This window comes from Semicossyphus pulcher, unplaced genomic scaffold (genome assembly GCF_022749685.1).
Source record: "Semicossyphus pulcher isolate SPU_LCO1_2020_fin unplaced genomic scaffold, fSemPul1.0.p SCAF_20, whole genome shotgun sequence".
NCBI classification, from domain to species: Eukaryota; Metazoa; Chordata; class Actinopteri; order Labriformes; family Labridae; genus Semicossyphus; species Semicossyphus pulcher.
The window spans coordinates 21,638,426-21,762,052 of NW_027211694.1; the positions used below are offsets into that span (position 1 = coordinate 21,638,426).

At 42.5% G+C, this 123,627-nt stretch overlaps 2 protein-coding genes across 2 annotated transcripts; one reads left to right on the forward strand and one right to left on the reverse strand.

The window, feature by feature from the left end:
- The first annotated feature begins 59,305 nt into the window (after positions 1-59,305).
- mkln1 (muskelin 1, intracellular mediator containing kelch motifs) lies at positions 59,306-89,234 on the forward strand. The gene is made up of 18 exons (XM_069671420.1): positions 59,306-59,386; positions 60,556-60,625; positions 64,694-64,836; positions 67,359-67,447; positions 67,536-67,645; positions 69,727-69,919; positions 70,027-70,143; positions 70,335-70,400; positions 73,463-73,575; positions 74,265-74,477; positions 74,738-74,959; positions 75,052-75,181; positions 79,779-79,926; positions 80,465-80,579; positions 82,499-82,638; positions 83,063-83,165; positions 83,468-83,522; positions 84,377-89,234. The coding sequence occupies exons 1-18, from the start codon at positions 59,307-59,309 to the stop codon at positions 84,496-84,498; spliced, it is 2,229 nt and encodes a 742-aa protein (XP_069527521.1). The 5' UTR covers position 59,306; the 3' UTR covers positions 84,499-89,234.
- Positions 89,235-89,313: 79 nt separating this feature from the next.
- Positions 89,314-98,872, reverse strand: podxl (podocalyxin-like). The gene is made up of 7 exons (XM_069671641.1): positions 98,521-98,872; positions 96,155-96,372; positions 96,050-96,073; positions 94,036-94,168; positions 93,908-93,951; positions 92,928-93,047; positions 89,314-92,820 (listed from the first exon to the last, which is right to left on the reverse strand). Exons 1-7 carry the CDS (start codon positions 98,870-98,872, stop codon positions 92,626-92,628), a joined length of 1,086 nt encoding a protein of 361 aa, XP_069527742.1. The 3' UTR covers positions 89,314-92,625.
- Between the last annotated feature and the right edge of the window lie 24,755 nt (positions 98,873-123,627).

Here is a 123,627-nt window from a genome sequence, read left to right on the forward strand (position 1 = left end):
CAGAAAGGCAACCAAGTGTGTTAGATTGTTTGTCTATGTCTGTGTGTGAAGCAAAGTGCTTTCAGTTTCCAAATTAACCGTACAGGATCCCAGCCATGCCAGAAGGATAACAGGGAACACCTGGAGAAAGTAGAATACCAGTGATTCACTCAATTTGACTGAAATGGAACCGACAACCCGGGCAGCGTTGGTGCCTTGCCTCTGCTCATTGTGCTCCACAGCAGGGCCACACACAAACCATCGTTGCCTCTGTAGTCAAATAAAAAAAGTCCCATTTCCTCGGGCTCTAAATTGCGCTCTGTTAGCCTCCAACATATGAACTGAATGGTAAACAGCAGGAGAATGAGAGCAGCCGAGGGACTCTATAAAAAGAGCCCCAGTCTCCATGGCAATGCCAGAGGCTGAGAGCCGTTCTGTCCGAGTGGCCGTGCTACTCCCCCACCACCACCGCCGCCACCTACTCTCTGTACACACAAGGCATTGTGGGAAAGCAAACGCAGTTCACATGGCCTCCCTGTGGGGTTTCAGACTTCATCACAGTCACACTCAACCGCTGAGTGTCACAAAAACAAGAAGCAATTTACTCCATTGCCTTTGAACCCCCAACTGAGGTCAAAGGTCATGGATAGTGTACCTGTTTGAAGCGTCTTTTTGGCCACTTTTGATGATAAAAGTAAAAGGAGAAAAGTAAGTATGGCAGGGCGATAAAACCATCTTGATTCATGTTAAAAACTGTGTCAAACATTTCCTGAATTCGTGGTGAAGAGTTGCAGTTAGAAGAGTTAGAGGAACCGGGGGCACAAAAGAGGCGGTAAGTGGACTTTCATTATCGTCCATAGCTCGGGAAATCGTTGACAAAAAGAGTTATAGCGTCAATTTTATGAAAATGGTTTAGATATCTCTTAAGTGACAAAGCGCAGCTTGAGACTGTCTGCAAATTATGCTGTCAGTCAGACTTGACTTCATTTCTTGGAAATGGAACCATCCCAGCGATTCAAAATGTCCTCCGTCAGAGCGGGCTGTCTGCTGGATGGTCGGACATTGTTCCCATGGGACTACTTTCTTACTGTTTCAAGTCCTTTCATTGTCACTTTTTTTAGCCTGGTTGATTTTATCTATATCTTTAATTGGATGAAGTGATCCTCAGATTGGCAGCTTGGTTTGCAGCCCAATCCCTGGACGTCCTGTACTAACTGAAAAGTATTGGAGAAAGACTGACGTTTAGTTTGAAACTGATTTATTTGGTGTTTTTAAAGGTTTTATTTTCTGGGCCTGTTTTTGCAGAAGGGGAAACCTCAGTTGATAGTTTGCCTTTTGAAAAAACTTGTAATCAATTTGTACCTGTTTATTAATCTTGATTTACAGATTCTACACTTTCCGGGAGGACAAGTGTTCTGGTTTCCGTTTGCTTGTAGTCTGAGTAATATTGACCAATCACGTATCGGCAGGCTGCGGCGTATGCAGGAAAAAACAGTCTGTGAGGAGAGCAAAAGCAGGCGGAACGTAATCCGCCGTATTGCCATCCCGGCTCCGATCAGCGTGATCTGATGATGATTTAGCTTCTTATTAATCTCTATAAACAGACATCTGAGAGGGATCTGAGATTGCCTGTTTATAAATTAGTTTCCTTCAGTCATTATTAGGAGACTCCTCAAACTGGCACCATTGTGAAATTATATATTGTGACACACGTATATCGATACTGCTCTATAGTGAAAATGTTGTAATATTTGCGACATCCCCCAGCCCCACATCAAAATGTAGTATTTTGCACCACAAGACAGACACCGCCATGTACAAAAATCACACTTTAAATAGATCAGACTCCAAGAAAACTAAGTTTCGTTGTATTTTGGGTGACCTGTCCCTTTAACAGACCACAGTGATCTGTCTCCGGCGTGCAGCGGAGGTATCTGGGTCACGGCAGTAAACATAAATACAGCTGCTCAGAGAAGGTGAGTGCAGAACAGGAGCTGTGCCTCCAATTAGAGAGCATGATCCATGGCTACAAACACACACACACAGCTCGGTCCACCTTTACGAGTGTGTGTGGTATGTGTGTAAAAGAGAGCGAGCCCGCGCGCGCTCGAGAGAGAGAGACTGCACACGTGTGACCTGAGCGATGAGCAGGTTTCTCGCTAATGAGGCCGAACTCTTGTTTACCCCCCGCAGAGATTCACCTTCTGGCAGAATGGGGCCCCTATTTACACACACACATGAAAACACACACACACACACACCAAACTCACGTCTTATGTCACTTTTTGGGACAGAACATATTAATTTCCTGGAGACTTACCCTAACGCGCCGTGTGTCCCCAGTTGGACAAGCGGTCCCCGATTAACTGCCCGTTTGCTTTAGTGTCCCCGATAGTAGGATAAGTTAGAACACATACACACACACACACCGGTGAGCTAGAACAAAATAGAGCACGAACAACAATGCAGCAGTCCCTACCTGTCAGGCTACAGGATGAATGTGTAAGCTGTGTGTGTGCAGATAAAGCTTTTATGAATGTGATGTTGTTGCAGTGCAGGGCAAAGGTACAGCAGTGCCACACCCAACACTCTCAGCCATTCACAAAACCTGGTCGGATTCCAGGAACGGCAGAGAAACACGGGGCAGCAAAGTGCTGAGTCAACAACAGTGTGTGTGTGTGTGTGTCTGAACGAGAGCAGGGCAAAGGAATATTAAAAATGGATGTGTCTGAAAGGTGGAGAAGACGAAGGAAGAGAGATTCAACTACAACTCCCAAGGTGCATTTCAACGAGAAATATCAGATCAATGAGCTGAAAGTCCTGCTACGTGCAGCGTTAAGGTAACGATTACACTGATGATGACGTTATCTTTTGATTGTGGGTCAATTCAGAAACTGAACATGTTTTGTTCAGTACGTAGTAGTAAGTATGTTTCCTTTCATACAAAATGCTGCAGTGTAGCTCATAAGCCCCGCCTCCTCCATGTTAACAGAGTCAAACTATAAAATCAAAATACACGACGAATACATTTTTCTCAAACGTGGTTTCTGTCATTATAGTTAGTTCTTATCATGCTGATTTATGTCCAATTGTTCATTTATTCGACAAGTTTACTTTTAATTAGTTATTTGATGCTGTAAAAAGGGGGTGTGGCCTCATGATTGACAGCTCTGTTGACAAATCGGGCTCCTGCAGCGTTCTGTTCCCGAGTAGCAGAGCAGAGGAGGAACGGCGAGAGGAGACGTAACTAACACTAACACTACAGTCATTGAACTTTCCATAAGCGTGAATATCTGCGTCAGACCGACACAAGAAGCTGTTCTGCTGCAGACTGAGCCCACCTGAGGGCTCCAACACGCCAAGGACACAAGGTAAAGGTGCGATACAGTGGCTGCACCAGCTGGATACAAATGAGTGAGATGGCAGCGCCCGCTCCGGGAGGGTTTCATTTTTTTACAACAAGAGGAGGAGGAGACGTGTCGTCCATCTTTATATGCAGTCATTGGGTTAAACTTATAAATCCTTAATACAGACTGCCTCATGAGAACGTGCTGCAGCACCATGTCTGCGTGTTTCATCCACCTGCTTTGTCACAGTGGTTACGTACATGCAAATAAAGCTTATTTGAATAATCATCATTTAGCCTGGCTAAATAAAGCAAGTGACAAAACAGCAGGAGAACTAACAGAGCAATACATCTCACACACACACACGCACACACACACACGTCAACACATATATCAGAAATTGTTCGAAGGTGCCTGCTGTGTTTCCTGTCATCAAAGAGAAGGAAGTCAAACTGAAGACTACTTTTCAGACTGTATTCTTCTCTGTAACTGAATACATCTGAGTCTGTCACACATCCTCTAAAACTAGTGTGTGTGTGTGTGTGTGTGTGTGTGTGTGTGTGTGTGTGTGCACCGTCATTCATAATGCAACACTATTAAAACTGTCATCACACCCGCTCTGACACAACAGCCAAGAAACAAGCAGAAACCCCGCCCCCAGCCCCTCCAAACCACAGACCACTACACGAAAACACACTCTAACATAAAACTCATTCCTGTGGTTTGTCCTCACACACTGCAGCGTGTGTGTGTTTGAGTGTGTGTGTGACAGGTGCTAGTTCACAACAGGAAGTGAGTCCGAGTTTAGGAATTCACAGAAGTGCCTTCAGTTTCGATGGCGGGAAAAAACAACCAAGAGGCAATTTGCATGAATGCACACACACACACAGACCACAGCACATATTAATCATTATGCGTCAACACGGACTCGTTGTGTGTGTGCGTGTGTGTGTTTGTGTGTGCGTGTCCATCCCCTTGAACCTTCACCTACTTCTGCATCTGTCCATCCTCCTTCCCAGTCAGCTGATACCACTTCGGTCCAAGCTTTTTACCCACAATCCCAGGCTGTTATTCACAAGATTTTACTTCCTGCTTCTGCCTCACGTAGGAAAAGTTTTCCTTGTATCTGAAAGGTTCATGTTATAAAAAGACACTTCTCATCCTGAAGGTTATACCTCTGAAAAATTCATTCATTCATTTGCAGTCAGGTCTGCTGCATGAACTCCAAAAACTACACAAGTGGTGGACACACAAAACTTGGCTATGCTGAGTCAGTAAAGATGCAAAAGTTACGATGGTGTCTGTTGCAGACGGACAGAGAGCAGAGCAGAGAGACAGCCATGTTTTCACTGAGCCCCGACCTGCGGACTGTTGGCTGAGCTCCGGACCACTGACCAGCGATGGACGTCCAGAAACGTCCCAAACATCAGAACAATAAGAAGAAGAGAAACACAGACGGAGGGCAGATCCTCTGCAGACGCAGACAGCAGCTCACACTTCTGTGATGATTAAGAGGGGATATTTTAATATGGAAAATCCTGCTCGTTAAGCCTTTCATTACTATTAAGAGTCTCTCAGATGAGCTGGTTTACTGACTTTTTTCTGAAAAAAAAAAGAGTAAGAAAGAGCAACAACGAGCTGAGTGACGTGTCACGTGACTGCAGGTTCAGAGAACAGTTGAAGCCTTCCTCGCTGATGTGGACAAAAGAGCTAAAAGAAAATGAATATAAGGAGGTAAAACCTCGTTTATGCAAACTGTGGACAAAGACGAGAAGAGTGCAGTTACGTGTTACACGTGTGTGGCTTCTAAACGAGCCGCGCATTTGTCATCCGTCTGCGTGACAGCAAGTGGACTTTTAATCTGAAATAACGAGTGGATTAGCATCTCTGTTTTTATCAACACGACATGGATAATAAGTAAGCTGGATGTGTTTTATGAACCTTCTCGGTGGTGGATGGATTATATGCACAGCCAGACACAGGGAAGAAAGATAGCTAACTAGCAGCAACTTGTTAATAGCAATGAGCTGTGAAGTCGGTGCTGATCGGGTCTGTTTCGCCCTTGCTGCTGGCAAAGGCCGTGTGAATATCAAAAGGCTTTTGAGCTGCTAACGTAATATAAGAAATGCAAACACACAATGAAAGGGAAAAAAATACGAGGCTGTCAGAAACATCGTCCTCATGCAAATTATAAAATCAAAGAAGGAACTTACTTCCTGTCACAAACCTCCGAGGTTGAGTCCCACTAGAGCAGGGCGTTAATGTGCGCTCTTCTAGTGAACACGGATGTGTTTAATAGCATCAACACTCATATTCAACAATTAATCTTTAACTAATCCAACAGAAATCAAAAGCTTCCGACCTCGGGCCTTTTTTCATCCTACTTCCTTTTTCTTTATCAGCTCAAATCAAAGGACGTTCCTACTCAAACAAGACAATAAAACACAATGAGCTTCATTCTCCTCATTTCCTGCTTTCACTCCTTCTTGTTATCTCTCAACCTTTTTTACATCCTCCCGTCCCGCCAGCGTACGTCACCGTCAGGGACAGAACACACACGTCTACACACTCTGATGAAGCTGTAAAGGCCACGCAGTGTGGCGGGGAGGCAAAGTTCACAGCGAGAGGGAGTGGCCCTGTGTGTGAGGGCCGGAGAGACACACAAACACACCTTTCATGACAGGTAGGATCACGCCGCCTGCCCACACACGCATTCTTCTCGTGCCGTACGAGGTAAACAATGTGGATCAGAGGGGAGAAGCACAAGGAGGTATTAACCTCGCAGCATGCAAAAGAAGAAGAGAGTCAGACCTTATTTTCAGGAGTGCGTCATTCCAGTCCTGCTAATTTGGAGCCCATAGGCATCTGCTGCATACATTAACTTCCTCTGAGTCCTGAGGGAGAGAGAGAGAGAGAGAGAGAGACCACATGGTTACATAAGAAGTCCCCGAGAGATGGACAGCATCTCTGCACCGCCTGCCCCTGGTGATCAACAGCCAGCCAGGCAGCCTCGCAGTCCCAGAGGAGAAAATAAAAAGACACACAGAGACGTTACATAAATGCCATTCAGCATCTAACACACACACGGGGAGAAATGAAGCCATGAATTACACACACGCACGCACACTCACACACATGCACGCACACGCACACGCACACACATGCACGCACACGCACACGCCGCCTGTAAAGTGATTAACAGAATAATCCTTCTGCATCTCTGCTCAGATCTTTGCTCCCACAATGCTTCACTCTCAGATCCATCTCCGTATATAGGCAAATTTTTCAGTCGTGGGATTTACATTTTGATGTCTAAATGTCTTTTTGACGAGTTAAAGTGTTGATTTAAGATAAAACAAATAAAAACATTAAGGTAGAATAAGTAGCATTCAATCTTCATGCCTCCACGTTGGAATGCTTATTGTTCCATGTTTGAGCTCTGCAAGTCGACATCTTTTCAGGTGGGTTTCTCCCATCGAGTTGGTGAAGAGGGAGCTGAGCCTTTAGGACAAGCTTAAGTCGATCGTTCCAACCCTCGCCGATGGTCAGGAGCTTTGGGTGGCAACCAAAAGCATCAGATCCCAGAGAGAAGATGGGGTTCCTCTGCAGAGTATCTGGAGGAGCTCAAAATTCAAATATTTGGCGCGTCATTTCTTATTCCAACTTGATTTTTGTACAAACTGACAGCACTAATCTGGAGGTCTTGACTAACTTGCTTAGCCTGCTGCCAACCAGACATGGCCTCGTAAAGCAGTAGAAAAGGACAGAAAGGAAGTCAAGACGGAAGCTTCTTTAATGGTGCGTGTAACACCAACGGAGTGCCCCTATGTAAGGTAGATGTTTTAAGGCAGAATATCTCAGATGTGTGTCAGTAAAAATAACATCCTTAAAGTCGAGTCTGAGGGTAAAACGAGTCACACTAATCTGCTGCCTCCTCACAGACAGGTTGACACAGACATCTGGTCCTGGGTCAGTGATGAACTCATGGATGCGTTTCCATCCTGCTGACACTGACGTGGCAGCAGGAGACCGAACAGCTAATTAGAAGTGTTAGTGTCTTTATGTGTGGACGTATTTGCTGCAACGTCTCCGTCCTCTCTGCCTCAACATCTGCCTAAAACTCCTGCTCACCTCAAGTGCTGCAAAAACACACACACACCCAAGTAGGTGCACACACTTCCTTTTTGACAGCTGCTTTGCTTCTCAAAAGTGCACAAAAGCACGTGACCCTGCTGTGCTGCAGCCCGGTTCATGGACTTGTTATGCCCTTAATTAGTGTGTTTGTGCGTTTGTGTGTGTGATATCAAAACCAAGCTGTTTCACATGTCAATCACACACTCAGAACACAATAATGTAACTGTCTGGTGATATTACGTGACAAAATTCGGTTAAGGTGCAGCTGCTGTTACATCGCCCCCTTGTAGACGACGCAGGATGATTGTACTGCAACATCCTGTTTCACAATTAAACCAGTTGTGTTCATCTGTTACCTGGTTGCATCTGAGGGTTAAAGCTGCAAAATACAAGAATACAAGCTGCAGTTACCCCCCGCAGACACTAGAGGCTGCTCACGTAGCTTTAAGCGCTTCGCTAACCGGCACTTTCGATTTCCTCCTCCATCCTCGATTTCATTGGAAACCTTGAACCGGAGACGTTCAACTCAACATGACTTCTACTGAAGCCAACCATCACACCATAATGTGTCTTATAAAACCGGGCTGCAGTCGGTTTAAAGTTTAAACACAATGGTGACTTGATGAGTAATTTGTTGGAAGATCTCAAAGACCCAAAGAGTGCAATCTAAGAAGCTTCTGAGCCTTTATGTGATGGAAATAGAGTGTGCGTCGCCAAAATGTAAAAAACAAACTTTCAAATTTGTTCTGTCTTTATTGGTAGTATAGTGAAGGCGTGACAGGAAATGTGGGGCAAAGAGAGGGAGGATGGCATGCACCAAAGGGCCGAGGTCAGGTTCGATATTTAATCCATCTTGATTGTTTGAAGCCAGAAGTGACCATGTTTGGACGACAGGATGAACCTGCATGATTGAGTCTCTTTCCTGGTTGACAGCTCGCTGTGGTAGAGTCTTGGGCATCACTAGTAACCCTGCCTTCAATCAAAGCCAGCTTTATCTACGATCGTATCTCTTTTTAAAGCTGTAAACGGTCTTGTCCCAAAATATATCACAGATCGTTTGACCCCTCGTGTGCCTGGGCGTTCCCTAAGGTCAGTGGATGCAGCTCTGATGGTCGTTTCTGGTAACCAACGGTGACAGGGCCTCCAGACTGTGGAGCTCTCTGCTGGTTACAGTAAGAGGCTGCAACTTTAACTTCTTTTAAATCCTCTCTTAAAACTTTCACAGGAAGCTCAATTTCTCTCTTTTATTTATTCTCTTTTGTTTGTCTGTTTTCTGTGATTTTTTTATTTGCTTTCCTTTTATCTTTCTGTCAAGCACTTTGTGACCCTGTTAAGAGAAGGGCTGGATAAATGAAGTTTATTATTATTATTATTTTAGTTGGACCATAAGTCTCATAAGAATCCAAAACTCTACCTTCACCCAGTAGAACGGGTCGGTTTAAGTTGATTAGTCAACATGGACTCCTTTTAATCAGCTGTATTCTTATTAAGTAACTAAAGTACTTATTGATGCTCTTTTCCTTAACATAACCCAAACTGCAGCCGTTTCATAACGTCAACCAACATTATTAAAAATGAAATGAAAAATCTGTGATGTCATCACAACTCACGGTCTCTACAGAAACACTGCTATTAGTTCAGTGGGCAGCATGACCTGGAAGCAGCTCAGTATTCTTATTGGACAGAAATGACGCCATCTTTTCTTCAGTAACTTCAGGTCTTATTTAAGCATACGTTCAGGAGCATGCTCAGACTGTTTGAACCGGGGACGCCCAACTGGGGCGCTGACTTATGCACACGCAAACACGTGTTAATATGAGGCGCCGGTTTAGCTCAGTGGCGAGATTGCACGTCGCGTATACAGAGGCTACAGTCGTCGAAGTGGCAGCCACAGGCTCGACTCCTTGCCGCATGTCCCCTCTCTCTCTCTCTCTCTCTCTCCAAAATAATACATTAAAAACAAAAAGAAAATGGCCTAATAAAATGTAACGTCTAACTAACTTTAACGAAGGTATCATACAAATTTGGGCCATGCCACCCCAGGCCACCCCTTGGACACGCCCCTGCATATGGAGTCTTGCACCAGCCAGAGCAATGCGTAGATAGTCACTTTGGAGCCAATGAGAAAGCTGAATATCATCCAAGTGGTGACAACATGATGTCAAGGTTGGAGTGACTTTAAAAATCACTGAAACAGCAAAAAACTAAGGAGCTTCATTTGTTTTAACCAGATGAAATCACTCAGTGGGGAGTTGACAGATTGGATTTGAATCTCAATGTAAAGTCACCCCTCTCTGCCTCTCTGACGGCCCGAACCTGCAGAGTGTGACTGACAGACAGCGCAGGAGAACCAGGCCAGCAGGGAGCTGAGCGGCCCAGGATGCAGAGCGGCACAGTGGGAGCGTTGTTCCTGTTGCCCTTGGACGCGGAGACATTTATCCTCCGAGTTTGACAGACAAGGACCACAGCCAGGAGGAGGGAAGGCATCTGATTGGCTGAGGGAACTGTCACAGCTTGAGTCACTCTCGAGTAGTAATGTAATGTAGCGTTCTGCAGCGTTAATGTGACCACAGCCACGAGGGCAGAGTCAGCACCTCACTGGCTGCAGGGGAACGCCAATCAAAACCAACGCCAAATAATACACCACAGCTTCCTTAATGATGTAACCACAGCACTATGACAAAGCTGCTTCACTGCCAGCCACCTCAGCAGTGTCTGTGTGTGTGTGTGTGTGTGTGTGTGTGTGTGTGTGTGTGTGTGTGTGTGAGTGTGTGTGTGATTTAATCTAAGGCTGCTGCTTTCGCTGCATTCAGAGCACCGTACATCGTGTTCCTGAGCCGCCTGACAGCAGCCCCGCACGCTGCCAAAGAATGTTCTTCCTGGCTACAGACCACACCTCCAACCCCACTCAACACACACGCACACACAAACACACACACACACACACACAGAGAGAGACACACACACACTGGCATCTTCCTGGTGTCCCTGCAGCTTCACCTTTACGGATATTTGTTCTGGCAAAAGATAAAGAGCTGCTTGGTATTTGATACACACACACACACACACACACACACACACACGAACACACACACACACACAGACACACAAAAGATATCAGAAACGTAACTGCTTTCTGTTATTTCCCATGTTTCATAATATGTTTTGCTTTCTTGACAGCGTCTTTAAACCTGCGTCGTCAACTTCTATTTCCATAATGGCTTTCCTACGTATCCCAGAATGCACTTCAAAGCCTTTTCTCTTTCCTCTGAGGGATTGAATGAGGCTGTGTTCCGATACCCATTCTTCCAGACTGTCTAAAATGCCATCAGATATTGTCAGCAGCAATAAAGACAGGTGGTGACTGCAGGTGTTTTTGGGCCTCTCTTTTTCAGAGATCCGAACCTCACCGACACTTTTCTCTTGTTTTTCTTTAACAGTATGAGATTTAGTTTCTTTCCTTCTCTGTCTTTTCTTTATAAGTTTCATCGTCTCTTTAGTCTAGATTTTTTACTCGCAACTATGAGGACATCGGAGCAAACAATGCACTGCTTCCGCCTTCTCTCTCTTGAAGTGCATCATAGTTTAGAACGATGTGGGAGCCATGCCACCCCCGGGCTACCCCCTGGACACGCCTCTGCGGACAGTCTTGCTACAACAAACCGGCAGGCATATTTTCCAAGCTGTGTTGTCGAGTTGAAGTAAATTACTTCACTTTCAAAATCCTGCAAGAAAAATGTCAAGTTTCATCGTCTCCTGTCTTTAGTTCTTTTACTCGCAACGCCGCTGCTTCAGCCGTCTCTCTCTGGAAGGACGCTGTTGTAACTTTCCCGGGAACGCCGACTTTGACACCAAGCAGGTAATATAAAACAATGGCTTTCATCACTGGGCCATAGATTATATCACCATTGTTTAAACGTACTTGGAAAAATATAGTGCCTTAGATGAAGATCGTCCAATTTATTTGGTTAAGCAGAGATGACTTTAACGACAGGTTTCTGCCCCAGAACACCACCTCACAGATCATAACCAAACCAGTAGATCTATAAATAAAAACCCTGAATGACTCTGAAAGTCTAGAGGAATAATAATTACATTATCACAAATACTGAAACAAAGAAATCGCACATTGGTTCCAGTAAAGTTCACTTTCTTTAAATCAAAATCAGAGTGAGTAATATTTGAATAACAACATAAAAACCCCGCTGTGTGGGGATTTTCATGACTAAATGTGTAAGTTAAGAATGAAGATACAGACAGAGATAAATGAAACCGTCCCTGCATACATTTATGTTATAGTCATTTCTGCATCGTCTGCTATTTTGTATAATGACATCAAAAGAGGGTCTTGACTCAAGCTCTGGGGCTGGATTGTGCGCATGTGGGTTTGAATCAACCCAAAGCAACAGGTGAGTCATACATAAAGCAGCAGATGAACTGCGAGACTCATTTAAAGCGTGGGAATGTTCAACTTCAAGAGTGAAGCAGTTTGAAAGACACGTTAATCCTGCAGACCCTAACCCAGAAATATTCCAGACATTCCAGACTCCATGCGGGGTCACGTCTTTTGCAGAGGGAGCTGCACCTTCGTTAAATAACTGATGCATGTATTCGGCCTTTCGATGCTCCTAAAATCTTGTCACGGTTGTGAAGAAGGTGTTGAATTCATGCAAGAGCTTGAAAGCTACATTACAGTAACAGCCACCAGACATTTTTCCATGCATGATTTAAACACAAAATTCTGCATCTTTCAGCAGTGAACAGGATTCTTTAGATCATTTTCAGCCCATAAAAACATTCAAAACCCCAACTGTAGCAAACAGATCTGAGGATACATCCTCCAAACACATGTGACCTTTGACCTCAAAGCCCTTCTTCCATCTCCACTGGTCACACCAGCCCGAGCGGGGCAGAAAAGCACACTCCAGCAGCAGACAACACACTTTGATCTCTTAGTAAAAGCCTGAAAAGCCAGCAGGAAGACAAAACAACCTGCGTGAGTACTCACGGCGGTGTTTTTACCCAGCATGCCGCTGCAGACGGGGGTGAATTCTCCATCAGTTTGCAGTGACGGTTTGCAGTGATGCTCCCACTGCTGTAACCCAAATCTTCTCGTCTCTTTTACCATCCTCTCTGCTTTGACATCAGAAAGGCGCTCACTCGGCCTTGTGCGAACATGAATGAAAAGAGGAATATGACTCACAGAGAGAAGTCCCACTCACACACCACAAACACACACGCACACAGTTCTTAGTAACCCAGCGTGCTTACGTATATGTATATGTTTGTGGTGTTCTTTTGAAGAGCAGAGTTCACCTGCGTGAATCATAGCAACAAGGCCGGACGAAAAAGATGGAACTGAGGTCTGACACTCGATTTCACACATGCATACACGCGTGAACACACATTTCTAACATGTACAAAGACAGAGCAGAGGAGGAGAAAATTAGATTACCTGCACCGTTCAGGCTTTAAACTCCGAATAAACAAGCGTGTGATGATAAAGAAAGATCATCCACCGCGATCTGAACCTGAGCTGGAGGAAAGTCCCAAACGCAGACACAGTTTCTCCTCTGACTGAGAGCATCCTGAAACCACGCTGCAAGAAATTTCACTTTTGCAGATCTGATCTGGTTGACGCTGACTTTTTGGGACCCAGGAGGACCAATAAGCAGCAGGCAGGGCGGAGTTACAGAGAGCTGTCAGTCATATTACTCAACTTGTTGTTCCTGCAGGGAGGATGGGGCAATCTGGTTTCATTACAGCGAGCAGCAAAACAGGCCGGTTCTGCCTGGAGGTAAAAGCAGAGCTTAAAAAAGACCACTGACAGGGAGGATCAACATGAAGAGTGTGATGTGTTTGTATCCCTGCTCCCCCTCTGATAGGACACGGAGGGGTGGCGATCCTGGGGTATAAACCCATCTGATGTTGCAACAACGACATTACAGTTCATCCTCAGTGCCCTGATCCCTCAGTTCACCGGGGCACCACGAGACCACCAATCGTAATCAACCACAACCAAATCCTGCACTCATTAACCCAACTTGATGCTCAGACCCACTTTGTGCACACGAGGAGAAGGAGAAGTTTCCACAGGTCTACAGGGATTCATACTGATTCCAGTTTGCGTTTTATTTTGGTTGGGCTGCACGGTGCAGTGGCTCACGCTGTCGCCTCATAGCTAGAAGGTTCGGCCATCTGGGGCCTTTCTGTCTGGAGTCTGCATCTTCTCACCGTGCATGCGTGGGTTCTCTCTAGGTACTATGGTTTCCTCCCACAGTCCAAAGACATGCTCGTTAGGTTCACTGGGGACTCGTGAAAGGTTGTCTGTCTCTAAAGCAGCTTTCCCACTGGTCAAAAACAGGCAGACGGGAGTATACTTCACTGGCAGTGGGAAAAGAGACAATTGGCATCTATAAGTGGGTCTTCCCAGGTCTGAGAAATCAACATCAACACGCTCATCTCGGTGGGAAAGGGTTTATGTGTCAGGCCTGTGATTGACTGGCGATCAGTCCAGGTGTAACCCCGCCTCTCTCCCAATGACAGCTGGGATAGGCTCCAGCCCCCCCGACCCTGAACAAGATAAGCGGTATAGACGGATGGACCATGCATGGATTGGACCACGTTCTATGACTGCTGGTCCTTCAAAAGTGAAGCCGTAAATGCTTTAACTCTACATTCTTTCGAATATCCAGCAGGGGGCGACTCCACTGGTCGTCTTCTCTCTTTATGTTTCACCTCAGTAAACATTGTCCTGATGAGTTCATGGTCTCAGCCTCTAGATTCAAGGCTTCTTTAATCCAACATGATACAAAGTGGAAAACAGATGATAAATTAAGGTATGGGCGGGGCTAACTGCAATTACAAGCTGCAACCAAGGCGACATGTCGTCCAAATATGGTTACTGCTGCTTACAAGAAAAACAAGATGGCGGCCGCAAAAAAACTTCTTTTTAACAGGCTGTAGTAGAAACAAAGTGCTACATGTTAAGTAGCACAATGATAAGGCTGACTCACTCAACAGAAACTTTCACAGGAAATCAAATTCACAGGAAAGAGCAGTGGTGAACAACTCACTACCACTCTTTCCTGTGAAATTAACCCCGTTTGAAAACGTGTTAGCCAGCAGGAAGCATTTAGACAAATCATAGGGTCAAGGGAAGATCTGGCATCAGAGATAAGAGTGCGGTGTCTGGAATGATGATCCACAATAAGCCACCAGCCGATGAGGACACCATGAAGGGGAATCATTTGGGTGTTTCTTGCTTTGAAAGTTGCTGCTGAGTTTCAGTTTGACACAGACTCCTGAACGCAGCAGGAAGGAAGAGTTTAAAAACATGACTGTACCGGATAGCTGATGCTGATGATTCAGAGTTTAAAAATGATATCAGCATCGTTTTTACTCACTCTGTCCATAATTACATCACATAATTTATATTTGATAAGGTTCCCATTAAAGGAATTTGCAGCGCTTTAGTGTTGCACCTCCATAAAGTTTAGGGACTCTCAAGAGGCCGATAAAAAAGATGCAGTAAAATGAGTTCAGCCTCCAGAGCTGGTCCAGCTCCAAAAACACTGAATCCACTCCTTCATGTCATTCCTTCAAACTGCACACCTTCAGTTTGTCACACAGGCGTTCTGTCTCCAAGGTGACACTGATGACATCACAATGACATCATTACATCGTAAGAAGCTCCTCCAGAACCACCGAAGAACAACTGTTTTCAGTGCTGCTCATTCAGAGTAAAACACTTGACGTGCAAATTAAGCGGATGATGTTTTAAAGTTTTGCTTTTAAAAAGTTGTGACTGGGATGTTTACAAAGTGGGGCATCTTACAGCTCAGAAACATGCAGAAAGTTTGGAATACTTTTTTTATTGTGCATTTATAAGAATAAAGTCAAAATGTTTAAAATAAAGTGGAAGTTTCAGTTTGAGTGCAGGTATGAGACAAAATAAATCCGAGAATGACGTTTTTTTCGGTGCATTTTTGGAATTTCTTCACAGCTTCACAGCTAGAAGGTCACTGGTTCAAACCCCGGTTTGGGCGAAGTTGGCCTTATACTCTCTGTGTGGAGTTTGCATGTTCTCTCCGTGCATGTGTGGGTTTCCTCCGGCTTCCTCCCACAGTCCAAAGACATGCTTGTAAGGTTAATTGGTGTCTCTAAATTGCCCGTGAGTGTGAGTGCGAAAGATTGTCTGTCTGTATGTGTCAGCCCTGTGATTGACAGTCCAGGGTGTACCCCGCCTTTCGCCCAATGACAGCTTGGATAGGCTCCAGCCCCCCCCCTTGACCCTGAACAGGTAAATGGATGTAAAACTGAATCTTTTTCTTTGCAGAATAACTGTTGCCGTTTCTTGACAAAATTACTTTAAAGGTATTTTAATTTGGGCATTTCTTACTTGCCTGTCCAGTTACTATTATTGACAGACATTATAACTTTAGTAAATAAGTATATTTAAAAGGGGGCACAGGTTTAGATCAGTGGCTCCGTCCTGGATGCACCTTTGCCCCCCTGCAGCGGGTCATCTCCGTTCTCTCTTCCAGTGTTTCCGACACTTTCCAACATCCTCTCTTCTTCAATAAAGGCGTAAAAGAACAAAAAAAGAAAGAAAGAAGTATTTTTAAAAGAAAAAATACTTTACAAATTAAATTGCTTCCTATATCATCTAAATCAAGTTTTAAGTGCCTCGGTTATCCTCAAAAGAGCGGCAAAGAATGGCAGCCCAGAAGGTCAGAATTAATAAGGTCAGCAGTTAAGTAAATTAGTGCCAATTTATAGTTTAAAGGTTAAAGATGAGGACATTAATTTCCTGGTGACTTGCCCTTACCCCCACCATAAATCTTCAGCTTTAAATTTAATGATTTACATTATGAGGACACCGTGTCCCCATACGGAAGGGAGAGTCCCCACAACGGGTGTAGTACATGACACAAACACACACCCTTTTTTTTTTCTTAAATTCACTTGAAAACATCAAGAAAGAAGTTCCTGAAGTTCCACCTCAATAAAAATTTGGTGCAAAATCACACGGAGGTTACATTTTTTATGCATTTCACACAAATGACACCTTTCTGTACAGCCTGACGCAACAGAAAAGGGCGGTACCATTTCTGCAGCGTTATGAGGGTGTGTTCGGAGTCATAACCGACCTAACAGTCCACGTCAAAGCACCGGTCATATCCTGATCTCTTTATGACTCGTTTACACTGAGCTGACAGGAAATGGTCTGAGGTTTCTTAGTTCTTTGTTTTTGACGCACATCTTCAACTGGACCGCATTTATCTCCACCCTGATAAAGATTGATCGCACCCGTCTGTTACCTCGTCCTGACCCTTATCTTCTCTGCAAATTAAATATGTCCAATCTAAAATATATGCATCTCCATTTCTACTTCTTTCCGTCATCGTTCCCTTCTTAAATCAGTGTTACAGATTGTAGCGTTGTTGTCATGGCACAGCAGTTCGGATCTTCTTTCTCTTGTTCGTGGGTAATTACTGTTATTAGGTAAATGAGGCTTATTGTAATGGTGCACTCACTCTAAGTTCTGCCTCTTAGCTTGTGGGTGTTATTGTTAACATTATTGTTGCAGAATTCGAAGCTGACATATGATTTAGAATAAAACACATCAGGGCATTAATCAACTTGTCACCAGCTCCTGGAGAGAGTTTAATCCAGGCAGTTAACACTCGAGTATGCAAGGAAAGAACTGTCGGTTTCCATCAAGACTTTTGCATCAGTGGTTAAAGGTTCAATTGGAAATATTTGTGTGATGAGAAAATGCTTTTTAAATCTAATTTAAATGCAAAACAATCAATTAAAATTCTAACTGTAAACGAGTTATGTTTAGTTTATAGGAACACGTTTATTTGATTGCAGAAAGATTTGTAATGAGACATTCAAAAGATATTAAACAGTTTAAATGTCATGACTCACTTTGCAGAATGGATATTCGTTGACTGATAGTTATTACTGAAAAGATCAATGATGTTGAAATGAAAATTGAATTAATTACAGGCTCTGTAATTAATTAATTGCTATTAATCACATACATCAATGATTTTTGTGAAAGGCACCACATCACATGTAGACGTAGTCTGGATTACCGTGTTTCGAGATGGTTAGATCTTAAATTGTGTTCTTTTCTTCACCTTATTAAGTCAGAATTCACAATCTGATCACGCTTCCCTTAACCCCCCCCAACACACCTGCACCTCTGCACACCTAGACCTAGAGTGTGATTAACTTGCGTACATTTTTTTGACACATTATTTTTTGTGTAATTAATTAATCGGAGCTCATTATTTTGACAGCCCTAGTTAATTAAGAAAATTTAAAAAATGGTGTGACATATGGGTATCTATTAGATTGTACTTAATTTAGTAATCTCTTCAAACATGATGTTTAATTCCACAAATGCTACAAGAACTACAAAAACACAATTAATGAACTACAGAAAGTTTGATTCGATAATGATGATTTTATGCCCACCTTGTCAAAAAGGTCAAACACAGCGAGTTGCGGACTAGTTCTTTTGGGGATTTCAACTCTGTTCGTTCTGTAAAAATAGTAAAGTCTGTAATTTAATTCTTCATGAAATTAGCTGCAGAGATATCGTTTCATGACAAAGTATATGAATAGTTAAAAAGTTTTTCTTTTTCCACAGAGAAAATGTTATCTAACAAAAATGAATACCCTTTGGAGTGCCTCAGGGTCTCATTCTTGGGCCACTGTTGTTTCTTTTGTTCGGTTGTCAAAAAAGGTTTTAAAATCTATCTTCAGAATGATAAAATAAAACAAGTCTTAGAATTTAAGAGAAGAAATGCAGAAGTATAAAGTACCACAAAAGGTTATTACTCAACTAAAGTACAGTTGCCTTAAATAAAATAACAAAAATGATTACCCTTTGGAGTGCCTCAGGGTCTCATTCTGGGGCCCCTGTTATTTCTTATTAATAAGAATAAATCACCAAATATGTCTCAGAACTTTTTGATTTTGATAAATGTTCATTCATTTATGACGGGCAATTTAATAATTTGATTTTGGAGAATGGGTTAGACTATTAAATTAAACATGTCATGCAACACAAAAAATATTTTATGACTGTTTTGTCTGGTTGTCGAAAAAGTATTTATAATCTATCTTTAGAATGATGAAAGTCAACAAGTCTCAGCATTTAAGCTGGGTAGAAGTATAAAGTACCACAAAATGTTTTGACTTAAGTATAGTTACATTGAAAAAAAGTATAACAAAAATGATTACCCATTGGTGTGCCTCAGGGTCTCATTCTGGGGCCATTGTTATTTCTTATTAATAATAAGAACAAATCATAGAATACTTCTTAGAACTTTTTGATTTTGATAAAAGTTTGTTTATTTATAAAGGTTAATTTACCTGACAATTTAAGAGTAGCAGCTGGGTAGAAGTATAAAGTACCACAAAATGTAATTACTCAACGTAAGTAAAGTTGCCTCGAATTTGTACTTCAATGCTGTAAGTGAGTAAATGAACTTTGTTGCATTGCTCAGTGAATTTAAGATTGTACAAACAGATTTTATTAAGCAATTTCAAATGATTATTGGGTTTTTTTTTAGCAATTACATATACCTCTCTACAAGGATGGAGATTGTGTACTCAGCTATGGTCACCTCTGCTACACTTGTCCACCACACTAACTGGTACTCAGCATTTTATCGTTAAGGGGTAAAAGTACATTAAAAGTATTTTAAAGAGCAGCAAGGATGGGTACTGTTGGGTCATGTTCAACCATCTGTGAGGGGTCGGTTTTGGCCAAAAATGCTGTGGCTGATTTCTTGTTTGTCATAGTCCTGCCTTGCTCAATAACCATGTTTAATGATTTTACCTGTGATTGCACAACATTTAAGTATAACTATTAAAAATCACATGAACTCATGAATTTAAAGTCTGGAGTTGACTGAGTCCTGAAAGTCCAAGTCAAAAAACTCCAGTCACAACCGAAAAACCTTCTAACCTTCCATGTCTTTGTTTGGTAATGTGACGGGTTCAATATTGACTCAAACCGAAACTTCTCGTATATTACCAAATTCAATCTCAGTTCTTGCTGAGTGAAATACAATCTGCCTGAAACCAAACCAATCCAAACCTGAGCCCCGTTTTTCATGCTAAGAGTAGAAACGTTAACAATAAAGGCCAGTTGATGACGCATTAAAAAAGAGAAAGAAACAAAGAGAGATGATAATGAAGGTTTATTATTGACACATCAAGCGTCAGGTACTTTTCTTTTTCTGCACACAGCCAGATGAATGCTCCGCTAGTGTGGTTTAACCGGTAATCACCAGCGTGCTGAAGTGAATGTGAGCTCGGTGAACCGTTAGAGATGTTCTGAGGACAGGTTTCTGAATGACTACACTGAGAAACAACATGGTCACAATATTAAAACAAAGGCTTATTGTTCTGTCTGGCTTTCTCTCAGGCCTTTTCTTGGTGTAACTGCCACACAAATGAAAGAACATCAGTGTGTTCTAATCTTATTCTGAAAGGATAAGACCTGAGTTCAAACTGCATTTAATCGAATCATTAAATAAATGCAAAAGGCTCCACATCTGGCGAGTTAAAAAACACAAATACCTGCTGATTACAATTTATTTTCCCCCACATATTCAGAATTTATCATAACATGTGCTCCCTGATAGACGGGATGTTTGCCACTTCATGTTCGTCCGTCCTGTTCCTGGTGGAAACTATGTCCTTGTATTGACAGCAAAAGTAAAAAACTAAACCTTCAGAGAGTTTAACTTCCATCTTCATTACTGATATGCATACTTTTAAATATTAGCTGCGAGTACATCTCCTGACTTGCATGAGAAAGCCCTGCTCCCTAACAGCCTGAGGTTTGAACATGGAGGGCCTCGCTCTGATTGGTCGCATTAATGCAACGTGTACTTTCTTGGGTTTGCAGGAAGGAGAAGGGGCTGTGATGGGCTGTCGAGGAAAGCTAACGACTAACACAGTGGAGGGCCAACACCCGACACAGACAGCACAACATGCATGAAGAGGATGGTGAGGGTCTTCCAGGATGGCCTTGCCAAGATCATTAAAGTTAAAGCCGACAATCTGTTTTTGTTAACGATGCTGAGGGTGCCAAAGCAGCCGATCATGACCAAAGTTAAGATGGACTCAATGAAAGATTGATTAAATCATTTATAAAAGCGATCTGTCAACATTCAAACCCCTCAACTTTCTCAAGAAGAACAGCCTCTGATTGTCCTTGTTGCAGATGGCATCAAAAGTCAGCTTGTCATCAAGTATCTATACTGACTCACCGTCTCTACAGCTGTGCCATTGATGAAAGTTGGAGTTGTGACAGGTGGGCTTTTGTCTGAGAGACATTGAGTTGCAAATATGACTCATTGGACCATTTAATAAAACTGTCCAAAACTGGGTCACACACACGGAAATACAGACAGACTGCATCTAATCTTCATGATCAAAGTTTCATGGGATGCGAGGGTTACCAGGTCCTTTTCCAGCTGAATTTGGCGACTTCTTGTGTCTTTAGAGGCGCGAGGCCCTGTGCGGTGGTTGGGAACCCCTGCCGGAGAGACCGACTTGGATTATTGATTATGAACCTTGACTCCAACTTACTCTGGCAGTCATTTGTGTAGAGCATAAATAACAAGGGTGACAAAACTGTTGAACACATTAACGGCTCAGACAAAGTTTCATTAACACGTGTTCTCCGTGGCCTCATTGTTAGGAAGTCGACCAGCCAACAGATAGTGCCAAAGTCATGTTCGGTGATTCAGAGAGCCTACGAGCTAGAATCGCACAGTCCTACTTCCAGCAGGGTTGTCATATTCAATGGTCCATTTTGTTTGACAGATGTATCCTGGACACACAACACTCAGTGCTGTTAATGACAGCTTACATGGAAAGCAATTGTTCATGAGCAGTAAATAGATTTAGAAGAATCTCTCCTTGTGTTCCTAGGAAAGTAATAACCATCGTATCCACTTCCTCTTATCCACTAGCAACCTTTGCTTATTCTGAAACTCATACAAGCAAAATGAAACTTTAAAGCCAGAACGGGAAACTTTGGAGAAATCAGCAACAGATTTTGTATCCAACCAAAAAGCCACCCTCTGAAAACACACATGAACATGGACTGCTTCCAAATTCTGCTGGAAGAAACCTTTAAGAGAGACGGTTGAGGAGATTTACTAATTCTAAGGCCATGTCCGCACGTACTCGGGTATCTTTTTCTCTGCATTTCGTTTAAGGTCACTGAAAATTGACCTTTTCTAAAACTTCAGCCAGGGTGAAGACTTTTAGAAAACCCGTTTCCACGGAGACGTGTAGACGGGTAAACAGTGTTTTTGGCTCTTGACGTCAGGCTGTGCGCAGTTATCTCCTTTGTTAGGCGTCACTAATGAAAAACACAATTGCAAAATTACAGACGTGACAAAGACAGTGTTGCTTTTTACATGTATACACATTTAAACAGTTACTCGTCCACTGTATTGAGGAACAGAGGCGTCGGGATAGATTTTTTCAGACTTTTGACTGGCTGCGATTCTTCTTCTTTCTCTCTGCATGACCGGGTTATATCTGTTGGTGTGGCGTTCTCATGACAGCATTTCTGTTGTGTTTTTTGTGTTCTTGTTTGGACAGGGATTTTTTTATAACCGTGCTTGTGTGGATGGGATTTTTTTTGGAAACAAAGGAGGCCAAAACTCTGTTTTCAATAATACCGGTGTGCGTGTGGACATAACCTGAGTTTAATCCAAAGGCAACTGGACTCGGTTGAAGTTCTTGAAGGCGTTTCACCTCTCGTCTGAAAGGTTTCTTCAGGTGAAAAGTCTTCAAGAACTACAACCACGTCCAGTTGCCTTTTGGATTAAAGGGATAGTTCAGATTTTTGGACCCCCAGTTGTATGAAATACTTGCCAGTAGTGTAGCAGATGCAAAGCTATTAGCTTACTCACCGAGTCCAGTATATGCAATCGGCAGAAGGTGATTTTGTGTTGGAAATGGATCACCTTTGCCTCCGTGTTGTTTTTGTAGGCTAAAACCTTTTGGTTTCATGACCCTGGCATCTCACCGGAACTACTTATTCTACGTTCAGAACCGGACAGGAGGCCGACCACTGTGAGCTAATAGCTTTGCATCAGCTACACTACTGGCAAGTATTTCATACAACTGGGGGTCAAAAAATCCGAACTATCCCTTTAAGCTTAGAATTATATGAAAGAAGTAAAGTTAATTACAATCAGCATGAAAGGGAGCAGAACAGAGCGGGTGATGTTCGACTCACAACCCAACACATCTCAACAAGTCCTCAAACCCAAACCACAACAACAACAAAGGTTATTTGTCCCTAACCTCTAATACGAGGAAGTGTTTCTATACTGATCAGTCAACACTTCCTCATACCTACACGTTTTCACCAAATGAGTTATCTTACGATAAAGTAACAATCTCTAACTTTTCCATCTAAATGTCTGATCAGTCTATCGTTGGATGAGGTAACACAATGGTGACTGAGCCTATGGCCCACTGATGAAAGCATTTGCATTTGCAGTATATAGTATTATTTTCCATCAGCCAGCAGTGGTTGGTCTGCCAGAGAGGGTAGGCGGAGCTAAGCGGCTGCTTTTCCGCTCTCTGCAAGTGTTGCGAGTAAACAGTAATCTACTATGGCTGAACAAACAAAGAAAAGATGGATGACTACAGATACAACTTCAACAAGACTAGGTCAAAACCTAGTGTGTGGCTGACCGCATCAGGTCAATGTGCGCTTTTGTGGGCAATGTGTTACAAGGACCGTCCTTATGAGGCCGATGACAACGTGTTTGAAAGCAGGTGCAGACGTAGGTGAGGACAGCCCCGCCTACTCCCCGAACAAAGTATCCAGAGCCATAAAGACAGAGTCAGGTCAGTGGAGGTCCAATATGCTCCGTGATCCACCATTGTGATGTCGCAACTCTCTCTCTCTAAGGCTCTGAAAGCACCGTCACTCAGTCAGTCAGTCACATACAGACCCGTGTGCAGGGCTGGCCCCGGCGGTCAGCCCAGAATAAGTGAAAATCCAAAGAAAAAGAAACAAATTTGACGCTCAGATTACGTCAGTCTAAAAAGGAAAGCAATGAAAATCAAGAGTTACAACTATGACAAATGGAGCCAGCCGTAGACGACGGTTAAATTGGGATGTGTGCTTCCAAAATTACAGATTATTGCCAGTGGGTGGCGCTCAAGAGCACGGAAACCTAAATATTCAAGATTGTATCTTTAAATTACGTATGAGGGTTATGTTACTTATGTGACGCAGCTGACATACGTGACTGAAACAAAGCCAATGTTGACTTGTCTGTTAATGGGATTAAGACGCTTCTGATCTGGGTGAAAGTCAGGTCTTGGTTTGACCCGTCCATCACCTCCTGACCACCAAATTTCACCTGTTTCTGCCTTTAACACTCAAAGAACTACAACCACGACAAGTCCCAGCCTAACCAACACCTAATTTGTTCTAAGCTGCTTCACAGACTACCTTTACATTTATACTGTTGTTGTTAATAGTCTTAATCATCTACAAATCAGTTGAAGGTCTGAAAAGAAAGAACATAGCTGTGTGCGTTTACCTGTTTCAATGAAATAGCTCCATGAATCCAACCAGGTGAGGACAAACTCCTACACAGGTATCACAGCACAAAGCGTTCAGACTAATGCACAGAGAATGTCGCCTTGACACTTTGTACAAAGTTCTTCTATTCACACTTCACGATGTATTCAAAGACTTTGAGCTGAACTTTCAGTGAGTGTCGGGTTTGTAGAAATAAAACCTGCGGCTCTGTGTGAAAATGAGTTGCAGCTTTTTTTAAGTGCTTGAAGACGAAGAGAGAAGTCGGATGAAGCCTGCTCAAAGAAAAGATTCTGACCTTTAAAAACAACTGAGCTACAAATCACATTTCTGCAGACCAGATTACGCACAAACGTTACATCACATCAAGTAAAAATACTAAATGAATAAATACACACACAAGAAATGACAAAGAAAATGCATAATGAGCCACGAGTGAGCAAACATCCGATAAAAGGACCCATAATAATGTAACTACTTATACAAACAGCTGTTAATATAATCACTCTTAACAATCTATAATTAGCACACTGTAAATTCCATCATGTGCACGGTTAGGATGCAAACCCACCCTAAATCTAAACACACTATTTAAATAAAGTGGTTAAAACTGTCATTTATTCATCAAACAACAGACTGAGATGAATATTTGGTCTTTTAATGATTCATTTAAGACGTCTGAAACCTCAAAACTAAACCTTAAAGGGGTTCCCCCTGATTCTGCACTGCATCTTCATGAAGTAGGGGAACTCACAAGGGAAAAATTGAATGAAAAACTGTCAAAACTTGAGGGCGAGGTACCGAGAATTTCAGTCCCAATAGACATATCGTGACTCTTACACTCAAAATATGTAGTGGGTGACTTAAAGGAGAAGTTCTGCATTTTTAAACCTGGCCCTGTTTGTACAAATTTGGGTGTTGAAAAGAGTTTTGGAATCGGTCCAGTGGATATCCTCCACCACAGCTGCGATACGGCCGCAATGGCTGCAACATAATCCCCTGGGGCAACTACGCCCTGATCAAAGTGCGTCCACTTAAAGTCCGACAACATTAATTTTAAAGAGGAAGATCCTTTTTGTGTAACCAGAAACAAAAGCTCGAGGAGAGGTCTCGCTCTGAAATCTCGCAGGTGAGATGTTACCTGAACAGGACGGCGTCTCCGGCACATCCCCAGGTCTATTTTTGACGGAGGCCGCTTCAAGCACGCGTCAAGCTGAACAGAGCAGATCGTTCCAAACAGGAAGTCACACACGAAAACAGCATACAGCATCCGGTCATTTCAACATAAAATTGAATTGAACCAGGTTATATTGACGAAGAGCTCATAGAAATTGAAGAGGAGAGCGAGACGCTTTCTGTACGCCAACACAACAATCTACCAAAATCTCTCTCCAACTCTAACTCACGTTTCCACCGTCCTGTTCAGGTAACATCTCGCCGCCCGTGAGATTTCAAAGCGAGACTTCTCCTTGAGCAAGATTTGTGTTTCTGGTTACACAAAAAGGATCTTACTCTTTACAAAAAGGACGATCTTTGTCGGGATCATTTCCGTAATGCTGTCGGACACCTGGAGTAATGTCGTGGACGTACTTTGATCAGGGCGTAGTTACCCCGGGGGATTATGTTACAGCCATTGTGGCCGTATCGCGGCTGAGGTGCAGGCTATCCACGGGATTGATTCCAAAAGTTTTTGTTCCTATGAGTCATTTCGGAACACAAACTTGTAAAAAGAGCCCAGGTTTAAAAATACTGAACTTCTCCTTTAAGGAAAGCAGAGGAAACTTGTGGTGCATACTTTAGCACCATTTTTTTCATTTAAATTTGATTTATTTGAATAAGTAACACTGTATTTCTAACAATTGAGTCATGTTATATTTCTTCCTTAATATAGTTTAAAGGAGGATTACTTAGAAGCAAAAATATACACAAAATGATGTGTTAATGGATTCAGATCACATCAGTCCGAGCTCACTGATCCAACCTGTAATCTTTATCTCAGGACTGTCTCTGCTGCAGCTCCTCCTCCTCCTTCGGGTTCGGCTCCATCTCTTCACAAATTCTCCCAAACGAGAAGATATCAATAATTACAGGTTTTCCAATAGATTTGAAAGCATCGGAGCGAGATGGTCCATCAGTCAGGTTCCCGTTTTCTCATTATTTCATTGTTCCTCGGTTCAGTGTGCTCATATCAGTGCTGCATTATTGTTACGCTCTGTTTCCTGTCAATCATCAGACACCCACACTGACAAATTAAAGTCTCCGACAGGGTTTAATAAAAGGAAATACAGTTTTTAATATGCACAATACTTGAGCTAAAATCAAACACTGCTTCAGGGTCAACAGGAATAACATTGTTGTTGCTACAATCGAGTCTCTGCTTTCTTTGGGGAGAAAGGAGACTGAACGCACTTCACATTTTTCTTACAGCACACACGTGTGTGACACAACAAGTGTTGCTCAGGGTGATGAACCCACAGAGGATTACCATTAGGGCAAATGTGGACACAAATCTATTAAACGCCCCCCAGTGCAGGATGAGTCATCAACTTTTTGTTATTTCCAGGGAATGACAAACTCTGAAATACCATCAACACTAATTATTTGTTATTGTTGGACGCAGAGACACAGAGGGCTCTTCTCCCCTCATGCTGTCAGGGCTGTGAACTCTGCCCTACCCATGCCAAACCGCAGCACCTCATAAACAAACCACTGTGGGGTTGTGACTACACGATGCACGCATGCACACACACACTGCACATCACACTTTGACATACTCACTGTTATTTTTATTTTATTTCTATTTTACTATATTCATGTGTCTTTAGTGTTTTTATTCTTATTGCAGGGCCTCGTGTACAGACTTTGCATGTGACTAGAGATACTGGTGTAGATGTGACGATAAATGCACCACATGTGGAGTACTATAACTAAAACATCTATTTTAATATAATGAGAAACTGACTTTAAACCACATGAGCGTTCATGCATGTTATGTACAGCACTTCTGTACAGTTAGCTAAACACGCTAACCAACATCCATCATTAAAACCTGAGCTTCTGACATTTGCTCACAGGCTAGCTAGGAGGGCTGTCACTTTTTGATACATCGCTCGAACCTGCTGAAAGAGTAACAGTTCGAACTGTAATGATGTGATCGAATTCAAAAGTGAAGCGCAGCAGATAACGCGTGCCCACAAACAAATTTGTAATCTGCTTTTTGGCTACAAGAGGTCGGACCTCTCGGACCAAAATTTGGAGGAAAATTGTTACGGCTAACAAGTTGCGTTTTGCTTTTCCTGTTCATTTTAGAGGCACTAGCCACGTAAGCCCTGCCCCTGCACGCTCGGGGTGCGTGAGCGTGGCGAGGCGTGGGCGCTTTGCTGAGAGCAGAGAGCACATTTGACGGAATTAGAAGAAGAATTGAAGACAAGAAGAGAGAGCGGCCATCGTCATTACGTGCTTCTTCAGAAAACACCGGAAAACACCAGTGGCAGCACCGTGATGCCTGCACACTAAGCACTGTGACGACCCCTCCACCTGGCCACTGAGTGTCTCTGTTTGGAGCTGGCTGTGTGTGTGTGTGTTGCAGGAGAGGTGTGTCCATGTCGGAGGGTTCATCAGCGTCATGAGTTGCATCTGGGCCCGGTGCGCTCTGCCTGATAAAGACCTCCCAGAGCTCTCTCTTGATCTCTCTCTGGTTGTCTGATGGGACCGGCGATCTACATTTACACGCATCCACACACGCTCTACATTACTGATAACACGTTCTGTTGTTTCTTTTTATACTTTTTGTAAAACAAACTATTTTTGTAGTCACCGGATCGTGTTGTCTCCATATGTTGTCAGTCTTGGAGCCGGGCTGCGACAGCATTAAAAAGTTTTCCTAATACGCCACGCAGAGTTCAAGGGCTTCATGAAAGAACAAATAAATGAATTACCTTTATATAGCCTTTCTCACTTCTTTATTTCTCTTGTAGATTACAATCTAAGTGACATTTTTTTAGCCTTATCACCTGCCTTAGTGGTTCATAGAAGAAGGGGAATTGAAATGCTGCTGCCTGAAATCACAAACAAAACATTGTTCAGTTTTCTTTGTCGATTGTCATGAATAACGTTATCGCAAAATTTTGTGAAATATCATGATCAAATTTTTAGGTCATATCGCTCACTAATTATCTAGCCAGCTTTTTGACATTTAAAAGAGAAACTTGCACCAATACCAGCCTCATTAAGTGAGGTGTATTTGTTATCTACTGTAACCTCTGCTAACAAGACTGTTTGCACTGTCACAACTCTTTTCAGCAACAGCTGTGTGGCAGGAAAATCTCTTTACACTAAGGCTGACCTGCACATCACCAAAAGGAAAACAGCCAGTTTGCAAGTAGCTTAAAACAACTATGTCATGCAATTAGCAGCTAAAGAGCCACATATTTCAGTAGGTGGTGGAGACCAAACACGGAGCTAAAAGTGAGTAGATATTGGACCAGCCACTCCAAATGTGACAATAGCTTTGTCCCAATCCACGGGCTGCAGCCTTAGAAGGAGGCGGTCCACTGAGGATAGCCTGCATAGACCATTAAAGCCGAACTGAAATGAGACGTTCCTTGCGTCACGAAAGCCGCTCCTGATGCCTAGCAACATTATACATTACACAAACAGCAGCATTGTGTAAGTTAATCTATTATTTTAAAGATAATAAAAGATAAATATAATAAAGATAAAGGGCCCTTTCGTTTTCTTAAACATGTGTAATGCTAGCTATTTGATTAAGTTGAAGCCAACAACTTTTACATTTTATAGTGTATTTCTCGGCCGTTTAAAAGTCCGCCATCTCGTTTGAAATCAATATATCTCGGGATACGGTGGGCTGCGAAGGATGCAACCGATGGATCCTTCGCAGCCGGGGTAACGGAGGACGCATTTGTCGGCCGCATCTGAAAGAGCCTTTGAATTGGGACAGCCTTCGACGCATCGCCGTGACGCAATTGGCCTTCGACGGCTGCAGCCCCTGGATTGGAACACAGCTAATGTTACTCAATAACTGCTGGATGTGAAAGTAGGAAACTGTTAACAAGTTCTCCACATTAACTTAAATAAATAATAAAATGGTGACTTTGCTGCCCCCAAGTGGCAAAAAAATCAGTTATCCCAGGTTTAGAGAATCTGGATTTTTTTGTCATTTTTTCCGAAGATAGTTCAGCTGATGAATAGAACTGCATCTGCCATGTTCTTTTAGCTGCCACTTAGCATCTGTACTTTGTCTGTGGACAGAGGTTCACGGATAGGGCAACTTGAAAAGGACAGTGAATGCAACACGGTTAAAAGAGAAAGTAGAGCCATTACTTTTCCTCCCTCCCAGAATGTTCCCTCTGCTCCGTCTCTTTTCTCTCTTGGAGTTTCAGGCGTGTTTACATTTCGCACAGCAGAAAACAGACAAAGAGACAATAAAACCTGCTTTATTAGGAAACGGCTCTTGTGTGCTTCACTGGCGCCTGACCCCCCCTGAGAGATTGCCATGGAAACACGCCATAAGAGGCCGTGCGTTTGCCTCTGTGAGTGGAGTGAGTCACCGAGTAAACCTGTGGATCCCGGCCAATCAGAGGCTGCCAGGAGGAGCGAAGGCCAAGTCAGGGAGCCAATCATGAGGCGAGATGAGGAAGACTGAGATTACCACGTCGCAACTTTTGCTTTCCATCTGACTTATTATTTCTAGGTTTGTGTGCATGTGCAAGTTTCACTTTTTCTCTGAGTTTTAGTCATCATTTTCGGAAGTTTCCACCCCCCTTAATGCAGCCCAGGCTCCGTGTCACCATGACTCCGGTTAACGAGTCCTGGCAACAGCTCACAGGTCACCACAACCTCTAATTCGCTGCAATGAGGAAGTGATGGAAAAATAAATAGCACACAGTCACACATTAGCTGCTACACATGAAATGTCACACCACTAAAGTCTACAAATAAACAATTTTTGCATATTGGCCTCGAGCTGAAACTCTGAGCCTCCACGCTGCTGTGGAGACCTGAACTGAATCATTTTCTTCATGTTTCAGTCTTTTTACAACAAATTAAAATTTGTTTTTTTAATGTCAAATGTGTTTAATTGCTGAACTCAGGATCCAATTTAGTCAATTAATACACTTTTTATGCAAGTATTTGTTTTCTTGCTTGCTTTGATTTATAATCTTGTTCTCCTCAAAGTCCACTTCCTGGTTGTAAATGGTGCTCTTATAAACACGCACACTTGAAAGCCCCATTTCCCACCAGATATTATAAATGCTGACTGTGCCAAATGGGTCTTTGAGACTATTCCATAACAGCTAGCTTAGCTCATTTCAATGTGAGCAATATTAGCTAGGTTAGCTCATTTTTATGTGAGTAATAACAGCTAGGTTAGCTCAATTTGATGTGAGTGGTAACAGCTAGCTTAGCTCATTTTAATGTGCGTAATAACAGCTAGCTAAGCTCATTTAAATGTGCGTAATAACAGCTAGCTTAGCTCCTTTTAATGTGAGTAATATTATCTAGGTTAGCTCATTTTAATGTGAGTTATATTATCTAGCTTAGCTCCTTTTAATGTGAGTTATATTATCTAGCTTAGCTCCTTTTAATGTGATCAAAAACAGCTAGCTTAGCTCATTTTAAACACGAGATCCAAACCTTTGATCTGCTGATTCTGACCGTTGCAGCCGAGGCCTGATTACCACTCAGGGGAAGTTGATTCACTGAATCTCTTTTTTCAGGGCCCCATTAGTGTGTTTAATTCTGATTACAGGTGATCATTAATGAGCGCACAATTTCTGCACATAACAGACATCATTTAAGGAAACAAACCTTCTACTACAAGGAAATTTATAACAGGAAAGACAAATCTCGATGTGCAGTGACTTCTGTGGATTTATCAAGGCCGCTTTGGAGGCGTAAGCAGAACCTGCCGAGACGATGGAGGCAGAGCAGGTCGTAAAGATAAGACAGCTTCAAGTAACGGCTTTTACTGCCCCGCTGCACAGTCCCATACTGTATAACCGAGCGCTCTGCGGGCCTGAGAGAGAAAAGAGCTCACATACTGCAGGTGCTACACACACACACACACACACACACAGGCATCATCCACTTATGCAAATACACTCCCAGCTTTTCCTGTGAAAACACTTCAGCAGCAAAGTCAAAAATCGAATCGCTCATCTTCTTCCTGTTTTTTCCAAGCGTGCACGAGCACACAGTCTTCCTCACATATCCTCACGTAGGCCTGATGTTGATAAGAATCGTGTATTTGAGTGGAAACGCCCCCCCCTCCGGGAGCAGCTGAGTGTTGTGTTTATGTATTGCTTGCATTTCTTCCTCATAAATATGAAATTAGCTCAATTATGTCGGAGCGCGCTGCGTGGGATCGCTCCTCGACGTGGCTGTAATTGAAATGAACAGCAGCTTGGCCTCCCCTGGCGAGGCCTGCCTAATGCCATTAGAAGGGATCTGAGGGCATGGCTGTGTGTGTCCATGTGTGTGTGTGTGTGTGTGTGTGTGTGTGGTTCAATTGAAACTCCCACACACATACACCTCACTATTTAATCTAACACTAATCCCCATTCATGCGTCCAACAACAGCAAGGACACTGATTGGAGGGAGCAGAGGCAGCACATATGCACACTCACCCTGTGTAGGAGGAGCTGTAGGAACATCAAAGACTCTGAAATTCGGCTTCAAGTTGTAAAAATACAAACTTGATATCTAAACTTTTCACTAGATTTTCTAAAAGTTATGAACATTAATTTTTGTTCAGATTTTAGAGGATGCTTAATGACTCGACTTTGTTTTTTAAGGCTGTTCTTTAAGACTGTGGGCGTGGCCAGTAAGTTTTGATTGACATCTGCCTGTCTCATCTGCAGCCTTACTGAGTTAGAATTATAAGTCCTGTAAGGAGAAAATAATTAATTTCAATTGGTCTCTGAATATTCTGTTTGAAGTACGTTTGTAGCTGAGTAGTATTGACCAATCACGTATCAGCAGGCTGCTGCAGGAAAAACAGTCTGTATGGAGAGCGCCAGTGTTAGAGGCGGAATGCAATCCACAGTAACACCATCATGGCTCCTATCGTCAGTCATCTGATGACTAGCTTTTTATGAATCTCTATAGGCAGACATCTGCACGTAAATTCAGCTGACAATCTGCTCTTAGTCCATGTCTACATGCACACGGGTAGTTTTCAAAACTGTCCACACAAGCAGGGTTATAAAAAAATCCCCCTCCAGACCAAAACACAAAAACACAACAGAAACGCTGTCATGAGAACGCCACACCAACAGGTGGCTATATAACCCGGTCATGCAAAAATGAAAAAGAAAATCGTGGCCAATTAAAAGTCTGAAAAAATCGATATCCGGAAGACGACCTGGCGGGCTTCAATGGCGCATCAAGGAAGGGGGACAATATATCAGTATAGAGGACGAGTAACTGCACATACATGTGTAAACATGTAAAAAGTCCTGTTAGCACGGTCAGAAGCATCACAGTTTTTGTCACGTCCGTCATTTTGTGAGGAATGTCGCCTCACAAAGGAGATAACGGCGCACAGCCTGACGTCACAAGCCAAAAACAGCGGTAACCCCGTCTACACGTCTCCGTGGAAACAGAGTTTCTAAAAGTCTTCACCCTGGTCGAAGTTTTACAAAAGATCTGTTTTGAGTGACCTATTTATTTGTATTTATTTAACCAGGAAAAAGCTCTTTTAAAAATCATATGGTACAATAAAAGACATGAAATAACAAGCCAGTCAAACTTTGTCTAAAACAACCACAATCATAAATATCTCAAGTCGAACATACAGCCAGATGTGTCTGCCTCCAAGTTATTCAAAATCACCTTAAAAGCATCCAGTGAGACACGTGCCTTTAGTTTTAGGTCGAAAGCGGCAACGAAAGGCCAAAACGCAGAGAAAAAACTACGTTTTTATTACGCAACTCAATTATCGCTTCTCAAGGTGCTAGTCAGACTGGAAATGATGCAACGCACAGAATACGAGGTCCTTGTTTGAAGTCCCTTATCGCCAAAACCTGGCTGCACTGGAAGCCTCTAGGAGGCTGTATCGACGTCTGACAATAGCCGATGAGTTCCAAGCTTGGTCACTAGTGAAAGATTGCTTTGTTATCCCTATTATAGTTTACGGAGTCTATGAATGGAGCATCCTCTGTGGACCGCCTCCTTCGAAGGCTGCAGCCCCCGGATTAAGACACATCTTATGATTGCAATGCTAAATGATTGCTCTTTGGCATTTGCTTGTGCAGTTCTATTAAGGAACAAAGCTCAACATCCGCTGCTGAAAATAGATCAACCGCCCACACTAAACTCTAAGACGTAGTTAGTAATTATCACTTCAGAACTTCAGTCAATATTTGATCTCGGACGATGCTAACGATGGACGTAAACAGTCCTTTAGCTGCCGTGGGATTATTCCTCCAACTCATTGTGGATCCTAGAATAACTACACCAAATTCAAACCTTAGAAAAGTTTCCAGAAACTTACAGCAATATTTCAAATTGGACTGAAACACATTTCTAGTATTTGCTTGGTATTGTGTCTATAAGGCCGTATATTATAAAGCTAAAAGGCTATCGGGATTTGCAGTGGATTTAAATAGGAAGACAGCAGCAACATACCCATCATACCTCACTCTATTACGGATTCTGCAGACGTAAGCCAAGATGAAAACAGGTTGTGTGGTACATGCACACGGTTCCCATCTAGTGGAAATTACACAGACTGCAGCAAGGTAAACTGAGACCACACACACACACACACACACACACACGCAGCAGGGTGTATCTAGCCGCGGGTGCAATCAGTGTTAACACCATCAATAATGCACTCACATGAGCCTGAAAGCTGTGTGTTTTTATGTGTTTGACTTCCCGAGCCCAGAGGCAGCCACAAACAGACACACACACGCACACACACACACACACACACGCCGCGAGCAGCCGCTGTTATGCAACCAGGAGCCACGTGTTGCCGTGGGAACGGAGAAGGCGTAGAAGGGAGGGAGGGTGTCGGGGAGACAGAGACCAGACAGAGAGAGAATCAAATCAATAAAATGACACTGCAAGACTTTGGTAACAAAATGAGACCGCCCACTCATCACCGCACCTTCTGGACACACACACACACACAGCTATGTGCAAACACAAACACACCTCATGATTTGGTTCAGGTGGCTCAGAGAAAGCTAGAGGGAGATGCTATCGACAACAAGACCTGTAATTTCCTTCTCCTGCATAAAGATAAGAAATACAGGAAACATATGCTGACTAAAACTCTGTAAAACACCTAAACCTGAATCCTTTAAAGCTGAGCTAATTTGTGTTTACAATCTTTACATTCAGGAGGTATCAAATTACCGTGTGTAATAAGAAAGTTGTTGCTTGTTTGTAGACAAACCCTCAGAGAAAAATCCTTCAGCGCTGCAGCTGCCCCCTGCTGGGTGCAGCTTTAGCATCTTTCAGCTCGATGTTTTGCTTATTTGCTTACAGTCTGAGAGTTAGATATGGGCCTCTGAATGTTTATTAACTATACTGCACATCTGGAACGTCTAACAACTTCAGGATCAGCAGGACTGAACTGTGACTAGCCTTCCAGCTAACTCTGGTGCAGTGAGATGTGTTTGATGTTGATTAATGCACATTATCTCTTTTCAAAAGGAGGACATTGAAATTAAAATGAAGATGTGATGGAGGTTGAAATGATACCTGTTCGGTGGATGTGATGTTACATCAAGCAACCTATTAGCTTAGCTCAAACACTGGAAACAGGACAAAACAGCTAAGCTAAGCTAAATTCTCATACGACAGACACGACGATGGTGTTGATCTTTCCTTCTGTAACGAGAGAGTGAAGCTTCTTTACAAAAAGATTACTGAGCAGGCTGAAAATGCATAAAACTACTACAACAAACTCCTAAATAAAAATGTGGTTTCTAAATGTTTATAGGCTATAAAAATGCACTGAAGCTGTAATTGGCTGATTATGTTTGCATATTTTTGTATCAAATATGTGGTATAATATCAATTAATCAATAAATAAATATATTAATATTATTTCTAAATTGTCAAACAAAACAACAACAAACAATGATGAAGCAAAAAAAAAGATGTTAGTTGAGATCATAAAAGATAAATAATAAAAAGTAATACAAGAAATAAAGACAAATATGAAAAATTATAAATTGTAATTATTATGAATTAGTACTATACAAAACAACACTGACAATAGTGAAAACAGTAGTACGGAAGCCCTAAGTGGACATGCATTTATACATTTGATTTATTCTGGAGAAAACTTGACTTATTTATCTCATTATCTCAACATAACAACGCCGGTTTTCTCGGGATAACAGGATGTTTTTCTGTCAATGTAGAAAACCTGTTTCTATGTTTGTTTTGTGCTTCTGGGATACGAGACATAATCATCCGACGTTACAAGTTCAGATCTCAAGAAAACGATCGGAAATTACTCGTTATCACAGGAAAACTGAGTAATTAAAATGTAGGGGTGCATGTCCACTTAGGGCTTCCGTACATTAGAAACAAAAGCTCTCTGCACCCAGTGTAGAGACTTTAAAATAAGCGTAACTTGTGCTCTCATTTTGGTCTTAGTCAGCGCTCGAGCAGCAGAATTATACATATTTTATTAGAGACCAGAGAGGAAGAGTTGACAAAGATCTACCCCGCTCGTTTTAAAAGGGTGCAAAGTTTTGCTCAGAGAGAATTGTGGTGATAATTTAGCGAATGTCTGCATTTATTATGACGCACAGTGTTCCTGTGTGCGTGCTGTGTACTCTGTTCCTGTGTGCTTGAGGTTATGAGTCTGTTACAGTCTGCAGAGCCGAACTGGAAGTGTTTCATTACAAAATGATTGTTATTCCAGAACTTTTCACAGATGTCTGCTTCTGCAAATCATTTTACATCTGCACAAAACGCTAAAAACAACACAACCAGCATGCAGAAAGAGAAGCTGTCCGGCCTGTGAAAGCAGCAGCAGTCTCGTCTCTATTGTTCCTGTAAGAAAAGGGCAGCAGAACTTTTTCTGGGAAAGTCGTGCTCTGCTGTTACATCAGGGAGAGGCAGAGGAAAGGCTATAAACGGCAAGTGTTCCAGGTCCATTTTCAACTATCTAGGCCAGTCACTCTGACGTAAAACCCGCCGGAGAGAGGGGAGCTGCTGCATCGCTCACAAACTTGTTAGAGTGGATGTGGTCGAGGGATGAACCAGCGCGTGTGCATGTAAAGAAAACACAACCGTGTCAGCAGCTGTGATTCTAAAGGAAGCTGAGATCTTGTTATTATCCCCACGTAACCCTGACACTTCCTCCTGCAGAGCGAGCTGGTACGACTGGTCTATTTGGTTGCAGTCGCTGGGAAACTGGTGCCCCTCCTCCTCCTCCTCGTCTTCCTCCTCCTCGCTGTGGACAAAGACAGGCCGCTAAACTCTCCCAGACTGGGATGTTCAAACAGACAGATATAAATCCACAGCCGTGTCAGTATCAGGGGCAGCATCGACTGGTTTGTCTGCTTTTCTGTCTCCTCTTCTTTTCATCGCTCTGACCTCACAACTGTTTCTCCCACCCTCCCGCCTCCTCACATTTTTTCCCCCTCCATCTCCCTCGCTCCCTTCAGGCCCGGTGTCGCTATCCCCTCGGTTGCTGTGGGGACGTGTCTCACTTTAGACGACTCGCAGGGTGATGGGTGTGAGAGACTGTCAAGCAACGACGGCAGCAGGAGAAAAGGAGGGGCTAACAAGGTGCTGAGCTCCCCTGGAAAAAGGCTGAGCTCCTCCTTATATATTTATGGTATCAATTGCGTAATATATTCATATACAAACCTGTAAACAAACCATATACAAACCAAATAAAATACAACCTGTTACGTGCATTATCGTTGAGCAAGATATTTTTTTATTTAGCAACATTATGGGACCTCTAAAAGTTTGGGTGTAATTGCTGACCGTGTGACTTTATTCTAGATATTTAATTTATCCGGTACATTTTAAATTTGTAGTCGACATTTCGACCTTATTTCTAAAACACAAGATAACAAAAAATCTTCCTGCACTTATGTTTGGCCCTAATTCTCTTCCGTACTATTGATTTTCTACCTAATTTGTTGTATTCACCTTTATCTGTCTTTCCCTTACATCTAGTCTCATATCAATTTTTTTCAGTCAGGCAATGGCGTTTGAGTTATGTGAGCGATTGTGACTTTTGACCTTTGCTGCTTGTTGTACGATGTGATGGGTTAGTTCCAATCATTGTCTGAATACATTGAGGAATCTTAAATCCCTTATCCACCGAAATTAGCGCGTTGACGCAGGTTTTTCAGACCCCAGAACATCCACTTATAAATGCAGATTGTCTCTTTTCCCATTGCCAGTGAAGTATACTCCTTTTGATCAATTTTCTGCTGCATCACTGTGTGGAGACAGGGTTAGTAAACAGTGAAGATGTTACGGTGGTTAGGTCTTTATTGTGTCTATTACTCATTCAGTCTGAGTTCCCATCAATGCCAATCGGAGCCAAGGCGATAATTACCAGAAATCTACTGCTGAGTCATTTTTCATTTGTGTTAGCGGGTGTTAGCGGGTGTTTGATCAGTGGGAAAAGGGCTTTACAGACTAAAGTTAGGCTCACAGTTTGTATTCTAGCTGTAACTACGAGTGTTGGTAAAATACAAAAAGTTTGTGCATTCCAGTGTGTTAAAGCTGGACCACTTAACTTTCGATATCTCTTAGTGGCTATTAATCACAGGCTGCTAATTCCAGCAATGACAATGCTCATTGCTAACGTGGTGGAGAACATCTTGCTGCAGCACGAAGAAGACTGTCCAAACCAGCACTCCAGACATTGTGAATAAGCATCGTGAGCTGAAAGTTAGCTACTTCTGTCCTGTGCTGTGTGCCTTAGGCTAAGCTAAAGTTAGCTACAGCTTGCAGGCAGCTACTAGCTAGCATGAGTTGTGTGTTGCTGATAGTAACATTACAGGAGTGTACTTTACCTAGCTCAACAATAGCAAATGCTTCAGTCATTTTTCTCACAGATAAAGTATTTTGTAAATCAACAGATGTTTTTTGGAGTGATCATGATGTGGATGTTAATTGTTTGTTGTTTTTGTTGCATCCTTTTTTTTATGCATTTGATTTGTACCCCAAATTTTTGAGTCTCATTTTACAGTCGTAAAATATTAACTTTCATTGTCTGTTGCGACACGAATCATTGGCGCCTCCTGTAAACAACCCAGCTCCCCTTTGCTCCCAAATCACAATTCCCTCACGTCACTACTGCTGCTGTCAGGGGACGAGGAGGATGAGGAGGAGGCGGTAAGAGCGTGCCAGGCGGTAACAAGAGGAAGAGTCTGGTTGTCTCGGGCTGCTGTGATACTGAGAACGGGGTTGAACTTCCTGTGACCCGGATGACCCCAGATAAGAGCCATGTTCTGGCCCTCTGTGAGGAAATTCCCCGACATTGCCGACCTTCAGCGCTGGTTAAAGTGGTTATGGAGAAGGTCAGTACGGCCTTCGTGCCAGTGGAAATGAGCGCTTCCCCTCTGCAGCGGGGCGGTTTTGGGTGTCATGCACAGACGTCAAGCAGCATGGGATACATGACGCACGCTGAGCGCTCTGTCTCTCTCACTCTTTCCCTCTCTCGGTCTCTCCTCTCTTTTCCCATCTGTGGCCGAACAAGACACTGGAGGATGGCTAACATAGCAGCTTCGTTTCATGTGACACTCCCCTGTGCCTTTGGCCTACTTAGCCGAGCTGCAGCAGTCTGCACCTTCCCTGAAACTATCTCGGGTTGACTAACTCCTCACAAACCTCCTCCACACAAAGCCAAAGTGATGCCAATAATCCAGGTATGACTGCGCTCATTATCCCTCTGACAAAAATTACTCTAATACATGAAGCTGTAAATCATGGCAAAAAGAGAAACTACATTGTTCTCCTGTCTTATACCTGTTTTACTCGTATTGTACGGAAGACTATTAGGGCCAAATAAAAGATGATTTGTTTTTTGTTTTTTTTAATTTAAGATTAATGTCAAAATGTTGACAGTAAAGTAAACCTTTCAGTTTAATTGTAAGTTATCAGAAAATACAAGTAAATTAGAGGAGGAAGATTTTATTTCATTTTATTTACTTTTTGAGAATAAAATCTATTTTGGAAATTTAATTAATTAATTTATGTATTTATTGTTTTCTACTGTTGACACTGAGTGTATATTTGTGTTGAAAAATAGATAAGGGGTGGAAAAAAAAACAAGTGTAAACGTCATCCTACTTTGAGTTGTGTTGAATATTATACTTTTCTGAACATAAAAAAAAAAAACTTCCTCCTCCTTTTTTTTAATGACTGGCACAAATACTGAAAATTATTTTTAGCATTTCAATTCTGAAATGAAACATAAATAAAATATTCCTTCTCTCATATTTTTCTTGCCTGGCAGTATTGGGCTTCCGTAGTCTTGTTTCTCACCTAAATTGTTATTTATACTACGCTGTGTTTTTCTTCTTTCTTTTTTCCCCTCTTTTTTTTAAATTAAAAAGCCTCCTGTGAACAGATGCTGCAAATTAGTGTTTTTACTGATATAATTCACCTGGTGCTTATGCATAATTTTATGATGCAGCTCCATCACCACAGTGCACATGAAATAAAATAAATGAATTTAATAATAAAAAAGCAGCAGGTAGTTCAGCTCCCCTGGAAAAAGCCTGAGCCCATCCAACGCCCCCCAATAATTTTGTGATGAAAAATATACATACAAATATATATATGAAAAATAAAATATACATGTAGTTACTATAAGTTTAATTAAAATACCACATACACTACCAGTCAAACGTTTGGACACACTTTCCTCTTCACTTGTATGAGAAAATGTGTCCACATTTTTGACTGGCAGTGTAAATTAGAGAAGCAAGATAGTTTCCCACCTAGAATTTGGAGAATTAAGTTAAAATTTTGAGAATAACTTTTGCCTTTTAATATTAGTGCCAAACTTAAGAAAACAAATTATCAAATGGCTTTCTTCTCAAAATGTCCCCAAAAGACGCTAATACTGAAAGTTTGGCTTCATCCTCAACATTTGAAAATGTCTACTTGCTCCACGTCCAAATCTTTCCTTAGCCTCTGAAATACCAGACGTTCGGTCTGCATTTATCACATCGTGTTGACAGACCAACATTTATTTTAAAACAATTACAGCCACAAGTTTGTTTTCCACTCGGGTCCAAAGATTCTCTTGTTCTCTTGAACAATAAACATGTTGCTGAAGCTTCACTTCCTGTTTAACCTTTCTGATGAATCAACCGAAATCTTTATCCATATATTGCTTAAATATTCTCATAAAGTAAGATGTTGTTATTTATTATTATTATCATATTATGTTGACTTAGCTAATCAGAGTGGAAAGGGTTGTTTATGCATTCACAGAAACTCTTTAGAGCTGAACAAAGACCTCTTTGTCCACAAGTGACATTCACAGGATGATGCTAATTGTTAACATTCAGAGTATCAGCAACTCCCCTTTCCAATATGTCCAACAGGACTGGACTGACTCCTACTCTTCCTCTGAAATATTCACCTGGCTTCGCTCCAATGTTAGTTCATCCCTCCAAATATCTGTGTCTCTGTAAACAAACGCCTGCAGCTACATCCTTTGAAACTACACCGTCTAAACGTCTCCTCCGCTAACAGGTAGGACTCCTCTCTTCACTGTGCTCCTGTGAATACTTCCTGGTAGCAGATCTCTCTAGGTCACGCTCTCTGATGCGTACGCCTCGCTCTGAATCAAAGCAAACAAGGTGAGCGTGTGTGTGTTTTATGTGTGCATGAAGCAGGAAAGGGAGAAAACACACAACTATCAAGGGCTTCTAGTCTCTTCTGTCTGAACCACATCTACAAACCCCGACCGCTTCTTTTTCTTCTCTCTTCTGCTTTACATTTCTGTGTTCATATCTCGCCCCCGCAGCCCATTTTCCTTCCCAATCTTATGGTTTAATTGCCGTGACCAGCAGACATATGGACAGTGGGCTGCTGCCAGGAAATGTTACATCTCTGTTAAAGGCAGACCTGATGTTCCTACAGCACAGACAGTCTGCCAAATGAGAGCAAATGAAGGAAAATAACAAAGTGAGTAAAGGGCAAATACTGTAATGCTAACTTATTTGTTCCTAAATCTCATTATATCGACACCCCCTCTCTCTTTCTGTCCTCCCTCGTCGCCCCTCTAATAAAGACGTGGGAAGTTTTCTCCTCTGTTACTCGCACCCTGCTGAGGTTTCATTTCACGTCCTCCCCAGGCCCGTTGTGTGCCAAGCAGCTCAGTGCCAGGCCAGACTCTCCCTGCCAACTCAGCCTCCATCCTGCAGGCTGCTTAACGATGCAATCTGCCCTCACCTCTGACCAGATCGGCTCCATTCACAGTTTAAACTCTGCGCCCGGAAGAAGGCACGCAATGCAGTTAAATACTTTAGGAAGGGAAAAGTAGCCCATGATCTGCGGCCAAAGCACAGCATGTTAGAGGTAGAGCTGTCACGATCAACAGCTCAATATCATCGATACCAAACAAATAGATAAGATAAGCTTCTATTTTGAAATGACCATGTCACGTCTGCGTCACTGTTTCCGTCCAAGCACCACCAGCAGCCAAGAAAGAGCCAGATAATATCGGGCCGAAACATTTACTCACTTCTCTGGAATAAATTAGCAGGGTGGAAATATTTGGAGAAAAGGCGAGTCAAAGGACAAAAGCACACGAAGCATGCAAACAATTCTGATATGAGATAAATAAATCTCAGGGGACAAAACAGATCTGGATGGGCAGCTAAAAAAGAAACTGCAGTGACTTAAATACCATAAATGTGGCCCTTTAGTTTACAACAGAAGGTCTATTTATTTTCTTTCATTTGAACGTAAAGGTTCAGATAGTTGATATATCATCGTCTAAAGAAGTCATGTGATAAACCAACCATAGTTAGGGGTAGGAACTGTGGATGAAGACGTCAGTCAGGCGCTTTAATCCAAACACAACATCTCAACAGTTGCTCGAACTGACATGAAATGTGTTCACTATGTTCATAATCCCCAGAGGATGATTCCTCCTTGTCAATTCTATAATAACCTGACCAATGAATTCTTCCAAATGAAATTCAACCATTATTCTTGGAATGATAATATTCAATGAGCACAATTCTAATCTCCAGAGGATAAACCTTTTCCATTTCAAACACTGAGGGGGGAATTCACTAAAGGATTGTGCAGCTTTTGCGCCCACAAATGACACAAAAACACTCTTGGAGCACACGCAGAGGGCTAAATGCACCCTAAAGTGCGCTGCAGAGCAAACAGCGTCTCTGTGCTCCAGTGCTGCTTGAACGTATTTAAATAAGTCATTATGCAAATATTCGAGGCAAATTTGGCCCCTTTCTACGTAAATGAGCCTCGTGGCAAAAATCACCTGACCCTCAAATTCCACAGGATCCGTCTCCGGGCGCGTTCCGTTCAACGCCGCGACCTCCGGAGTTGTTCGCGCCCATTCCAGTCCATGCTTGTGATTGCACAGCGCGGTGCGCCAGGTCTATTTTTGACGGAGGCCGCTTCAAGCACGCGTCAAGCTGAACAGAGCAGATCGTTCCAAACAGGAAGTCACACACAAATACAGCATAGAGCATCCGGTCATTTCAAAATAAAACACCATGTTCAGACCGGTACAACACACTGAAATCTTGAAAAAAGAACACTTTTAATTAAGTAGTGTACTCAGCCATGGTAGAAGCACAAACATCACGGAATGATCTCCAAATGAGCAGATAATCAACCTCTGAAACTGAACTGTTGTTTGTGTGTTGCTCTGTTTAACATCGCGTGATTTTTGACATGTTTACATTTAAATAAATCTACCTGTTATAGCACAGCTCACTAATTATTTTGTTCATTTTGAAGGAGTAGGAAGCCTGTGTTGATCTTTTAAAGGGCATGTTAATGTTTAAATAAATCTATCTTTGCATGTAAGTTTGTCTCTTGTTGTATTGGTATGCCCTCTTATGGACATATTGCGCATTAATAGAATAATAATGTTTTTTTAGAAGGAATAATTGATTTTTGGCCACTTTTGGCAGCACTATCCCACAGGCTTAATAACAAAATGACTTGAATGTGGTCTTAATGTTCGTTATCCACAGAGTGAATCCCCAAAGAGCCACTGACGGGACAAAAAACCCAAATGAATTTGAACATTCTCCCTCCCCGGAGGATAAACCCTTTTCATTTCAAACTCTACATTATTGAAATGTTCAGGGCATAAATACTTTCTTTGTAAATAAGAAGCCTCACTTAACTTCTTCACTAGTTCATGCTCCCCAGGGGAAGACCTTTTGGTAAAAGCGCTAAATGAGCTAAAACGCTAACTTTTTATACACATCATAGACGAGTAGATCATCATGAATTTAACCATCACATTCATGGTCAGGCTTTCTGTAGAGGGAACCAGAAGCTCACTCCTCCCTCGATACCACAACTGAGGTGTCCTTGGTCAAAACACTTATCCAATAACTGCTCCAGTGGAGCCGCTCAGAGAGCAACAGAACAGACTGTAGTCGTGTCATCCGCTTTTTGAGAGCAGTCAAGGCCTTCCTGCAACAGAGAGCTGAGTCCTCAAAATTACCAGAATAAATAAAGGTAAAACCAGATTCACCTGACAGGAGTTCTATGTCTCCACAAGCCATTTAAGTTTCAGTCTACGTCCATAATTGTTGTTAAAGAATGAGTCTGGGGTGAAAGATGGATGAAAAGGTGTATGGATGTAGGATGTATGAAATTATATGAAAGAATATATCACCCAACAGCAACATTAGACGAAGTAAACAAGAGAGCTCACACCACAATGATTTACAGGAAGGATAAAATAGCAGTAAACATCTCTGTTTGTCTGCATGTGACAGTCAGTAGTAACTCACCACAGAAGAACAAGCATGTACCTGCGGTTAAAACAGGAGGAGATTGTGTACTAATCATGCACAGACGGCGTCATAATCTCGTATTGATAAAAACACATAAATATACCTGTTGCATTATAATTCCCTCCAGGCATCGCTGAGATATCACACTTACAGTCACGGGACAGAAATAACAGCCATGAATGTGTCTTTTCAGGACGTTGTGACATAAATAAGATGATAAAGCCTTTCAATTTCAGAAAGTGGTACCCTAGACCAAAACATGGACATGCATCTCATCAGCTAAGTGGCTGACTGCTATTAAATCAACTTTGGACACTCGGAGAGGATGAATGGGTCCATTTTTAGGCACTAGGTGACCTGTGCTCTTGCCCCCTTTAGGTCAAAATGGCATCTCACAATTTAACCCTTAGTTTTGTGAAATTTACAAAGCACGTTCATGCTCCAAGGAGGATTAACCCTTTTCACTTTAGGTCTTCCATTTTTTCCTCTTATTTCACAGGCAACACAAACAGATTCGTTCACCGACAACCAGAGTCCGGCTCTCACAGCTGGAAATCTCAATAAATCTCTGGCTGTCAAACGAGACTTCGGAGTCAACAAACATGGCGGACGACGGGCAGGAAGAATTGGCGATGATAGTTTTTGGACTTTTTACAGAAAGTTCTGGAAGAAAAAAGAACAAATGGTGGATGAAGTGGTGGAGACGGCGTGAACACGGCCTGTACACGTTACTTGATGCTGCACGTTTGCTTTTGTCGCCATGGCTGCGGTTGTTGTGCTTCCTCCTTCAGTCAGCTTGCTTCCTGATTGGCTATCGTTTGGTTCCACGGGAGGATCCACAGAGTGCGTGCTCAGCTGTCCTCGGGGTTCTCACCACAAAACAGGATATCAGATTTTAAATATAGAACATGTTTAATATTTATGATTTGAAATCGGTGCGGCATGGGAAGTAAAATCACTCTTGACATCCCTCACACCACAGGAACATCTGGAGAGTTCATCTTCAGAACCATTAAAACATCAGGACTTAGCTTACTTTTGTCTGAAGGAGAGAATCAGGCCAGAAATCAGCTTGATTATCTTGTAGTGTGTACCCCGCTCAAATAGTAGTTATGTTATTTATTTGGTTCTTTTATGTAGAAATGGACTTTTAGCAGATTCATACGGCGGCCATTTTCCTCTGACGTCATGCTCAGGGAGGGAAGCTGAAGCTGTTTTAATGTTGACGGCTACAGCTGTGTTCCAGGGACTTTGAGTTAAAACATCATATTAGATAACTCATTAGGTACCTGCAGATGTCACAACAGCTAACAAAAGCAGTAAAGCAATCTCTAGCTGACTTTACTGTAAGCTAACTAGCATAACTGTTAGCTGTGTAATGCTGTTTTTATTTCGTAGGATACTTCTATTTTCCAGGTTTGTGGAGGAAAGTTGGGCTACATTTAAGTTTTAACAACAAACTGGGTAACTATTTTGGATACTGACAGCTAAGTTTCAACGTCTAATGATAGCATTCAACTTCTTTCTAGCTAACTTTACGTTTTCTAGCTAACATAACTGTTAGCTAGGATTTCATGCCTGATCTAAGGCTCAGGGTGGGAAACTGAAATGCTGTTCTTTTGTCGCAGGCTGCTTCTGTTTCCCAGGTTGACAAACAGTATACATTTGGGGGAATCTGACAAATAATTATATTTGAAGAATTTCCATTTAATAATAACTGAAAACACAACAGGTGGGGAGCACCGGGAGGGGAGCTCAGCTACATTTAAACATACTAGATAACTCATTACGGACCAACAGCTAAGTCACAACAGCTAATAGCATTCATCAAATTTCTAGCTAATGGTACGCTTGGATTTGATGCTTAATGCCATGCTAAGGGTGGGAATCTGAATGCTGTGCTTATGTCATAGGCTACTTCAGTTTCCCTTGTTTAGCGAATGGTATAAATATGGTAGATCTGATTGTTACATTTAGACTGTGTTAATAACTGAAAAGACAGTGGATGGTGATAATCAGGAGGGAGGTCAAGATCAATTTCAAGTTAAAACAACATACTAGGTAGGCTAACTTTTTAAGATACTTGACAGCTGAGTCACAACAGCTAATGAGCTAACGATAGCAATCAACTAATTCCTAGCTAGCTAACACAACCGTTAGCTAGGAATTTACAATCATATTATACAACAGTATCAAACAGGAATGTTAACTAGGAAGCGTTTGAATGCTAACGTTAGCTGTTGTGTAAAAGTACCAAAAGGGTTATCAAATATGTTGTTTAATATATAAATATAAAGTTGCTTAGCAACCGTAGTACAACATTATGATACTGTAGCATCTGAGCTTCTTAACGTTAGCTTGACGTCAGAGGGAAATGGCCGCCGTGTGAATATGCAGAACTGTAACCTCTTGGGAAGACTAGCAGAGCTTAAGAGTACAATGTTAAGTAGCTGCAGAAGAGTCCTGTTTCAATAATATTAGCGTTAGCCAGAGAAGGCGAGTAAACTCAGAATCTAATCGTTAAGTAATCTGACTTTGGGCGGATTTTCCCTCACCACGTCCTTGGCTCATCGGGCCTTTAATGAGCTGCTTGGAGAACCATCTTCCCATGTTCTTTCCCCATCCCTTAGGAAACCCTACGTTTTCTGAGGAAATATTTGAGGAGTGTCCGTTACCGAAGCTGTTATGAAAGTCTTCTAACAGCCAAGAAAGTTCGAGTCTGCTCCAGTCTGAGAGGGGCAGCTGGCCAGAGAGATGATGACTGTGGACCGCAACCAGGGCGGTTGGCTCAGATCTGGAACAAGCAAAGCTCTGGACAAACAAAAGCCTGTGTCACTGGTTTTATAGTGAGTGGAGGGTAAACACATTTCATAATCAAATGCGCACTTGCCCAACCTACGCGGACACTGACTCATTTTTTACTGCGTGCTTTGTTTACGGTGGATCCGGCAGCAGAGGCAGGGCGTCGATCTTGCAGTCGACAAGGAAGAAAGTGATCGCTGATTACTTTCTTTGTTCCTGTGTTACTCTTTTATCTGTTTGTGGTTTTCCTGCCCCGTCCCTCCTTCTTCTCCTTCTTCTTCTCTCTCTCTTTCTCTCCCTCTGCAGCGGTGTAATATCTGCAGCTCTAGCCCCTCCGCTGCCTCCTGCGTCACTTCCCCTCCTGGTCGGCTCGGCTGTCATGTAAACACAAGCACACCCCTGCTCGCTCACATGCAAACACACTCACACAAACACATACACACAACCACCCAGTCACATGGGAGCTGCTAATTATGACCACATAAACCCAGCGGAAATACAACTTTCACAGCTGGCTGTTTGAGCACATTGAGGCACGACTAAAAACACACCGTTTACTTCAATTATTCAGGAAAACACACACACCAGAGAAAAAAAGTAATGGGCTCAATTCTCAGATAAGCCTCTGATGCCGAAGCTGCAAATAGCAGAGAGAGTCAGGGACAGAGATTTAGTGAAAGCATGCAGGGAAGAAGGTTTAGCTGCGTATATTGGAAAGAAGAAGAAAATTGGTTGCAGCGCCGGCCATTTACACGAGGCAGCGGCGTGAACGATGAAAACAACACGTTAAATTACATCCGAATGAAACAGATCTATTTGTTGAGACAAGGCGAGCATAAACATCAGACAGACGTCATGCTTACTCTGTGACGCAGATGGTCTGAGCACATGCATGCACCCACAGAAACAGACACAGATAAACAGGAACACACACACACACACACACATGCATGCAAGGCAGCTCATGTTAACGCCTCTCGACTCCTCTGACACACTCCAGCCATTTCAAGCATGTCACTAATCTGAGGTTCAGGCTCATTGCTGACATTCTGTGCATAAAGGTTTGCCAAGTAACCCTCTCAGGGGCGGAAACAACAGCTCAGAGCTGAGAAAGTTCGCTTCAAAAGGCTGATGGATTTGTTCACGGCTAATAAGGCCAAACACAGCAGGATTAATGCTTGCTAATGGTTAATGCTGCAGGATTATTGCAAATTTCATTATCATGCAAGTGCTGCAGGACAGCAAAGCCCATGTTCTGCACTGTTTGCACTCGTCAGGACTCTGCTGTTGATTCCTTTACCAGGGAATGCACGATGCTAATAAAAAATAAGACAAGGTAGCAGAGGCGGAAGTGTGAATGCACAGGTGATGCAAACCCACAAGTTTCTGCTGAAGAAGGAACAACATGAAAACATTGAAGAACAGACACTGTGCTGTTAGTTCCCTGAACTTCATGTCATAGTCTGTATTAAACTGAGCTGGTGTCAGAGCTTTGTTATTGGTTCATAATGCACTACAGAGTCCCTGTTTGGCTGTTACATAATGTCTGTCCTGGATTATAAAACACCACGTTTCACTGTACAGAAGGATTCACTTTAATGCTTACATTTTATTAATGCTTTAAGAGCAATGTGGGAAGCTGTTGACCTTTCACAAGGGGCCTGACCTTTGAGAGTACCTGGTTTTATCTGCTTTTTATTGAATTATGTTCTTGACAGTTATTTAACCTCGTCTTCATTCTTCTTCTGTTTGGGTGACAAAAATTTGATTAATGTTTTGCTTACTTAACTGTAAATTAAAGCTGCTCTAGTTAATCTTTTTATATTAAATATGGATGAAATAACAGCATGTTGCACGTAGTAAAACTCTGTAGTTTAGCTCAGCTGCACAGAGCATTTTACCATCTTTTAGCTCGTTGTTTTGGTGTTACGATAATCAAATCTTTACCTGTCCAGCCCCAAACAGCTGACAGACGAACTATGTATTTTAGTTTGCGTTCTTACGTTGTCACTCTTGTTATTTTGTGCACATAAATGCCTTCACGTTCATCTTGGCTGTGTAGCTTCTGCGTAGTTTCTTGCATGAACCAGGCACACAATAGCAAGTTAAAGTTACCATACATTTAAAAAAATTCATTTCAATTAACCTGAATGAAAGTCAAGCGACACATGTTGGCAATAATTCTTTGTCTGGTTGCAATTTACCAGAGAAAAGAAGAAGAAGAAGAGGTCCAGTGTTGCAATCCTTTACTGTGCACGATTTGAGACAACCCTGTCGCACTCATCACAGTGTTCTAACTGAAGTATCCAAGCTGAGGCAATGCAAAAGTTAGCAACTAGCAGGTGAAGCTAATGGAGCATTTAGCTGCCATGTTTCTCTGGACTTGGTGGAGACCCAAACAGAGCAGGAAGTGAATACTGACTTAATCTGGTTGACAGAAACAAGACTTCATAGCTGTGTCTCAGTTCAGGAGCTGCAACCTTCGAAGGACGTCATTCTTAGACACTGAGGTGAAATGAGACGGTCTGGTCTACATAGGACTTCCTGTTTGCGTCACAGGCTGTTCCCGCTCCTGTCGCCTAGCAACAAGTAGCTAGCTGGCTAACATAATTAATGTTACGTAACTTAATCAGTGATTTAAATATGTCCTTCAATACATGCAGCCCCTGAAACAGGACACAGTTCAAAAGTTTTCTGCTGGATGTGTGCAGAGTGAACTAGTGCTAACATATTAGTTATAGTTATTAGCTTTGAAACTACAGATGGACCGTTTTGTTTTTTTTGTTTGATTATGACTTAAAGATTTATTCCTGAATATTTTCAGTCCATTAGCCACCAGCTGTTATTCCTCCAGAGAGAGGAAGAGTCTCGGCTCACTTACGAGTAAACTATCGCAACAAACAAACCAAAGATTGATGACAGATGACAGAACTTCCAAAACAAACAAAGGAAATATTTGGATGTTTAGATAAAGAAAAACACTCACCACACCTGCAGTTACAGCTTATCACCACAGGTGTCGCCAGAGAGAGAACCGGACTAAGATTTTGAAGATAGCACCTTTAAATGATTACAATTATTGGCAGTATATGTTCTGTCACTCAACTAATTGATTACTTCAGCGTCTCACCATGAGATGGCAGATATTTTGATTGTTTCGTAGGTTGAAACAGGACTGCTAAAATCTTCTTCAGACTTATACAGACTGAATGATTCAGCAAAACTGTGACTGTTTGTGTAACGCTGATAGGAGGGCGAATGAAAGGTTTTCTAATGAATTGCGTGGACAGGGGAAAACTGTTTCCTCGTAATGAAGAGCCTCTCTTATGTTACAGTTTACTGGTTTTCTCTTCAACACTTCCCCGCTGATCGGTCAGATTGATACATCTGCCAGATCAACTGGTGCTTCCTCCAGTTGGCCCAGTCTGAGGCAGCCTCTGCTGCTGGGAAGCTTCTCCGGAAGAGACACTTACATTAACACACTGAATGATTTCCTCTCGCTGCTTGAGACCGAGACTGCGGCCAAAACCCTCTGTGTCATATATACACAGATGTGACTGTCCTGTTGTGAATCAGCAAAAAAAATGTTGACTGCTGCGTGTATGTGAGAGAGGAGAGAGAGAGTGTGTGTGTGTGTTAGTGTGTGTGTTTGCGCAATCGCTCGAGCAGGCAGGCAGGTGGTTTTCTTGTTTTCCTCCCTGAAACATTGAAGCGCTGACGGCACCTCACAGGCACGTTTCCAAACATCCCGCAGCAGAAATGGAAAGCTTTATTAAACAAATAAGGCCGCTGCTTTAAAGCCACACGTTCATAAATTATGTTCACAGCCAGAAAACTGCCACAGGTCTTAACACAATCACAGTTCATACACATTAATCAAAGGATTTAAGGCAGGCAATAAATCAGGGTATTGATCTAAGATTTAAATAATACTTGAGAGAGAAAAAAGGGGTCTAACAGAGCTTATGAAGTTGCTGCAGCTGTCATAAAATCATCAATAAGTTCTCCTCTTGCAGCTGGAGCTTGAGGGTCGGGCTTGTAAAAGAGGGGCGGGATGTTTCCAGAGAAGCCTGGAGCGCCGTGCTCAACCTTCAAAACACTGTGTTCAAGCTCCGGAGCGAGGCCTTATTATTCCCACTTGTTTACTTCAACTCCAATTTCTATGTGCGCAACACCACCTGGAATGCGGACACTGGCGAACACACACAGACTTCTACAAAACGCACATGGCTCAGGATCAGGAATCTCCGCTGCAGGAATGTTGCGCTTTCCCAACACACACACTTTTCCCTTAAAGCTGAGAGATGCGGGTCCTCACTTACAAACACGAGAATATACCAGCACACTAACCGGGCACAATACAACCGCGCAAACGCACCTGCAGCAGCGTCACACACTGACACACACACACACACACACACACACGCACAGCGCTGATCCCACATCAGCTGAGCGATCAAAATAACTTCACTCACGCTGAATGCGCTCCTCTTCTGCTCCGGGACCAGCACATTTCTCCTCCGCTTTTAAAGTGTGTCATAGCTGGCAGGTGCAACTGCGAATAGAGAGGTCCCGTCCGATGAGGCGCAGTGTGTCCGGCTCGGCCCGCCCCGGCAAGGATCGGGTGGGCTCGGCTTGGCTCGGGCCAGCTGCCTGTGTGTCTCTGGTGGCTGTCGGGAGATGACTGCGTACATTTCGGCCCCCTTTCCCCATCAGCCTGGAGCTCCGCGCACTCTGCCTCTCTGTTCCTGCCTTTTCGTTATCTCATGTCCATGTGACACGCTCAGGCCTCTGTCAGTGGAAACTTAAAGGGACCTCCCACGTGATGGCGCTCCGTGCGCGCTCACGGCGGCTGGTACGCGCATCCTGGGGAAACAAGATGCTGCGCCCTCAACAAAAGTAAAACAGTGGGCCGTAAAAAGAACACACGGGTTTTTGTTTTTTTTACCGGAATGATGTTGATGAATATAACAGTCAGAGGTTGTGATCATAAAGGTTTTAAAGGTAATAAAATAAGTGATATTAAACTGGACGGGAATGATGTTGTCATCCATGGTGCTGTTGGTGGTGAAGATGAGGATGATGCCGCTTCTTTGTTGCATATTCCTATCTTTTAAAATGAGGTCATGCTGTGTGTGACATCATCAGAAGGTGACTAACATTGTGGGCAAACAGCTGATGTCATATGAGAGACAGACAGACAGACAACAAAAACCTGTGACTACATGTGCGGTAAGCATCTCATTTGTGTGACTTCACTTTGTGTGTTTCTGTTCTGTATTTAAGGAGCTGCTGGAGTTTCCCTCGTTGGCCATTTCCTCTTGTTTACATTCACACCTTCCCCAGCAGAAGATCTCCTGTGTGTCCACTGGGCCTAATACACCTGAATACCTACACATCCCGCCTCATAAATAAATAAATAACCTGCTCGCAGCCTGAATTAAATAAAAACTATGATGCTAAACAAATAATCCCAGTGAGACTTTGTAAACATAACTACACACCAGAAAAAACGCTAATAACCATCATGCTAACGGGATTTTCACTCTTTACACTTTGTTTGGTTTTCAACAGAAGCAGAAACATTTATCATATAATGCACAAGTATGTTATTTATTAGGAAACGACACATCTATCACTGCACTACACTAAACAAGGCAAAAATAATAAAATTAATATTAAAAGTGGTTTTTTTTCAATGAAAACAAAAGTAAAACAAAGCACACAAAAAATATTTAAAAAATATTTCCATGAAATAATTAAAATGTCATCATGCTAATGTCTAGTGTATGATGATTTAGCATATAAGCCCATTATGCTAGTTGTCCTTTCAAAGTTTGCTTATTTGGTTTGAAGCTATTCAGGTACATAATAATAAACAGTTAAAGCTGCACTTTAAATAATTTTAAACCCTCGGTGCTTAAGTGTCCTTTAGCTCATAGTTCATGTTCCAGTCTCTCATTAAGCTAACTTTGTTTGCAGAAGCAGAATATTTTCTGCGCTAAAGCTCTAAAAACCAGCCGTACACCTCCTGCCCAGCACCAAACAGCGCACAGACAAGGTTTACGAGTGATGGACTGAAACCAAACGGCCTCCCTTACACACCTGCTGCTCATGGTTGCTCCAGCTTTCAGAAAGTTCAAAGGTGGCTTTTTCTGAATGTTCCTTACATAGTTTGGAATTTATGAGCTCCCAATATTTAAGGGATGCACCAGGTAATGTATCAGAATTACACTAAACAGATACTAATTACACAAACTAATGTCAACAAAGCTTAACACTATGATACATGGCTACCACAGCTGGAAACTTGTCCAAATGTAACTCTAGACTATGACGGCATATTAGGGCCACATTAAAGAAAAAAAAACTGAAATTACTAGAATAATTTCGTAATATTAAGAGAAAAAGGTCGCAAGAGAAAAAGTTATAATATCATGATAATAGTCGCAATATTACGAGAATAAAATCGTAAGAGAAAAAAGTCGTAATTTTACGAGACAAGAAGTCATAAGAGAAGAAAGTCGTGATATTATGGAAAAAGTAATTTTAAGAAACAAAAAGACGTAAAAGAAGAAAGTCGTAATATTACAAGAATAAAGTCACGATATTAAGAGAATAAAATCGTAAGAGAAAAAAGTCGTAATTTTACGAGACAAAAAGTCATAAGAGAAGAAAGTCGCAGTATTACGAAAAAAAGTAATTTTACGAGAAAAAAAAGGTGTAAGAGAAGAAAGTCGTAATACTACGAGAAGGAGAATAAATTCAGATTATTACAAAAATGAAGTCGTAAAATTAAGAGAATAAGTAATTTTACAAGAAAAAAGTTGTAAGAGAAGAAAGTCATAATATTAGGATAATAAAGTTGTTATATTAGGCTATATTATTAGCTTAAAGGTTATTCTGAAGGGTAATATTAGTAGCCAGCCCGTACTAGGCACTAAACAAATTTAGGGTGCAGTACATTTCTTACTAACATACTAATTTTTAACTTTTGATGAACACATTTTGAACAGTTTTCCAGTTTTCCAGTTTCACGACTTGAAGCCAACGTTGTTCATTTGCACTAGCTGTAGATTAGGGTTAAGCAGTTAATCATGTTTACCTTTTGTCTTTGTTGCTATTCTAAGCAGCGTCTATTTGCTGTTGTGAAGTAACGTGTTCAAAGAAAATGTAGTGCTAGTCAGAGGAAGTGAAAGGTGTTTTCTGTAATATAATTGCGGTCAGGGTGGACTTTAGGCCAGAGTAAATGAACTTTAACTTCAGAGAGAACGTATGTAAAGTATGATGCAACAGGCTGCAGTATGACTTATCCTAAGCTAATCTACACTTAAAATGTAATGAAACTATGTTAAGTCAATGCCGAACTTGTCAGTGTTTAAAACCATCCTCACTTGTATTCTCAGTGTCGTATCAGTCCAAATGAAACTTGACCTGTGCTGTTTCAGTAAATGGAAGTTTTGCCCCCAGAAAAAACACTATTATCATCACTTCCCGATGTCAGGCCTTGAAGATGTTTCCAGATGATTCATCAACATCAACAACATTTTTACCAGAATTTCATGAACATATCAGATTCAAAGTCCGGCTTACGCATGCTGGACAGCAACAGGCTGCTAGTGTGCCGTTTCACACGCTCTGTCCTCTGGTGTCTTCATTACTAATCTATTTGAACAAGTGATGTGATCCATCACGTCCCTGAATCATGTTTTTCTGAACACAGTTTCTTCAGTAGAAATCGTGATGCGTTATTTTCTTTATACTGCTGCAGAAAATCACTGAACCACATTACAAATATTATTTTAAAAAAGGCAGAAAGAGGAGAAGCTGCTCGTCCTCTCAGACCAGTGCGTGTTTTATTTTAAAGGAGCACCATGTTTGAACGCATGCATCGATACAGAATGATATTCATAGACGCCTCCGTGAACACTATTTGTATTAATTTTCTCCTCAGTTTGACGGAGCGCGTCGCTGGCAGTCCGGACCGTGTGAACATACCAGAGGTCCGGGGGTCTGTGTGGCTCGCGGACCCCCTGTGGTTTGAATTAGAGCGGATTACAACTCTCACCAACAAAAGACACCACTCCACTCCGCCCCCCACATATCTGCTCCTCTGACACCAGTGACACTGCCAGCTTAAAGCGCCTCTTTGATGCTGCGACACATGAAGAAGGTAGAAAACAGACATCAGGATACTGATTATTGATCATGTACCATAAATGATCATTATTCATATCTTTTAATAAATCGATGTTGTCTAAAGATATGACAAATACCAGTCACAGGATTTTTATCAGTGATGTAAACAAACGATCAGACCACAATTTGATTTATAATAGATGAAACAATCTCACCACCAGGTTGAGAAACATTTAGTATCTGTTTTTTAAGCTCTATATTATCTCACACAATCTTCTTCAACCAGTGTTGATCATGTGACGTGAGTCAACTCTCTGTGAACTCACTGAATGATAAAAGGAAAAGAGAAGCAGGCCAGCAAATGTTTTCTAACTGAGACTTTTTTTAAAGATTGTTCTTTTTGGCCTTTCGCCTCAACTGAAGGACAGTGAAGATAATAAATTAGATTAGATTGGAGACTTTTAATGTCCCCTTGGGGAGACTCTTCCTGGACTCCGTCCGGCTGCAGTTTACAAGCTAAAATGACACAAAAGTCACAATTCAGAGTTCAGCACAGTTGCACCAAACAAGGAAACTATTTCACAGAAACTGATAATCCAGCAGATACAGATGGCACATGCACGCACGCACGCTATGTCACATATTTCTTCCCCTCTGCTGCCAGCCTCGTCAACAAGGCCCCGACCCCACCCCACCCCCTCACTTGACCTGGACTGTCACCCAGCCCCTCAGTCACTCAACGGGTCACGGATGTTAAATTCAGACTCTATGCGTTACATGAACGCACACTGGACTTTTATATTGTCTGTACACTGCACTATTTTTTATTTGATACTGAAAGCTTTTTGCGCTCAGCAATATCCTGCACATCTGTACAGTTTTTAATCGCACCTGTCGTACATATTTTGTATTACATGTTTTCCTTTTACATTTTTATTCTTATTGCCTATTTTTTATAATCTTTTACTTATTTTTATTCTAGTTTTGCATTAATTGTTCTGCACCAAAATCACCAAAACAAATTCCTTGTATGTGTAAACCTACTTGGCAATAAACCTGATTCTGATTCTGATATTGCACTGTCCCAACATGTTGCTCTATCCTGACATATGACAGGAAACGTGAGAAGAGACAGGGCAGATGACCTGCAACAAAGGGCAAAGTCGGAGTCAAGCTAGCAGCTGATGCAGCCAAGATGCAGCTAGGACCCCCCCCTAAAGTATCCAGAGCCGTATAGACAGAGAGTTGCGTCAGTGGAGGTCCAATATGCTCCATGATTCGCCATTGCTATGTCGCAACTCTCTCTCTCTACGGCTCTGAAAGTACCGTCACTCACTCAGTCACTCAGTCAGTCACATACAGACCTGTGTGTAGGGCTGACCCAGGCGGTCAGCCAAAAATATACGCAGGAATATCTTTTAGATACTTTAATGTTAGTAATCTGAGTAAATATGATGAGTGGAGAAAGATAGGGTAAATAGATGCTATTCATTCGTGTGTGAGTTTTGACACATACTTCATGCCACTCTTTATGGGGCGTGGAAACTGACATGGAGCTGGATAACTGAGAGGAGAACTGACTTGTCTACGTTCACCAGCGCCTAGTGAAAAAATAATTTCATTTTGATTGTGTAAATGAGAATACACGCGATGTCAAGGCGATGTCAGACGTCACAGAACGTGGTGACGTTTCAGAGGTGCGCTAAAAGTGCACGATGACGTAGCAGCAGACATAGCTGAGAAATGTATATCTTTTACTTTGTGCCCGGATAACTTCTGTGTGGATAAGCACAGGGATAACGTGCACGTCTGGATAAGCGTATGGACAATGTCCGTCTCATATACACTATATGTATAAGTGAGACATTTGGGGAGTAAGGATTAAATGCATTTATGGTCAAATTGCTTGTAGTTGTTTTACATTTTATAACACTGTTACTAATTCGATTTGATTTATTTGACACTTCAAAAGGTCATAACAAAACAGTCTGAATCTGCCCCTCTGTATGGGGCGCCTGCTCTACCGAACGAGCTAAACTAATCTGACTTTTTAATTATCATTGTTGCAACTGATTATTTATGTTGACTAAAAAATATTGAATAGATTCTTAATATTGTTTTATTTTTGTTAGTACTAAATTAGTAGTACTTTAGGGATTATAACATCAAGCAAGAATCTGGCGTTGTGAAACGTATCACGATACTTTGTGTACCGTATAATAAATTGTGAAACTGTAAGCAAGCGGATATATTTCAATATTTTTATACGAGTTTTTGGTAATTCTTTATAAAACAATGTGCAATCAGAACTTTATGACACCTAATATTAAATTAGATGTCACTGAATTTAATATAACATGAATTATATTAATATACTGCAAATTAAAAGGGTGAACATCCCTAAAGGCAAAGGAGGTGGGCTTTGAGGGATGGAGGGAAGAGTCGTGTCAAAGACAACAATAAGTTTCGGTAAAAGAGCTCCATTTAACTGGAAGCTACTTTGATATTACTCACCGGATGATTCATCCTCCCTGTGCGCTCTCAGTGACTCGACATTAAACACTGAGATCACCCGGAGAGCTGCTTTTAAAAGAACGACTGCATCAGTTCTGCTGTCTTTGTCTCAGAAAACAACCACTGTGATGCTTAACAGGCCATCGATCGACAGTCCAATAATGACGATACAGCAATACGAACCGTTTATCAAATCTGAGACAAGACAATGCAACAAGACAGGAGAGAACAAGACTGGGCTTGTTGGACAATACAATGGGACATGATCAGACATGAAAAATCAAAGCAAGGCAAGACAGGACAGGACACTAAATTTTCAGGGGCATACCAACACACAGCTCAGATGTATGAATGCTAAAAAAGCTAAAGAGTCAAACAAAAGAATTCACCGTTAATAGTATTTTCCCAATATCTACGGCTGTGTAAATGTTCGACATAAGTTTATATATACTAGCATAACTCTTGCAGAATTTATTCATAAAATATTGTCGCAATTTTTGAGACAAATATGGCTAGAGGTTATTGTTGAGGAAACTTTTCAGTATTTTCTCGATTCAGTAACAAACAGTTCCCAATAACTGTCCACCAGAGCTGAATGACCAACCAGGCGAGGTGTGCAACTAAACCAGGGCCCTCAAAGTCTGTAGGTTCACTTTGGGGCCATTTGTTGTAATGGGAAAATGCAACACTAACGTTAACTGACAAAGTAGGGGTCTTAAGGTGGCTCCTTATTTATTCAGCATTTTTGTAGCGTGTAAGGGGCCCAGCGGCTCTTTTTTTGCCCTGGGACCTCGCAGCAGGTCGATTTAGCCGAGTCAGTGTTTTTGAATGGTCTTCGATAAATGCACATTGTTTATAGTAAGACACAAGACTGTTAACCGATGAGAGAAAATATCCATACACTTTAGTATCAGGGTAATTGATTAAATATCATTGCAATGTCTGGATAAAAGATAGTGGATATCTGGGGCAATACTTACCTCTTAATACCTCTTCTGTTCGCTGTTATTGTTTGTCAAGCAATCTTAAAACCCATCAGCTATTGTCGGACGCTATTTAAGGCCTTCATCTGCATTCACATGCACATCTTTGTTTATAGATATTTATAAAAAACCTTTTAGTTGTCAGTCAGTAACTTCTAAGATTGCATTTTGGCAATTGCTGTCCACATCTTTTGTGCTCCACACAGACAGTTTTCCTGCTCACATCCCACAAACTCATTCTTAAACTTTAATTATGCATGTGGTTTGTCCTTAATACTGTGCCAGTTCTAGAATTAGATAAAAAAATATCACCTTTACTATCTCACCAAATATATCACAATGTTTTGAATCATAACCTCTGTTTTTGTATTGCATCGTCAGATACAATAGCCAATACGCAGCCCTAATGTTTGTTTCAAATGTAATTTTAATGTCATCTATTATTAAGATAAAAGCATCACAAAATTCCACAGTCCTAAACAAGTGCATTGGGGTAAGTAGTGTGTTGATGATTTTATAATTGTCATCATAAATATTTATATGAACGGCCCCTTAAACTACAGTTTTGAAGCACTAACAATTTGGTTACAGTTTTATGACATGGAAAAGTGATAATAATAACACTAGATGTTTTATCTTGCTGATAATTGAAAATCTTACTCGGTAACCTCATCATGATGAACACTTTATGCTTCTTTTTACAGGCTAAACAAAAACAAGGTGTACTGTCTCTTTAAGGCCTGTCACTGCTCGCGCCTAGCTAGCCTCCCGCTGCTTGTTATTTTCTGCAACAAGATGGCTGTCGTCCCCGAGAGCAGAGTCCTCACTTTCAGCGTGTTTAAATGGAGCTCTTACTCCTCTACATATTTACCCGAGTGAGTACTGCACCCGTTAGTTTGCCTACCGTATGCATTAGTTGTTGTGTTCACAGGTGGTTGTTTATCGCGTCGGTGCACCTGTTTTGGTTCCAGCCGGCCCAACTGGCCTGATGTTAGCTCGTCTGCGCTGCTAGCCAGCTAGCCTAGCGTTAGCTTTGTCAGCGTCGGTAGGTGCGTTTGGTTTTGATGCACAGCCGCCCGGTAGTGTTGTTTCTGATGGTCTGTTGTATCGTCAGATGAAAACATTTGTTTGTTAATGATTCAATGTACAATAATTAATAATTAGAATATTACTTAGAAATATTTAGTCAGTCATCGGTGTGAATAAAGCAATTTCATAGACCATAGCTCGTTTTTGTGCACCACCCGTCCGTTTTAGGCGCTCTGTATGCGTCAATTTATAAATTTAATGAAAATGGTATAGTAATTAATAGCCCTGAATATTTCGTATTAATACAATTTTAGTAATTTCTATGCACCCCATAAAAAAAATAAAGTGTCAAAACAGTACCTTAATTTTGAATTTCATACACCAATGTGCAGTCCGGCACCCTTGTATGTCAAAATCGAACTGACACGTTAGCGAACTGGACTCCGGAGCTAAATTAGAACGTTAGCTGCTGTTACCTAACCAGATAGCTCTGCTTTAGCAACCTAGGCTAACCAGCTTGCTTACAGTCAGTATGAAACTGATATTATGAAAAACACAATTTGTATTTGGCATACAAAAATATACACTCTAAAATCTTATCATTTATAAGTGAAGTCACACAGATTTTGAGTATTTTCCTGTTACTGTTTGAGCTGGTTGATCATTCAGTTTAGCTGAAGCTAGCTGTATAATGTTAGCTAACTAACAACAACACTGCTGGATTATACTATCGTTACTGTAGTTATTAAATGGACTCGCACCTGCTAGCAAAATCTATCTGGATTGATAAAGCAGTAGCTTTGTTTTAGGATTTATTTACCGTCACAGCTAGTGTACTACACGCACACACACACACACACACACACACACACACACACACACACACACCCCTGTTTATTCTGCCCTGCAGTAAATGTGATTTATTGATTTCTGGGTCATAACTTCCATGTGATGTAATCTGACAAGTCTCCTGTTGGATAAATGAACTAAACCTTCCTCTGCATGTGCTTTTCAGGAATATCTTGGTGGACAAACCTAACGATCAGTCTTCCAGGTGGTCTTCTGAGAGCAACTACCCTCCACAGGTAGGTCTACTGCTGTTTACGCAAGCTGTGTATTCACCGGACCTCTCTGTTCCAGACAGAGCTCTACAGTGAAGTGATGATGTGACTTAAAAATTAAATTGTAAAGCATAGGGAAGCATTTGTTTGATAATTCACAGGCTACTTTTGGTTAGCATGTAAGGTCACTGACCTGGTCACATTAGTGCTGACAGATAAATTGGATGATGATCACGCACAATAAACAAAGTGCAAAGAGAAATTGGTTGTATAAGAAACGTTAGTTCACATTAGCCATGCATTTAAACCAGTCGGCAATCTGATGAAGCCCTGGCTAGCCGTCAGCTACTCTTGAATTTATTGCATCAATTTGATGGCAACTGCAAGGTTAGCTAGCGTGTTGCCTCGGATGTCTGTGTCGCTCTCCATTTTTCTCTGGCCAGGGGAGGGGACGTCACTGAGCTGCCGGGCACACCCACCCCCCTCTCAGCCATTTGCCCACTTTGAGCATTTTTCAAAATTGTGCAGTGGGTGGAGTTATGGTCAGACCTGTGGGTGCAGTTACACTTTAAAGAATGGTATCACACTTGGCAGAAATAACCTTAATACACTTATACTGTGCCAGGCAGCCTTGTTCCAAGTGGTTTAACAGAAACTAAGTCGGCACCAAATGACCTCACACAGTGAGGAATTGTGCCTCATTTATTGGTGTAATTTATTTACATTTTGCATGTTTACAGGGGGTGTGCTGCTAATTTAAATTGCACAGCAATCATCAGATTTGTTAAGTGTGAAAACTACAGAAGAGTGTATGTGTCACTTACCTGGATGCTGCAAGAAGAGCATTAAGTGATGACTTTATTTAATTTATTAATTTATTTATTGACTTGTTCAGTGTTACTGTAGTTATCAATTCAGTGTGCTGCAGAAAAGTTAAAGCATATATTTATGGGGGGAAATATTTGTTTTTAATAATTATAGAACTATAAGTGTAATTAAGAAATTATAACCGTTGTTATGATCTCTCTGCTTTGCGCCCACTTAGAAGTTAACCCGTCTGAAGTGTTTGCGTTCTTGATAAAAAGAAAACGTTTTTCTCGCTGTGTCTCTTGAACTCACCGACCCACTTGATCAGCCCTGAGACTGGCAGAGTGTGAGGTTAAATGTGAAAGTTTGTGTTCTTATGGCGAGAGGAAGTGAAGCTTTTCATAACAATGGTTAACCGCACACTTACGAGTTACTAGGAAAGTCGCTGTGTGGTTTAGTATGGATGACAACAAATGAAGAAAGCGAAAAAACAAAACAAAAAACAGACCAGGCTTTGTAAGAATTGGAGGCGTATGGGAAATTTTGATTTCAAAGTTTTTACAGTCTATTATTGAGGTTTGGTTTTTCATGTGTTGGAGCATTTTCTTTCATCTGCAGCAAATTTAAACACCTTGTAGAACTTTAAAACAACAACCAAACTATTTTAGTATATTCACATTGCTTTAAGATAATCCTTTACTATCAATGGTTTGTAGTGACAGAACTAAACAAACTACATACTGCGCTGCGGACGTAGGTGAGGACAGCGGAGGAGCAGGCCTGCCTCTTCCCCGGACAAAGTATCCAGAGTCGTATAGACAGAGAGTCGCGTCAGTGGAGGTCCAATATGCTCTCTCTCTCTCTATGGCTTTGAAAGTACCGCCACTCAGTCAGTCAGTCAGTCAGTCAGTCAGTCAGTTTCTCAGTCGCATACAGACCCATGTGTAGGGCTGACCTCAGCGATCAGCCAAAAATCCTACCAGATGGGGTCCTCGGCACAAACTGTTATTTAACGGGGGTTTGTGGTCTGACTTCTGAAAGCGAAGGGGTCTTAAAAGTGAAACCGTTTGAGAGCAACAGTACAAACTGTAAGATCGCTGAGGTGGAGCACCTTGGAAAGAACTAGCTGTAATTTATCTCTGCAATGAAAACATGTTCAACAAAGTGTCTCATTGTTCAGAGGGAAACTCCCAATGTTGACACACGTTACTCATATGAACCCCGTACGGTAACAACGATACGTAGAAGCGGGAACACAAACACTGTCTCTGCCCAAGACACGACAATCAAATGGCTTTAATCATTTGTTCCGCTATCATTAACTAATTAAAATACAGTGTGGGCCAAGTAACACGCAATGATGTGTAAATTATGACCTTGAAATATGAGTCATCACAGGCGAGGATTGATGGGAGAATCAGGCTGTTTTAACACACCTTGACTCACGACAGTAAACGTCAAACTGGAGCGATCAATGCTTGAAATGAGAAAGAAAAATGAGTTGAACTGCTTTAACTTTTATAATTTTATGAAGTTTAAAAGTGAAATTCATTCAAAAGGGAAAGAGTCGTGAATGACAGCAGTGTTTCATCCCAGATGAATATTGATAAAGGCGTAGGACTTTAGGGCGAGAGTTTTATATAACACAAAATATATTTATATAACACAAAATATGTAGGTGTAGGTGGCTCTTCTATAGATGTAATATAAGAGCTGTACAGTGGTGCAGGTATGTGCAAAAAGCTTACAGTATAAAATGTAAACGACTGTAGGGCTGGATGAGAGTCCGTGTCATGTGAGTGGGTGGAGGTGGGGCCGGAGCATTATCACAGCGGTAATCTCGGAGATCTCACTTGCGTTCTCTTTGGCGGCGCCTATGGCGATAAACGGTAATTGCGGGAGCACACTTCCCAGATATCCAGACAGTGCTGCGTGTGTGACGTCCACGGTCGGCTCCGGTTGTAACTCTTGATTTTCCTGGCTGACGGTCGCTTTCCTTTTCAGACTGTTTGCTTCATCTGAGCGTCGAGTTTGTTTCTTCTTCTTTGGATTTTCACTTCTTGTTGAAGTTGTATCTGTAGTCATCCATCTTTTCTTTGTTTGTTCAGCCATAGTAGATTACTGTTTACTCGCAACACTTGCAGAGAGCGGAAAAGCAGCCGCTTAGCTCCGCCTACCCTCTCTGGCAGACCAACCACTGCTGGCTGATGGAAAACGCGTCACTAACTGGGCGCCGCTTGGGATTTTTTTTTACACGACAGTCGCCATAGACACACATGCAAAGGCTTTCATCAGTGGGCCATAGGCTCAATCACCGTTGTGTTACCTCAGCCTCTAGCTGGAGGGGAGGGTCTCAAAGAGACTGTGTCCAGGGTGGGAGGGGTCGGCCACAATCTTACCTGCGCTCTTCAGGGTCCTGGAGGTGTACAGGTTATAGAGAGATTCTTCCAGTACCCTCAAAGTGATACCGATATCAATAGTCGGTACAACAGATTTTATTCCCAAATTCTGTTACCAGCTGAATTCTGTCTCGTTTTTTAAGATTTTGTTTACAAATGAACTTTTCAGATGTATTTTTAACCTATTTCAATAAAGCGATCAAAGAAGAACATGTTTGTCCCAATAGTCTGGACCCCTGTACACCATCTTGAGCACCACAGACTGTATGAGTTTTAGGCTGCCGTGGTAAAAAGCCAATTACACAGCCCAGTAAATTTAAGGATGCTTTCAGTGTGTGTGAGCAAAACCATAAAAACAGTCTTTTTCTTATAGATCTCTTTACAGAACAGATTTGATGCAGGTATAATTTAACTGGAGCAGTTTGGATATTACTTGGTAATGGGTTATTTTTGGTCGATACCCTTTTAAGTTATCGAGTTCGGACACCCAGGACATGGATTAATTTGTGTCTCTTATGAGAGAATGTGAAAACATCGATGCCTGAGGTTTGTTAAGTGCCCGCTTTCCTGTGGCTCATTTAATCAATGTTCCTGCCCGCAGTCTCCTCTCGCTCTGGCCTAATGGCGGCTGGTGATTTGTCAGTAGATGTCCCGGCTTGTTAGAGCCACAGTGACATGTGGATGCAGCTCATAGATTGCATGTAATGCTTCTTACCTGATGCAGTAAATTGACCCTGCTGTAGTCGTTTAGATAACGAGCAAATCTTTTCACAGTGGCTCGTCTGCCATGAGCACCGGCTGCTTCCTGCAGTCCACACGCACTAACAGCATCATAACTCTGCTCTCTGCCTTCAGCCTGTTTCATGTCTGCTTTTTCCTTTTTCAGTTTTTAATCTTGAAGTTGGAACGGCCGGCGATCGTTCAGAGCATCACGTTTGGGAAGTATGAGAAGACGCACGTCTGCAACCTGAAGAAGTTCAAAGTGTTTGGTGGGATGAGTGAAGAGAACATGACAGAGCTTTTGTCCAGGTGAGGTCACGCCGCTCACGCCACGCCGGCTGTGTGATTACTGCAGTCTGTAAACACAGGATTTACAGCAGCTCCAGTGTGAAAATGCAAATCTATTTGCAGCATTTTGTGTTGTGCTGTGAGAGAAAGTGGGATTGATTGTTGCTTGTTGGGGATGAGACGCAGCCTGAGAGAGGTCTGCCTCAGAGTCTAACTGAAGGGGGAGTTATGTCCCATAGGCAATAAAATATCTGCGAGGAAGCTGAAATATTGATGTTGGAGATCGATTCTTTTAAACCTGATCTCATAGCATTAGTACTGAATCCTCTGGATTGTTATTGGTGCCAGCACGTCTCTTAAAGGCTTTTTTCCACTGCAGAAACAGATCTGTGTTCAGCTTTCCACCGTTTTACAAACTTTAGATAAATATGTCACAACATAGACGACACTGTTTGGGCTGTGTGATGCTGAGGGGAGTGCAGTTTTCAGGTAACAAAGGAAAAATCGGGTGATTATTGATTTCAGTTAATTATTGGGAGGGCTCTAGAACGGAGCAAAGACAGGCTGCAGGTTGGAGCTCAGTTTAATGCACAAAGCCTAAACTAAACATGAGTGATGCTGCAGCCACAGGGATTCATGCTAGATGCAAACGCGGATGTTTTTTTTAGTGGATATGAGCGGGACGGTAAACTGCGCTTGGTACAGCAGAGAATACTGACACTGACCTTCACCTTTTGCTGTCTTCTGGAACAGAATTTAGAACGACAATGAGAAGCTGTTAAATATGCTGCTCTGTTATTTTGTCTGTTTTATTTGCTTTGCACGTCTGCCTTAATGCAAACAAATGCAGCAAAGGAAAGAGGTGCATGGATTCAGAACACAAGACAAAAAGGAAACAAAAAATAATGTGGCACAATAATGTTTTAATCTTCTTAATAATGTTTCCATAATTTGGCAGCTAAAATTGTAATAGAAAAAAACTGCTAAGCCTCTGTGACTTTTATTATTTATTTGAAAACTATTTAAGAATTTATTTAATGAAGTATCAGTTCACTGCAGGGAAAGCTTTCAGATTAAAACATATTAGTGCATTGAGATCATCGTCAGAGCATCTGAAACTTTATTATAAAGGTTGAGCACTTTGCAGGAATGTTTCCCCAGAAACGTGCACAGATCAGTGAAAACAAAAGCACAACTTATGTCACACAGATTAAGTTAAAAAACCCTGCATGAAGAAGTATTGATTAGATGTGACTGATCCACGCCGAATACAAGGCAACAAAACCTCTTACGATACGTATTTATTTCTGTGAAATGTGTCATGTCTTTTGGAATATGCTGACTGGGTTCGGTGAAGCACTCCACTGAGAGTCCCACTGTTGAAGCGCAGCGTCGTCATCAACAAACATATTGATTACAGCCTTTATCTTTTGTTAAAAGTCAATGTTTTCATTCATTAAGTCGTGATGGGCTTGTGTTGTTTTCCATTACCGTAAAATCCAGAATATAAGTCGCACCGGAATATAAGACACAGTCTGTTTTTTAAGGAAAAAATGTTTACAGCTATTTATTAATAAAAATGTGTATACAAGTTATTCAACACTATTTCAGTATATTTTCTTTTGAAACACACAAATGACAGCCGACCATCTGTTTTTCACCACGTCGAGTTTCTGATCCTGCGAGCTGCCAGGGCGGTAGTTAAGCTCAGCCTGCGGTGACGGTGATTGATATTGATATTTAAATCTACATATATGTGGCGCTCTAAACGTGACTCCTCGCGGTGGCGCTTATGACATGAACGGTAACGTGAACGGAAAATAATTGCCCAAAGAAGAAGTTAATCAGATATCGTGATGTATAATTATATGATTGTCTTGCAGTATATCAGTTATCGCATAATCGTTGTATCGTGATGTTATCGTTATCGTGGGCCACATATCGTATCGTGAGTTACCCTGTGATTTCCACCCCTAGTTGAGAGGGGTTGTGGCTGCACTGGGTAAAATACCGAAACAGCCCTCTCTTTTTAAACAGGTATATTGGTCGCACTGGTATATAGGACGCTGCCCATTTTTCTAGGTGAAAAAAAGTATTAAAAGTGCTTCTTATACACCGAATATTACGGTACTTTTATTTACTTTGACCAAATTCTGTTTTTTCTTTCTGCAAAAGCCTCTTTTGCATTTAGGTGCAAGCTTTGGTTGATAATTGTAAACTGCTGCCGTTTATTGGATATATTATGTCCGTTCTTGTGCACATATAGAAGTTATAGATGTTGACACTGGGTTTGTTTTTTTCCTCTGAACTGTATGTTAAAAGATTTCTCTGTAGCTGCTGGATCACATTGTCCCCTCAGTTTCACTTAATCACCAGTCTGTCTGTTTGTTAAAGAAAAGGACTTAATTTGCTGCCAAACTGACAAATGAGGTTTTGTAAACGGCCAGATTGGGACGACTATCCAAAACTCAGCAGCATATGGACGCATTTGGCACCTCAGCTCAGTAATGTCTCTTATAAAACAGCTTTTCTTTCTCTTCCAGTGGCCTTAAGAACGACTACAACAAGGAAACGTTCACCTTAAAGCACAAGATCGACGAGCAGATGTTTCCCTGCAGATTTGTCAAAATAGGTGAGAGCTGATGTTTGTTTTGCTCCTTAAAAAAGTCTTTTACAAACTGTTTTCTTCTGTCTGAATCTTTCCCTGCTCTGTGTCTCAGTGCCTCTGATGTCGTGGGGTCCTAGTTTTAACTTCAGCATCTGGTACATCGAGCTGCACGGTATCGAAGATCCTGACGTGGTGCAGCCCTGCCTTAACTGGTACAGCAAGGTGAGCACCTGAGCGTAGCCTGCGGGGTTACAGACACCGCCTCGGACTGGATTACAGAGTCAGCAGGACTCCTGTGCTCTAATTTGAACAAGGAGGCCTGAATCTGTAATTAGATGGATTAATTAGCCTGCAGAGGTACAGCAGATACATCTGTCTTGTTAAGGGGAGACCTCGGAGGGAGATGAGGAACTAAAAAAAGAAAGTAAAATATATTCTGCCATCAAACTGGTGTAAAAAAACAGGCTTTTACATAAAACCCGAGAAGCAGCAGCCGCACATTAATTTGAAGGAGTTTCATTATCTTGTCATCAGATGTTCCAGGTCTCAGTTCCTCTTACAGCTGATCAAGATGAACTTTATCTGAACCCTTAGGTGTCATTATTGATGCCGGAATTTACAGCATTATGTTTTATTGCAGTTTGACCCCAGTTCATGTTTTGAAAGCGTTATGTAACTCGATATGAATGCTAACATCCATCTTCCTATGACCATGAAAGGTTATGTTTCTGGTCAGGTTTTTGTCCTGGGGGTGAATTTGAGTCCTAAAACTCACAGCTTCAAAGCTCTAATGGAAGAGATTAAAGTGAGGTTAGTTAAAAGTAATCTTTTTATCAATAACAAACGAAGATATTTTTTTAATTAGCCAAATGTCTTCATTTTGTCTTCACATACAGATGCAATTTTGATATTCAGTTGTTTTCATGTTATCAGCCTGCATTCCTTCTGCTAATTAATACATTGCATAATACATAATCAAGTTTATAGTATAAATCTTAAGTTGTACTAACCGTTGATTATTCAGAGGTCTCCACCTCTCCAACACAAACAGATCCGCTGATTAAACCCATTAAAAACACAGAATAGCAAAGGTTAGGGCTGCACAATACATCGTTACACAATCACAGTTGCGATGTGTGCATGTGTAATAGTAACAATCAAATACAGACACCCTTAGTGGGTGCTGGATCCAAAAACAATCAAGTGTATCAAAAAGATATATCAAGATCTGCACACCAGGAAGCACAAAGTGACGTTTCGAGCAAACATGCTCTTCTTCACACTTGTACTTTTTTTATAAGTTACACGAAACCTTTGTAGTTTTTAAAATCGCACTGAATATCACAGAACAAAAAAAGTAATGGCATTTTTTCCAATATGGTGCAGCCTGACACAGTTTCACATTTAGAAATCATTGTCATCAATCAATCAATCATTTCCTTGTTGTTCTTTGGTTGGGCATCTTGGGCTGTAAGTCAAGCTGCTAACAACTGTTGTCACCAGCTTAGTAAAATTAAAATAATATAATGTTTGTTGTCAGAGTTTTTTGCTTTTAACCGACATTGTTCCACAGTTCAATTCCTCTTTATTTTTACACTGAACAGTTTGAACACCTCCGTGTTCTCGTGCGTTTCCACAAGCATTTATGGAACTGTTTGGTCAGCCCATATTTCTATTTCCTCATTGCTCCCCCACGTCTGTCCTCTACTCACCTCGCTGCGTGTCTCTGTAAATGTCAGCACCTGTAAACACTGCAATGCACAACTTTATGGTTTGTTTCCTGTATTTGGTCCTACTTTAAGTCCGTTTACGTTCTCTCCAGAATCAAACCGGATCGTGGTTCGCTTGGAAACGGACCGAGACCCGTCTTTTCTAGCGGACCATGGTCCGGTTGTTTGGTCCGCACCAGAGTTTCATTCCGGCATTCACACCAACCTAAACTATCCGCACCGAGGGGACAAACGCTCCAGGGTTCGGTTCAGTCGGACTAAACAAGGCTGGTGTGAACCCGCCCTTAGAGGTTAAAACATGCGACTCACGTGGGCTGATTTAAGAGCTGTGAGTGCTGGGGAAAGAAATTAATTTAACAGCCAAATTGATTCTACTGACAAAAATCTGAGCTGGGTAAAGTCCTAACCTTAATAAATGTCAGTAAATAATAAAACTATGATTTTAAATGAGAATACCTGAACAAACTTCTGCTGCCAACATTTAGGTGTAATACCCATCTTTAAGGACCTTGTCATGTCCGATTAATGTGTGCCTAACGGTGTTCGTGTTTGTGGCGATTTGATCTGTTGCAGTACAGAGAACAGGAAGCTATCCGCCTTTGCCTCAAACACTTCAGACAGCATAACTACACAGAGGCCTTCGAGTCCCTGCAGAAGAAGACTCGGATAGCACTGGAGCACCCGATGCTCACACACCTGCACGACCGGCTGGTGCTGCAAGGAGACTTCGACGCCTGTGAGGAGCTCATAGACAAAGCTGTGAGAGGTAACAAAGCATTACTTGTATCTGTAATTGAATCTCGAACGATGCTTCTGGTTTCTGCTTGACTTGTGTTGATTTTGCCGTATTTGATGCTCTTCTCTCCTCGCTAGACGGTTTGTTTAACCAGTATATCAGCCAGCAGGAGTACAAGCCCAGGTGGAGTCAGATCATCCCCAAGTGCAACAAAGGTACAAGCGCCCAAGAAATCAACCGAGACGACGTGAACAGTGAGAGCTTCTCTTCCCGATCTGTCAATCAAACATTTCAGCTCACTCTGAAGGCTTTGTTGCTAAATCTGTTGCCTCCCGTCTCCCTCCCTCCGCTCCTCCCATCATCCCACCCATTCTCCCCTGCGTCATCTTGCATCTCCCACGCTCACGCACCATCCTTGTCCCTTCCTTCCTCTCTCCTCCTGCAGGTGATGGCGACGACAACCGGCCCGGGATGAGAGGAGGACATCAAATGGTCATTGACGTCCAGACCGGTGAGGCCCACGCAGCCAGTATTATGACTCTGCTGTTTAGTCGACACTGTGACTCATATCCTCCTACACTGACTCAAAGCTCTATTACTGTTTAATCAAATTAACCCTCCCTCCTCGTCCGCTCCACCTCCTCCTGACGATAACGGTCGGGAGGGCCCTTCTCCTCAGGGAGCACATAAATCACGACTGAAGTTTTGACGTAGATGCACAAGTATTGTTTTTTTTTGGGCTCAGCTTCCAGCGAAAATGTTGGTGGTGTATTTCCCCGCTGGGTTCGTGGGCGTGTGTGTGAGAAGCTGTGTCTGCAGCTCCTGTCAGAACTGAAGGCCGTGCAGCCCTCTGCTCTGTCTCTCAGGCCGCACACACTGACGCCTTGCAGTGGTTGATTGTCGACGCTGATACAGAGCGTCATGATCCTGATCCAATTTGGATTGTCACTAATTGTTTTCCGATTTCTTTTAATTATTTTGGATGGTTCGGCCAAAGAGTCTGTTTATGTCTCTATATAAGGCATTGCTTTTAATGTTGAAATGTTAAGGCTGCTAAAAATGATCCTTTGTATCTGATCCCAAATCCTGTTTCGATGCGTCTGTGCTGGCGATAGCTTGGCTGGAGCTTTTCAAGTTATCAAGTTGTCCTTCCAGCCCGTCCTTGTGAATGCAGTAAAGAACACTTCGGGCTGTTATCCAAGAATGTATACTACAATTGTGGGGGCTAAAGAGCATCAATGTTTAGTAGGATGTAATCATGAGGTCATATTTCTTTTAATCAAAACGTAAACTTTATATAGCGTCTTGGAGAAAGTCCTTGAATGGGACATTATTATTGCCCGTTATCTGAGGAACAGCTGAAGGAAATATCTGTAAATTCGCCTCAAACGTTCACGTGGACACAATCTATCTCAAAATATCTCCGCAACACCTGGAGGGAATTATTTAAGATTTTTTTATCCATCCGAGAGTAAAACGCGATCCGTGATCAGCTATTGGACGATCTCTCCTCGTGCACCAGCTCATTCTGCTGTCACGAGAAGAGTCGACTGATGATCACATGCTCTGCAGAGGAAGAGAGAGAGAGAGAGAGAGAAGTTCTCTGACGTTGTGTCGCTCCTGTAAATGATTGTGGTGCCACCTCTCCTGTATAATGTTAGCAGGGCTGCACGATATGGGAAAAACAGACATTGCGATTTTTTTTTGTTCTGCAATATTTATTGCGATTTTAAAAAATATGGACAATTTTACGCAGTGTGTTTTTATGTTCATATAAACAATTAACAATCTGACTTTTTATTATTTGGGACCTTTTAAGTGTATTTTCCTCAAACAAAACAAAACCCCCTCCTTCTTTAACACACTCTCTGACAGCCTTCGAGAGAGTTCAGGTGGAGCGACACGTTTCTTAAAATAAATACAAACAGACTTGTGGGCTGCAGCTGTGTTATTTATACTGTATGTCATCTACCATTTCTAACGCTGTTCAAGTGTATGTTTAATCAGCGTGACTGTAACTTTTGGAAACGAAAGCTCACCGTCTCCTACTTCCTGTCAGCACACACAACCACTCACTGTGTGTGTGCTGCAGGTGTAGCAGCTAAAAGTAAACACCCCGCAGCGCGTCGGCTCCGTGAACGGTCGGTTTATGTGGCCACAGCGTGAACCAGCACCGGGACGAGGTGCCGCTGATAACGGGAATGCACTCACTTGTAAGCATCCTCGCGCAACACAGCGTCTGCCTCGATCATCCCACCAACATGATCTGTGACGGCATCTGTGTTCACAGTTTGCAGGCAGGTGACACACAGACTGACGAGTTTTTGTTTTGCACCGAGCAACAATACAGTAACAGCTTGACGTGTTTCGCTTAATTTGCTTCACTATGGCACCTTTTCAGTATACAAACATTCTCTGTCCTTGCCCGAGGAGTACAACTGCATGGACGTAGTTCTAGTTATCACTATCCTTCTAGCTGGAGAGCCTGTGTACATCTTTACACAACCAAGAGACTTCACTCTTAAAAGCGCTTTTAAAGAAGCTTTCTCAGTCAGTAGTCCTGTCCGAATCCTTCACTTGATTTCCCGTCAACTCCCAAGACGTTTCCTGTCCCATCCCAGTCCTGATGATACATCGGCGCTCATGTCCTGCTGGAGTTTAATCCAGCTCTGCCTTTACCTCCCAGACCCAGCAGTAGCCTCACATATGGTCGCAGTGTTTTTAACATTTTGAAGAGCACGATCCACTTTTCAAACACTAAATCACACATTCATAACCCAGAAACTTTCATCTTAAAATGATTAAAATGCCACAAACACATTTTTCACTGATCCACAAAAACAATCCTATTGTTGATCTTCACCAGTGACTCACTGAAGGCTCCACTCACTTTCTGGCTCGTTCCTTTGTTTTGGAATTGTAGCAGCCATGGCACAACTTTTTTCCTCCTACACAAACTCTGATACAATCACAGCTTCCCACAACTCCCATCTGCCCGAGCTTTAGCAGCCTGTGTTTGACCTTAGCTGTGATTTGGCAGCCCGCTTCTTGAACCAGTACAGGGCGTGGAGGTATTATTTCTGCAACCAGAACAGAATGTTGGAGATTTTCTGGAAAGATGAGGGGCAATAGTGATCACTTTCTACCCTGCATTATGGACTTGTGGTGCTAGGATTAGGGCTGCACGATGATGGCCAAAATGATCACGATTATTTTGATCAATATTGAGATTAGTTATCATCACTCTTTCAGTTCCATTTTGTGCTGCATTCAGGCTCATGTACAGAATTGGCATCAAACTAAGACTTAAAATCAGGTTCTTTACCTGAATTTGGTGCATCATGGGTAATTTTAGTGTGTCTTTGGGAGTTGGGTGGATAGGGTGTCTCTGTACGGGATGAGGTGGCTCCATGTCCATCCAGCTCACCTTGGGGAACTTTAGATGCTTTATAAAAATGTAATTTTAATCCTTTTATCCCATTAACGAAATGTCTGGCAGAGTTTTCACTTGATGGAGGGATGGTGGCGCTTTCCAAAGCATTAAAAGTATTGAACGCTATTTGTTCCTTACAGAGACCGTGTACCTGTTCGGGGGCTGGGACGGCACACAGGACCTGGCCGACTTCTGGGCGTACAGTGTTCAGGAAAACCAGTGGGCCTGCATCTCCAGGGACACAGAGAAAGAGGTGAGAGGCTTCAGGAAAAGTTAAAGGAAAAAGTCACAGTCGGTCAAAGCTGGTGTTCTCTGTAATCGATAGAAGCAATAATATTTGAAATTGGCGCCATAGCTGTGGAGAAAGTTGCACAAACAGCTCGTGGTTTCGCCCATTCTACATTCCTACAACACCCAGCGTGCATTGCGCCCCTCCCTCTTAAAGGAACGGCACAGCGCGAGACGCTGGAGTGAAATATCAATCAGACTTTATTTGTAAAGCACTTTTCATACATCTAAAATGTAGCACAAAGTGCTTTACATAGACAGAAAATAAATAGAAACAATCAGCATCCCCATCCCCCAATTCATGCACAAGGCTAAATAAAAACATGCAAACAGAGAGCTCAATAAAAACAGGAACTGACTGAACTGAGGAAATAGGACCGAGGTTGAAAATCAGCGAACTGTCCCTTTAAGTGTTATATAACTGTCAAATATTTACGTCTATGTAAGAGTAAAAAGGTGTTAGAAAGTTTGCTGCTTTAAGACTTTAAGCTTCACTGTTTGCGAATGTTGAACTTTTATACATCAGAGACGACACACATGAGCCGAAGTTTGCTTGTTGATAAGACTTTAAGCCTTCATCAGTGCCTGAAAGTGTTGGTAGTTTGAGGAGCAGTATTTACAGCTATTCATGTTTGCCTCCTGTGCACCGATCAGAGCGGTCCGAGCGCTCGCTCCTGCCACAAGATGTGCATCGACTCCCAGCGGCGGCAGATCTACACGCTCGGCCGGTACCTGGACTCCAGCGTCCGGAACAGCAAGTCACTGAAGAGCGACTTCTACCGCTACGACATCGACGCCAACACCTGGACGCTACTGAGCGAGGACACGTCAGCTGACGGAGGGCCGAAGCTGGTGTTCGACCACCAGGTAGCTGCAGTCTGTTTCTGAAGTCTGTGAAGTCTTTGAATATTGAGACCAAACGTTGAAATAGACTTTTGAAAAAAGAAATGAAGCTGAGTTATGGCCCCCGGAATTTTGGCCTCTCTTTAATCTCGCCATACAAATAGTTGAAATCAGAAACTCTTCCTGCTTAACACTCTCTTTATGAACTCTCACACTTCCTGTTTCCTCTCATCCTCTCGCTCCTCTTTGTTCTCTTCATCCTCTGCTTCCTGCTCTTCCTGCAGATGTGCATGGACTCGGAGAAGCACATGATCTACACGTTCGGCGGTCGCATCCTGACGTGCAACGGCAGCGTGGAGGAGAGTCGGACGTCAGAGCCCCAGTTCAGCGGCCTGTACGCCTTCCACTGCCAGGCCGGGACGTGGAGCCTCTTACGGGAAGACTCGTGTAACGCCGGGCCGGAGGACGTCCAGTCTCGCATCGGACACTGCATGCTCTTCCACACTGTGAGTCAAAGCTGCATATTTCTATTGCTGTCCTTCGCTTAAGATTTAATTTACACTGTTACATTTTTTTTCCTTATTTCTGTGATTTTCAGAGAAACCGCTGTCTGTACGTATTCGGGGGTCAGAGGTCAAAGACGTACCTCAATGACTTCTTCAGCTACGACGTAGACGGAGACCATGTGGAGATCATATCAGACGGCACCAAGAAGGACTCAGGCATGGGTAAGAATCATCTGTCATGCAGGCCTTTCTCTGTGCAGGAGAGAACACTGCAGCAACACAATGAGAGGTTATTTTAACCTTTTTATCTCAATGAGTTTGCCAGTGATTACGTTAGTATTCTTGCTTATTGTGATGTGATTTCAAAAGCTTCATATCCCCAAAATCTGCAGAACTTACAGGTTATGCAAGTTTTTAAAAGTTAAGCTGAAGCTATTTTAGTTTTTATTTAAATCAATTTAGAAAGCGTTAATCGCTGCCGCCATCTGTCTGCGGTTTTTTCATGTTTTCAACCACATGCATCGTAGGGAAATTCTGTCATAAACAAATGCACATCGCAATGATGCCCAATATGAGAGCCTTACCTTTCAGTTGCAAAAACATGATCCAGCTATTAACGACTTAACGGTTTAATAAGACCTGTCCTGTTTATAAAGGGTTAAACATTGAAAAAGATGACTCCAAAACCTTTACAAAATGATTGGATACATTGATTTATTAAGTCATACTGATTGGTCTTTCAATGTGATAATGTTCTTTAAAAACAACAGTCAAATTAGTGTGAAATAATAGATAAAGTTTGCACAATGGGACAAAATGCTGGTCAACTCCAGGTCCACTCGACTGATGTTTCGAGTCGTCGACTGTTGGGGCCGTCCCTTTTTATGTGCACTTCTTTTCGTATGCCACCACCTGACTCCTGTGTCTGAGTGTGTTGTTGATTTCTGCCTTGTAGCCTCAGGAGAATTGTTCAACTCAAACCTGTGGCTCCATCAGACAATATAAACAACCTCATGACAGACACCTTTCTAAGGGGCTCTGTGTGTTTATTGGCTCCTCTGCCTCTGTCAGAGGAGATGTGACAGATCCTTCTCTTTAAAGGCTCCGGCGGCCGTCACACACACTTCCTGCCCCGACACACAGATTGACTGACTGCCTCGTACACGGTATAAATAAACCTCTGGCAGGACAGGGGTGAAGGCTCGGCAGAGGGAGAGAATCCGGACGAAGCGATAAAAGAATTGAAACGTAGAGAAACAGAGCATGAAAGAGAGAACAGAATGTGTTCTGGCAGGAAGGAAGCAGGAAGCCCAAACAGTTATCCGCCTCATAATCAGTGTCACATGTCGATGAGAGCAGCGGCTCAGCGCTGCTGCAGCTTCTCGTCCTTTTAGTCCTCATGTTCTGACCTGTAACACCAGACTCTGACATCTGTCGCGCAGCCTGTCGCCTGCCTGTCGCTCTGCCTGTCTGTCTGCTCCGCGAGTTTTAGTCAAATTAAGTTCATTTAATCACTTGAATGGATTAAATGAGGATGGTGTAGCTTTTGAAATCCAGTCTCAGGTTTATCTCCAGATTAAAAGCAGCGTTATTGTTGATGAATCACAGTCGCTGTGTGTCATCTCGTTGGATAAAGGAGCGTCTTGTTTCAACTTTCTGAGAACCGTCTGAACAAAGAGGTTTTAAACAATCAGCCTGACTTGGCAGTTCTTTGCTCAGTTTCGTCCTTGTTTTGAAAAGCCGCTCAGAGCTCTGCCAACAAAGACTTCTGTCTCTGTTTACTTAATTGATAAACGTGTCGAGCAAAAGTCAAACCAGTTTTAAAATGTGGGTAATAAGATTTATAGATAATAAACAGAGAATTGCTTCTGCTTTGCACTAAAATTCCTCTTTAAACCTAATTTGTGGAGTAAACTTTTGTTGCTGATTGTAAAATAAAATTCCTCCTTAAAGTTCAGAGCCTCGGGCGAGCTGCTTGAGTGGTGTGTGATACATTTTGCAGAGGCTTTCATTGTCAGTAGAGACAGTTTGGATAATTACAAATAAAGAAAGACTAAGCCAACACATTTGGGATGTCTTTCTCTGAGGCTGCCAGATTTTATCATTTCAAAACTAATAGAATTAAAGAAAAATTAAGTAATTGCTCAGTAATTTTAATGAATCATCTGTAAGGCTCATTCTGATTTACACACCTTTTGCTTTTCTATCATTTTAGAATAAAAGAAGATAAAATTAATGGGGAAAAGGGAAAATTAAATTGTCTCACATTGTTGTTTCTTTTTACAAACACACGTGCACATACAGTATCTTTACACATGCATTAGTGCACGAAGATCTGTAGGATCAAGGGGTAGTGCTGTCATGGTGCTGAATTTGTCTCACCGTGGTGAAACACGAGCGCCCCCTGCAGTTCGGCGGTTAAGCGCTGTGTCAGTCCGCTGCCGGGGTATTTGTTGAAATTAAATCCATGGTGTCGTGCGAGTTGTTGTTGTAGCTAGCATGACGCGAGGCTGCACACGGGCGAGTCTTCGCCGATTAGTTGCGCAGAGGGTTGAAACAGCGGCGCTCTGACAGCCAGGTTTCTCTTGCTGATAACTGATGTTTAAAAAGAGTTTGTTCTTCGTAACGTATCGTTCTGTATGAGAAGATGAGGTGCGTCACTGGGATGCATGGATAATGAGTTTACTGCATCCCTTTAGATTTTAATACGCCAGAGATGCTGGACGAGGACCTTTTTTTTTTTTTTTTATTGAATAGATCAATATTTACATTCTTTAACATTGACCAGAACATAAGCATGAAGGCATCATATTGAGGTACAGAAAACATAACAGGCTTGACTCCACTCTCAGTGGTATAATACATTCAACATTATAGCCGGACATAATGCAGGCATATAGTAAAATAAATAAACCCAAATTTATACAATATAAATAAATAACTTAAGAGAAAGTGGGCAAAAAAATAACATTTCTTTAAAGAGTTCCTGCAGCATACTAACTGTATGAGCACATTTCTTGTTAATAATTTGGATAGACTCAAAGTATTTCTTAAATTAAATTCTGAAAGGTTCAAAGAGGGCGAGACCTCAAGAACTTTGCTTTGTGGATGTGGAATTTCCCCAGTAAAATAACCAAGTCGACAGTTCGCTGAACTTTTTGGTTTTGGTTTTCATATTAAAGTATGACATCTTTGGCTCCCAACTTAATCGAATGATTTGAGTGTAAAAATAGTCCAGAATCCTGAAGTGTACTGGCATTCATAAAATACATTTAATAAAAATGTCTTCTTCATTTTTACACATTTGTTAGTGGGATAAATGTCATGTACAATTTTGTAGTGTAATTCTTTCAATTTGTTGGGGATAACAAATTGATATGGGAGAAGCCACGCTTTTTATATAAATATTATGGAAATGGGAGTTCCATACAAATTTCCCCTGTGGAGTAATCTTCCTTTTGCTATAGTAATAATATCTTATATGTTTATTAGTACGTTTGTGACTTTTAATATTCATTCCGTTAACAAAGAAGGCAGGTTCCAGTTCCCGTAACTCAGAGTGACCTTTCATCAGCTGAAGGATTCCATTAGGAATATGCATTTATTACTCTTTGATGTTCTTTGTAGGGGACAGGAAAGATTTTAGAACTGAGAAATTCCTCATAGGTGAGGAGTTGAGCTTCATCGTTCTGTAGATTTATTTATATTATGTATTTATTTATTTATATTCCTGTCTAATAAGCATAATTTTGCTGCCATAAGAGCCTTTTGTGGCGGCTTTGCTTCATCATAGTTACATTTGAATATAAACCGTAGGCCTCCCATCTTTCTGAAGATATTCTACGGTATAAAGTACCAAAAGGATTCTGCAGCTTTCAAATATTCTCTTATCCATTTTAATTTGAAAGTTTAGTTCACATCCATAAAGTCCAGTGTTTCCATGCTGGACGCGTACCTAGCAACCTCACTGAGAGCGGTGATGACGGTCACTTGGTCCACCCCTTGAACCACTTGGTGAGCGTTGCATAACCGCGGTATCGCTGTCATGCGGTTACCGTGACAGCCCTATCAAGGGGGTTGCAGTTAGGGGTGTTGTGCCTTGGCAGTGCACAGGATAGAAACTTGCACCTCTCTAGATACCAGTTCACACTCTGTATTCACTCGTCTGTGCTGGGTTTGAACAGGCACCCCTCTGGTTTCCAAGACAAGTGCCCACAGATTGGGCCACTGCCACCCTGATTATTTTATGTTATGTACAACCAGACTTCATCAACACATTTAAAAGATTCCTCTATTCCCTGCATTTAAAGCAGAGATGCAGCCCTATAGCTGAGTGTGGTGGACAAAGTTATGTCATATATGAATTTTGCAGCTTTGAGTAATGAACACAAAACCGAGCCCTGCATGTGGCCGTTACGCCCTCTGTGTACATGTTCTCTCTAACCTTCGATGAACACTGAACTTGCTCTAATGTTGACCTACACGGGGAATTGAACCTCCACCCATGTACGTTTCGGTGCCTTGCTCTGCCCTCATCAGGGCTCGAGCTGAGTGTACATTCTGCTCACTTAGTCCCTGCCCGCCCCGCTGTGTTATCACGTTGTTATCTTTTTTACTTCACTTTGATTTAATTGGATTTTCTAACGAAGGCAGTTTTATGATTAATGGTTCTTGTCAAACAGCTAACAAGAACTTCTGACCTGGATAACTTCTAAACATCGTCACGATCTTATTAAGCCGAGTCAGATCTTCTGAAGGAGTGAAAGTTTTTACTTTGGGTCGACCTCCGTGTTGATATATCATTTGTCTGTCTCCGCAGTGCCGATGACGGGCTTCACCCAGAGAGCCACCATCGACCCCGAGCTCAACGAGATCCACGTCCTGTCGGGCCTCAGCAAGGACAAGGACAAACGCGAGGAGAACGTCCGCAACTCCTTCTGGATCTACGACATCGCTCGCAACAACTGGTAGGAGAGAGAACAAGAAACACACACACACACTGCGGCTACAGGAGAGAGCACACTTACACACACTTTGCAGGAAAGTCTTTGCAGCCAAGATCGTTACCACAACAGACAAACACTTTCTCTTCAACATTTGTCACATTTCAAGGCATTTCCTGACCTCTCAGCCCCTCCACCAGGGAACAGCATGTTCCCACTGTGTCTTTGTGAATGTGTGTGTGTGCGTTCATGTGTGTGTGTGCACATGTCATGTTTAGATGAGTGATTGTGCAAGAACAGGCTGCAGCCCTCGCTGTTCCGGTACATTGACTCCAGTCGCTGTTCTTGTACTCAGTGTCCAGCGAAATCAGTCAGCGAGACACTTGCAGCATTACGGTGACGTGTCCTCGTTCTGCTAGTAGTGTGTGTGTGTGTGTGTCAGTGTGTGTACATGCATAACAGACTGAATTTGTCGAACAGCTTTTTCTCGAAGGCTGCAGGAAGTGTTTAGTGGTTTTGCTTCACTCTTCCTCTTTATGTCTCTGTGCATGTTGCTGTTCAGGTCGTGTGTGTACAAGAACGATCAGGCGGTGAAAGAAAACCCGAGCAAGGCTCTGCAGGAGGAGGAGCCGTGTCCACGCTTTGCACACCAGCTGGTCTACGATGAGATGCACAAGGTAACACACGCACTCACACACACACACACACACACACACACACACACACACACACACAGACACACAGATTCCATGAAAAACGCTCAAATAGTAACACTCCAAAAACACTTCTTGTCGGCGAGTTGCAGCTCATCTTTGTCAGATTTTAATTCATGCTGCATCGAGTTAACACTCCCACATCTGGCTCTTCTTCTTCACAGTTGGCCTTTCTTACATCGACGCTTCATATGAGCATTTTTTTTTCTCTCTTTATCGCTGCTAAAACACTGTCGGAAGATGTTACACGTCGCAGTCAGACTCCTGATGACTTGTCACGGGTGTCCTTGCAATATTTCTTCCAAAGATGATGAACTCAGAACATTATTTGCGACAACAAAAAAGTATCACTTGCACATAAAAGCGTGTGACATTCAAGCTCTTGCCAAAAACATTCACAAAATGGTGATTAAGCATCTCTGGCAGGCAATTCTCATTACAACGCAATATACAGGAGTCTGAAAACCTGGTGTGTAGCGACGTTCCTGTGCTGCACCGACAAATCATGATTTGTTTTTGCAAGAGCTAAAGGGCAGCGATGGGGTAGGCTACAGCAGCAAAGAGCATGGCAGAAAAACATTAGAAGCGTCCAAGAAAAGTTCCTGATCATCAAGTATTAAAAAAAAAAAAAAAATTAAAGGACCTGATGATCTCCACAGATTCTACATATAAATGTAGATCGTGACAGGACTTCAGAACGGTCAGTGTTTTGGTTCCTGTTTGAAGTAAGTTTGTCGTCCGAGTAGTAACGACCAATCATATATCAGCCGGCTTCGGTGTCTGCAGGAAAAACAGTCCATGTGCAGAGCAAAAGCAGGCAGACCTCCCGGCTCCCACCAGCGTCATCTGACGATGATTTAGCTTCTTATTAACATCTATAAACAGACATCTGCATCAAGTTCAGCAACAATCTGTTCTAGATCAAAAAATTCACTTTGAGACAAATCTGCTTGATGCTGTGACAGGAAAGCAATTCAGCGTTTAGATTTCCCGACTTCCCTGAATGAGACCTGACAAAGCTTCATGTTGACTTGTTCCTAATCTGCATCACGATGTTGTTCTCAAACTGAAGAGCCGTTAATTAAAGTCGATCACAAGAGAATCTGTTTCTGTTTGGGCTTCATCCCGCTGCAGTAAGCCAGAGTGCAGCCTCTGTGTTACTTCCTGTTTACAGTGAGACTGAGACTCAGCACACACAGATGAACGGGCGCTCCTCCGGGGGATGGGACGAACCGAGAGATGACGGCGTTTATTTTGCAGACACATCTGGAGGGAGAATTTACCTTCACTGTGATCTGAACACACGGTCGCTTCTCTCGAGTGTGTTATCTTACGTAAGTTAGAACAAACAGTATGCGCTGCTTTTGACAGGGCTTTGTTGAACACTCGAATCTCAAAGGTACAGCATCGTTCATCCTTTTATAACTGAACAACATTTACCGTCAGCCTTTTGAACGTGGACAGAGAGAAATAAACAGAAAAAGATAAAAGAACTACAGTAAAGCAGGAAAATTAAAGACACAAGTCGCTGGATGACGAAGAAAGCACAAAAATTGAAGAAGACACATGAAGTAAACACTAAGCGGATCACAGTACGCGCTGTGGCAGTGATTAAGGACTGATTAATCCAAAATAAATGTCAGCAGACTTTAACAGTTACAGGGAAGAAAGCAAAACAAGATCACATCCGGAGGTGAATATGCATCCACCTGTCATGCTTTATTACCGCTATAACCACCTGCTTCCTCTACATTATCCCTGACTTACTTTGCACACTCCTTCAGTTAAGCTGTGGACACTAATGCCGGTTTTGGGAGATTAGCTTTGTGCAGTTTCTTTTTAGGTTCTTGTAGGTATTAAGAGGTATTAATCTGTGTTTGCAGGTGCATTACCTGTTTGGTGGAAACCCCGGGAAGTCGTGCTCTCCTAAGATGCGCCTGGACGACTTCTGGTCCCTCAAACTGTGTCGGCCCTCCAAGGAGTACCTGCTCCGCCACTGCAGATACCTCATCAGGAAGTACAGGTCTGTAGCAGCGGTAATACCCATCACGACTTTGTGACATGTGCTGTGTCTCTGCACTGATTTAATATACTGCTGTCTGTGCAATACTAACAGTATCAAACGGATCCTAAAACACGGCATCAGGAAGATATATTCCATGTTGTTTACATCTCATCATGAGATTCTAATTTGTTTTGGTAGATATAAACAGACATAGAAGCTGTAGAGGACTTGTTTCTTTGATACAGCTTACAGGAAATAGTTTTATGTCATTAAAGACGTTTGATTTAGGGTAAAATCTTCCATCTGTGTCGTGATGGAACACCTGAGTACTGAGCTATGGGCTTATCTCTGCTGTGTCTGTTGCCATCTAGTGTTTGTTAGTTGCAACTGCAGTCTGCTGTGCACGTAATGTTTACAACCTGGGTGTGTTTTGATTGTGCAGGTTTGAGGAGAAAGCCCAGTCGGAGCCGCTGAGTGCACTAAAGTACCTGCAGAACGACCTCTCACTGACGGTGGACCACACAGATCCGGATGAGACCAAAGAGGTAGTGCATCTGTCTTTGGAGCGAAGTGTTTTTCAGCTTAGATAAGATTTCAGTGCAATGTTAGATAAACCAGAAGGAGAGCTAGAGAAGGGTTAAACCTGTAGAGATGAAGAGAAGAAAACCGGGGCGGTGGTGCAAAAGAGATGGTTGTCAAGAGGAAATAAAAGATTTGGTTAAATTCTGCTGTAATTTCTAACATCCATTTGGCTTCTGGAGGTGTATTCTGCCCCAATATATATGCTAAGAGTTGCAGCAGGAGTATTTTCAGTATGATCTGTAGTGAAATGTTTGTTGTGCTTCAGTTCCAGCTCCTGCCCTCGGCTCTCTTCAAGTCCAGCTCTGACTTCATCCCACTGGGTAAGAACTTGATCTCAGTTTATATAAAAGCCCACATGAATGTTTGGAGCGGAACAAGATTTAATGTTTCTTAAGCGCTTCATCAGATCAAGACATTAATCTGTGCCGTTCTTTGGTTTGTGATGAAACACCCAGAAAGTCCGTCTAGCATTGGCTGCAATTTGTGTTTAACACTAACTAGCAGATGTTAGCATGCTAACAAGCTAAACTGAGGTGGTAAACATGATAAACCTTACACCTGCAAAACATCGACATGCAAGCAGAGTCTACATGCTATCGGTTCTGTGTGGCATTACAGCAGTTCTTTATGGTAAATACATCACACCTGATTTTGCATCAGCCGGGGGAGGTGAGGCGATTTGCCACACAGCACCACCTGGCCCTGCAGCTGCTAATTCAGCACATCAAATAACTGTCAATGATTACAGTATTGTTTTGTTTGCACTAATATGAATACATTTAATGTACAGCGTTTGTATAGAAATATGGCTGTTTATATGTTGTAGATATTTACTTATGCTGCTGCTTTGTGGAGCTGACTGCAGCCAAACCAGATTTTGTTGTGTTTGATATGAAATGACGATAAAGATCAGAGATAAAGATGCTCACAATAACGAGATTTAAGACCCGTGTGTCAAGCAGGTACGATGTTTACCATGTTCACCTTCAGAATTAAACACAGAGTACAGCAGAGCAACATGTGAGAACGCAAATTTGTTTTCTTGTTGAAGGTAGAAGAGTTAAACCACTTACTTTAATGCGACCTTTCTGTCTACAGCACCATTCAAATTAACAGTCGTCCCTCCTCTCCTCCTCTCCTCCTCTCTTCGTCTCCTCTCCTCTCCTCTCCTCAGGTTTCTCAGACGTGGACCAGACGTACGCTCAGCGGACGCAGCTCTTCGACACGCTCGTCAACTTCTTCCCGGACAGCATGACCCCGCCCAAGGGCAACCTAGTTGACCTCATCACGCTCTGACCCTCCCGCTTCGGACTCACATGCCCCTCCCCCTTTCACCTCACCAACTGGACTGACTGAACACCTTCCCATCCCTGCACCCGATGGGACGGAGGACACAGAGACCAGTTATTTTTCTATTCCTGAGCCCTGATGGTGGGATAACTCCTCATCTGGACCCTCCTGCTGTTACCTGATGGTGAGGTAAACACACACATAAACGACGCTGCGTTTTGACGACCTGCAATGTGTGTGTGTCCATTTTCCCTTTTGGTTTTCCTTGGTAATGAAGATTTCTTGGAGCACGCGAAGCCCCTCAAAACTCTGCCAAACATCGCTTCTGTTTCTCGTCTTCACTTGTTTTTTTCCCCGTAGCGAAGTTAAGGCCAAAAGAGCAGATTTCCATTTGTTTGCAGCTTTTTTTCACAGATTTTTCCCCTTTTTATTAAGTGTTGGATTTGTGCTTTGTACCCACACGAACGCCCACACAGTCGACCACAGGCATGTGGAGCAAAACAGATGATGAGATGACGTCTGTTCAGGCCGATTGTTGCGCAAGTTCAGTTCAAGTTTACTGCTTGTTAATTTATGCGCAGGCAGGGCGGTGTGACCGCGACACAGGAAACCAGTTCACTCTGCACAGCCACAAAACCTTCCCTCGTTTTAGCATCTGTTCTGCTAAGTTTGATTTGGTTAGCTTGCTTTTCTGTTACACTATTTATGATCGTGATGGCCAAAAGAGTCAAAACATGTAATTTAAGAAGATTCTATAAAATAATCTTAATATATATAAAATACCTTTTCTATTGGTTTTGATTGTTATGCCCGCTAAATCGAATTATTCCTGCAAACATTAGATTTGTTTTCCTCACTAATTAATGGACTGTAATTGGTGTACAGAATATGTAAATATACATATAGGACTTTCTTTGGATTGAACAGATTCTGTGCTCGTCCCTTTTTATCAAAAACATCAGGGTCCACTTACAGGAACTTCCTGGCTCGACATTTAACCTGAATGATTATACCTTACTGGGAAAGATTTATAAAGATTGGTGTGGGAATGAAGTGCTGCTGCCAGTAATGAGTTTGAAGATGAGAGTGGGTCTATTTGTCAGCGTGTGGACACGAGATTCCTTCAGTGTGATTAATAATGAGTTAAATCTTCCTTTTTACCCCTAAACATACCAGATGTGCCCCTGAATGGATTCATGAAGAAGACAGCAGGGTCGAGTAGAACCTACAACCATGTAACCTACAAGAGAAATGAAAAACACTAACATGTATGAATAATTTCGAGCCGTGCGAGCATCACAGACGTAGATTCGCAAGTGTTGGTCTGTTCACAACTTCGCTCCAGGCACGTCTGAACCAAAGACTGTATATAAAGATGGACGACGAGTCTCCTTCTGCTCTAATTGTACAGAATTGAAGCCAAAATAGCCCCCTTGATAGGCGTTGCCATCTTACCATGGTGACGTCATTTGGAGCCAGAGTTGTGCAGTATCAGATCAGCGGGTGGAGCCGCCATGGCCACTTCCGCTAACCAAAACACCCATTAAAGTGAAGTGGTGAGAAAAATGATCACTTATGTGTAGAAAAGAAAGCTCCCTAAAAGTGCAGCCAAACCCTCTCTATCGCCCCCTGCTGACTGGCTGCAGTATAGCTCATAAAGCCCGCCTCCTCCATGTTAACAGATGGGACATGAGTCAAACTATAAAATCATATACATTACATACATCGTGCTTTCTGTCATTATAGTTAGTTCTTATCCTGCTGATTTATGTCCAAGTGTTCATTTTTCTGTCAAGTTTACTTTTAATTAGATATTTAATGCTATAAAAAGGGGGTGTGACCTCATGATTGGCAGCTCTGCTGACAAATCAGGCTCCTGCAGCGTAGAGGAGGAACGGCATGACTAACACTAACACTACAGTCATTGAAGTTCACGTATGTGTTAGCGTGTGCTTCAGACCAAGAGCCTTGATGGTTTTTTTCAGTGATTTAAGTGTGTGTTTTGGTTAGCGGAAGTGGCAACGGCGGATCTCTCTCTGGAGCTGACGATCTCTGGCTCCAAATGACATCACCATCGCAAGATGGCAGCACCTATCACAGGGACTATTTTGGCATATAGTACAATTAGAGCAGAGGGAGACTCGTCGTCCATCTTTATATACAGTCATTGGTCTGGACAGGGTGAGATACAATAAGGAGCAGGTATTTCTGCTCCCAATAGGATGCATTTTTATTACTTTTACTTTGTCGCCAGCAGGAAGTCAAAGTTTTCAAGTAATACTGGATGGATCGGCACCATACCTGCGTGATTTGAAGAATGACGGGGTTCAGGATCACAGTGTTGATCCAGGATCTCTTTCAAAATTAATTTGTGCTTTGCTAATTTGAAGTCAGTAAAATTCAACATAATCCTTTACTTTTACGACACTTGATAACTAATCGATAGATCCGTGCAGCTCTTTATGTCAGAAGGGCTGAAACAGGTTATATTTGTGTGCTTTCAGTTGAAGATTTTACCTCTGCTGCTACCAAATCATTTTTGGGTCCGTGTTCATTGGTGCTCACTGCTCACTTAAAGTCCCACCTTTTCAGTTTGTTTATCGTCTTCCATGACTCTCGGGTCGGGCTCTGACAGGAAACGTGATTATTGGTCCCCTCAGAGCTACAAATCTCTCCAACTGTCCCGTGTTCAGTACAACCGTGATACATCAGAACACTATGTGACTTGTCGTCTCTGGCACATGTGCTGCGACTGTTAACCACAGCTTGTACATAACGTGTGTGTGATGCAAAGGATCACTTCTGTTTCTATCTGAAGAACACGAGGTCCGTTTTACTGAGCGCAGAATCGGGCAATAAGAGAGTCTGTTCCCCGTGTAATTTCTTCTGTAATCAGAGAGGAAGTCTGTGTTTACTAAGGCTTGAGTATCAGGCGTGAAAAAGTCCATCTTAAGCGGCATTTTAGCGACTTTTAATGCTCTTATTTTGAAATTAAAGGACCATACTGCTGTTTTGCAGGTTGGCGGCATCTCTATACGGCATGTACTCTGTTATAATAATACACAAGAGACGGGAATAAGAGTAAGCATTTAGGATGATCATACAATTCAACAACAACAGTCCCTTTTGATTTAAGCTAAGCCAACCACTCATTGGCTAATTGCTTAATATTTAGCAGAGCGGTGTCCATCTGTGGACGGACGGCAGGAAAACAAAGAAGAAAGTTTCCCAAACTGTAACTTTAAAGATGCAGTGTGTCGGAAACTTGTGGGTCTATTGGCAGAATTATTTAAAGTGTCTTTTAATCAGTGTATTATCACCTAAAAATGACTTCCTGTTACCTTAGCATGAGCTACATATCTTTGTTGCTATGTTGCTCTGCTGTGATTCTCCTCATAGACTGTATATAAGAAGTGGATATAGCCACCTTAAATGCACCTACTGGTTAGTGGACTTTCATTTTGTTTATTTGGAACCAGAAGCGCTCATATTTGGACTAGACAGTGGTTAGCATCGCTGCACTTCTTTCCAGATCGACCGGTGGCAGCAGCTTGTCAATCACAGGTAGCCCCGCCCTAAAGCAAACCCTTCTTTAACATCCATTTGACTCTAAATGGGAGCATAACTTACAAACTGAACCTCCTGCTGGATTGAGGAAGACTTGAAGCTTCGGATTAAGACCATTAACTCGTTAGGAAAATGTTTACTGAGGGAATAAATCAAGAGAGAAGTAGGACCATTTTCTTATAGACGTTTTGCCCCCTGCTGGCCGTTAGAAAGAATGCAGGTCTGAAAGGCTACATTCAGTTCTTATGTACAGTCTTTGATCCTGATTAGTTAGACGCCTCTAAACCCTGCGCACTGTCTCTTTAAGAGCGCACGATTTGTGGCAAACACGCTAAAAAACAAACAAACAGTGGTATGGTCCTTTAAGTGTGACGTCATGTCTCGAAACAGGGTCTGAATTTAATCGTGTTATGATTTACTTTGAGTGAACTTACTTTGGAATCTGAAGCCTCATTTCTTCACTTGCTTTGTCGGGGTTTTAAATTCATATTATTGGTATTTATATTACTACACAGTCCTTTACATTAAGTGCACTATTACATGAAAGGTATGGAGAGTTAAAGCCTACTGCTTGCACATTTCATCCCTTAAATTAACCAGTTGAGGAAAGTAAACCGGGGCGTCTTTCTGTGCGTCTGTGTTCGTTTAGTTGGAGAGGGATGAAGACACGAACGGTGTGTGTTCCTACATGTATGTTTTCCTACATGTATGTTTTCCTCCGTGCTTCTGTGACCCAGAGCAAAAAAATGTTGCGTTTAACAACAGAATTGCAAAGGGAGGGATTATTTATGATACTTTGACATTTAGGGCTCATCATTTTTGCTGTAGCATCTATTTTTTGTTTTGTGCCAGAAGAAAACTGTGTTTAAAAGACTAATTGAAAGCACCTTTGTAAAGAAAAAAGACAAACACAATGCCAAATACTACTTTTCTTTTTGCTCTGTTAGGGTAAATATCCTCCACACGACATGTTTGCTGAATGAAATGTTCTTTTTTTACCGTTTCCTTTCCCCCTCTCCGCACCCCCGGGTGGGACTCGGGAGTTTAAAGGCTGGTACTCTCCGATCAGTGAGCACTACTCTGTGGATACAGTGAATGTGTAGAAAGCCTTGTAGTATTGCATTGTATGTAATGTATATAATGAATAAAGATTGTATTTTGTTCAGGTTTTCTTACTTCTTTGTCTCTTTGGTGTTTCTGCCCTCTAGTGGCCGTGCACGGATATCACGGGCAGGAAAAACAACAGAACCAACGTGGGAAAAAAAAAGGTCCTTTATTTGCAAACGAAGAATAACGAGACCGCCGAGGCGATCGACAATTTACAGCTTCCAGTGTGTCAGACCCCTGTTGTTCGCCTTCAGCAGCAAACAAACCATAAATACATAAAATACTGGTAACGTACTTTGGTGAAAACGGCACAGCTATAATAAAAGTGAAATTATAGACACACAAATATACAATACAAACAAACAGAAGTTGGATTGGAGTGCCCAAGCTGATGGATTCCCTCGTATGTAAGTAAGTATATATTAACTTTAGATGGTTTAAAGGGAAGGAAGGTGTTCTGCTGCGACAATGTGACTCCATCCGTTCAGCATCAGTGACAAAATACATTTATTTACAGTGTTCAGTTATAGGTACAGCAGTATCGACCAATATCAGCATCATCAGTCCAGTATTAATCTTATTATCAATATTTAACAGAGTTTTTTAATGTCTCGTTTCCAGGAGAATCAAATGTTACAGATGACAAATTAGGAAATGGTCTAAAACAGAAAATGTGCGTGTTTTTCAGCTCGACTCTCATTAAAATGCAGAATGGTAGCGTCCAATGAGAGTGAGTGATGTTTGATATATGCCTTATAAAATACTGTTATTTCTGTGTCGTGTAAGGATAAATCCACCTTTTTTAAAGCCTGTTATTTTACTAGTTTTGTCAGCAGCAGGCACGAAACACGAGCAGTCAGACAAGCAGACTTCTTTAGGAGAGAGTGGTTTTTGTTCTTCCTGAAACTGTTGTTAAAATGAAACGTAAGTTAATTTCCATTTACTTTAAAGTGAAACTTAAGCAGCTCACAGGAAAAGGAACCACTAAGTTTCACTTCACTTCCAAAGAGTGTCCTGTGTTTGTTGTTCTCTGTTGTTCAAACGATTTAATCCGGATGGTAATTATCCAGATTCGGAAGCCCTCTTTTTTGTTTCTTCCTTTTATCCTGGTTGTTCAAAGAAAACTGGAGAAGATCAACCTGATCCAGATACAGACTGTTAAGGATTTCCAGAGCTCTATATGGGATTAGTACGTATTACATATTTTGTCCACAGGGGGCGCCAGATCCACACAAAATAAGATATCCTGACAGAAGCTTTTATATGAATGTTTTATGTTTTATATGAAAGCTTTTTAGCAAAATATTTTAAGGGGAAATAATCTTTTATTTTTTCCACAACCCGAAATTCTACCTCGTCAACTACCGTAAAATTTGGTGTATAAGTCACACGTTTCATACATTTGTTTTTCATATCTTATATACCGGTGCGACTGTTATACCGGTATAAAATGCAGAGAGATATTTTATGGTGTAACAGGATTTTACCCAGATGATGGCGCTATAATCTAGCATGATCACCAGAGCACCTGCCGTCCTCACAACAATCAACGTTACAGCAGGCTGAGGTCAGCTACCGCACCGGTAGCTAGCAGGATTACAAACTCCACATGGAGGAAACAGATGCTAGGCTGTAATTTCTTATATCTTCTATACACGTTTTTATTAATAAATAACTAAAGAAAACCTTTTTCCCTACTTATATTCTGGTGCGACTTATATTCTGAATTTTACAGGTTGTCACTGCAGCGATTCAGCAATTCAAGAGCAACATTTTTTTTTTAAGTCTAAAGTATGAACATCATTATAAAAAGACCTTCTTTAAGGTTTTAATCACGTTTAGTTTGTGTAATCCAGCCTGAATCCTCCCTCTGCTGATTTTTTAGGATCAAACACGAACACTGTCTCTTTAAGAGCGCACGATTTGTAGCAAACAGGCAAAAAAAAAAAAGCAGTTTGGTCCTTTAAGTGTCAGACATCATATCTCAAAACGGGGTCTAAATGAAATTGTGTTTTGATTTACTTTGAACTTAATTTAACAAACCAACAGTGGATCACCTGATCTTATCCGATTATGTAATCTATTTTGTCTTTGAACAAACTCTTGTCATGATTCGATCCAATCCGATCAGATTACTTCTAAACGACCAGGTTTAGGTCAGGTAACATGTTTACTTCCTGTTTTACTTTTGTTATACATCCATTAAAATGTTTTATTTCTACTAGTGATACCAGACCAAGTAGAGCTGTAACAGTAAAACTAATGAAGGCTTAATGTTGTTGTTAAAAAGTCCAAACATTTAATTTGTAGGAGACATGTTTTGTTTTTATTCCTTTTGACAGGGGAGCCAAATCAAGTCCAATGCTGTATTAACCCGCGCAGAAGCCCAGTTGGACTCATTAATTAATCTTTCATTTCTAGCAACATTTCCGGTGGCTTACTTTCAGATTAAACTCAAAGTGTGGAGGTAATCCTGTTTGTTTGTTTACATCCTGTCTGATCCTCTGACTGCTCGTACTTCTGACCTCAGCAGACAACTTTTACACTTGTTACCAACAAGCGCTAAGATGTAATAAACTGGAATTATCTGTTAAAAATGAGGCATTTAAATACGGACTACCTTTTATTTCTTAATAACACTGAGCAATATTCTCTCTGTACGGAAAGCCAGAGGGGACAAAAGTCAAGATGTTTAATTAAATCATCAGATGAAAGCTGGAGTCTGTTCATCCTGTTTTCTGTACAATCAGTTTGTACCTCTTGTGGTTTGTCCCCTCAGGCTTTCCGTACACTTTCGAGTTAATACGTGGCATCTGGGATTAAACCCGTCATCTGTCTTAATTCTATGCAGGACTTTTCTTCCTCTCAGCTGCACCAGTTAAAGGACACACTAGTGGAAAATCACCAGGCTGCTTTGCAGAGTCCTGAGGTCGTCTATCTACGTTAGTGACTGCAGAACCGCCGAGGCAGCGGACGTTTCTGTTCCCTCTCTGATCGTCTTCCTCTCAGGCTGCCAGAGCAACGACATCTGTGTGCAGAGCCTCCTGACTCTTCCTCGCTCGGAGAGAACAACATGAAAATACTTAATTTACATGTGCTTGTGTACGAACCCTTTTCAGGAGTAATGGAAAGAGAAAAGGCGAAATCTTCTTGAGTTTTGGGGGTTTGAATTCGAATTTTTGCTCTTTAGAAAGTCACACTCAGAGAATATTTGTATAAAACGACTGTATAGGCACAACAGTGATCGACTTTGTGGATATGTTTCGGTTTCCAAGGTCACTTTGTAAGATTTCATTGGGACTTCATCCTTTAAAAACAGTAGAAATGTATCAAACGGACATTAATATGTGGGCTCAGTTCTTCTATAGGATGCAAAAAGTCTTCTCTGGCTTTAGCAACGAGCATCTCTGCCTTCGTCTCCTCCTCCTTCTTCTTCCTCTCTGTCCCCGGTCGTCGTCTCTACAGGTGAGTGTCCTCCTCGTCGGGTATCTCCTCCTTCGGCAGGTTGTCGATGGGGACGATCCAGCTGTCGTTGATCTCCCCGTTCCGCAACATCTTCTTCTCCTGCATCTCCGGATGCACCTCCATCACATCCAGCGTGGGGTTGTCGTGGTAACCGTTCTCCACCGTGTGCAGCTCCTCCGTCAGATGTTGCTGCAGAGAAGTAAAAGGACAAAATCTCCATGTTTAATCAGTTTTCTGGCAGTGAACGCAGCGTTAAGGATCTTTGTTGTGTCTGAGCAGGACGTCTCTCCTCTCACCTGGTTCCCGTGGTAGGGTTTGCGGTGGTGGGAGGCACAGACGGCGAGGATGACGATCATGATCAGCAGAGCTCCACAGGACGCCAGGATGGCGATCAGGGTTTTATTATCTGTTTGTTTCTTTAAGGAGAAAAAGCACAAGAGAAATTAATCCTGAGCACAATATCTACTGATAATATGTTCATGTAATAAAGGGGGATTTCAGTATTTTTATACTGAAGCCCCATTTTTGGTTTACATATTTTGACTTCTAAAGTATTTATGGATACAAAAAGTTTTTGGAATAACTAAAAGTTCTTGTTTTTGTCACTGACGGGCTCAGATTGTGTCTGACAACATTACAGAAAGGATCCCTACAGAGTAAGATCCTTCTTGTTACAGAGGAAGAGTTCTTTTTTAACCAGGAACAGCAGTTAGATCGCTCTTTTCACAGCCACCAAACTCCACTGACAAAAACAGTTATTTTACCAAGGGAGTTGCACGTCTTCCTTCGTCTCGATCTGTTCGCTTTTATGTGTTGTTGTGTGGCTTTGGTGATGTTTTAAAGGGTTATTCCATATCCAAAACAAAATGTGTGCAGCACACAGTTATACAAACTAACCAATGGAGGCAGCGGTAGACCAGAAACTCCTGTGTCCTGCAAGGTAAAATTACTGTTTTTGTGAATGGAGTCTGGTGGCTTTGAAGATAGCGATTTTACGGCTTTCGAAAAGGATCTTACTCTGTAGGGATCCCTTCTGAAATGTTGTCAGACACTTAAATCTGGGAACCTGTCAGTGGAAAAACAAGATCTTTTAGTGGACGCACTTTGATCGGACTCATTTGCCTGCAGGGATTACAATGCATGGTCTGTTTCAAGGCTGCAGGCTGAAGCTGATTTAATGAAGCAATTCCAAAACTTTTTGTAGCTGTCAGTCATCAAAACATTTGAAAATAAGGCTCAAGGTTTAAAGATGCCAGAATGACGCTTTAGCTCCTACCTTGGTGATTTCATCATAATACTGCTTTGCCAGTCTGGTTGTCACTGCAAGATAACAGGGACAGTTTATAGACAGCTCATTTAAACTTCAACAGATGGGCCTCTTCTGTTGGGAGGAAGCTGCTTTACCTTTCCCATTGATCTCCACACTGTCAAACTGCACTCCGTCCTTGTGATGCCGCCACGTCAGGGTGCAGTTTCCATCCTGCAGGTTCACCAACAGCAGCCTGCACACCTCCGCCAGGTCCTTCTCTTCTTCTTTCTGCAGGTAAAATGACACACTGGTAAAAACCACTTTGACCATCGTAAAGCCTGTACGGTAATTTCTGTCAGAGTTCGACAGGAAGGTGAAAGGTGACGGCTGAGGTCAGATCTTCCTGTGCGCTGATGTGTGGATTATTTGTGGCGTATGATGGAGGAGCTCAGCTGCGTGGGCAGCCGCAGAGAGAGAGAGAGGGTGAGTCTATGAAAGAGGTGTGGGAACGGAGGAAACTAGTGAAAGGCAGGAAGGCTCCCAGTAAGACACTTTTTCCACCCAGTGGCTGGAATCCTTTTTTTTTTTGGAAGCTTCACTGCTTCCTGTTCCCTGGAATCTCGGAGTCTGGTTGGAACACCCAGAGACTCCTCCGGTGACAGGACGTGATGTTTGTTTTTACTTTTATATCACTAATTTGTCTGCACAGAAACTGCACCAAGAGCTGAGCGAAGTTATAAAAGTCTGCAGCTGAAGACAAACATGTGCAATTCGTCCTTTTTCATAAATAATACAACAAATGTACCTTATCAAACTAACTAACTGACAGCTGAGGCGAAGTCCAGATATCTGATGTCATTAGCACATTAAGCCTAAATAGACAGAAAGGGCCACAAACATAATAACGTCATGAGAAATGATGCCTAATTAATTATCAACAAAATACAGGTGCTGTGCTGTGATTGGTCAGTGTTTGGTCAAATCGTGAATTTGGTGCATCATGGGTAATTTCAGTGTGTCTTTGGGAGCTGGGTGGATAGGGTTCAAATTCATTTTGCAGTATGCTACGCCAGGCAGAAGTAAACAATAACCGCCGCTTCTTTAGCTACAACGCCCCCTTCTGCTGGAGTGCTGCTGCTGTCCGTCATTTCAACTGCCGCTGTGACGTTCCAGCGCTTTGCATTGTGGGATACAGTAGGCGAGACTGGTTCGATGCACACTGGAGATGTTCTCCGAATTGGTACGACATGCGGGTATTTTTGACATCCTGCACATTTTGCTCTTGTTTGTATACATACTTCATTTGGGCCACATCAGTACGTACTCCTAGTATGGTATTTCGAACACAGCATTACTCTTCCACTCTAAACTATCAAGGTAGGCGCTCATCACGACATGCCAGCTCCCCCAAAAATGAAGCCCAAACCTCTCCGTCGCCCCCTGGAGGAGCGGCTGTTAGTTTAGGGAGCGCTTGGTTTGATATGTTTCACCGTCAGTCATGTTTATTTGATCGTGGGACGACAAAAGCAGGATCAGGACTAATAATAAATCACTAATGAAGTATTTTGTGAAGAAAAAATCTCCTCCTGCTTCCTTAAAGCTGACCAAACTTACAACTTAACAACTCAAAGTGGGAAATCTTACAGGAGAAGATGTAACAAAGGTTCTGCAGTCTGCCTCATAAATCATGATGCATGTTGTACAACAGAGGCTGATGGGATACGATTATTTTGTAGGTATTTGACACGTTATGAGCTGATGATGAAGCAAAAAGAGGGAACATGGCGACGGCACTGCCCTGCCTAAATGTCAGTAACAGTTATTTTAAACTTTGTAGTTTTTTAACTGAATTCACAGAAGAAAACACGAGTCAGTAAATGCATGTGTAACTGGCCCCTCTGAGGACCTGAGGGTGGGTTGTTAAAAACAACATGTGTTATTGTTCTTTCTCTCCCTGCAGGATGTTTGCACAATAATTGGAAACCTTTAATTAGACAGACGGTTTGGGAGTAAATGTCAGTGAAGAAAGGAGTGGAAGGGTGCGGGTCCGCCTCCCATGGACGGGACAATAGCAGCGGTGTGATGAGAGTCAGAGCAGGAACTGTGTTTATTGTCACACAGGATGAATAGAAACACATTTAAAAATGCAAAACTAAAGAAAAGTCTTACCTCGTGTTTCATGTTCAGAGAATACTGCGGAGGAAGAAAATAAAAGTCAGTCAGAAATCAGAAGCAGGAGAATCAGTTAGTGGTTAAATGAGCTCTAAAATGTACCAGGAAGGTTTTGGGCTGAGCTGCGGTGGTGGTTTTGGACGAGGTGGTGGTCTGGGTCGTCGTGGTTCCAGCTCCGGTCCCTGAGGTCCCTCCTGCAGGGGGTCCTGCTTTGGTCAGAGTGGAGGGGGAGCTGGTTGTCCCAGTGTTCCCAGTCTGCTCTGAGGCTTTTGATGTGGAAGGCTGCTGGTGTGTTACTGCCACAGCCATCTTCGCTGTGACTGTAAGAAGAAATAAGAACATACAAGTCAACTTATAGTCAGTCTTATAGTCCTTCATCTGAGCGTCGAGTTTGTTTCTTCTTCTTTAGATTTTCACTTCTTGTTGAAGTTGTATCTGTAGTCATCCATCTTTTCTTTGTTTGTTCAGCCATAGTAGATTACTGTTTACTCGCAACACTCGCAGAGAGCGGAAAAGCAGCCGCTTAGCTCCGCCTACCCTCTCTGGCAGACCAACCACTGCTGGCTGATGGAAAACGCATCACTAACTGGGCACCGCTTGTGGGTTTTTCCGCACACGTCGCCACAGACACCCAGTCTGTAATAATACTATATACTGCAAATGTAAAGGCTTTCATCAGTGGGCCATAGGCTCAGTCACCATTGTGTTACATCACTCGACGATAGATAGAGACGTAACAGACATTTATTTAAATGAAAGTCTTCAAGATTATTACTTTAAATGGATGATCCCGCTAAATTACATTCAAATACAAACCAGAACATTTATGTTTTTGCACCGGAGAGCCGACGCTTCGGCCTTTGTCGTACATTTGTTTAAGGCTGCAGGTGTTGGCCACAGCCTGGCAGCCATCTTTTGCTTAATCTTGTTTCAACTGATAGAAAATAAATTCATAATAGCTCGAGCACAGCCTGCGTAACATTTGTTTGATTTCGGGGATACAACACTCCAAGAAATGACATCATAATTAGCAAAAATACCAATGTATGCACTGATGGGCCTTTGTTGACAGACATTAGGCTCTTTCACACATACACTGCACTCCTGAAACATTTCCCCACATTGTCCGGGTGGGCTGTACCTGTGAACGCAAACGTCTGAATTTTTCACCCCGATTTTACGCAGACTTTTTCTTCCCGGCCTCCGAGGACAATGTCCACAAGAAGTCGGGGTGAGCCGATGTGAACGCAGCAGGTAATAGTCGGGAAAATTCACCACAACAAGTGGGCGGGGTGACGACGTTTATACCATGCGACCGGCGGGAAGTGTGTCTGGCTGTGAGGGCCGATGCTGAAATTGGTACATGGCATACTCATTGGCTGACAGCCCGGGTCAGCCCTATGCACGGGTCTGTATGTGAGTGAGAGAGTGAGTGACGGTACATTCAGAGCCTCCGCTGCTCGTCCGCTGTCCTCACCATGTCCTCAGCGCACATATCCAGGGGTAGTTTCAGGTCTTTGTTTAAAGGTTTCCGTGTGTTGGTCTGAACAGAAAACGATCTTATTTAGAAACGGGACCTTAAAAGCAACCGTATGAGTCGAGACGGAGAGCGAGTGAGAGAGGGACAGATCGCACCCACGTGACGTCTGTAACATGATGTTATTTATTTATTGTTACTAACATATACACTTATGGCCGGCGGGAGACTTATGACTACGTTTTTATTTCAAAGACAATTAAGCAGCAACCGCATTAAGGAGCCTGTGAGTGACTTTATCCATCAAATCACTTCCTGGAAAAGTTACAATAAAGCATTTTCAAAATAAAAGCATGGTGTACAAACGAGGGGAGTCATTCCAGATCGGGCTTTTACTTTGAAAAGGCATACCAGAAGTGTTGCCCTACTTTGCTCTGCATGCCTGTGACTGTTACTACATGAAGAGATGTTAATGTTGCTGTCAGAGATCAATAGGACTTATCACAATTCAGTTCCTGTGGATTCTGGCCGAGAACCGCTCGCGGTAAAAATAGGTGAGCCTCCTACAGTGTCAGTGTCACGGCAGCAGTGTGAGGACTCGCATCTGTTTTCATGCATTTAAAATAAACATGTCCCGCCGCCGTCACGCTTTCAGTGTTACCCACAAAATTGACACTGACCTGATGCAGTCAGCCACATACCAGGTTTCTGACCAAGTCTTGTTTCGTCATGTCCTGCCTCAAGATCCTCCTGTCGGACAGGGAAAATCTCCCGCTGTGAGGGACGCGTGTGAAAGAGCAACTGTGTAAAATTTCGGCGGCAGACTGTCTTGAAATGTCCTGGAAATGGTCAGGAGTGCAGGGGGGGGGGGGGGGGTCACAGATACTGATATCGGCTGATATTGATGTGACAGATGTAAAGTTCCTCACAGCAGCTTTAAGAAGAGTTAGTTGAGTATTTATGATTTTTACTTCCATGTTTGTGATCTTACCTCCTCTGCTGACCGCCTGGCTCGTCTTGGAGGAGATGGGGGTGTTACTCGTGGACTGTTGCCCCGTTGCAGGACCCACTATCGAGGCCTTTATATTTGTTGTTGGTGTATTGCCTTGACCTCCTGGTTGTGTTACAGGTTCAGTCCCAATTGCATTGGGTTCAGCACTTTTTGTGGTGCTGCTGGTGCCGGTGCCGCCGCCGCCGCCGCTGATGCTGCCGCTGGTGCTGCTGCTGGTGCTGCTGCTGGTGCTGCTGCTGGTGCTGCTGCTGGTGCCGCCGCTTCCGCCACTGCTGCCGCTGCCGCCACTGCTGCCGCCACTGCTGCTGCTGCTGCTGATGGTGGTGGTCATACTGAGAGCACTAGGGGCGCTTGTTGTGGGAGCTGCAGACAGGCTGATTGTGGTGCCGCCACCGCTGCCGCCGCCGCCGCTGCTGCTGCTGCTGGTGCTGGTGCCAGTGCCGCCGCCACTGCTGCTGCTGCCGGTGCCGCTGCCGCTCCCGCTGCCGCCGCTGATGCTGCCGCTGGTGCTGCTGCTGGTGCCGCCGCTTCCGCCACTGCTGCCGCTGCCGCCACTGCTGCTGCTGCTGCTGATGGTGGTGGTCATACTGAGAGCACTAGGGGCGCTTGTTGTGGGAGCTGCAGACAGGCTGATTGTGGTTGGTGGTTGGGTTGAGGCTGACTGCTCTGTAGACTTGGTTGTAGCAGCGATGGATTTAGTAGGATGTGTTGTTGCCTGTATAGTTTTACTGGCACCAGACACTGGTTGATTTGCAGCTGTTGTAGAATTCTTACCTGCCACAGCGTCAGTAGCATTGTTTATCTTCGCAGAATCAGAGCTCTGAGATTCATTAACAAGAAACAGGAAGCCTGGGGAGGGAGGGACAGCGTTATTACATACAGCACACTTTTAATGAAGGAAATCAAGCTGTGGTCTCTTTGTTTCAGAAGTAAAGAGTTAAACCTGCATCATTTGTAATGGCCAGGAGGGGGCGACTCTGATTCTAAGAAACCGGGTGGTAAATTGCCCTACTCCTCTCTTGATTTATTCCCTCAGTAAACATAAAGAGTTTATGGTCTCAATCTTTAGTTCAAGTCTTCTTCAACACAGCGTGATGTTCATTTAGTCACTGATGCTCCCATTTGTGTCGGCCCCCTGCTGGCCATTAGAAAGAATGCAGCTTCCACATCAGCTTCGCTTAAGATACGTCTCCTTCTCACAGTCTTTGAGAGGATCTGCAGAGCTTGAGATAATTCTGTGTTTGTCATCAATCGGTTGGTATATTGATTGTTAATATATACATACTTAGATTAGCACAGCTCTGCTTTAAAGTAAAAGCCTTTCTTTAAAGTCAGATTGAGACCCTCTGAAGTCTGAGCTGTGTCGACCTCTGCTCCTGGATTTCCTGCAGGTCGGACAGCTGTGAGCTTCAGCCCTACCCTCCGTCTTCTTCTGTTCCTCTATTTATAGCGACCAGGACAGGATGCTGCACACAATAAACTTGGAAGCACCACACCCGAGACCACGGCCCGTTCTGAGTGCCCCACGAACAATCCTCGCCTGACTCCAAGTCCAGAAAACAATGGCACATAGCCCCCCCACCCCTACACTTTCTAACCTCCACCCACCTACAGAATATCCACACACAGGCGCTGGACTCTCTGCATACAAGAGTGGAGACACAGCGACTTACACATATCCACCATACGTGACATGTACTTTATTCTATATTTCCTCACAGGACCACGCTGATGCTTTTACATGTTGGAGGATTGATCGGATATTAATCCTGATCATGATTTCGGGTTTCTCGCGATTAAATAAACATGATTGACGGCGATGTTGATGTTTGAAATGCTCCGCCCCTAGAAAACTCTGCTGCACATCAAATCAAGCGCTCCCTAAACTAACAGCCCCTCCTCCAGGGGGCGACAGAGAGGTTTGGGCTTCACTTTTGGGGGAGCTGGCAGGTCATGTGATGAGCCCCTAGGAAGAGTGAACAACAGTGAGCGGTGTTTCGGTTCAACGAGTGACCATGTTAACTGGTGGCTTTCAGCCATTCGGCTGAAATGTGTGAAACATGTGAAACATGCGTCTCTGGTTGTCATGGTTACAGCAGCTGTTGAAAACAGGAAGAGAAAACATAGCTGTGCTCCTAAATGCCTTTTTGTTGTTTTTCACCACAATCTCAAAATATACTTCTCTGTTACGTCTTCGTGCAGACGTGTCATGAAGGCTGCTGACACACAGTTGTGTTTTCAACGCTGTTTGTCATTACGCTTAAACAGGAAGCGAGCAAGTCACTCGTTAAACCGAAACAACGGTCCGCTGAAACGGCTCGGATGGAAAAGATGGATGACTACAGATACAACTTCAAAAAGAAGTGAAAATCCAAAGAAGAAGAAACAAACTCGACGCTCAGATGAAGCAAACAGTCTGAAAAGGAAAGCGACCGTCAGCCAGGAAAATCAAGAGTTACAACCGGAGCCAACCGGGGACGTCACACATGCAGCACTGTCTGGATATCTGGGAAGTGTGCTCCCGCAATTACCGTTTATCACCACAGGGGGCGCCAAAGAGAACGAAACTGAGATCTAAGATTATAACTTTAAGCAAGAAAAATGATCAGCTGAGAGGTCATGAAACCTGCGTCTGGGCCGCAAAACAACACGACTAGCTTGTTCAAGCAGCTGAAAAACAGCCCAAAGTGCAGCATGATGAGTGTGTGAAGGCCGAGAGGAAGAACGAGCTGCTCCCCGTCCTCCAGCGTCAAGTCAGACATCAGGAACAGAGACGCTGCACAGAGACACCCTATCCACCCAACTCCCAAAGACTGAGATTACCCATGATGCACCACATTCAGGTAGAGAACCTGATTTTAAATCTTAGTTTGATGCAGAATTTGGAGCCGGATTGTAGCAAAGAATGTTACTGAAAGTGTTACTCTGTTTATTCAAATGTAAAAGTACAATAAAAAATGTCCCCAGAATTGATAAATAATCGTGATGAGCCGCCCAATGTTGGAGCTGATTTATGGCCAATTACATGATAATTATTTATAATTCTTAGGTTTCTTTGACATGAGTTTAACCAATCAAATCAGGTGTTTGAATACGTTTTTCTAAGGCAATTTTATTCTAATAAAATTCATGTGCATAGTGCAATGATTTATGGGTAATTTAATCAGGGTAGCGCATTAAATTCAATTAAAAAAATGGCTTGATCTAATAAACAAATGATTTTGATTTCTCACGTCCAGTTTCAAACAAGCCAGTTTTGTGAACACTAAAAACTTCACTGAAGCATGTGAACGCAGCCTGCAGACGGTGTCGGCACTGAGCAGATAAGAGTCTGTCGTGGTCGAGTGGAGGCTGGTGGAGCCGAGCCGGTACCGTCTCTAACACAGATACATCACTTATCAGCCGTCAGCCTGTCGGGACTAAGAGAGATGAATGTCCAGGTCCTCTGCTCAGAGGAGAGCTTTGATTCAGCTGAGTGTGTGCGTCCTGCTCACTGCTCAGAGGCCTTTTGACAGCATGGAAGATTCGTTTATAGAGACCCTAAATTGTCTAAATTATTGGTTCAAACATACATTCTGTATTCATGACTGTCATTATCTCCTGGAGAATGGCCCCTGCTTTTTCTGGGCAATTCTCCGTCGCTTTCCCATCATATTTTTTATCTACTAATCACTAAAAACTTCAACAAACTTCTGCGTTTTAATCTCCTGTAATGTGACTGTGTTGGGTGGATATTTCCTTCATCTATGGAGCTGGAAACATTTCCAACATTACATCATTTAAAGGGAATTTAGGGTTGTGTTCGGAGTCATTTTCCAAAGATGATGCACGGCTGCACATTGACGCAGTGACCAAATCTTTCCTGCAACTTCTCCTCAATCATTCCTCCTCTCTCTCCCTTAGGTGTGGCGTCGTGCTCGCCGTGACCCCCGCTGACCCGAGCTGTCACTGACGTATCTGTTTCTCAGTGGGCGACAGCACCGGCTGATCCCGCCGCTATCAGCACCAAGGCTGTTTTTACCTCACCCACACATTCCTCACCACACACACACACACACATCAACACCTGTACTCTGTCAAACCCACTTGCGCTGCCTCCCTCTCGTTTCATACACTCTTTCTTTCCTGGTTTGTTTACTTCTAAAGACTTTGTACAATAACTAACAATTACATAAAAAGAGGCTCGACTCTCTTAAAGCTCATCGCTTTACTTTTAATAACTGCAGCTAATGTTTTTCTTCACTCTCGCTGCTCTTATCGTCCTCTAGCTGCCTGCTGTGTTTGCAGCAGCAGCTGACATCTGCAAAAAGACTCTGAAACACCCCGCACGCCTATTCAGCAGCAAAAGGCAAAAGCAGCTAGCTAGCTAGCAGACACAGAGGAAAGATCCAGATCTGCTTCAAAGAAGCTTAAGGACACCAAAAACTCATCTTAAAGAGCTGTTAATCCTGGACTGATTTTTACTTGGTTGCCAGCAGCATGAGGTGTAAACGAACAGCGTGTGCAAATACACACACGCTGTTCCACCCTGCTGGCTCCGCTGTTTACACCAACGCTGTTTCGCCTCTGTTACTACCTCCCATGCTCAGAGGGGCGGAACGACTTCGCCCCACCATTCTGCCTCCGTGCGTTTTAAGGCCAGTTCTGATCAATGATTCGCAAAGACACTGGACGCAACTGCCAGAAGAATCCCCTGACATGTGATCGTAAACGTTCTAAAACTGGGCCGTTCACATCAAAGCAACGCAACGGAACGCAGCTGACCGTCTCCATAGCAACGACGCACTGACATACCCCGCTACTTCTGCGTTAATACTATAACGTACTATAACGCCCAGGTTACATGAATTAACTAGCTGGATTTCTGTTATCGTTATAAAAACAAATGGACGACAGTGACAGTGACGTGCTCACGATGTTAGCTGTAACACTGATAAGTAGCATCTTAATAATTGCTTTATGGTCAACAGGTGGCTAAAAACTGCTCCAAATAAATGCTAATGTTCCTCTGTGCTTGTGTGACAGCTTTACGATACTTTTGGAGGACTCTTGTTTCACTGCCTCAAATTAGGCAGAAAAACAATCAATCAATCAATAAGAAAAACTCTTTCAAGTAAAGACAATACAAACATAAAGAGTAAACAGGAAGTATCAATAAATAAGGGATGTCTTTCTAACCGTGCTTTATGAGAAATCCTCTCTGAACCTCTTTCTGACCTCTGTGACCTCAGCGTACGGAGCTGGCTCCTACAGACTGTGTAATATATGTAATATTGTGTTGTTATGTTGTTTGTGTGTGGGTGTGAGTGCTCTGGTGGGCCGTGTGGGGGTCAGACAGCGGAGTGTGTGAGAACCGACCTGCTGTCCTTTCCCTGGCTCTTCTCTCTGCTTCTTGGCTCACCTCAGAGACAGGAAACACTTCTGTTGATTCGAGCCGCTGTGTGATTCTGTTAAACGCATTCATTACTTTATGTTTCTATTGTTCCCACACGGCTTTATGTTTACATTAATATTAGTTCCACAGGGACTAACTGTCAGCGTTAATGTAAAGACAGGTGTGTTGCTCATGTGACAGGAGAGTCATGCAGACTTAGTGATCTGAGGAATAATGATAAATTGTAAATGTGCACGTTTCACAACAATATAGATGAAAAAAATAGAAAATCTAAATATATCAAAAACCTTTTAACAAGTTGTCTGTGGGTTTTCATGATTAGATAATGCTTAATTTCAAATGATTAAAAAATAAAATAATATAATTAGAAAAAAAAGTCATAAACGTAGATTTTTTTTACAATCTGAAGATACAAGAAATTACCACATGTTAACACTGCTTTAGAGTAATGCAGCACAATACATTATGTGTGAGTGCGGGACCCTCAAAACCAAACGCAAACTGCCAATAGGAAGAAAGCTTTCTGAACACGAGTTAAAAACTGTGAATCATTTGAACTTTCAGGAAGGTTTCAGAAAACCTGTGGTTTTGGTTGGAAGTGGGTTAATTTAAATACATTTGTTACATTATGTTGTTAATAACAAAACATTAGCGGTAAAAAAAACAAAAAAAAACAGTTGCTTTTGTCAAGTCAACAAAAGTATTTACTTACATTATGTTAAATAAGTAACTTGATAAAATCCCTTAAGGCACCAAAGGACTGTTTGAGTGAAATTTACATTTGTAAGTTAAGTTTTAGCTTAACATTATTGTTACTGGACGTAAGTTATATTACATGTAAAGGAAAACATCGTTATGTTAAGACACTAAAAGTCCTGTTTTTAAAACACTTTAGTTTGGGTTAGAATAAGTGCTTCTCAGTAAAGTCAAATTAATTTACATCAGCGTTGTGACCGTGTCAACTTTGCTCAAGTCTCAAGCAAGTCACGAGTCATTTTTTCTTGGGCAAGTCAAGTCACAGGTTATGTCAAGTCAAGTCGAGTCCTTAGTGAAAGTTGAGGTGAAATGAAAAATGTCATTTTAATCCTTTTCGATCACATCCCCGGTAATATTGTGCATCTGTTTGACAATATAGGCCAAAAAAACCCCCAGAAAATCAATTTCACGCGTGCTTACGTAAGTTAGCACCAAACAATTTCAACCAATAAATCTGCAACATTTAGCCGCAGGGCACCAAGAACGCTCGGTCAGTTAGCTAGCTACTGCGCTGTGGAGAACATCTGTCTACGCCCACTTCTCAACAATCAAATCAAATCCCTCTGATGATATGTCCCGCCTGCACGTCCTGTTTCACTCGGAAATACGTCACGATACCGAAGCTAGGTACTCTGGAAATGCCGTTTCAGCTCGACTTAAAGGCAAGTCAGGTCACTTTTCTTCCCACCCAAGATCCAGCACTCTTACCTGTAGTGTCTCTTTATAAAGAGAAAACACAAGGTGTTAGCGGCCCGTCTAATAATGATATTATTGACCAGTTTATATAACCTGTTCAAAAAGTATGACAGTGAATTGTATCTGTATTATCTTGGCACAGACGCAGCCATGATGATGGTCTGCTCTGAGACCGTGTTGAGGAGTAACGAGTACGACTGATGAGGCTTCTCTTCAAAACAGTGACTCGAGTCGACATCTCTGATTTACATACCTGGGATTAGTAGTTTTACCTTACCTATGTGATGAAAACTACTTGGTTCTGTTTAGAAATCAGGCAGTGATTTGGGTTAAAAAAGTACTTAAAGTTACGTAAATATGAGACGTAACTTTGAGATGAAAAAACACTCGTTTAGGCAGAACTTGTCTTGTTTGTGTTAAATGCTAAGTCAATAAAGTTATGCAGGTACGTTACGTTATGCTCTGATGTAGGTTGTGTCAATGATCTGCTCATGTAGAGTCACCAAAAACACTGGCTCATTCTGCGTTGGTTTTGAATAATCCTCTTCAGAGAAATGATCGGTGCAGGCGTATCTCGGTCTCAGTGTTACGCCTGGCGTGTTGATGTTTACATTTAGCCACCACTATCTAACACCATCAACACTCAGCAGTGTAACGTGCTTGTCGTTTCCATAATATTGTATTTTCTTTAGTTTGTTGTCTCTTCTACAAACCGCAGACACAAACAGCTGATCCGACACCGTGCGCTGCAGGCGTGATAACACGTATGTGCTGCTGTCCACACAAAGTAGTGCCAAATAAAGAGGCAAGTAATTGTGGTCATGTCATGTATTCTCATAGTTTTTCTATAAAAATGATGACTTTTTGCCACAAATCAGCCTCCGTAGGACGCACTAAGGTCTATAGTACTGATGAGGAAAAGACCGTTTGTGACAGAAGTATCATATCCTCTTATGTGTGACCTGCTCCACCTTTGAAGCTCCTCTTCAGTCGGCCTGTGGAGCGCGACCGTGTTTGTCCTGCTTCACTCAGACTAAGAGGAGGTCCAGAGGAGGTCAGGGGGGGCTCTCTGCCTCCCTGCAGGGGTCCCACTGTTTGGTCTCAGAGGGCGTCACCCCCATCCTGCTCCGTGCGAGAACCAGCGTCCGCTCACATTAAGGGAGACTGACGGTGTGGCCGGAGGGTGGAGACTTCTCTTCCCGGCTGCCATGTTGTAAATAAATGTCCCCACGAACGCGGCCCCACACACACTCACACACCGGGGGGATAAAGGGGACACTTTTATTGCTCTCTGCCTCAGTAAATACTGTTGATAACATTTGTTCCCATTCAGCCACACGACCATTAGGGAGGTCCAGCGCTAATTTTAGGACATGTTTTTCATCCTACTTAATCTGAAATGTGTTGGATGGGGTTTAAGTCAGCAGCCAGGTTCTTCCTCGTGTCTTCATGGAGCTGGTTTTGTGCACGGCTGCATTTTCAGGACATGAAATAAGGAAGAAATCAAGAAAGGATCCTCGCAAAAGTTTATCGAGTGGAGAGACAGCAAGATAAGAAGATTTATACCACTGTGATGTCTATAAGTTCAGGACGGAGCTGGAAAACAGACTTTAAAAAAGAAGTGGTTTTAAAACCATATCAGATTTTATAGAAGTCAATGAGACAATTACTCTCAGTTGATTTATATCTAACCATATACGATATTAGTAGCTCGCTAAGAGGTTCACAGACTGTACAAAAAATCTGACAACAATAAATGCACCTTGAAAGCCTCTTCAATCAACAGGGGGCGCCACCAGCAGTGACAGTGATGTAATGCAAGTAGCTGTTGGCCACTTCCATTTTTTCAAAGGTTGGCGACCTCTGCTCTCACGGATTACTTTGTAACACGTAACCCCCAGCGCTGATTATCAATGCACCTCGCAAACGTCACTTTAGCATCAGTGGCTAACTTTGCTAACCCCGTGCTCCTCTCAAGCTTCAGCCTGTTGTCCACATACGGTCACCTCTGGCAGTCCACATATTAATGGATGATGTCACAATGGCTACATCCACTTCTTGTATACAGTCTGTGAGCTGGAGCCAGGACACGAGCTCAGGCTCGCCCAAAAGTAAATCAAAGTCAACATCGTCGTGGCCACAGAGTTCAGATGCAGTACGTCTGCACACACAGCCTATAACTTTTTTAATATCGGACCAGCACGATAGAACTGCAGTGAAAATATCTACTGGCTAATTATTACCTTTAACGAGCTTGTAAACGTCCTTTGAATTAATCGTATCTTTCACATATATTAAGTTTGTTCTCACATCTTTTATTGTTTCTTTTCTGGCTTTTTTCGTGCCTGTTCGGTTTGTAGTTCACGTAGTCTGTTTGTAGTATTTACTTAAGTTTAAACATTATCATAAAGCACTTTGTTTGAAAGCTGCTTTATATATTCAGTTTTATTATCATGTTTGTGAACAGGACTCTTGGCACAATTTGTGTGTGTGTGTGTGTTATCCATCCAGCTCGCGGCCCTCTGACTGTAACCCCAGATAGATGTGCGTCTGAGCGTGAACATGCGCTGTGGAGAGTAAATAAATAAATGTAGCTGTCGCTCCAAAGCAGCGGCCGGACAAAGCGGCCCGTTAGCTTCCTGACAGCCGGAACAAAAGCCCCTCTGGCCCCCACGTGCAGCCATGCAAGCCTGGGCTTACTCCCTCACTGCAGACCCCCGCTGCAGCCCGGGCCTTTTAGGGGCTCGGCTGCCCCCATCCCCGTCCCATTGAGAGAGGTAATTCAGCTCTCAGGGGGAGTCAGGGGGGCTTTTGGGGGTGGGAAAGGGAGGCAGGGAGGGAGGCGGGGAGGGAGGGGTCTTTGCTTTACATTGTGCGCTCCAGTGCAGGGAGGCGAGGAGCTGTGAATGTAAGAACTCTGCAGGAATAAAAGAGAGACAAGTGAAAGGGAGGAGAGAGAGTGAAGAGGGGTCTGAGACGCCGTAAATCTAACGGCTGCATGGAAATGACCACACACACACGCACACACACACACACGCACACACACACACACACACACACAATTATACTCTTGCACACATTATCCACAAACACACTCCCTGTCCTTGGAAACCAGACTGGTATGTGTGTTTATACTCGCTCTGGGGTGTGCTAATAGTAAAAGTTCAGTGTTAGAGCTCCGTCACCCCCCATTACACACACACACACACACACACACACACACACACACACACACACACACACACACACACACACACATACACACACATAGATGCTTCTCTCCTGTAGCTGAGGCCAATGCTAGACACCTGGCAGCTTCGGAGTTGTTGGTGCTCGAAGTGAAAGTGCAGGTGCAGAGTATCGCCAGGAGCAGCAGGCGTGTGAGGAGGCGGCGCTGGGCGTGTTCTCGTCCTCTGATGTCAGCAGGAAGTTCGAACACTGCCGTTAGCTGTACAACGATGTCAGGAGAGAGGTCCCTGTGTGTGACATGCAGTGTACGCGTGTTGTGACCACCTCTGACTAATGCATGCTTTAAATAGCAGGAAAACACTGCACCGACTTTAGTCCAGGTGTTTGTTGGTTAGATGAACGGTCACTTTCGGCTGAGATAGCAGATAGCAATGTGCTAACAATGTACCTGACCTGCTTAAGATAAGATAAGATAATCCTTTATTGATCCACAGAGGGGAAATTCAGGTGCTGCAGCAACACAAAGACTCAAATATAAAGTAAATAAAATAAGAGGTATTTTCAACTGGTTTACAAGAAGGAAACATTTAAAGTGACACAACGTGTGCATCATGTGAGTACTGTGGAAAAGGTTCATTCAGTGGTGGGGATATGTAACTATAACATGTAACATTCAGTTATCAGAATCAGAAATACTTCATCTATCCTCGGGGGGAAATTCATGCGTTACAGTTGCTCTGATACTCTACATGCTCTGAGAGAAGCGTGGCATAAAAATAGAAGTAAGAAATATGTCAAATATGTGCATTATATATACAATAGAATAATAAAGGTAAAGATGAAATGCTGCTGTACAAAATAAGACTTATTTACAAATGAACAGTAATCCTGCAAAATACTTTTCCTGTTTTATTTTGAAAGTTTCATTTCTTTTGTTGTTTCACTTCCTGCCCTCACGTGTCTCCTGGTCCTTTGATTACCTGCACCTGTCCTCATGACACACCTGCCCCTGATCATGTCATGATCAACCCAGCTCATGTTCTCCTTTGTTTCCTCCTCTGACTGAAGGATTGTCTTTGATAAACTCAGAGAGGGCATCATGTAATCTACAGTCGATTTCTGCCTCCTCCCTCACTGGATTTGTGAATTTATGTGCACGAGTTAATTTATTGAATTATTTTATTTATTTATTAACAATAGATCTCCACTTTAAATAAGAACCACAGAAGTTAATAAAACTTTACCATTAAATATGTTTCTTTGCAGTAAAGACCTTTTTTTAACCACACGTTGTGTCCTGTTCTCCGTCTGTTGTCATCACACCGCATGCAGCAGGAAACTACCAAAGGTGGATTTTAGGTGTGTGGACACGGGTTTATTATTTCACACACACACACACACACACACACACACCGTGCTCAGCTAATAGAGCAGCAGCCGCTCTGTGTTTTCCTAAGAGCTGCGCGGTGCGGGGAGTTCACACAAAGTGATGATGCAGATGAAAAGAGTGCTGAGAAAGAGAGGAGGGAGCGATGAAGGGAGGAGAGGAATGAGGAGGAGGAGGAGGTGAGAGAAGGTCCACGGCGGTACCAGCCTCCAGCCTGATTAATGGACACCTGGCAGTGCAGCGTGGCATGCTGGGTAGAGGGAGGGAGTGTGGGGTTACAGTGGAGGTGAAGGCGAGCGGCTCTTTATCTGCGCGCATCGGACAGTGATGAAACGCTGAGTTTTACAGAGAGCAGATTCACTCCCTGAAGCCCACATGCCATCCAGAACACACACTTCCTAAAAAGGGCTCGTGAGACCTTCAGGGTTGTTACAGGAGGTGGGGAGTTTCAGTGTTTCAATATTGGGTAAACACATTAATAAGGACTGGGAATGACTTCACAGGTGTCAGTCTCCTTGTTTTCTTCCTCTATGGCATCATACGCCAACCACACATCAGACTTATTGCAAAACTTTCTCCAAAACAAACCAATGATTGAATCATCACAGCGCTGAAGATCTCAAACGTTCCCTGAGAAATCTTTCCTCTGCAATAAACAGGACATGCATCAAAGCTGTTTGCAAGCAATGACTGATCGGAGGAACTCCCACGACGGTGCAAACGAGGACGCAGTGACGTGAGAAATGAAGCAAGCTCAATCTCCTTTTTAAAAACATTTCTGGCATAAAAAAGTTCATTTAAGTTACAACAAGGCTGGATTTTTCTTTCAGATATTGGAGGGTCCTTGAATGCACCACACTGTAAACGATGTCAAAGGTTGTAGCTCAAATGTAATGTTCACTCTAATGGATTCTCTTTCACAAACACATTACACACAGTGCAACAGTCAAAATGTAAGTCTAATTTTAAGGGAAAAAACTTTAATAGAATTTAAAGTTTTAAAATAAAAAATAACTTTAAATTAAAACAACTTTTGCGGGTTAAACAACGACAGCTACGTAACTGTGCATTGTTTCAGTCATAGAAAACACCACGTGACTTTACCCTGGAGGTAAATATTAATATGGTAACACTTCTAAACTACTTGATTTGTTTGTTTGAGTTAAGTGGAAAATGTGTTGTACGGAAGCCCTAAGCGGACATGCATCCATACGTCTTATTTAGTAATGTCTGGTTGTTTTCTGAGCTCTCACAGTGAGCAGCCTGTTGTTCTGTTTTCAGTGGTTCTCAAACTGCGGTCCTAGGACCCCTGGGGGTCCGTAAAATGATTACAATAAGTTAATAATAAATTATAAAATTGTGCTGTATCATTAAAACTGCATGTCTACAGATGACGACCATTTGCACTAATGAAACAAGCATACTTTGTCCATTACTCCCGCCCACATGATCTTTGGACCAATAGAAAGTGATCTGATTGTGACACATGACGTCAATCTGTCATGAATCACTCAGCTCACTCAGGTCGCAGCGAACCGTTCCTGCGGCTGTCTGCTGTTCATTTTCTGAAAACTTTTAAGATCAATTATCATCATCAACCAATGAATTATGATCAAAGATAATTTTATTCAAACGGCTTGTGGACTCGACTTCTGTTTTAAAGTTTATAAGTGGTTTATAAGTGGTGTTAACATGATTCAAACTGAAGTGTTTTTCTGTTCATCGTAACAGGTCTGAAGTATTTAGGTTGATAAGTTTTACAATACGAATAGTTCCACTGGCATCTAAGAGTGCAAACGCTTGTAAACATATGTTTAATCGGTGTCCTTAGAAAATGTTCCCTGGCCCCAAAAAGTTTGAGAAGCCCTGCTCTTGTCACGAGAAAACCAGCTTTGTTATCTCGAGATAAACGAGTCAAGATCACAAGAAAACAACTGAAATGACTCGTTATGATGGGAAATCATAACGAGTAAATAGAATGTATTTATGCATATGCATGTCCGCTTAGGGCTTCCGTACCTTTGGACATTAAGTCAACTCATTATTTCCTTACAAAACACTGACAGTTTATGCTGACCTGACTTTAAAATGTATTATGTTATTAATCACGGGTAAACAGACAAACTTATGAGTGCTCATTTTTTATGTTTAAGGAGGAGATTGGCTGATTAAAGATTGTTTGTTACTCATTAAAAAGATTTTCTCTTTCTGCCATTCAATAAAAATATTAGTTTCTCAACAAATTATAACATGAAGATATTCCTGTTTTTGTGTTTTTAGTTGTAAGCCTTTTTTTATTCAGTGTTTTGGGTTAATATTTCCAAGTGCAATTATTTTGGCTGAGATTAAAGAGACCTAGAATGTTCTCATCATCCCGTCTACTTGTGTTGAATATTTATGGAGCAGTTTTAGTGTCTACACTGATTTTTCTTTCCTTTTCTTATCTTGTCCGTGTGTGCCTTAAACTCTCTGATCCAGTAACTCTCTCTCTCTCTCTCTCTCTCTCTGCTCTGGAATATTCCTCTCGGTTTCTGCACCATCCAGCCGATTCAAAGCCTCTGAGTGGGAGCGGGCGGCTCAAGGCCGTCTCCTGCCGCCACGCCCGACTTGGGAACTGCGGTGTTGATAAAGTTTTTTCCCATCTATTGTTCTCCGTTCTCTCCTATGTTCTCCAGCAGCCACACAGACACCAGACCGCTGTGCCGGGCAGGCCGCGTATCCCCGGGCCGCTGCTGACCGCCAGGCCGACTGTTATCTTGTAGGAAACTGAAAAGTCACGAACCCACGAACGCGGCGCAGAGATGGTCGGCGTGGGGGTTAGGAAGTGCTGCAGAGCACTGATAACTGATGATTCCTCCTTCCTGAGGTCAAACATCTGAAAGGTTGTTTTTAATACTCACTCCAGCCTTTAATTTCTTTCCAAAGTGCAGTATTCTGAACGTATTGAAGCCCATCAACTGAAGCTAACACATCAAAACGGAACGTAAGGTTCTGGGGTCAGAAATCTTGGGGTGATTTTTGGAAGTTCTTTTAAGTTGGAGCTCAGTTGTTAAAACCAGCTTCTTACAGCTACGGTGAAGCCTTATCTCAGGCTAAACGACTTTGAGAGAGCGATCCATGCTCTCATAACTGATGACTGTAACTCTCTGTATGTGGGTGTAGAGCAGTCGTCTCTGAGGCGTCTTCAGCCTGTGCAAAACGCTGCCGCACGTCTACTAACAGGGAGGAAAAAGTGGGACAGTATTACGCCAATTTTGGTCTCCCTTCACCGGCTCCCCCCCGTCCGTTTCAGGATTGATTTTTTGTTAATTGTTTATAAGGTTTTAAATGGAATGGCTCCTTCTTATCTGGCTGATCTCCTGCTTTACTACAAACCAGTTAGAGCACTTAGGTCAACCGACCACTCGCTCCTTGAAGTCCCAAGATCAAGACTCAAACATAGAGGGGACCGTGCCTTTGCAGAAATGTTTAAGTCCCGGTTAAAGACCCACCTGATCTTGACTCTAGTTGAGCTTGCCCCTTCCTATTTTATCTAATACCGTCCAGCAATTCTTTTATTTTTATTTTGTTTTACTGGTTTTATTGCTGCTCTTAATTGTTTTATTCTCCTATTTTTAGGGCCCGAGCACCGCATTTTGAGGGGGTTGCAATTTTTTGAAACAAATGAAACTGCACGCACACATTATAACACCTCCAGAGTCGATCGCGCCAAGTCAATGCTCGGGATTCCACAGCACGCGCCGCGGTCCGTCTCCGTCAGGTCTGTTTTTGATGGAGGCTGCTTCAAACACGCCTCAAGCTGAACAGAGCAGATCGTTCCAGACAGGAAGTCACACACGAAAACAGCACACAGCCTCAGAGGTCAAACTGAACTGTTGTTTGTGTGTTGCTTTGTTTAACACTGATGTTATCTCGTGATTTGGCAATTCTTGCGTGATCTCGTGACCCGGCGAATCCAGCTGCTTGGGCCAACACTCCGCTGCGGATCAGACACGCTTCCTGTGGGCGAGGGCTTGCGCCGTCTGATGGACCAGTGTTTTTTACATTAATGCTCACTCATGGGCAAACAATAATTCAAGGATGCATTTTTAACGAGTGAAATTAAGCTTAGCTTTAAAAACTTGAACTTGAGTGGAAACAGCTGCTACAATATTCTTTTCATTTTCAGAAATGTGCGTCCACTTTGTTTCTTACAGGAGTCGTTTTCTACACATTTAATGTGTTAAACATCTCAGTGAGTGTAAAGGAGTAGTTCAACATTTTGATGAATCGATTTCATGCTCAGTTTGATAATAACATGAATAACAATCTCCATCAGCAGTCAGTGTGCAAGCTAACAAGCAGCTAGCTGTGCATGAGTGTGATCAATGACATGATCAGGTGTTAGTGAGTACGTGGTGCTGGTCTTTAAACAAGTCAGACATAACGTGTTACTGGTGAGCTGATGAATGGCTACCTGCACATGTTTCCTGTGTTTGTGCTAAGCTAAGCTAACTGGCTGCTGGACTTTTTAGCATACAGGCTTCAAAGTGGAATTGATCCTCTGACCTTAGTCTGAGCAAGACAGGGAATATACCTGCTTCAATGTCTAAATATCCCAGTGAGCATGTTTCCGGAGAAAAAACATTCAAAACTGGTTCAAAAGTTTCGACCAGATTTCACCAGGAAACCTGCTTCTGTCACAACATTCACACATTCACACAGCGAGTCACATCTCATATATTTAGCAGCTAAAATGATTATAGGTGAGCAGTGCTTCACAGTCACCAAAGAAAAAGGTATTACACAACACCTGAGCTGCGTTCACTGAAGACTCATCACACTCATCTTCCTGTCAGGCAGTGGCGGCTGGCCAATAGAGGGCGCTAGGGTGCCGCCCTCCCTAGTGGAGAGTTTGTTTTTATTTTTATTTATTTTATTTTAAAAAACTAACATTAACAAAATTACTTATTTCAATATGAAATATATATATATATATGTATATATACAAAAAAATATATACATGAATTAATATTCATTGGAAATGTGGGAAACAAGCGTTAGGCTACTCACAGCGCCCCTAAAGCAGAGACGAGTAGCCAATCAGGGACTGTTGCTGGGGCAAGATACGCGCATATCAACGTGAATTTGGCCAATCAGCGTCGTAGAAAATAATCCCCGAAGGGCGATTTTGAAATCAGTCTCTGAGTGATGGAAATGACAATGATGGACGCTGACACCGCGAACAACTCTGTACGCTCTCTTCTTCAAAATCTGTTCGAGAGGAGAAGTCTAAGTGAAAAATTACGGATAAAAGAAACTGGACCGGATCAGCCAGATATTAAAATCAACCAACAAGCGAGTGAAGAAGGAAAAACCTACACCAGAGGATTTTCTCACAACTTGTCCACCAGAAAGGCTAGCTGCATGTAGCCATGTAAATGCACTATTTTGCTTCCCGTGTTTACTTTTTAAAACTGTCGTAGTGGGATGGTTGTTAAAAACTGAGTATGGCACAGCACAGCCCCACCTAGAATATTTTCACATTTTTTGCCGTCAGGTATTAATCACCTACGTCAGCATGCAGGGCTCGTCCTGCCTTCGTAGTCAGAGCTGCTCAGCTGAAGTCCTGCACATGCTCAGTCTGCTTCTTCTTCTGTTTCAAACTGCTCTCTTCACAGTGTCTGTGAACCTTCTTGTTCACATCACACAGAACCTTAAAGCGCCGCGTGTTTGATTTTTGTATGAAAAATAAAATGTGTTGAAGTTGCGTGTAGACCGGATTCAACCCACCGCTGCAAAATACAACAACAATCATCACTTTAATCTCATTTTCAAAGCTTTAAAAAAGTTAAAAAAGAAATCCAAATAAAGATCTCAAGGAGTAGAAGAAGACTGCTGAGCTCAAAACACACGGCACATGTCCGTGTTTACAGCCCTCCTCCTGATAAGAGGCTGTTAAACAAACAGAAACAGATGCACGTTCACAAGCACAAACACGTGTGATTCCTGCAGACGTGCTGACAGCCTTCGCACGCACACTTTTTTGCGGGCTGTGTCACATTTTTTTTCACACGCTCACAAAATAAAAGCCCCCGTCTGCGTCCGCAGGCTGCAGCGAGAGAGCGGCAGGTGCATAATTAAAGAAAAACACTTTCTCTGCCTCTCAGGGAGGGGGGGGGGGGTCAGGGTGCACTTCACTATTCAGCCTCTTCTGTCCTCAGACTCTGCTGATGGAGGACTTTGAGTATTTGGAGGGAGGGGGGCATTAGGGAGCCCTTCACTGTGGGAGGACGGGGGCTGCAGGGGCAGATGTTTCAGCTCTGAGGCTTAATGTGCATTACACGTGATTACAGCTACTTTAAACACATTTCATACAGGCACAGTTCTTTCAGTTGACGCGTTTCTTTAAACATTTTAAAGCTACCAGCGCTGAAAACAGGCGAGCTGTTCAATGCGGACGACTTCGCCCTCCTTAATTAGAGCACAAATTAAAGCACTGAGACAAAAAGGCTCCGACTGGCAGCAACCAGCAAGTTTAGAGTTTGTCTGTCCTCCTCAGGCAGCTTCCTCAGAGCTCTTTGTGCGTCATCGAGCCTGCAGATCTCCACAAACAGACTTACAGGGCTGAATGTTCTGTAATGCTTTGGCTCACATCTCCCCAAAGGTTGTTAAAGTTCTCTGCACTGAAGATGCATTTTCCAAAACAGGTCAGCCGAGCGCGAGACACCAGAACACTTACATTCATGTGTAAAAATGAAGCTTCTGTGTCGATGAGGAAGTCTATGGCTCTAAAATGAAACGTTCCTGAGAAGTTGTCTGAAACCGAGGAGGTCAAAGTGTTTAGATGTTGTGTGTGAATGACGGTGGACTCACGGACACTGATAACCTTCAGTAACAGTTATTTTTCCAAAGTTAACACAAAAAAATCTCGTCAGCTTTTATACACACACGCAGCCTCAAATCACAGCATAGCTATCCCATAAAGTGATGTATATAGACCAGGTGTGGACTGTACGGTTTTTGCACAACTATAATTGAAAAACTTTCATTTTCCTTCACACACAACTCGGTACGATGCAGTAAAAGAAAGGAGTCGACACGTCTGCACGGAGCGGAAACATGGAGCCTTTCAGTACCAAAACAACAACTGTAAAAACAGAATAAAGGCCGCCTGTCAGCAGCGTTTTACTAAAGAAACATAAAGTTACAGCGATGAGAATCACTGCTGTCTGCTGTGTTACACCTGACCACTAATTTATCATTTAGCAAACTCTAGCATCGGTGCAAATCAATGCATCTCTGCAGATATTTAAATTAGATGGACTTTAAAGAGTTAAACACTTCAACTAACACCTGTTCAAACTGTAGATAACTGTACTCAGATATCTGCCTCAATGTGCTCAAACATTTACAAACGTAACAAACTACAGCTAAAGAATGAGATGTCTCTGTTGTGCACAAGTTACAAACAGAGTTTCACACGTTGTTCTGATGATTTGAACACAAAGTGGAGCCAAAGCAACTGAGGAAACTGTACATGGATGTTTTAAATTAAAAACATTTTGGAATCTTAAGGAACTTTCCTGCTAACTGAAAATGTGACACGAGTTTGAATTCATCCTGATCACAAAGTGCCTTTTGTGGCCGATCTGTCCGCTCTAGATCCTGATGATGCAAAATGAACCTCTCATACCTGAGACACCAGGTGTAATAATACATTTTAAAGACTTCTGCTCCACACACCGGCACAGACGCACCTCTTATTGCACCGTCTGTCCTGTAACATGCAGCAGACTTTCTGCAGGCCTCCAAAGATTCTTCAAGTGACACAGTCAGAGTTTAAAGTCGAACTTATCACCACAAACTCAGAGGACTGGATCCAGTGACAGCTGGATGAAACTCCCCAAAGCCAACAAGAGGCTCACATCAGCTGCAGCAGCTCCAACATGAAGCTGCTGCTCCGTCTCAGGCAGCAGCGACACAGTGAAAGCACACAGCGGGGCTTTGAGTCGCAGAGGGAAGCAGATAATAACTATTTATTCACTTACAATCCCCGTCAGATTTCACTGCAGCAACAACTACTCTTAATAATAGAAAATTATTAATTATTATTTTTAATGTTTTACTCCTTTATACTTTTACTCCACATGCCTGTTAAAAGGAAGTTTTTCCTTGCCAATGTGCCGAATTGCTAAGTGCTACTCATGGTGGATTCATGTTGGGCCTCTCTTTAAATAACTTAACAAAGAGTCGGTCTAGACCTGCTCTTTCTGTAAAGTGTCTCGAGATAACCCTGGTTATGATTTGGCGCTATACAAATACAATTTGATTTGATTTGATTTGATGTAGACGTAAATATTGAACTTTATACCCCACTAATGTTTTTATTCTAACAGTGACTCGTCCTCGTCCGAATAAGATTTGACATGAAATATGATCAGAATAATAAACATGATTACAGGTGAAGTTACCTGACAATATAAAGAAAGTTCTGCCTCCATCAATGCAACACTCAGTTTTCTGCACACAGATGCTTTTTAACATTAGAACAGTTATGTTGTCATATGAATGGATCAGCCTCAGGGGGCATTCGTTCTGCAGATTTTTCACTCTGATTGTAAGTTCTTGTTTTTACTTGAACTAAGCTGCATTTTAAGTGAAGAACTTTAACATGTAATTTCATGCATTTTTTTATTTTGAACATTTAAAAATAGCATAAAATATTTAAACAAAGAAGCGATCAATAACAACATTCTTTCTGTAAAGACTCCATTTATATGTAATGTCTGTCTGAAGAGGGAGCAGGCTGGAGTGGAGGCCGTACCTCGTCCTGCCCTTTAGGTTCTTTAATGAACTCAGTCGAGGCAGAAGCGTTCAGAATAACACCAAAGAATACAGACGACTCGCTAATCAACAATCAATATCGTTTGCTTCTTTGAATCAAACAAACTCGTCACTTCTTTTTCTGCTGCATCCCAAAGTTTTCCAAGTTGTTCCCACAGCAGCTGAAACTGAATCCCTGTGTTTGTCAGTCAAACAGCTCCGTCATGCTGCTCCAACACGTCTCTACTTTTACTCATTTCAAATGTAAAACTTTTATCCCCTAGTCACTCAGTATTTTAACTTCTTGCTGCTTTTAAATGCCTCAGTATCATCAGCATTAACAAATATAATATATCAGTTACAGGAGCAGTTTCTGCAGAACTCTTACATTCTAAAAGTTTTTTACTTTTACAACAAACTTTTGAAAGAAGTACATTTAAGTAAAGACCTCTTTCATTGTGTGCTCCATCATACTGCTGTAACTCCTCTGTACCTTAACTTATGTGAAATGCACAACATTTAGCCCCCGAGGAGTATCTTTTAATTTCCTGCTTAAATACTTCTTACAGATGTTTGTATCGTCAAAATTAACATATCATGTATCAGTTACAGGCCTCAGTTTCCTGCAGAACGCTCACATTCAAAAAGTGAAGTTAACAAAGTTCTGAATGAAGAACTTTTTGCAGTGAAGAACGTTTATTTCACCGCTGCTTTCATTGTGTGTTCTTGCTTTATCTGTAACTCTTCTGTACTTTAACTTTTAGCCTCCTGAGTATTTTTAAATTCTTGATACTTTTAAATACAGATGTTTGTATCACCAGCATTAACATGTCATATATCACTTTCAGGAGCAGTTTCCTTCACTTACATATTAGTTGGACAAAAAGTTTTGTACTTTTTCAGCAAAGTTTTGAATGAAGAACTTTTAATCTCACATTGTTTTTAAGCACTTTTATTTCGCGTCTTTCATTGTGTATATGTGCTCCATCATCTTTCTGTAACTCTTTAACGTATGTGAACTTTAAAATACACAGCCTAGCCTTCTTCTGATGTAGTACCTATTTTTACGTTCTTGCTGCTTAAAGATGTGAAACCTTCTTTCTCTCACATTACTCCAACAGTTCTCCTCGCGCACCTGTTGCTGAATCTCTGCAGACGCACTTTGTCTTTCTTTCTGCCTTTGAAGCACCTGCAAGTCTCTGCAGCCTCGCATCAAATATTTGAGATGATTTTACGCAGAGAGCAAACCAGCAGGGAAAGACCTGAGTCTGTATGAGAAGCATCACAGGTTTAACCCGGCTGTAGTTTGAATAAATCAGTACTCACTGGTTGAAAGCAGCAGCCATGTGATCCTCTGAGTCGCTCTCATCCTGTCTCTTCTTCTCCCAGATGTTTTTATCCGTCATGCAGCGCTGCGCACAGATCCTTCACTCCGGCTTCGGAGACGTTTTTACGGATGAAACGCGCGAGTTTGTCGCCGTGCTGTCACGCCTCTCTGCTTGAATCTGTATCTGGAGTAAATGATCTCGCCCAACGTATTGTTCACTTTTTTTTCTCTTTTAAACTGAAAGCCAAGAATGCTTTTGTTTGTCCCTCTGTGCAGCGGAGTTGGGGATTTGGGGGGGAAGAGTGTTTCTGCGGTCTCCTTGGTGTGCTGTTGTTGCCCAGTGTCTCTCTCCCTCGCTCTCTCTCTCTCTCTCTCTCTCTCTTGCTGCTGTATTGTCCTCTCTCTCTCCTGCAAAGTGTTCTGCAGTGAGTAAGTAAGTAAGCAGACCAGGAGCTCTGCCCAGTCCCCCGGTTTGTCCCTGCCTCCCTTATCATGAGGAACCAGGGGCAGACCCAGCCCGGTCCAATCCCAACGCCGCGGACTCTCCGCTGCTGGGACGTTTTGAATAACAAAGGAAGCTGTGAGACAATGTGTTCCCCTCTTTGCTTTTTTGATTCTTTCCTAAAATGGCCCATGACTCAAGGCCGCGGGGTGAAGTCCCATCGACACTCCTGTTGTTTGATGTTGGGAAAAGGCCTGTTTGGATCCACAGAGTCAGCGAGTCTTCGTCTGAACTTTTTCAAGGCAGGCGGATGTGAAAAGTGTCTGCGGAGCTTCAGATCTAAATCTGCTACTTGGCGACAGTCACGAAAATGACTCGACTGCTGTGAGACTTCTCCTTTGTCTTGCTCACGTCATGTTTTATTCGTCAGCTTGCATCTAGACATGCGGCTTTGCTATGAAGCCCCGTTGCTAAGCTAACATTAGTTTTGTTCATTGAAGGATAACTAGCGGAGTTATTGTAGCTACTAAAGCTAGCATCCTGAAAGGTTGACTGACACAGCTTGTTGTGACTCTGCCTATAACCAGGGGTTGTTTTGTGAGGGATGATGGAAGCTACAGCGAGCGGGTTATTCACCTTATTTACACGTCAGCCTTCTTCCTCTGCTCTGACGGTTTTAGGTCAGGAAGCTAAATTGTTGTTATAAAAGGTCCAGTGACTGAGTTAGCTGAGGTGACACCTAGCAGACAGCAAGCAGCTCCCACCTGTCACTCAAAGAGGCCACGCCCCTAATTTTGCATAATTTATGTGTTATGTTATATAAATGTGTTGATTACAAAATTGTCACGTACAGTTGTGGTGAAATGTTTGCACTTTGCACCAGGTAAACATGTAACATGGGGCTCTATGGGGACTGACTCTCTTTTGGAGACAGCCTCCAGTGGTCACTTGAGGAACTGCAGTTCTTGGCTTACTTTCTCAGTGCTGGAGGTTGTCGCTTCAGGGGAATGCACAACTATAAAGGGAATGACATTCTGCTCTGGCTCCATTAAAATAATAATTGTAATCTCAAAGAACTCAGCTGCCTTCTCTCACCTGTGGCGATAAACAGTAATTACAGGAGCACACTTCCCAGATATCCAGACAGTGCTGCATGTGTGACGTCATCGGTCGGCTCTGGTTGTAACTCTTGATTTTCCTGGCTGACGGTCGCTTTCCTTTTCAGACTGTTTGCTTCATCTGAGCGTCGAGTTTGTTTCTTCTTCTTTGGATTTTCACTTCTTGTTGAAGTTGTATCTGTAGTCATCCATCTTTTCTTTGTTTGTTCAGCCATAGTAGATTACTGTTTACTCGCAACACTCTGTCACACTCAGTCTGTAATAATACTATATACTGCAAATGTTAAGGCTTCCATCAGTGGGCCATAGGCTCAGTCACCATTGTGTTAACATTTATTTAAATGAAAATCTTCTTGATTATCACTTTAAATCAGGCTGAGATCAACGGATCAGCTTGCTGGGAAGATCTGCTTCAATGAAGAGATTCTGGAGGACCAGCAGAGAGATTTACTCGTGTCCTTGGAGAGCGTAACTCGAGCATTCAAAGAAAACTTTCCTTTGCAGCCTCTCATTTAAGATGACATTAGCATATCCAATCACAGAGGAAGGTCAAGCCAGGTTTCCTTTATTGTCATTTCAATCATATACAAGTACACAGTGAGACGATGATGCTATAAAGAGGGACAAAGCTGCTGTCAGGCCCTCTAATGATCCCACTGACAGCCAGCTGAGGCTGTGATGCAGACGTCTGCTGCTCCCGGACAGAAAAATCTTTTCAGGCATTTTGTGTAAATGTTGTTTTCACTCGTGAGGATGCACACGAATTCGGACTAAAGACTTGACTTGGACTTGTCCCGACAGACCCGTGGTTTATTATTGTTTGTTTAATTTGTGGAGAACATTGAAAGAAAGCAGCCAGAGAGTTTAGATGTTTCTGTCTTTATCTCCACATCAGGAAGTGTTTAAACATTAAACCCAAAGTTATTTTTTCTGCCTTCACAGTGCGATAAAGAAGAGAAGTCAAATGACCTGATGTAAAAGCGACATTCCTGCATCTCAAACAGAACCTTAAATGAACTCATCCTCATTGTGTCTTTTTCTGCTTCGAGTTTTAAATGATGAATATTCATCTGTTCTTCTCCCTTCATCCTGTAATGACGCTTTCATTTACTCTATAAACGGCCACATCGCTCCAGCTGGCGTCGTGTTTGGTTTTTGGATTAGAGTCGGGGAGTTTGGCCGGATTGTCGCCCTGCAGGAATCACCGCGGTTGACTCAGTCGCTTGTAGCCATGGCCACGGATATTCACAAACGTCCCAGGAATTGCTTTCAGGGCCACTTTTACTATGCCTCCATTCACTCGGCTCCAAACCTCTCCTGACTGACAGATCCGTCTCTGAATGCAACAGCAACAGGCACGTCCGAGTTTTGCAATCATCTTACAGCTATTGTGCGTTTGTGAGCTCCGCTGGCTGCTGTGAGGAAGTCTGGGCAGACAACAGGAGCGATAGCATCAGGGGTGTGGAGGCTTTCCGGGGTGTTCCCTTCCACTGGAACAGTTTGGAGTGATTAATAAAAAGCTGCACAGACGCAGCTTCAAAGACAAGAGCGAGGCAGCAGGAGTCACGCTCGACTGCAGAGCTGCAGAACGTTCACAAAGTGGTCCGAGGATTGTCGTGTAATTGTGTGTGTACATGAGGATTAGGATCACTTGTGTACATACAGGAGGACTCTGCCCCACAGTGTGTGTGTGTGTGTCAGTGTGTGTGTGTGTGTGTTTGCTGAGTATTCCTCTGTATTTACATTCTAGACTAAAAGCACTGTTAGCTTCTGGAGTATGTTTGTTAGCATAGAATATAAACAGGAAGTGGACTTCAAAGGTGCCAGCAGGGGGCGACTCCACTGGCTGCATAGAGTCTGACTGTATAGAAGAAAATGAGCCTACACTTCCTCAGTGAACATGTTCCTAATGAGTTTTTGGTCTCAATCTCTAGTTTCAAGTCTTCTTCAACACAGCAGGAAGTGAATTTC

Excerpts from the sequence above, each read along its gene's own strand:
- podxl (XM_069671641.1), bottom strand. The coding sequence starts at position 98,872 with ATGACCACCACCATCAGCAGCAGCAGCAGCAGTGGCGGCAGCAGTGGC. Across the intron at positions 96,074-96,154 it reads CTCAGCCCAAAACCTTCCTG|TATTCTCTGAACATGAAACA; the intron begins GTACATTTTAGA and ends CTTCCTCCGCAG. Across the intron at positions 93,952-94,035 it reads TGTGGAGATCAATGGGAAAG|TGACAACCAGACTGGCAAAG; the intron begins GTAAAGCAGCTT and ends GTTATCTTGCAG.
- mkln1 (XM_069671420.1), top strand. The coding sequence starts at position 59,307 with ATGGCTGTCGTCCCCGAGAGCAGAGTCCTCACTTTCAGCGTGTTTAAA. Across the intron at positions 70,401-73,462 it reads GGTCATTGACGTCCAGACCG|AGACCGTGTACCTGTTCGGG; the intron begins GTGAGGCCCACG and ends TGTTCCTTACAG. Across the intron at positions 82,639-83,062 it reads TACCTCATCAGGAAGTACAG|GTTTGAGGAGAAAGCCCAGT; the intron begins GTCTGTAGCAGC and ends TTGATTGTGCAG.